Consider the following 144,179-nt stretch of genomic DNA (forward strand, 5'->3'; position numbering starts at 1 on the left):
TGCACCAGGAAGGTGGCAGTCCACAGGGCTGCAGCGGGGGCTGGGTGGTTCCCCTGAATTTTAAAAAATGTGTTCCTCCGGTGAACTGGCAGTCTCCAGGGCTGGAAGAGGGCCAGGACGGCCCTCCCATATTTGTTGACAGTTTGTGCCCTGGGGAGGTGGTGGTCCCCAGGGCTGCATCGGGGGCTGGGCGCCCCCCCCATTTGTTTGAAAATTGTCCACGGGGCTGTGGCATTTAAAAAACATTAGCCCTAGGGCTGTGGGAGGGCCAGAGGGCCCCCGCATACAAATTTTTAATGTCCCTGGGACCTGGGACATTGGACACCACTTCAAAGTATGCCACATCACTGTATACATTGTACCCATTCCAGTTTACGCCACTCCAGTCTACACCACTTCATTGTATGCCACTGCACTATACGCTACTCAACTGTACGCTATTCCAGTTGATGACACTCTACTGTACACCACTCCACTCTACACTATTCCATTGTATGCCATTCCACTATATGCTACGCCGCTTCAGTGTAAACTATTCTACTGTACATCACTCCATTCTATGCTAGTCCATTGGATGCTACACCATGCCACTCCTCTATATCCTATTTTACTCTACTGCACTCCACTGCACACTGCTCCACTCTACACCATTCTGCTGAACGCCTCTCCACTCTATTGTATTCTACTCTATGCTATTCCACTCTACACTATTGTATTCTACACCACCCCACTGTACTCCACTGTACACATTTCCACTGTACGCCACTCCATTCTATTGTATTCCATTCTATGGTATTTCACTGTATCCCACTTCACTATACGCCACTCCACTGAATGCTTTTACACTCTGTCCTGCCCCACAATGCACCACTCCAGTCTAAACCTCTTCACTGTACACCACTCCACTGTATGCTACTACACTATACACTGTTACACTTTACACCATTCCGCCGTACACTAGACTATATGCTATTACACTCTATGACACTCCACTGTACACCGCTCCAGTCTACGCCCCACCACTCTATGCTATTCCACTTTATGCCACTCCACTGTAGCTACTCTACCATTCACCACTCCAGTATACTCTTCTGCACTCTACAAAACTCTATTACTCTACATGCCGCTCTACTCTACTAGACTCTACTTCACTCTATCCCTGTATACTCCACTGTCCACATTTGAACTCCATGCCCATACACTCTATTGTACAACAACCTACTCTACTGTACGACAATTTCCAACACTGTACAACACAGCACTCTACTGTATGAAATGCCACTCTGATTTATAACAGTTTCCTCGACTGTATGCTACACCACTTCAATGTATGCCACCGCCACCTACACTAATCCACTGTACCCTATTCCACTCTATGCCATTCCACTGTACACCACTCCACTCTACGCTGTTCCACTCTCTGCCACTCCACTGTTCTACACTCCACTATAGAGCACTCCATTGTATGCTATTCCACTGGATGTTACTCCACTTTACGGTAATCCACTCTATGCCACTACTGTGTATGCCACTTCCATCTACGCTGCTCGATTTTATGACACTCTGCTCTGCTCTATGTAACTCCACTCTATGAAAGGCTCCCACACTTCACGGCGCTCAACGACATTCTACTCCACTTTATCCCTGTACACTCCACTGTCCAACTCTATGCCGTACACTCCAATGTACAACACTCTATACCACAATATGACACTTTTCTATACAAAACAGCACTCCACTCTACTGTACGAGACCCCACTCCAGTTTGTAACAGTTTACTACCGACGCTATGCAAGTGCGCTCCACACCATGCCTCTCCACTCTACAACATGCGAATACACTCCATTATACTTTACTGTACACTATGTTACACCTCTCCACTCGACTCTACTCCATTGTACGAGATTTTACATCACTCTATGCTACTATACAACAATTCACTCTATGCAGCTCCACTGTTTCATACACTACTGTACTCTATGTGACTCCACTCTCCAATACTCTACTACACTGCATGCCACTCTTGGACACTTTACTCTTGCCTATACCCCTTCACTCCACTCTACAACACTGTAGTATACTGTATGCCACTGTAACACTGTACTCCAATCTACTCTAAGATACTGTAGTCGACTATGTGACACTGTATGCAACTATTTGTATGCCACTGCACCCCACTTTACTCCACTGTTCTCTGACATAGTACTCTACTCTATTCTACTACTCATCTATACACCACTCCATTCTACGTCACCCAGTGCCATTGTACTCTATAACATTGTATACCAATGCATGTACCACACTCTACAACTCTGTACCGTACTGTACATCACTCCATTCTACAAAAATCAAATAAACTGTATGCCACTCTACTCTACTGTAGTGTACACCACTATCTAGTACTGTGTGACACCCCATTACACTCTACTGTAAAACATGGTACTCCAATTTATGACACTTTACTCAACTGCACGCCATGACACTCAACTCCACTCCACTCTCCTGCACTCAATGCTACTATAGTGTACAGCACACCACTCCACTATATGACACTTTACTCCACTCTGCACTACACCAGTCCAATGTACTCCACTCCACTATACTAAACTCTACTACACTTTATCCCTTTCTATGCCACTGTACTATACTCTGCTGTATGCAGCTCCACTCTACAACACTGATCTACACTCTATGTCACTCTACTTCACTCAATGGCATATACTCTACACCACTGTATAATACCGTATGACTCTTAATGATATGCCACTCAACTTCTCTCTACGATACACCACTCCCCCATATGACATGGTACTCCACCCTACAACACCCACCTCCACTGTACTATATGGCACTCCGCTTTATGATACTCCACGCTATGACACTCTACTCCACCCTACTTGACTCTAAAGCACTCCACTCCACTCTACTGTCCTGTTCGACATGCCATTCCACTGTACTACTCACTGCTCCAGTCTACAATAATTGACTCCACTCTAAGAGACACTATGCCACTACACTATATCACTCTTTACTACACTGTATGATATGCTACTACTATTTACTCTACTCCACTTGATTCCAATTCAACAATACTCCAGTATATGACAATAGAATTCACAACACTCTCCTCCACTGTACTGTACGACACTCCACATAACAACTATCCACTTGTGACACTGGGTTGTACAATTTGAAACACATTTTTATTTTATTTTTTTTAAAAACATTGAAATTCGATGAAAAATTCAAAAGTTAGAGCTTAGTTATAGTTAGAAAAACCTATTTTTCCTATACAAATAAAGTTTAAACTACACAAACTTTAAAAAGTCTAAAGTTATAGTTGTAACTTTTATTTACAATTTACCCATCACCTTCAAATCAGCATTTCATTAGGAAAATGTACTTCTAAGCAATCTGGGGTCTAATTTAATAAAAATAATAAAACTAAACCTTTAAAATCCTACAGTCAGGACTCAGAAGGAGAGGGTCTGGTTACTCCATATTGCATAGATTTTGTAAGTAACACAGGGTGGGCCTGGTTCAAAAAGGTAAAGATACACTTTTGGCGTTAGCTTACTGTCCCATCTGTAACTTTATGAGTAGTAAGTTTGCAAGTAGTAAGTAATCACGATCACTTTAAAAAGAGTTACTACTACTAGTTAGTTACTACTTATAAGGTTACTACCCGTAAAGTTCTGGTAGTTCAGTTAAACTGCAAGAGTGAACTTACACCAAAAATGAAACTTTACCTTTGTGAATCAGGCTAGATGGTGCAAACTATTATTAACTATTGTGGAACAGACATTGCTCTGACTCTGCACTATGGTGATGTTATCCCTTTCATGCCTGGGTCGGTAAGTGGGTCTGGCATGGTCTATTGTCAAGGTAAGAAGGTTCCTCAGTGAGTTGGTGGCGCTTTTCACCACACCTGCCCCGTCAAATGTATGATCAACTTATGGTGTAAGTTCGTAAGTCACACCATAGTATATCATACAACCTGGCGGAAGAGGGTTAGCAGTTTGATGAATGAATGGGAACAGGGAGTTTGGGAAAGGTGTGTCAAAGACAAACACTGCAACAATATTCATCAGGTTGGTGAGCAGTACATCATCATCATCATGTTGTGGGAGGAACTGAATGAATGACACAGTTCAGTTAATAAATGGGTTGTAAACAGTCTTTCAGCCCCGGAGACCCACGGTATTATCTAATTATTCTGTTACCTAAGTTTGAAAAAGACAGACTAGGGAGTGGACCCACACAGTTCTAAAAATTATGATTGTTAGGAAAAGAAAAATGATACTGTATATAAATGTAAAATTTGACAGGGCATCTGCATTGTTCTTCTCAGAGTATCAATCTTGGGTGCATGGCTGAACCGGCCCGGTAAGGTAAGCAGAAGTGGTATGGAGCTTTCAGGCAGAAGAAGAAAAGGCCTGTGGATTGCAAAACAGTAAATGTCAAGGCGAAGGTAAGCTTCATGAGGACCAAGAGGCAGAACAAGAGCATAAGCTGCTGGAATCATGATGCATCTGCCATTAACTGAGATTTAAGAACTATATTACAATCAATCCCAGAGGAGTAGCTACATGTACATGGCTGAACAATCTCAGAATTGCCATAACATTTAGCTGAGTGCATCCATTCTGTGGCATATATCCAGTTACAGTCCCCTCAACTACAACCACTTAACTAGAGGAGTTTAATATTTGAGCCAGCACACTCCTCAACATTTCCCAAATAAATGGACCCCTCTCTAGTCCACAGGGCTGAGTAGGCCTCTTTGAGTCATGTTGGTTTCCCTTTGAAGTAGATAGTCATTCTTCATAACTTCTTTCTTCTAGCTGTTGAGGTAATCCCACCCTGACTCCGAGTCTCAACTCGGTCCCGACCCAAATGAGATTGAGAGAGATACACCTGTAGAATACTGCTGTTGATGAAGAAGAAGAGCAAAAGAATTTGAGGAATTTGTGTAGATTTGATAACCAAACTAACTGGTCTGGGCTCTGAAGAACCCACAAAATGTACAGTAAGGAGTGGACCATGTAAGTAAATCTAGCTAAGAGTGACAGGGACAACCACATCATCAGGCAAATTAGTTGAACAACAGCCTCACTGTCTGCCACCACATGAATTATCATCATTCACACTCAATATAAAACCTGTTACAGTCATGATGGTACACATTTGTCTATTGCATTACCTCTTTTCCCATGGAAGCAACAAACAAGGGCAGCCTTCTAAATTAATGATCTTTACTGGGGCAGCCCAACTTGGGAATGGAAAAAGAAGGATAGGGACGGGAGGCATTGTCTTCATGTCCTTTAAGTAAATGGGGAGGCTTCTTATGTGCACACTGGTCCAACTCCAATCCAGTCCATACATGTGAATAAATTGTGGGGCTGTATGAGTCAGACACCAAATTTCTAAATGTTCCTCTAGTTATATTCATATTTACTTGTTTTCTGATAATGATAATATGAAAGTTCTATTGAGGCATACTCAGTTGGGGAAGCAAAGTTCATCCTCAGACTCAGGGGGTTCATCCAGATGTTTGTCAGCTAACACACTTGAGTCTGACTAATTGCCCTCATCCTCCTCCTGTGCTGTTTCAGGAACAGTGTAATCTTTTGGTATGAAGTGTTGGTTCATTTTAATCATGGTCAATCTTCCCATATTGTCAGGCAAGGGACTGGTCTTTCTGACTGTGACAAAGGTGCCAGCTGCACTGAACACACACTTAACAAACACCCTGGCTACCAGACAAGCAAGATACTTTATTGGAGCCTGCTGAGCTCTGGCCATTGGCCCATCTTCCCATAGCAGTAGACAATGGCCCTCATTATGTACATGGAGGTTCAGACCGCCATGCCAGCGATGGCGGAAAAGACCGCCACCGGCATGGCGGTCTGAACCACCATATAAAAAACACAGAGAGGGACGCCTCTGGCAGCCCTCCGCCACCGCTAGGCTACCGCCGACAGGCAGCCTGACGATGGCGGATAACATTATCTGAAATGGCAGCGCTGCAAGCAGCGCTGCCCTCCGGATAATGTACACTGATTGCCCCAGCCTTTCCCTGGCGGGTTTCCCCGGCTGGGAAAGGCTGGTGGAAGGGGTGCTCAGGGGCCCCCGTACAGTGCCCCGTCGCGAAGGTCACTGCCCGAATTCTGGGCAGTGACCTGCGCGACGGGTGCTGCTGCACCGGCCGCACAGCGGCATTGACGGCGGCTCCATGTGTAGCCACCGGCAATGTACCGGCAATGCATTCTGTTTCCGCCCGCCGGCTCAGCAGAATGTTCATTATGCGGCCAGCGGGGACCCAGGGGGGCTGGCGGTCAGTGAAATGACCGCCAGCATGAACACGTGGTAAACACCGCCGTGTTCATAATGACCCCCAATGTGGTTTGATTGAGATAGACCTCTTTTGAGTCGTCTAGATAGTTTGAACCATCTTCTGAATGGTCATTGGTGCTGCCACATGCTCAACCTCTGTTGCCTTCGCCTCTGCACTTGACTTAGGCCCTGCTACTTAAAACCAAGCCATTGCAGAGGCTGGGTCCAATTCTTCTGTTGCTGGTGCTGTTGCTTGTATTGGCTGCTGTGAGACAACAGCACCGCCCTTGCTGGAGGTTGAAGGCTACAAACCAGAACGTGTGCCCGGGACTCAAACTTCCAGCCACTCTTCTTTCCGGTCTCTCATTTGCTCAAAAATCAAAGGGAAATGTAAATGTAAAGGGAATTAAAGTTGCCAGTACTTTTTTGTACCCTGGATCAAGTATTGTGACACAGATGTACTCTATGGAGGACACAGTGTATCTTTCCAGTCTTGTAATAACAGGAAAGTGAAGGATTAAGCTCTCAACCTATTCATACGCTTCTTTGCTCACAACTGCAAACCTTTGCAACACTTTTTTTAACTGATCGTGCAGCTGATGCAACAATGGGATTGCTTGGCTCATCGTACTATGCTCCTAGCTGATTTCCCATGTGAAAGCCTCAAAAGGCATTTGACTAGCCCCCGCTCGTCCATCTCCATGGTCATGATTTTCCCAGTTGCATCCCCTCCGCTTTGAAGGATATAGTCTGTGATTGGTCTGTATTGCTCAAAGAGACCTACAACATGTAGTAAGTTGAGTTCCAACATGATGGCACCTCCTGTATGAGGGCTCTAACTGGTACACTATAAGCACCCTGAAAGATCTCAACTGCTTCCTTGCTTTCTGCAGGTGGCCAGCATGTTGCTGACTATGTCTTTTTTCTGAGAAAGTCCTGCACAATCAGATTGATGTAATGAGCCAAATAAAGGACCCTGAAATATACACCATCTGCCATGGTATTGACTATATTACTTCCATTGTCCATAGCAACAAATCCAATTTTGAGACCTTTGGGTGACAGCCATTCAAAAACCTTGCTGTTAAAGTCTTCCAGGATGTGTGCAGCTATATGAGATTTCTCCTTTGCAAACATCACTACAGTTGCATGCTGCTGAACACCCTTAACACTTTCTTCAGTACCGAGACCTGCAGATAGATGTTGCCTAAAACCCCAACAAAAGAGATCCACTGTGTAGTGATACATATGTAATTACTTGCTTGACAACTAGTCTCAATGTCTGTCATCAGGTTGATAGTGTGAGCAGCACTCTGCTGCAAAACTTGCCTAACCAATTGCAGCACATCATGACAGAGTGCTGGAACAGCAACTCTGGCAAATAGGTCTAGATAGGAATCTTCCATTTTCTGCAGATGGCTGCTACAAGTTCTAAAAATCCCATTCCTTCCACAAAAGAAAAAGGGAAGAGGTCCAACGTTGACATTTTAGCCTGCTTCCCGCTGTACAAACTTGCCATTGGGTTGTTGCATTCGTAGGACCCATCATGTCTAAACATGCCCATAATAGTAGCTTGATTTTTTTTAAATCCTTTTTTCCCCTATCTCCTCACCACCACCATCAACAACTACCCTTTTAAGGTGCTCCTCTCACTGGATTGCGTGATTTTTTTGAGGGGGATTTTTGACCTCCAGTACCATACTATGAACCAGGCTTACCTCAACGAACACTTGTGTGTGAAATGCAGCATATTACAAAGTTATTCTTCTGCTTACTAATCGTAAAGAAGTCCCAAACTGGGGAGGAGAACTTTTTTAGCGTGTCACTGCCAACTGGAGGTAGGTAGGTGTGTTGTTTGCCTCTCTGCAGTGAGTTCTTTGACTGAGGTAGGTCTCAGTGGGGGGCCTTACAAATATGGGCGCTTGTGGTGGTTGTGGTGTAATCAGTGCACATCCATCTGAGCAGGTTGGTAGGAGGGGTAATCTTGGTGTCCTCTGAGCTGCCTTTCATAAATGGCTTGTCCCCATCACTATCACTTTTCATAATTCTAAGACTTTCAGGAACTTTCTTTTTCCCTTGTCTCTTGTGGTAGGTCTCTGACTCGCCCGGTGCCCAATCCATGTCCAGATCATCAGACGAGGGGCTTGGAGAAGATGGTGGAGTATCCTTTCTTTTACTCGCTGGAGATTGGGAAGCCAATGGTTCAAGAGCTACATCTTGCTCAGCAGGAAGCTCAACCTCCTGTTCTCCTACTGCAGGGAGAACTGTTGCTGGCTGTGGCACCTGTTGTCCTCTTTGATCTGTTTCCTGCAACTATTAGGCACTTTGCGGCTGAGACAAATCCAATTCAGACTCACTGCTTGTCACCATGACTGCAGTGGCTGCCTCACTGAAAGACATGGGTTTTTGCTTAGGTTGGGGTGTTGCTGTTGATGCAGGAGTGCTGCCCCCAGCTTGCTGCAGAGAGCACAGTGTGGCAGGCAACCATGGGGCATATTTAAGATCCCCTAGCGCCACCGAAGCGTCACTTTTAGTGTCCCTTCCTGCACATAAACAATCATTTCAAAATGATGCTTTGGCACTTCTGGAAAATGGAATAATACTTAAAAAATAATGCTGGTGTGCACTTCTGGAAAATGGAATAATCCTTTAAAAATAATGCTGGTGTGCACCTGTGGCAGACAGAGGGTGCAAGGGAAAATGCATGGGTAAATGGAATAATGCTTAAACAATGAATTCTGGTGTGTGCCTCTAGCAGGTGAGGGGTGAAGGGAAAAATTACATAATCCTTAAAAATTAAGGCTGGTGTGCACCTTTGGCCTAAGAGACCTGTGGCAGGCGAGGGTGGAGCAGGGAGAAATGGAATGATTCCTAACAAAATTTATGCTGTTTAGTGCCTACGGCAGTCAGGGTGTGTAGGGGAAAATGACACAATCCTTAAAAATTAATGCTGGTGTGCATCTATGGCCTATGAGAACTATGTCAGGCAGTGGGTGCAGGCACAAATTGAATAATTCTGAAAAGAAAAGTGAATGCTGGTGTGCACTAAGGGTCTAGGAGACCTATGGCAGGCAAGGGGTGCAGGGAAAAATCAAATAATGTAAAAAAAAGTAATTGCTGGTGTCTCACTAGGGGCTATGAGAAAAATGCATACAAAATATAAACACTGTCCACATATACTACAGTGATCCTCAAGCACATTAAACAGATATCAGGGAAAAAAGTAAAAAATAAACAAATAACTAAAAGGCATAGCCCTCTTCTTTCAATGTCTCTAGAAAATGACTTTGAAAACTGGAAAAAAAGGATTTAATACACTGACTGGCTACAAAAAATGGCTGCCGGCCACATCTTTCAATAACAGCAAGCAAGAAAGCAAGGACAACAAAGACCTCATGCAGGACTATGGCAAAAGCACACTGGCTGGCTACACAAAATTGCCACTGGTCACATATTCAAACAACAACGAGCAAAATGCATTGACAACAAAGAACACATGCAGGCCTATGGCAAAAGCACACAGACTATAACCCTAAATTGCCACCTGCCACGTGGTCAAATAACAACAAGCAAGGAAAGATGGACAACAAAGAACACATGCAGGCCTGTGGCAAAAGCACACTGACTACAACCCAACATGCCTGCTGGCCACAAGTTCAAACAACAACAAGGAAAAAGGCATGGACATCAAAGAACACATGCAGGCCTATGGACACTACCCACACAAAATACCCACCGGCCACATGTACAGAGAACAAAGACAAAACCGTGGCCTAGGGCTAACACACATGCATCCACCCACACATACTCACATACACACTGGCTAGACAAAGGAAGCATGGTAAACAAGGAACAAAAACACTACCATTAATTCAGCAATGCCAAAAGTAAAAATTAAGTCAGCTGTAAAATATTTCCAACAAAACAAATCCTCCCAAGGCATCAAAATATTATTACCCTCACCAAACAAAATACACTTTTGACAAAAAACAACGTGAAATACAAAAAAAAATATTTTGTGTTTAATCCAATGCCATGCCTGGCCTAAATCATGGATGTTTTAAAACAACGTATACCACAGAAATAATTGTTTAATGTTCCCAATGCCTAGTACTGACAGGATGGCCTGTGACTAGACTATGCCAATTGGTAAAATACATGAATAGTGCAAATTTCACAAACATGGAGAAAACATATTTAACTGTGCAACCTTTTTTCCTCATAAAAGCTATAAAACTGAATGCAAAAATAGGCCCCACTGCAACTCCAGGCCATACACCACATTCAAATATAAACATTGAATAAGAGGTACAAGTATATACTGGTACATGCCCTCTATCAAACAACACCTGTATCCAAAAGTTATTTCACTTACTTGTTGTGATGTCCTAAAATGCAGCGGCAGCAGGTTTTGCAGACAAAAGTACCCAGGAGATGGACAAAGCACTGAGAGCAGTCTTCGGAACAGGAGGAGGAAATTGGAGTCTCTGTGGCATTCCCTTGTTGTAGAATAAAAAGCAAAATAAAGACAATGTTTTCCACACTGAACAACTATCTGAGCCATCCGTTTGAGTAGAATAGTCACTCAAAAATACATTTTCTAGTTGATTTAGCTGCTTCTTGAATAGAAAATCTACTCGAGAAGCTGCTATGACAGCTCGTGACCGCCGGCATAAGAAGGCTCTATGGTGAGCGGAAATTGTGCCAGAGGCTGGCCAATTTCACTCACAAATGCGCCTTTTCGAGCCTTGCATTGTTCCGGTGAACACTGCGAGGCTCGAACAACAGAATAATTTCAGTTCCCAAATTTTATCAATTCCGTGAGCGGAATTATAATTCTGCCCGGGCCTACAATGAACATTATACAATAATTTGTAAAAAAGAAAGACACCTTGAAGAAGAAAAAGAAAGATTTGAGCAGCAAAATTATGATGTAAGTAAGGTGGACGAAAGATGACAGAGAAGTGAGGAAAGAAGAAATCATGAAGAAGATAGAGAAAACAAAAAACATTTAAAAATACACAGTAGAAGTCAAATACTTGAAGACTGTAAGGCATACCTAAATAGAGGGATGTAGTGTTATGTCCAAACAGTTGGGTGTGGCTTCACTCCATGTGTACCAGTTCTGCATGTAGGAAACCTAGTTGTGGAGATAAAAATGGGACCCTCTGACCCATTGTTCGGGTTAATTTATAGACCTGCTGAAGGACTCTCAGGGGACTGCTTGCTGCTTTGGCCTGCTGTGTACATCATAAGGCTGCTTTGCTGCTTTGCTGCTTAAGACTGCTCTGAGGACTGCTTCGCTGTACCTGGAAGGACTGCTGGCCTACCTGAACTTGAATCCATAGAGGCCTGCTCTGCTGTTCCACTGATGAACCCAGGACTACCAAAGTGACTCCAATGGCTAGTTGTCTAGCCTCTTGATCAGAGGTCCAGGTACAGAAAAGGCTCCAACCACCCTGAACCCACACCTGGACCCAGCCTGAGTCAGTTCTAACCCCCAAGTGATGCACCTCCAGTCCTTGGTCGTGACGCTAAAGTTGCTCAGGTAGCCAAAAACCAAAGCGTGGGGCTTAAAAATGTTTTGGCTAAACCCTGCTCTGAGAACCAAGAGCAAACTAGGACCAACTTGCTATTCTATCCACTCAATGTGCATCGCCGGCCGGCCTGAATTTGCAGCAGTTCTTCTCCACAGCAGCAAATCCTGTTCAGAGGTCCTTCACCAAAGTGGTATCCGGCCTTGTGGAACTCTCGTTGGCTACAGACTCCAGCCTCATCCCGCTGGAGATTGTCGACTTCCAAAAGAGTGACTAAGAAAATCTTCACTGCAGGTTCGTCCTGCAGCTCCTTGATGGTGCTCCCTCCTCGGACACCGCCTGCAGCCTTGCCCCACTGAACTTTACCTTCTCGGAACATGTTCTTCAAAGTTTCTTCAAAATAACTTTTTGTATCGACCTGCACTCCATTGCGGTCAGACATATTTTTGGACTTTGACCCAGTCTCACGAGACTAGATGGCCACGGCTGGCGGTTTGATCTTTAAATTGCTAGTTTTTACTTTAAACTTTAAAAATTCAAACTAATGGGATTTTTGTTGTTTTGGTGTCAAACAATTTATTAAAATGTAGTCTACGTTTCTAACTTGGTGTAGGATTTTTCTTGTGCTGTGTTTTCACTATATTACTATTCGTGTTTCGCATAATTGCTTTACACATTGACTCTAAGTTAAGCCTAAACTCTTTTGTGCCAAGTTACCAGAGAGCTAAACACAGGTTAATTTAGTGATTTTTGTGATTCACCCTGACAGGGAGGGTTAACAACCTACTCTATCAACAAAACCAATTTCTCACATCATCCCTTTACTCTTAACCTTTAACTTGTACCCTAACGCCATACCGTTAACCCTGCACCCTTAACAAAATCTACCCTTTAACAGCAATCCATTCATCTTGTACTCCAAATACCTAACACTGCACCAAGCCCATATATGTTAAACTCCTAAACCCTGTTCTCTCAAACCCTCCTCAAACAGAGCACATGGTTGCTCAAGAATCTAACTATATATATATATATATATATATATATATATATATATATATATTTTTTTTTTTTTTTCCATGCAATATAACGCAATATAACCCTTAACCCTCAACTTGAAATCCTTAAACCTATACCATTAGTCCTGTACACGAAACCCTAACCAATACCATTAACCCCATACCCTTAACCCTATAAACGTAAACCTGAACGTATAACAGTTAGAGATATACTGTTAAAGAAGTGCATAGGTGAGGGATTGGATGTTATGGCCTATCTCCTTAGCCCATTAATCCTGTGCACGGTGTCCAGTGAAGAGGTGTTTAAAAACTCTCTTCGGAGTTCATACATTTTTGCAGCAGATACTTTGGGAGTGTTCAGCCTTTCGAAATATTTATTTTTAGAGCTAATAACTGAGAAGCATATTCCGCGTTTTGATGCAATACTCTTTCCAGAAAATAGAAATATGTAATAGAAACATACACAAGTGCATCCATTTAAGAGGGCTTTTAGAATAGGAGGGTGTGCACATTGATATTTACTCTGAAACCTTCAATGTAGCCCAATTAGTCCGTCTGTGGAATTTCCCAAAAATATGACAGGGCGAAAGAGAGTGGAACCCCCGGCGACTTCTGCAAACGCTGCACAGTAAATAGAGCAATAAAACGAACTCGTACATTCTCTTCCTGTCAGAGACAACCAGTCCTTTGATACCTTCAGGGAGCGAAACCAGGCCATCCACAATCCACTCACATCAGAGCAGCAGTAAATGGGAACAACTAACTTCTGCAATGGAAACATGTTCTTCAGTCACCTCCTTTCTGGAGGGGGTTCTCTCTACTCACCCTCTCTGGGGAGAACTGCATCACCAGGGCCTAAAATAAAAAAAAGGATTTTGTTTCAGAAGTGAAGCAGTTTCTTCAGTCTTTAAGCTCTTTGGGGCACTGCATTGGTACTAACAAGTACTAACTGGTAAAGCATCTAAGAGTTTGGGGAACATTGCCATGAAATCCCATAGTGAAGGGTAACTTTTTTCAGCTGTTCATAATCTGATGGGTAAAGTGTGCTCCCACATACAGATATTATTGGACTGTTTTGCCCTCTCAAGTTCCCCTCTGTATTGAATGGGCAACCAATGGAAGGCTTAAGTGCTTTTGTACGTGTAAGATGAACATTGATGCACGATCTGAATGGTATGAAGGCTCAAACGTGAATTGCATGGTAGATCCACACAAGGGGTGTTCATAAAGCTGTCTTTGGGGTTGAAAAACTCTCTAGCTGTCAGTGAGGCAGAAATTACCTGACATTACCTGGCAGACATCAGCTTCAGGTTCGCTCCAGGACACCTCCCCGGAAGTAGCGGTGCAATGCACAAAAAGTGCAATTTGATTGATTTACTTAGTTATTAGCATCCTCGCATTACCTAATAGTACATACTGGATCAGATGCTTCTGGCTATATTGTAAAATGCCAGCGTAACAGCTCGGCAATTCCTAGGAGACAGAAAAACATGCATCTGACATCATTATACAATGCATCTTGAAATATGTTGCACTGTAACTCCCACACGCCTGTTAAAATAAGTTAGGGAAGGGAAGGGCCGAAACATATTGGTAGAGGCAGAGCAGGACATTAATATCATGATAGCTGCCCACAGTATATTGCGTTTTTAACCCTGTCGGGAACCTCATAATAAAGATTAGAGTGGATACCCACTGAGACAGTTTTAAAATTCTAACTGCTGTAGCAGATCCCTGAACAAAAATGTTGCTTTTCCAAAACTCACCCTTTCTTCTGACTACATCCATGTCTTGGAAAGTTTTTCATTACAATGTAAGACAGGTAAAATAACAAGAAATAAATCTGATTGAGTTTCAGAATTCACCGTCAAATGGAAATCTATGAGCTGTTCCTAGACCTAGATTAAAAAACTTGCCAACCAGGGTGCATATTCAGCTTCCTGAAACATGAAGCACGAAACACGAAAATATTCTAACTCAGTGTGGGATGTTTTGTGTACGAAAATACTCAGAACTTAATTTGCTGGAGTACTTTGGAAGACATTCACACTGTAAGGGTTAATAAAATATGCAGTCTCTTACAATAGCTTATAGACAGGTTAATAGTGGTTTCTGGTTTATGCAAAGCTAAACAACCGTGAATCAAATATTTAACGATTTCTTGTTTAGATCTTGATTTAGGCAGCTCTAGCTGTCTCTCTAGCAGATCTACTGACTATTGTTATAAATAATTAATAGTTACCTAGAGAGGTCTTGGGTCTGCCCCTTGCTCACAATTTGATAGCTTTCTTGTCTGTTTGAGCTCCGATTTCCTGATTGGAAGGTTTTCCTTCCAGTTCTTCCATCCTCAGTGTTTTGCTCTCAAAAAGTTTTTATTGATTAAGTTGTATCCTTTCAATGCTGATGTTAGGGAACTTTTCTTCCTTTTTCACATAACTTGCACCACTCAGCATTCATGGCTTGTTGGAGTGGAAGGCCAATGTGCTGTGTGAATGATTCAGAATTATTGGGAAACACGCCTTTTTGATGTAACTGGTGTTTCTTTTGGGTGTTGCTGTTTTTAATTCGTGCCTTATGTATGCAGTTGTTGTTTCACTGGGTATTACAACAGTGTACAGAAACTGGAAAATGCAGAATGGAAAGTATTGGCAAATAGCATTCACCTGACCACAGTCAGACACGCCTGACTCTCCTTAACACTTCAATCAAATACATTCAGCTCACAATCATTGTTCTGCATGCTTTGCCTCGGACTATGTGACCATGTGGACACCACGACTTATACACAGCCTTCAGGAGACATAGCATCACACTGAAAAGTAATAGGAATTTCACTGAGGAGGCAACATCTCTTGTAGCTACTTTTGTTATTGATCTTCACATGGAACTACATGGTTTGCCACCAAATGCCCTCTGTTAGAAATGGGGTCTTTGGTTGGCAGTCAGGTTACCCCCTGCCCAAGCAAGGACCCTCACTCTAGTCAGGGTAAGTTACACACAATCCAAATTATCCTGTGTCCACCCTCTGGTAGCTTGGCACTGAGCAGTCAGGCTTAACTTAGGAGGCAATGTGTGAAGTATTTCTGCAATAAATCATGCAAAAACATAGTATAACACCACAAAAATACACAACACAGTGTTTAGAAAAATATAGAATATTTCTCTGGTTAAATGCAGGTCAAAATGATCACGTTGAGATATCACTTTAGAAAATGATAAAAAGAGTCTTTAAGTCTTAAAAAGCAACAAGTGTCTCTTGCAAGCACAAAGTACCTGGTTGTGTCTAAATTATCCGCAAGGGGCTGCAGAGGAGGAGATGCGTGGAAAACAGGGAGGCGTCCGTTCATTTCTCCGGGCGCACCCAGACGATGCATCGATATTTTTCACGCAGTCAGGGCCTTTCGTCGATTTCCGGAGCATTTGCTCATCCTTCTTCTCACTCTCCCTGATTTAATCTTGACCCAATCTCCTGGTTTAATCCTGAAATCCTTATGAACTGTAATATTTTCTCGACCAATGTTGGTTAAGACTCGTCTCTCAATCAAATTACCCATGCACAAAGGTTTAAGTCAACCAACAGGCTTTCTATCCCTCATGAGCACAAACGGTATCATACCTGTATTTAGGTTTTCAGTGGTACAATACGCCCAGACTAGCTCCGAGATTACAACCTCTACATCCAATCTGTTAGCTATTGCTAACTGTAGACCCCCTTTGATCATGCGATTAGCACGTTCCACAATTCCATTGGCACTGGGGTAATTTAGGGCTGTGCGTGAATGCTTTACACCACACAACTCCAAAAAAACTTTAATTTCATTAGAAACCAATTGAGTACCATTGTTAGTGATCAAAACTACAGGATAACCCTCCTCAGTAAAGACTTCTCTCAAAACACTTATGGTTGCAGACGTTGTGACCTTAGTCATGAATTTGACAATCAGCCATTTAGAGTGCACATCCACCATTTCCAGTGCAAAATTTGTTCCCTTACCAATTCCTGGCAAGGGTCCAATAAAATCCAGGAAAACACTATGCCATGGTTTGCCCTGATCAGATATACAGCCACACTTGGTCTGTGTGCCAACTTTCAACTGCTTTTCACTTTGTATGCATTCAGAATACCGCTCAACCCATCTCATCCATGCCAGGCCAACAAAACTCCATTCTTAGTCTGTTTTTAGTAATCGTTTGCCCCAAATGTCCCTCATGGGCAATATAAAAAAAAAAATCCGTACACGTGCAGGTGGAACTATTTTATCACCTCGCAACACCATTGTACCATTTGTCGCTGATAACTCATCCAACACTTTGCTATAGGGCCTTGCTAACACTGGAAGAGTGCTTTCCCTCCTCCTTCCTTTAATACATTGTCGTCCTCCATTGCCAAACACCAATACATTTTATTTACAATGCCTTTACTCCACTGGGTGACTTCAAGCACACATGCAACTGCTCCTTCTTGCTCACACCCTAACACTTTGTCTTGATCCACCAGTTGCCAATCTAGGGCTAAGCGTGACATGCAATCAACTTGTACATTCTTCCAACCAGGAATGTACTCAATGTTGTAATTATATTCCTGCAAAAGAGAAGCTAATCTGGCTAGTCTTGCCGATCCTTTACCAGTTCCTCCAGGTGAAAGAATCGTTAACAAGGGCTTGTGATCAATGCGCAGTGTGATGCTGCTGCACCAAACATAGGTCCGAAAATACTCCACACCCCATGCTGCAGCTAATGTCTCTCGCTTGATAACCACGTAATGTCTTTCAGTAGCTGTTAAAGTCCGGGAAGCAAAGGCAACAGTCTTCTCAGTGGCTCCATGCATCTGAGACATGACTGCACCAATCCCAATCACACTAGTGTCAACAGTTATGATCATTTTCTTCCTGGTGTCAAAGGATACCAGAATGTCCGCATTACACACCTCCTTTTTAATCTGTTGGAAGCACAGTTGCTGAGCCGCACCCCACACAAAATTAGCTCCTTTACGTAACAGTATCTTTAAATTTTCTGTTTTAGTAGCAAAATCCTTCCCAAATTTGGAGTAATATTCGATCAAGCCCAAGAAGGACCTCAGTTGTTCCTTGTCTTGAGGAGCTGGTGCAGACCTAATGGTGTCTAACAAATCTTTCTTTGGTTTGATCCCTTCTTCAGACAATGAATGCCCAAGATATTCCACTTCCTTCACCAGGAACTGAAATTTTTCCTGTCTTAAAGTCAAACCATACTCTGACAACCTTTCCAAGATTATTTTCAGAGTGACATTGTGATTAGCGATAGGGTCTCCAAAGACTAAAATATCATCTTGAAAAAACATTATATTATCCAACCCTTTAAAAATCTCACTCATCATTCTTTAAAAAATGCTGGCAGCAGATTCTAAGACGCAGTGAGATCTTTAGATGCAGGATGCAGTCTTATTTGATGGTACGCATGTTTAAGGTCCAATTTTGAGAAATACTTGGCACCTTCAATTAACAAAACTAACTCATTGATATTTGGCAATGGAAAATTATCAGTGACAATATTTAGGTTCAATCCCCTCAATTCCACACAAAATCTCACCTTTCCATCTTTCTTTTTAGAAATAACGACAGGTGACAACCATTCTGAAGCCTCCACAGGTTCAATAACTCCACTTTCCAACATTTCCTTGAGAAGTTCTTTAACGTCCCCCCCTAACTGATACCGGCACTTTCCTGACCTTATGGTGTACAGGGATAGTCCCCCGTTTCAATTTGATTTCATGGACATAACCTTTCAACTCACCCATTTCTTTTTTAAACACATCCTTTGCCCCACATAAGATATCTGCCAAGGAGATATCATTAACAACAGTAACATGGCTAGGAGCACAAGGATTTAAGACAACGTGGAGATCATATTGATGTTGCCAACCCAGAATGGGAGGACCGGATTCTGCCACATACTTTTCCTGTGACTTTTATTTCCTTGAATGCTTTTTCAGTAAGCATATAACCCACAATATCAATCTGTTCTCCTTGATAGACTCCAGGATTGATATCCTTAGGTAGCAGTCTAGCTGAAGGCCAATTTTGGGAAAACAAACTATTCGGTAAGATGGTGTACAAGGAACCAGAATCAACCATTAACTCCACTGGCACATTCTAAATGATAAAATCTGCCTTTGGCCTTTGCATTGGTTCCATTCCTACCACAGCACTGTAAGTTTCAGACCCATATAAAACTCTCTCAACTTTGTCACACTTAAATGTGTCCCCTGCTTCATCATCTACCATGGCAACTTTTCCCTTATTTAATTATTTCTCTTTGTAAACTCTGTCAAAATGCCCTTTAAGACCACACCTCTGACATTTCTTCCCTACAGCAAAACACCCCTTCGATTCAGAGGTGTGATATTTGCTACCACACTTAATATACATTTTGTTACCAGCTCTGCTATTGCTAGAAAAGGAATTGCTGTACTTGCCCCAGGATGATTTAGTAGCAACAGCTACATCACTCTCAATCGATGCTACTTCTTCAGAACCTTTAATCTCTCTCCTTTCCATTTGCTTCATACAGAATTCAGACTGCTCAATGACTTTTGCAATATCTATGGTATCCTTCAAGTTAGGATCCTTCGCTGCCCACAACCTTTCTTGCATTTTCTTACTCCTGCATTGTACAATGAGCTGATTTCTGATTAGTTCTTCAGTCATCGCCCCAAACCTGCACTTAACATATAGCTCTCTCAAACGAGCAACTAATTCATGAACAGATTCACCGGCTTTCTGAGGCTGCGTATAAAACTTAAACCACTGCATAACAACATTTTCAGTTTTGGCAAATCTCAACTCCAACCTTCACCTCGCCTCCACAGATACATCCTCAATTGGTTGTCCTGTCTGATCTACAGCCTTTGGCAAATATTTTAATACAAGGTGACCCTCTTTGCCTAAAGAACTAAGTAGAATGGCTCTTTTCCTATTAAAAGAAAAACTTAAACCATCTAACGCTTCAAGATAATTATCAAACATATCTATCCACTTCTCCCACTCTATTGGTGGACTCCCCGGTTGCATAAAAAATTGTGGTGGAGAATTAACAGCTGTGGCCACAATATCTATGACTACACTCTTTTTTTTTTTTTGTAAATCCACTCAAATTTTAAATTTAAAACAAATAATACTTTAAGAAGTTTTGCGTCCTCCTTCCTCACTTTCCTAGTCTTTGATCATTCTTCTTTTTTTTTAAGGTGTGCCTATCACCGCAGAAGGCACAAAAAGAAACAAAATAAAGTTTTAACGGTGCTTTGCTTCAATCACAAATGCCACTGTAGAGTACGCCTGACTGCAGTGTGGCCACAGCAGTTATTTCAAACGTGCTTTGCCGTCAACTCAAATGCCGCTGTGTAATGCAGGAGTTTGCCTGAGTCCAAAATGGCCACCAGTGATGTTTAAGAGCATCGTACAACGTTTGTTTCTTTTTGAGATCGAGCTTCTCTCTCCGAAGCACCGATCGTAGATGATAAGCTACGATTATTTCACACTGAACAGACGCTGCTCGTAAACAGGGTTTGCGTTTGAGGCAAAGTTACCGTCTAACAGCGACTGCTTGAATGGTAGGTCACAAGCATCCACGCTGAGTCTCCATCGCACGTCGTCGTTCCTGCCGACATCTTGTCGCCAAAAATGAGGTGATATAAGTAGGACTCCGTTTCAACTACGTTCAGGATGTGTTTATTTAGGAAGAACAAATTCAAGCGTGGTGCTCTCTCTCCCGGTCAGCAGGCAACTTCCGGCAGAGAGAACACTCTGTTAAACATTCTGACGGCCAGTTCTTATCAGGCACAAGGTCGTCGGAACACCACAAAGCAGATTACAACACAGGCGCTGCGTCAACTCTTCTCGCAGGAAGTTGGGCTGCGTTGTTCTGGGTCGGCATTGCATCGATCTAGTGGCCCGTGCGTCGAAGTTCCGGGTGCAACGCTGGTGCTGCATCAGTCTCCACTCGGGGAGCCCGGCTGCATCCTTCCAGTTCAGCGTGCACTGATTTCCTCACTGCGATACAGGGTGTGATTTCTGGCAGGCTGTGCGTCGAATTTTCACAGCACAAGGAGTTCTTTGCAGGTTGAAGTATTTTTGGCCATGAGACTTCAAGGAACAGGAGGCAAGCTCTATCCAAGCCCTTGGAGAGCTCTTCTCAGCAGGACCAGAGGGCAGCCAGGCAGCAGGGCAACAGCAGGGGAGAAGTCCTTTGCAGAAAAGCAGTCAGGTGAGTCCTTTGGGCAGCTAGGCAGTTCCTCTTAGCAGGTTGCAGGTTCTGGTGCAGAGTTTCTTTCCCAGGAAGTGTCTTGTCAAGAAGTGTCTGAGTTGGTAGGGTCAGAGGCCCTGTTTAAATACCCAAATGTGCCTTTGAAGGGGGACACACTTCAAAGAGTGGCTTAGAAGTGCACAAGGTCCCCTTTCAGTCCCATCCTGTCTGCCAAGGTCCCAGTAGGGGGTTTGGCAGTCCATTGTGTGAGGGCAGGCCACTGTTCTTTGACATGTAGGTGTCAGGCCCTCTACCCTCCCAGCCCAGGAAGACCCATTCAGTATGCAGATGTGTTTAGGGTTGTCTGAGTGAAATACACAAGTGAGCTGTCAACGAGCCCAGGCATACATGGAGTGTAAGGCACAGAAAGATTTAAGAAAAAATGCTCACTTTCTAAAAGTGGCATTTCTAAAATAGAAATATTAAATACAACTTCACCAGCCAGCAGGATTTTGTATTACCATTCTGGCCATACTAAATATGACCTTGTTACTCCCTTCAGATCAGAACCTACCACTCAAACAGTATATGAGGGTAGCCCTAATGTTAGCTTATGAAAGGAGCAGGCCTCACAGTAGTGGAAAACGGATTTAGGAGTTTTACACTACCAGGACATATAAACTACACAGGTACATGTCCTGCCTTTTACCTACATATCACCCTGCCCTAGGGGTTACCTAGGGCATACCGTGGGGTGACTTATATGTAGAAAAAGGGGAGTTTAAGGCTTGGCAAGTACTTTTAAATGCCAAGTCGATGTGGCAGTGAAACTGTACACACAGGCCTTGCAATGCAGGCCTGAGGCATGGTGAAGGGGCTACTTATGTGGGTGGCACAATCAGTGCTGCACTCCCACTAGTAGCATTTAATCTACAGGCCCTGGGCACATGTAGTGCACTTTACTGTGGACTTACAAGTAGATTAAAAAAGCCAGTGGGGTATGAACCAATGTCACCACGTTTTAAAGGAGAGCACTGGTCAGCAGTGGTAAAGTGTGCAGAGTCCTAAAATCAGCAAAAACAGTGTCCAAAAAGTGGAGGGAGGCAGGCAAAAAGTTAGGGGTGACCACCCTAAGGTTGTCAGGTCTAACACCCTCAGTAAAGTAGATAAGGTGGCTGCATGGCAGGAGTTGGCAGAATCTGACAACACATTGGAGGTATGTAAAATGGGGACCTCAAGGAAAAGTGGTAGGACTAAAGAAAACAGGCAAAAGAGGACTTCTTCAGGACACACAAACGCACACACAAAATTGGGTTTTAAAAATGACCTATATACAATGACAACATATGACTTTACACAGGAATATAGATGTGCATGCTCCACCCATCAAGCATCATCTTTTGACCACTGATTCATCCAAGCTCCTATTTACCATCATGAATGTATGGGTGCTATTGTTAAAGTAATTCTAATTATGTGGTATGGCAAGATGTAGTTTTGCCATATTGAACAGCCACAGAGGATAATGTTTGAAGATGTAATAACATGTGCATCATCTGCATATTGTTTAACATAGACAACCACTCTTAAATGTGGAATGTGCAATGAACAACCTTGGAAATGTGGAAAACATTCACATATACATGTAGTTGGAACTGTAGAGAATAGGACAAATTTACAAAGATTCACACAAAGAACTCACACAAAGTGGCTCAGCGGTTGCTGTGCAGCATAAGAGGGCAACAGCAGAACAGGGCCATCTCTATTTCTCTCTGCACTGCCTTGTGCCAAAGCACACACCGCTGCACTGTAGTGCAAGGATATGTGTTTGTTATGTCAATTATAGGTTCTGTACTGGAAGGGAACTCTTCCAGTAAAAACACTAAGCTTTGATATAGAATAACACATGCTTTGACTTTGTGTGTGTACTGTACAGTACAGCACACATGTAAAGTTAGAAAGATTTAGAGAAATTAAAACTTTTCTATAATGTTAAGCCTGCCTCGGGGAGATGTACATTTTTGCACATTCCCTTCTACTAATGTTAATATATAAGCCCTCATTTCGACCTCGGCGGTCTTTTTCAAAGACCGCCGAGGTAGCGCCGTGCTGAAGACCGCCAGTGCAGGCGATTTTCCGCGCAGCGTATTATGACTCCTGGCAGCCCTCCATCCTTTTTCGGACGGAGAGCCGCCAGCAGCCATACTGGCGGTCAGCGGGGAAGTGGAGGCTGCTTCACCTCCACCGCCCCGTCATCAGAACACCGCCCACCGAATCACGTTCCATGATTCGGTGTGGCGGTGTTCTGGTGACGGGGAGCTGGCAGCGGAGCAGCCCCCATGGATCCCGTACCCTCCGAGAGGATCAATGGACAAGGTAAGTTAATCGTCTGTTAGGGGAGGGGGTGGGGGATGTTGTGTGTTGTGTGCGTGCATGGGGGGTGTGCGTGTGAGTATGTAGAGGAGGTGTGTGAGTGCGTGTATGCATGGGGGGTGCGTTGTGTGTATGGGAAATGTGGGCGGGTCGGTCTGTGTGCATGTCTGTTTGTATGTGTGCGGGTATGGGTTGTTGTAGTGTATGTGTGCGTGTAGGGGTGTGTGTCTGTGCATGTTAGGGGTAGGGGTGGGGAGTGGGTGTGTGTCTGTGCATGTTGGGGGTCAGGGTGGGGAGGGGTGTCCTGCCGCCTTTGGGGGGTGGCCGGCGGGTGGGGGGTTCGGGGGGAGGACTCGGGGGTGGGGAGGGGGGTGGAAGAGGTGGGGGAGATCCCTATCAGTGCCAGGGAAGGAATTCCCTGGCACTGATAGTGTCTACCGCAATGGATTTCATGGCGGTTCCAAACCACCCGAAATCCATGGCGGTATGCAGGGTCCTGATACCGCCGGCGGTCTGGTGACGGCCGCTGGGCTGGAGACCGAAGTCTCCAGCCCAGCGGTTGTCACCGCCCTGGCAGTCAGAGTGGAGAAGTGGCAGATGACCATGGCAGTAACCGCCATTGTCATAATTCCATTTTTTTGTTCACCGGCCTGTTGGTGATTTTACCGCCACTTCTCCCCCGTCCGCCAGGGTCATAATGAGGACCATAGTGATTTGTGACAAAGCCCATGGATTGTTGCATGGGATGGCCCATGTGTCACCCATGGTACACCACTTGATGCAAGTAGTAGTACTTGGGGCTTTGCATTACTTAGGCTACATTCCAGACTAAAACATGTTTTGCACTGGGAAGTAAATCGCAATATCACCACTTTGTGCTGGTGCAAAGTATTAATAAATTTGGTCAAACATGTTTATGGCAGGACTAGCTCTAACGTCCATATCACTACATGGTATGTGATGACCAGATTAAACCAGATTACAGAAACCTAGGTTCAAAGGAAATTGTGTAAAATATAATTTACAGCTTGAGGTACAGGCAGGGGCGGCTCCTTTGCAATGAAGGAGGGGCATCCCTGGGTAAGCCAGGAGCTGAAAGATAAAACAATATTTCATTATCGTTTTATCTTCCAGCTGCGGGCTCAGCCAGCAGCTTGTGAAGGGAGGGGTAAACTGGGCCATGGGAGGTGGGAGTGAGATGGAGAAGAGAGTGCACCTAAGTGTGCATGTCTGTTTGGCCAACTATCTCAGGCCGGCAAACACACATGCACATTTAGGTTCCTCCAGCCCGGCTGTATTGAACAGCCGGGCTGGGGAAATTGCACAGACCCCAGAGTTGTGTTTGAGAGGCAGTTCAAGACGCTCAGACCAAGCCTGACACTGCTTTCATGCTAGGTTTAGCATGAGAGCAGCACCAGAATTGCTAGGGAGCCTTTGCTGATGTCTCAGTGAATGGTGTGACACCACATCGAGGGAAGAGAAGCAACGCAACAGGAAGCGGTGGTTGCAACGGCAAAAAGTGAGTTTTACAAAAAATGTTTCATTCCCCCAAGCCCTGCCCCAGTCCATGTTGCTCCCCCGCCCGTCCTTCCCCTTTGAGATTTGTGGCGGCGGCAGCTGGGTACAGGCATTATATGATATGCTCAGAAATACAATTTTGCTTTTAAGATCAGGATTAGACACAGGTCATCAAGTTCCAAAACTAGGAGCTTGGGCAGTAAGGAAGGTCTGGCTAGATAAATAACCTAGGTGATGCTAGGTGATGTTAATTAATAACTATTCCTATAATGTCTCTCGTAAAACCCCAGCTGCAGCATTAAAGCCTATCCACTGAGAGGGTCATTTAGAACTGAGCGGAAGTGGTTATTTATGTGGAAATCCGATTTCCACTCATAATCTTTTGAACTCATTTTTTTAAACAGATGTTATTCCTCCTTCATTCCTCGAACGTGACAAAATTACACAAACACAACAAGGTATAATAAAAATACACTTTACATAAAAATAAAACTTCAATTCAATTACCATAATTGAACAAATTATTATTTCACTAGTAAGCCTTTATTATGCGGCAAAGAAAATAAACATTTATTGCATCCAATACAATTCTTTTACAGCACCTAAAAATAAAGATAAAGGCAAGTGGTAAGCGCTCCTGCAAACTGTGCAAAAGTGGATTGTAACAGCTTTAAATTCCACTGCCCTTCATTTTTCATCACATATGGTAAATCAGGGGTAAAGTGTAAAACAGTAAGCAAACATGTAGCACTTGTGTGTGCTGTATTTAAAATATGCTGCACCATGGCGAAGGGTAGGGGGCAATAGCGTCACAGTTCCTGACGCTACTGGTGTACTCTGCAGGGGCCCATTGTATTCCATGGCATGCCCCCCTTTAATGCCTGCTCTGAGCTGAATCACTTAGACTTCCTTGCACCATTTGTTTGGCTCCCCCTAACGGGGGAATGCCCCCTTTGCATACATTAGGCCTGGAGCAGGCATAATGTAGCGCAAAGGGTTGCAAAGTGACACAATGCATGGATTGTGCCACTTTGTAAATATGGTGCAGCATTTTGGGCCACTCAAAGCGATATTAGCATAAAAAAAAGGATGCTAATCTGTTGTTAGGATGGCGATAGGGGCTCTTAAATCAGCCCCTTATTCCCCTAGGGGCATATTTACATGCCCTTAGCTCCACCTTGTGCCTCTCTAGTGTCATTTTTTATTTTTACGTTAAGGCGAACCATATTTACAAAGTGGAGCAATGCTTGCATTGCGCCACTTTGTCAACCATTGCACCACATCATGCCTGCGCCAGGCATATTTTATGCAAGGGGGCATTCCGATGCAGGGAAGCCCGAAAAAATGGCTCAGTGAAATTTACAACATTTCACTGCACAATTTGTTCCACCATTTTTAACGACTGCTCAGGACAGGCTTTAAAATGGTGCACCCGTTTTAATCAATGGGCCTCCCTGTGCTTTGCTGCACTATTGTCAAACTTTTTGACGCTAGTGCAGCAAAGCGCCACAATAGCGTCCAAAATGTTAACGCTATTGTCCTTACGATTGCCATGGTGCACCATATTGTAAATACAATGCAACCATGATGTCATTAGATGGGGCAGGGTTGACGCAAGAAAAGTGGCGCATCGGGACCAATGCACCACTTTCTTGTAAATATGTCACTTAGAGCCAGATGTAGGACGCCGTTTGCATGGTGCAAACTGCGAAAATCGCAGTTTGCGCCATGCAAACAGCCTAACGCGATGCTCATTCACAAAGTGCGAGTCAGTACCGACTCTCAATTTGTGAATGTGACTCACAAATAGGAAGGGGTGTTCCCTTCCTATTTGCGACTCGCATCGCAATTCAGAATTGCTTTGTGACCGCGACTGCGGTCGCAAAGCAACTCGCAGTTACCACCAGTGTCACACTGGTGGTAACTCATTTGCAAAAGGGAAGGGGTCCCCATGGGACCCCTTCCCCTTTGTGAATGTCGACAAAAATATTTTTTCAGAGCAGGCAGTGGTCCTATGGACCACTGCCTACTCTGAAAAAACGAAACCAAATGGTTTCGGAAGTTTTTTCATTTTGCAACTCGTTTTCCTTTAAGGAAAACGGGCTGCAAAATGAAAAAAATAACTGCTTTATTTAAAAAGCAGTCACAGACATGGAGGTCTGCTGACTTCAGCAGGCCACCATCCCTGTGAGTGCAGGGACTCGCTATGGGGTCACAAAATGCAACCCACCTCATTAATATTGATGAGGTGGGTCTTTGCAACCCCATAGCGAGTCGCAGACGGTGTCTGAGACACCGATCTGCATCCGATTTTGCGAATCGGAAAATTGCGAGTCGGACAGACTCGCAATTTCCGATTCGCAAAATCGGTATTTGCTACATCTGGCCCCTAGACCCTTATTAAGAGTGCTGAGGAAACATGAAGGTAACTGAAATGTGGTAACTCAGCACCATCAGGGATCAAGGGCCTGGTTGAGTGTTTTGGTTGACACACTTGTAATAGGACAAATGGTATATCTGCTCACTTAACTCTAAACCTGGCCTGGAGTCTGCGAGAAATACCCGAGACTGAGGCAACACTGATTTCTACAGCAATTCACCATTCCTAAAGGTCTATCACGGAAATCCTGCCGTGTCAGGATTTAGGGGTGTGGAATATCTGCATAGTGAGCCCTACAACACTTGTAATGAGGGCATTAGTTTCATGTGCAAAATGAGGCCCCTTGAATTGGTTAGTTGTGCACCGAGCCAGCCCCGGTCAAAGATTAGATCACCACGTACTGGAAAGAAGCGTTTGGTTAATTCATTTTACTTAGTATTGTACGTCTGTGGGTAAAAATCACTGTTTAAAAAGAAAGTTACCAGCTAGGAGTAGATGGATTAGTGAGATGTGTGTAAACACGACAGCCTAAAGTTAAATGCAGGGCACCATCGAGATGTTTCCAGGTGCAACTTTTGCCAGGAAGAACCTGAGGAAATGTGCACTGTGAAAGCGTCGTATAAAGTGAAAATCTGTGATAAATTGCGTGTGCAAATTCTGTTACCGCAGGAAAACTCCGAACAGAAGGGTAACCCTGCACTGAGGAAACGAGCACAGTGTGGTGTGAAAGTATGCGAGGGCCTTTGAGATTTATTTATTTTATTACTCAATCGTATCAGTTCTATTTGTACCATTGATAGTTCCTGTGAAATGTCCCGGGGCAATTTGATGCGGTGGAGAAAATAGCACATGTACAAGTGCATTGTTTATTCGTTATTGTTTATTGTAGGCCAGGGCTTACAGGAAAGGATGAAAGTTATTGTGCCTTAGTTGTGGTGAATTTCAGTTGGCAATAAGCTCATAGCAAATGTAAAACTAGCTTAGATCTTACTGGAAATCTTCACTCCCAGACACACTTCCTGGAGATCTGTTTACTTTCTTTTCAATAAGCATTCATATGATATCCTCCTGCAATGTGATATTTTTGGTACAGCTTCCTGAAAAGTAATATTGCGGTGATTATATGAAGAAACATTGATTGAACAGGTGATGGAGATGTTATTAGGTTAGCATCTATGTGCTACAAATCACTTTGCAACGATCGATGGCATCAAACTGACTTCATACCTCGACCCAACATCACCTTCTGACTCAACATAAACCCAGAAAGCACACCCAAGCCTCCCACAGTGTTACTGTCAGGGCTTTAATTTCAAACCTTCACCATAGACAACATATACAATTCATCAAAACCCAACAGAGCTACCAATGAAAACAACACCACCCACCACAGCATCTTCAAATCTGTTCCTCAAAAGAAGAAGCTTCTCCAATTTTTAATATAGTAAACTTGTCACTTCCCAGAGGTAAATTTCCCTTCCTCCCTTAAAATTGATCCGATGCCTCCGATCCCAAAAGTAAACTAGATGCAGACGACCTTCCTAATTCACATTCACTTCTCGATGGCAGGTGAAGTTCTCAAAAGGATTGTATCTCTCCAGTGACAAGCCCATTTCACATAGTATCGAGTAGGTTTCCACCCTAGCAACAGCCGTGAAAGAGCAACTGTAATTATTGTCTCTGGTCCCTTGCAATTCCTTGGAAACGCTTTGGCATGGACCACATGGCCCTCAGTGATTTACTTCATTCTTATTAAACAATGATATGATAAAATGGACTTCTCAAGACTGATACTCTTACCAGTGACCTGAGATGCCTCAAAGTGTACTACTAACCCCAACAATGGTTTATGTTTACATGGTACCGCTGAGGATCATTTTTGAGAATAAATCCGCCCCTATGCTGATGATGTAACCATACTTGAAGTAGTAGGCAGTGGAACACATCCTGTGTCTATGATCCTTATTGATTGAGGCACAGATATCTGAGGTACACCTGAGGCTCATCATGATGTGTAATGAAAACGCTTGTCATCAAGTACATTCTTGGCTCACTACCATAGACGTATAAGACTTCTTCTCGTCTTAATGCACCATGTCAACACAACATAAATGTTCAATCAATGTGATCCTCTGCATAAACTCCTGAGTAAAATTAAGTCCTTAATCTTTTCACCCAACTCTCCCACAACTTTTCAAGCATTGGTTCTTCGTCACAGTGAGAATGTAATGTCCCCTTGTCATCATTTCATACTCTAATCCAGACCCTCTGACGGGCGGCTTCCAAGCCACAGCCCAATTTATGAGAGGAACCCAGAGATGTGATTATCAGTTCCTTGCAGTACAACTGTACTGGAGCCTCTACTAAAATGGAAAATCACAAAATGCCTAACAGAGAAAAACAATCTACAGGCAGGCATTGTCCATATGTGTGCTATGGCATTGTTCCTTATCTTCTTCAGTTCAGCAAGGAAGTAGAATTCATTATATTTTGGCACTATCTGCCTCCAAACATACGAGAACCCTGAACTGTTTCCTATAACAGATCACTTATACAACTTGGCGCAAATGACTATTGTGTTCCCCCAAGTGTCTGTTCTGCACTGTAACTATGGCCTTGTATTTTGCTTCTTACTTCTTAGACTCTACTCCTGTAGCCAGGGCCACCCGTCGAAAATCCTCAAAACACAAATAAAAAAAAACATGAAGGATTCAGGCCCATATTTATACTTTTTGACGCAAACCAGTGCCGGCGCTTGTTTGCACCAAAAATGTCGCCACCGGCTAACGCCATTCCTACGCACCATGCGGGCGCATTATTTAATGAATGACGTTAGCCGGCGCTGCAGACTGGTCTGAGTAAAAAAAAATGACTCAAACCAGGCAGCGCGGGTGTAGGGGAAAATGGGGGTTGTTCGTTAAAATGGTGCAAGTCAGGTTTGAGGCAAAAGTCATGCCTCAAACCGGACTTGCACTATTTTTTGACGCACAGCTCCGTTTGAAATGACTCCTGTCTTAGCAAAGACAGGAGTCATGCCCCCTTGCCCAATGGCCATGCCCAGGGGACTTCTGTCCCATGGGCATGGTCATTGGGTGCAGTGGCATGTAGGGGGGCCCAAATTAGGCCCCCCTATGCCACTTTAACAAAATAAAAAATAACACTTCCCTCAACTTACCTGTACTTACCTGGGATGGGTCCCCCATCCATGGGTGTCCTCCAGGGGTGGGCGAGGGTGGCAGGGGGTGTTCCTGGGGGCAGGGAAGGGAACCTCTGGACTCCTTCCATGGTCAGAGACCATGGAAGTGAGCCCATAGGTCCCTTAACGCCTGCCCTGACCCATGCGTTAAAAAATGGCGCACATCAGGCTGTGCGCCGTTTTTTAAGGCCTGCCCCCTGCTTTGCGTCAAAGTGGCGTGGGAGTATAAATAAGGCGCACAGGCCTTAAAGTCATTTTTTGGGCTGGAACGCCTACCTTGCATGTCATTAACGCAAGGCAGTTTCCCGCATCCAAAAAATGACGCACATGGAGGAAATTTGACGTCCGCGGGCATCAAAGTTTAAATATGGTGCACGGTTTGCGCTGAATGTGCGGCAACATTTTTGACGCACATTTAGCGCAAACAGTGTATAAAAATGCCCCTCAGTGTGTTCAGTCTCCTGTGCTCTGCCTGCCATGCTATTGACTGTGATTGGAGAGCTAATAAAAACGTAGAAGAGCAACTACTTACATGATTGCACCACTTTGTAAATATGGTTGTGAGTTTCAGCATCATTTGCAATACCAGAATGATGGTCAAATAAATTCCTCAATCGATTAAGGAAATCAGCAGGAGACTCACAGTTATTTTGTTTACAATTGTTAATTTTTGTCCAATCACAATAAACTCTCCTGGACTAGTATTGTGGTTGAAATGTTGTCTGTTATAAAAGTTGTGTCTAAAAAGTAGTTTACAAACATATCACCCATTGAAATGAATCAGAGACAATTTACACTTAATTGGACAATATTTTGTACTCAAAGGATACAGCCACATCGGTTTTTTAGGGGTGAGGAGGCATTCCAGGCTGAGGTGAAGAATAAATAAGATTTGGTGTACAGTAGATAAACAGAAATAAATCCACATAGTACTACCTGTTCTCCACACAGCCCAAGCTATTGAATAAAATACAAAATAAGTAAGTAGTGGCTATAATTACAGGTAATAATAGTCCCAATTTGCACCGTGAAGGCGGGGCAAAAAACCCGCAGTGATTTCACTTGTAGAGATTACTTTCAATCTTTTTATTGAAAAGTTCAATCCTCACTCAGTGCTATTTCAGCTAATAACATCTGTGTTGTATTTTCCGGACTTCATGAACAGTTATGTTATTTCTCATTAGTGAAACAATAATTTAATACAATTTCCATTTTAGTGATTCCCAATGCATTTCAGACTCACCGGCCTTCAACAGGTGAAAATTGTTAATTGATGCTGGAAAATGAAACAGAAACTGCCTTAGATGGAGAGGGTCAGAAAATGTAATAAAGAACTATGGATTTATGTTCTAATTGCAAGTCAAAATATGTTTAGCTGTGCCCCTATTTATACTAAATATGTCCCAATATCAGCTGTGATATAATGCAGTGTATACATGCCATATCTGTGACTCTACTTACTGATACTACCAGTAAAAAAACAAGTCAAGCGATAATGTAGTCCAGTAGAATGATCCTTGGATGAGAGTCGATGTGAATAGTTCACCAATGAAGTGACCAACAACTTTGTGAGGTCAGCGCACAAACTTTATTAAATCGGTAAAACTCAGTGAACTATACAGTTGGCTTGAACACCAAGCTTACCTGATGTGTGTGAGGGTATATAGATATATCTATAGATATATCTATATATGTATATCTATATACATATATATAGATATACATATATATAGATATATCTATATACCCTCACACACATCAGGTAAATTTGGTGTTCAAGCCAGCTGTATAGTTCACTGAGTTTGATATATATATATATATATATATATATATATATATATATATATATATATATATATATATATATATATATATATATGGAATAATGGAAATTCTTGTGGCAATGCAGTGTCTCTGCTTTGTGCAAGACGTTCGGGGGAAACCATTCTCACTATGTGAAATGCTCATGTAAATGTGAGCTGTCAAATACAACCTGAAAATGCTTGGACCATATATGTGAGGCTATATTTACATTTAAATTTTGAAATGTTGGGGGCCGTTGTGGCGATTATCTGGGATTATCCGCAAAAAGCCAAAATGTGCCAGTTTCCTTTTTGCTACAAAGTTCTTTTCCCTCATGCAGAAGATCGTTTTGTGCTCCTTGCACACTTTTTATAGAGACTATGCTTCTTTTGCAATTTCCAAACAGATGCAATTTTCAAACCTTAATCATTTGCGTAGGCCTTCCTTCACTTCTACACATATTTTATTAAACCAAGGGGCAGATTTACACTTCATTTGTGCCGAATTTGCATCATTTTTTGATGCAAAGTTGGCACAAAACGAACTCCATATTTATATTTTCATGTTAGACACGTCTAACGTCAAAATACTGGAGTTTGCACCATTTTTTAGATGCGTGAACCTACGTTGTGTCAATGAGCTGCAAGGTAGGCATTCCCATCTAAAAAATGGATGCTAACCTCATAGCCCCGTATTTATCCCCTGCGTGCTAAAATGAGGCACGGTGGGATGAGGGACTAAATAATGGTGAAAAGCCACCCCAGGTAAGTAGTGTAAGTATTGGTCAGTGTTTATTTTTTAAATTAAAGTGCCATCGGGGCCCAACTTGGGGCCCCCTCCATGGCATAGGGTGCAGTGTGGCCATGCCCAGGAGACACTGGTCCCATGTGCTGGCCATTGGGGTGGTGGGTATGACTCCTGTCTTTCCTAAGACAGGAGTCATATGGTGTGGATGGTTTTGCATCAGAAAATGACACTAGGCTGGTTAGAGGCCTTTCTTTTTTGCCTCTAACCAGCCTAATGTAATTTTTTGGTGCAAAACCCAATTCTACCATACCGCCATCCCCACCCTGCTAACGTAATTTTTTTTTTACGCTAGCCCACCCTTTGCACGGGCTTGCACCATTCCATAAATATGGCACCCAGCTGGCGCTTAGGAATGGCGCCAGCTGGTGCTAAACGTTTTGATGCAAAACTGCGTTAGTGCAGTTTTGCATCAAAAAGTATAAATATACCCCCAAGTACTGTTTTAAGATCATGTACTAGGTGCTGGACTCAAAATACTAGTTGAAATTTGCGACCACCATTTTAGCAACCAGTGTGGTATTTTGCGGACCAAATAATGTACTAATAGTTGGTTTTTCACTATACCGAATCATAGTAGGTCGCAATTTGACCTACCTCATCCATATAAATGAGGAGGGTCACAAACCATGACCTTCTACGATTCCTACTCATTACATGGATGGTTACTAGACAGTATTCACAGACCACCGTGTCTGTGATTGCTTTTAAATAAGCAGTGATTTTTTTCCCTTGAAGGAAAACAGGATACTTAAAAAAAATACTTTGAGTTGGCATTGATCCATGAGACCACTGCCTACTCTTCAAATAATTTTTTGTCAACATTCAGGTAGGTGAGAGACCTACAGTATAGTGTATGCTCACACTCTTGTGACTTCAAGTTACAAAGGATGTCCATTTTCTTCTGCCACCTCATTCAGGAACATCAGTCAGTTGAGAAAACTCCTGAGCGGTGGACTGCTGAAAATGTATAGAGTGTCAATAGTGTATAAACCTGAGGCAAGTGAATTTAATAAAAAAGTTGTGCTGAACAATCACTTTGTAGCTGGTCATATTTGCTCACAAATATAAGATAGGGCCGTAATGCAACTCATCCTTGAGTGACACAAATCATGTTTGTGTGCCGCAAGGCAGAGTTGCATCAAACAAAAGGTTTTTCCTACAAAATGTGACCTAAGTCACACACAGCATTTCTGCGCTTTCAACAAGACAGGAAGATGGCCAGCCATCAGGGCCGGGTTTAGGATGGTGCGACCTGTGCCACCGCACCAGGTGCTGACTTCTCGTAGGGGAGCCGTTTTTGCAAGTGTAATGTGATTTTAAAAGCACCTGCAGCCAGCGGTCCTTGCCTCCAGATATTTTCAGGCAACAATACAAATGTCAAAATAGCTCTGTGATTAATGTTCTTTCTGGAGACAGATCGGAGTTGTGTCTAGTGGAAGTTTTGACTCATCATAAGGTAGCTCAGAAGGTCTATATGCCTGCTGCAAAGCACAAGTACCATGCAGAACACAGAAGTGTATATAATGTAACTGCTTTTGACACAGAGATCCTTTTGCTCCTTGCAATTTATAAGTTAAAATCCTAGATTGTGCTTCACCAGAACAAGCACTCTTAACCTACACTGTCTACCAGTACAGATGATGTGACTCTACCAGTATAGATGATGTGACTCCTAGACCTTGTTGTCTTCTGTCTTACATACACTGATTTACACATGTAGGATTGATTGTCTCTGTGCACCTACACCCTACCCTACACTGGTATGAGTGATGCGTTAAAACTAATTCAATGCACCTGAAAGAGACTGGTTAGGGATACTTGAGGGGCTCTGTTAAAGGGTGGTAATGCGGGAATCCATGTGGAGGTGGTTATTGGGGGGTGCCTACAATTATAGTTGCACTGGGCACCACCAGCACTAAAGCCAACCCTGCCATGAGGCTCTTTTCACTGAATGAGGCACTGTACTGGAGGCTACCTGGAAGCAAACACTTGGGCCCATGTTTATGGGAAAATGACAGAGCATGACGCTGCGCCAAAATTGGCAGAGCCGCGATCCGTCATTTTCACAACACAGAAAAGAGCCGTATTTAATTGAATATGGCACACCCCTGTGTTGTCCCCTGCGCTGGGGCTATATTTAGCTTCCAGTGCCAACGCAGGCATCCTTTCACCATTGTGCAAGGATGTCTGCATTGAGAGGTGTGATTGTTTATGTGCAAGAAGGTGTCCCTCCCTGCACATAAACAATCACTAAAGACCCTTTGGCACTTCTGTGTGTGCTGAATGCAGCACACACAGAAGTGCCAAACCTTCATTTTCAAATGATTGTTGATGTGCAGGAAGGGACACCTTCTCACACATAAACAATAATTTGGGGCATTTTGCTCTTTCTATGCGTGCCGCAGAATGCAGCATGCATTGAAAAAGCAAAAAATGAGGAGGAATAAAAGTATTTCTTTTTGTTGTGCCTTGCTAACGCCATCCCTGGGGTGGCATTAGATTTTGGTGCTGCCTCAGGTTTACAAAATCTCGTAATTCTGAGGCAGTGTCAAAATGCAATGGGTGGTTGATGTGGCACGCCCACAACAACACCCATTGCAAGCTCCTCTGACTTAGATAATTTAAATCAATCAATCAGATAATTTATAAAGCGCACTATGTACCCGTCAGGGTTTCGAGGTGCTGGGTGGGGGTGGGGGTGCTGCTAGCGTTCAAAGAGCCAAGTCTTGAGGAGTCTCCTGAAGGTGAGGAGGTCCTGGGTCTGGCGAAGAGAGGTGGGGAGAGAGTTCCAGGTCTTGGCGGCGAGGAAGGAGAAGGATATGCCGCTGGAGGTCTTGCGCTGGATTCGGGGGACGATGGCGAGGGCGAGGTTGGCAGAGCGGAGTTGACGTGTGGGGATGTAAAAGTTGAGTCTGGTGTTGAGGTAGGTGGGTTCGGTGTTGTGTAGAGCCTTGTGGGCGTGGATGAGGAGTTTGAAGGTGATCCTTTTTTCCACGGGGAGCCAGTGGAGGTCCTTCAGGTGGGGGAGATGTGACATCGGCGGGGCATGTCGAGGATCAGGCGGGCGGATGCATTCTGGATGCGCTGGAGTCGTTTGATGTCTTTCGTTGGGATGCCTGTGTAGAGTGCGTTGCCGTAGTCAAGTCTGCTACTGACGAGGGCTTGAGTCACCGTCTTTCTGGTTCCTGTTGGAATCCACTTAAAGATTCTGCGGAGCATGCGGAGGGTGTTGAAACAAGAAGAGGAGACGGCGTTGACTTGTTTGGACATGGTGAGATCGGAGTCGAGGATGAAGCCGAGATTTCTTGCGTGGTTGGCTGGGGTGGGTGGGGGTCCGAGGGCAGTGGGCCACCAGGAGTCGTTCCAGGCTGAGGGGGTGCGTCCGAGGATGAGGACTTCCGTCTTGTCGGAGTTGAGCTTCAGGCGGCTATTGTTCATCCACTCGGCGATGGATTTCAGTCCCTTGTGGAGGTTGGTTTTGGCGGTGAGCGGATCTTTGGTCAGGGAGAGGATGAGCTGGGTGTCGTCGGCGTAGGAGATGATGCTGAGGTTGTGTTGACGGGCCAGTTGTGCGAGGGGGGCAATGTAGACGTTGAACAACGTTGGGCTAAGAGAGGAGCCTTGGGGGACGCCGCAGATGAGGTTGGTGGCTTTGGAGCGGAAGGGGGAGAGTCGGACTCCCTGGGTTCTGTCGGAGAGGAAGGATGAGATCCAGTTGAGGGCTTTGTCTTGGATGCCGGCTTCGTGGAGACGGGCCAGTAGGGTGCGGTGGCAGACTGTGTCGAAAGCGGCTGATAGGTCGAGGAGGATGAGGGCTGAGGTTTCGCCATTGTCCATTTGTTGTCTGATGTCATCTGTGGCGGCGAGGAGTGCGGTCTCAGTGCTGTGGTTTCGTCTGAATCCAGATTGAGAGGGGTCTAGGATGGAGTTGTCTTCTAGGAAGTGGGCGAGCTGTGTGTTGACGATCTTCTCGATGACTTTCGCTGGAAAAGGGAGGAGAGAGATCGGACAGAAGTTTTTGAGATCGTTGGGGTCAGCCTTGGGTTTCTTGAGGAGGGGTTGGATTTCTGCGTGCTTCCAGCTGTCCGGGAAGGTGGCGGTGTTGAAGGAGAGGTTGATGATCTTGCGGAGTTTGGGGGCGATGGTGGCGTCAGCTTTGTTGAATTAGAAGACTGCGCCGGAGGAGCCCATATTTACAAGCAGGCGTAACGCCACAAAAAGTAGCGTTACACCTCTTTGTAAATATGGAGCAGAGGTTAGCGCTACTGGAGCATCATGTAAAGTGAAACTCCAGTGGCGCTAGATGCTCTTAAATATGCCCCTTAATTTTACAGAGCAAGAAAACAAAATGTTGACCTTGGGACAGGCTGTCAAATATGCTCATTCTTGGGTTCTGTGAACTGATGTTTTCCTAAATGAGTTTGATGAATTTATCAAGAAGAGCATACACCAGCAGCCTTCTCATTCTTATAGTGGGGACAGACCCAGGCAGATAGAGATGGCCTTGTTTCTAACAGAAACATGGCTGGATGAAAGCTCTGCACCAGATGTCGTTATGGCCCTTCCCACAGGCTAAAAGATCAGCAGAGTGGACAGACCTAGCAGAGGGGGAGGCATTGCAGTCATTCTTAGAGACACGTGTAAGATCAATTCCGCCTCCACCCTAATCAAAGGTTGCGAGAGCATGTCGTTCGCCATCAATGTAAACCCTCATTACACACTTTCGGGTGTTTTGATTTACCGTCCACCTGGTCCCATGGGAGATTTTATAATGTCACTAGCAGAACACAACTCACAATTAATACACACTAAACCCAACTTTTTAGTGCTGGGTGACTTTAACCTTCATGCGGAGAACACAGATAATGCGTCCTCTAAGATGCTGATAGCAGACATGACTGCATGTGATTTAAGACAACTTATTCAAGGCCCCACCCATGTTAAGGGTCATACACTTGATCTGTTTTTTTCTAATAACCCAAATATAAAATTTCTATCATCCTGCCCGCTAGCATGGTCGGATCATTTCCTCCTAGAAATGGAATTACATCTCACGCACTACAAGATCCCTTATATGGGGGCACTCCCCCGCAGAAGGAAATGGCACAGACTAAAATCCTCAGATTTTGTCTCCGCTTTGGAGAAAAATAGACCAGGAAGTATAAATACAAATAACATAGCAGACTTTTCGCATTCTGTTAATAAATGGATAGAGAACAGCCTAGAGGAGACTATACCCCTCTCCGCGTCAAAAAGCACAGGGCGTAAGAAGTCGGCTCCATGGTACAATGCATGCCTATTAGAGAAGAAAAGAGAGTGCAGGAAACAAGAGAGGAGATGGCGCTGCACCCAAGATGAATCCATGAAAAGGGATTATAAAAATCTGATCCGAGATTATCATTTGGAAATTTAAAAAACTCAGGCGACCTATTACTCAGGAAAAATTGAAGCAGCTGCCAACTCTCCCAAGGAGATCTTTAATGCCCTAAAAGATCTTATCTATCCAAGAGAGGAGGCAGAAATTAGGGACTCCCCCCAACAACATGTAGAAGATTTGGCTAGTTTTTTCCTGGATAAAATCCAGAATATCTATCTAGCCTTTCCCAAGTCCACTAATAACAAGCAGAAAAGAATAAGCCAAGAGATCGGGGAGTTAACCCTTTTCACAAACTTTACTCCTATCAGTTTGGACAGAGTTACCAATCTATTGAGCTCAACAAAATCGGGCTCCCCACTAGATCCTCCCCCCCCCCCAGATTCTATCCTTGGGAATTTCAGCATTAGGGCCGATAATAAAGAATCTTATTAACACCTCACTGAGTGACGTCACCGTACATGACCATTGGAAACAAGCTATTGTCAAGCCACTTTTGAAGAAAACCAGCCTAGATCCTAAGATCCTGAGCAACTATACAAGTAGACCTATCTCATTACTGCCCCTAATTGCCAAGCTGGCGGAGAAACATGTACACTCTCAGTTATCCACATTCCTGGAAGAAAAGAATCTTATACATCCCACCCAGATGGGTTTTAGACCTAAACATGGTACAGAAACCGCACTGATTGCCATTACAGAAGAGGCAAGGAAGAGGATGAATATAGGCATGGAAACCGCGATTATCCTCCTCGACCTAAATGCGGCCTTTGATACAGTTGACTTAAAAATCCTCATAGAAAGGGTACGAGGATGTGGAATTGCCGGTACCGCGTTAGACTGGATTTGCTCCTTCTTATATGGGAGGTCTTTTCAGGTACTCGATAGAGAGTATATCTCTAGGAGCACCTTCAGTAGCTGTGGTGTTCCTCAGGGCTCGGCCTTAAGTCCATTACTTTTTAACATCTATATGAGGCCATTAGCAGGCATAGTTGAGCCGTTCGGACTGAACCTAGTATCATATGCAGATGATACGCAGCTGATAGTCTCCTTTTCTAATTCCCACCCAGATATGGGCTCAGCTCTAAGTCCGTGTATGAAAGCAGTTGCAACCTGGATGGCTGATAGTAAATTAAAGCTCAACGATGACAAAACGGAGGTTCTGTTTTTTGGAAATAAAATTCCCCTTTTTAACTCCTACTGAGAGGAGTATCGACCCTCCCCTCCCCTAAAGGTCTCAATAAAGGTTTACGGGTATGGCTGGACCCTCTTCGCTCAATGGCCCAACATGCGAATAGAATAGCAGGAATTGCTTTTGCCCTGCTAAGGACCCTGAGGAAGGTTTTAACTATTTTACCTTTCCCAGCAAGAAGATTGGTTGTCCAGGCACCTATTGGTGCTAGGATTGACTATGGTAATGCTTTGTTTATTGGCTCCCCGAAATATGTAATTCAGAGATTACAAAGGGTACAAAATGCAGCGGCTCGTCTGCTACTAAACATTCCTAAACAACATTCAATACGGCCAGGAATTGTCTCCCTACACTGGCTCCTGGTAGCGGAAAGGATTCAGTTCAAGACCCTGTGCCACTTTCATAGATCCATATTTGATAAGGGACCTGAAATGCTGAAAACACTGGCACAGGTTTACATTCCAGCTAGGCCACTTAGATCCTCCTCAGCTAATCTGGCCATAATTCCAACAACGAGGAAAGCCAGATGGGGAGGAAGATCGGTAGCATATCAAGGCGCTCTGCTCTGGAATAATCTCCCTCTCAAGATGAGAGTAAACCCTCAAGAGATGTCGTTCAGAAAGGAACTGAAGACTTGGCTATTTAAAACTTAAAACCCTTGTATACATTTAAACAGTATGTCACCGTTATGACAGTATAAGCGCTACGAGGCCTTTGGGCAGTTAGGCGCTATATAAACCTTTATAACATAACATAACATAACATAACATAACATAACATAACATAACATTATCAATTTCTCCATTCAACTATTCTGTCATGGACTGGAGCACAAGATAGCACCTTCATCTCTTTGATGAGCGTCCTCATCAGTAACGTTGTAGTTGTTTTATCATCACAGCAGACCCTTGCCATGGATCTCAGTGTAGCCTTCATGGCCCCCAATGATGTTTTAGCTACCACGCAGCCTTCACCTTCTTCCTCTGGTGCTTCATAAGTATCAGTAATGTGCACAGCACGATACCTGTGTTAACATAAGTGAGGTGTTCTTGATCAGTTGTTTTTTCTAGTCCTGCTCTTTTCATCGTGCCATCGTTTCACATTCCGTCTGCAGTCCTATTTTGGGGTTATTGTGTATATTTTGTCAATGTATTGCTTACATAAAGCTTCTGTCTTGGATATGGTAATTTGAAACCTTATGCTCAAACACTTTTTGAGCACTTGTTATTTTGTACCGCTTTCATTTATCATTATTAAGATTTCCTTTTCTGAAATTATTATTTCCTTTTATGTTTTTTCAGTAACACAGCATAAATGTGTTAAAATTAATGTATTTTATAATTTCACACATTTCGTTCTTGTGGCTTCATTTAGTCTCTGTGGGAAATTTGGTTGTTGGTTAATAATGTCTGAGCCCTTGTCAACCATCAGCCACAGTCCCTGGCAAGTCACTGAATTAAACTCTGCTTAACCCTAGGTAGCTTGGAACAAAAAAGCAGTCAGATTTAACTTAGAGGCAACGTGTAATGTATTTATGCAGCCCACATGCAGTAATATAGTGAAAATAAAACACAAGAAAAATCGCACACCAATTTAGAAACATAGAGTAGATTTTAATAAACTATTTGTCACCAAACTGACAAAAATCCAATCAGTAGAACCTGAGTTATGAATTTTTAAAGTTTTAAGTGGAATCTTGTGCTTAAAAGATCATAGCATCAACCACAGATATTTGGTTGCTCAAGACCTGGCCAAAGTCGAAAAAAATGGTTGACTGTGATGGAGCTCGGGTAGGATACAAGAAGTGGATTGGGCCTGATTAGTGTTCACCTTCAGACTTGAAGAAACTCTGTGTAAAAAACACTGAGAAGGAAATATTTTAGCAGGGCAAGGCTGCAGACCATGTCCGAGGAAGAACTTTCATCATCGGGAAGCTGCTGAACAAGGTCACGGTGAAGATTTCTACACATGTATTCACCATTGTTGCCTTGTGTATTCTATATTTAAATATATCACAAATAGGAACCACACAAATACTAGTGGGCATGCAGCACTTATTGCATCACCCCATGTATTCAGTCCCCTTTTTGGAACTTGAAATATTGCATCAGGATGAGGCAAGAGGGTGTAGCTGATGAGAGTTCCATGAGGCTGGATACCCCTGCTGAACAGGAGTTGCTGCTGCAAAGAAGAACAGAGTGGAAGCAGCTGTGAAGTCAGACTGACTTTCGATACACCATGGGTGGGTCGACAAGCAGGCTGGTTTCAGTCTTCCCTGGGTTCCTGAATAATTTTTTAGCCAAAAATACTTGGTTTTAGGCTATCTGGGCACTTTTAGCACCAACACAGAGGGTCCAGGACTGGAGGAGCACCACTTGGTGGGTTAGGATTCCCTTAGGTTGGATCCAAGTGCGGGTTCAAGATAGTGGGAGCCTGTTATATCCCTGTGGCTCTGAACAGGAGGCAAGCAAACTAGTCCTTGGAGTCACTCTGGTAGTCTTGGTCTAAGGTGAAAAAGCAGGGCTCAAGCAACAGGGCAGGCCTCTAAGGGTTCAAGGCAGGCTCCAGGCAGCAAAACAGTTCTTCCAGGTGCAGCAAAGCAGTTTTGTAGAGTACACAGCATCAGGCAGTCCTCTGAGAGTCCTTCCGCAGGTCTAGAAAGTGAACTGAAGAGTGCGTCTAAGGACCCTATTTTTATTCCTGGTGCCTTATTTGAAATTCGGATACATTTTTAGAGGATTTGTTTTTACGTGCTTGGAAGTTCCTACCTCCCATGCCCTGGCTCCAAGCTAGCTGCAGGAACAATGCAGTGGTTGCAAGCCCTTTGTGTGAAGGCAGAGCACAGGCTATTCATTTGCAATTGGGGCTGTGTCCACAGCAGCTGACATCCTGCTAGCAGATGACTCATTCAGGCATACCTAATCTCTCTATTATGCGACTGTCTGGGGGAAATTCACAAGGTCTAACGGCGAACCAAACCCAACCAAGTGACCTATAACAGGTTACAGACATCAAATGGCTAAGGGCAGTAAAATGCCAACTTTCTAAAAGTGGCATTTACAAAACTGTAATTTAAAATCTGATTTTACCGCTGAAGAGGACTTTTAGTTGCAATTTCATAGCTACCAAACATGAAATGCTTATCTGTCCCTAATTAAAAGTTAGCATTTATTAAATGTATTCAGACAAACCAATGTTATCCTACAGGACAGGTAGGCCTCACAGCAGTGAAAAATGAATTTAGGGTTTTTTCACTAACAAGACATGTAAAACTTAAAAGTACTTGTCCAACCTTTTAATTACAATGCACCCTGCCCTAAGGTCTTTCTAGGGCCTATGTTAAGGGTGAATTATATGCAATAAAAGGGGAGCTTAAGGCTAGGCAAAGAGGTTATATTACTAAGTCAAAATGGCAGTTTCCATTTAGTCTGCAATGGCAAGCCTGCAACATGTTTAAGGTCCTATTTAAGGGGTGATGCAATAAGTGCTGCATGCCCACTAGTATTTGTGTGGTTCCTATTTGTGATATATTTAAATATAGAATACACAAGGCAACAATGGTGAATGCATTCACACTGTTTAAAGGATATCATAGGATAAAGTAAGAGTAGTCAAAGCAATTAATGCAAAACATTCTTATATTTTTCCATAGAAACAAACATCTGCACAGTGTCCCACTTGAAGAAAAGGAACCAAAAAGATCAATAACATAAATTACATACAAATAAGGGTCAAGTTGCAATTTCATAGCTACCAAACATGAAATGCTTATCTGTCCCTAATTAAAAGTTAGCATTTATTAAATGTATTCAGACAAACCAATGTTATCCTACAGGACAGGTAGGCCTCACAGCAGTGAAAAATGAATTTAGGGTTTTTTCACTAACAAGACATGTAAAACTTAAAAGTACTTGTCCAACCTTTTAATTACAATGCACCCTGCCCTAAGGTCTTTCTAGGGCCTATGTTAAGGGTGAATTACATGCAATAAAAGGGGAGCTTAAGGCTAGGCAAAGAGGTTATATTACTAAGTCAAAATGGCAGTTTCCATTTAGTCTGCAATGGCAAGCCTGCAATATGTTTAAGGTCCTATTTAAGGGGTGATGCAATAAGTGCTGCATGCCCACTAGTATTTGTGTGGTTCCTATTTGTGATATATTTAAATATAGAATACACAAGGCAACAATGGTGAATGCATTCACACTGTTTAAAGGATATCATAGGATAAAGTAAGAGTAGTCAAAGCAATTAATGCAAAACGTTCTTATATTTTTCCATAGAAACAAACATCTGTACAGTGTCCCACTTGAAGAAAAGGAACCAAAAAGATCAATAACATAAATTACATACAAATAAGGGTCAAGTTGGTTTGCATGTGTTACATGAGTGTCTCCCAAGTAAGTAGTTTACAAAGCACTTTCGGTGTTGATAGTTCCACATCCATTTTTTAATCCTGAAGGGCTTAGTATCAGAAGGCAGTTGTAGCAAGGAAAAAGATGATTAGGGAAGATGCTTGGGAGAAGTGATGGAGTGCAGTTATGGAAGGTTGGTAATACCCCTTATTTCACCTCTAACCCGCACAAGGGTGTCAAGGTTTATATCCCAGAGCATAGTTGTATCACACATTTTAAAAAGATGTACGAATGTCACCCTGGGGAGAGTGACAGTACCACTATTATAGATTTACTAATCTTGGGTACAAGGGGATGGATATACATCCGGACGAGGTGGCGGTGGCAACTAATGATTCACTACCTAACAAAGCCCTGTGCCTGATGGGGTACCAGCTGACCATTTTAAGCATAATGTTGATCTGTGGGCACCAATTTTGGCTAACATGTTCAGGGCTGCATCAACTTCGGTCCCTCCCCCAGCTTGGTCTAGTGCTCTTATTGTTCCAGTCTTCTAAAAGGGAAATTGGAACGATCCGGCCTGCTATTGCTCAATCTGCCTAATTGATGCCATGGCAAAAATCTTTGGGAAAGTTTTGCTGGCCCACCTGGAAAGCTTGGCTACTGATAACAACATTTTAGTAGACTCACAGTATGGTTTTAGGTAGGTGGTAGGGACAGTTGACCAGTGTTTAAATATTCACCTGATCAGAGAAATGTATGTGGGGGCGAAGCAAGGGTGTCTCTATCTGGCATTTATGGATTTGTCGGCAGGCGCTTGACAATGTGGTCAGAAATAAACTGTGGGGAATGCTGATTAGTAAAGGAGCAGACTCTAAGCTAGTGTCCCTGCTGGCCGAACTCCATAATAACTTGGTAGCTATGTTCAGATTTGGTCATGAGGGAGCAATGCACAAGCCACTTTAAGATAGGGAAAGGGGTGAGACAAGGATGTGTTTTAGCACCTTTTTTGTTTACATTTTATATAAACGGCCTAGAGGAGGCTCTGATTAACGAAAAGGCGGATCCCCCTAAAATTGCTGACAGACCCCACCCAGGCCTAATGCATGCCGACGACTGTCTGCTGATGGCCAGGACAGGGAGGGTAAAAGTATGGTGACAGCTTACCTTCATCTATGTACTACATCTAAAATTCAGCTTTATCTCCTAACAATCCCATGGCATTTCCATTACTATCTGATAAGATTCCGTTTAGGGCTGGCCCATTATTTGGTAGCTTTTCCCCTCAAGGTATACTACCGTAGGGACCAAAACCATGTTTGTGTGATAAGCACTCAAGGCAATCCCAAATGCACATGTTTTATTTTCTTTACGCTTTACAACAAACAGAAAAAAGCCTTGTTACTTCCAATTCTTAGATCACTGAATATTAGGCTGTGTAGGAAAGCTATGCCATATTTGCAATTATTATAGTCTGATCTAGTTTGTCTGGCTATTTTCTGGTTTATCACTGCAGTGGTTAAAGAGAGGAAAAGATATGGATTTGATTGTTAAATTCATGGCATCTGGGACACCAATACGTTTAATGTATCAAGATGAACCATTGATCGATCTAAACAAGGGATTGCGTTTCGCTTCCAAAGCTCCCCTTTTTCCTTTTCCTTTTAATGTTTTTAAACATATGAAACTTGAATGTGTTTATTGAGTTTTTAGTATTTATTGTATAACTGTATTGTGGTAATTATGATATTTGTTCTTTTATGGATATCTATATAAGATCCGAATAAAGATTTTTTTGACTGACTGAATCCTGAAGGAGACCACTCAGGTATAGTGTCAATTATTAATTGGTTTGAGACACTACACTTGGTTTTTACAGAGTAGTCACACTACTTTGACTATAACTCATCCCATCTCCATGCACTCCCTAAACCTTGCATATTACAGAAGTTAGAGCATGTGAAATCATTGTATTAATAACAACACTTATGACGTATGAAATTTATAATATCATTTATATATTTAGAATAATATTATAATAATAATAATACATAAATAATAATAAAAATGAGAAAATAATAATGCTAAAAACAAAAAAATAATCTTATATAATTTGGCAGAACATAGTGCATGGTACAGAGATGAGTTATAGTAAAGGTAGTGTGGAGAGTGAGGTGAGAAGACAGTGTAGAGAGATGCATGAGTTATATGAGTTTTAAGGTGGTGTATAAATATAAATGTAAGTTACAAGTATGACATATTAATTTGAAAGAGGTGTATAAATGATACATTTAAAAAAGAACTATAACTTTAAAATTTCTAATATTTGAGTAGTTTAATTTGGGTTTGTATAGCAAACTTAACTAAAGTGTTCCTAACTATAACTTATCCTAAATCTTTGTATTTGTGTGAATTTCAATGGTTTTTATAATGTTAGTTAAAAATGTTGAAAATTCATCCAGTTTAGTTTTGTGGAGTGTTATTAAGTGGTACAGTATACTAGAGGATATTGTTGTAAAGTCTACTATGGTAGAGTACATAATGGTATAGTGGAGTGGAGTAAAGTAGACTCGGGTATACTAGAGTGGCATACACTGGATGGCATACAGTGGAGTGGCTTAAATTAGGACATACTAAATTGGTGTATATTGCAGTGGTATAGAGTGTAGTGGAATACACTGCAGTGTTATACAGTGGGATAACATAATTTGGAGTGTGATGAAGTGTAGATGCTTTCTGTAAATATTGCAGAGTGCATTCACAGCAACTGTGGTGGTGTACATTGGAGTACTATAGACTGGAGTGTTGTACAGTGTAGGAGCATATATTGAAATAGTGTATAGTCCACTGGCATGCAGTGGTGTCTGGTATAGTGGAGGGGCTTAAAGTGGAATAGCGCACACTGGAGTGGAGTACAGTGGAGTGCCATACAGTGGAGTGGCGTACAGTTTAGTGGTGTACAGCGGGCTGACATAAAACTGAGTGTGGTACAGTGTAGTGTTGTAAACTAAAATTCCGCAAAGTGGAGTGGCACATATTGGAGTGCCGTATAATGCAGTGGTGCAGAGCAGAATAGCATACACTACAGCTTGGTACAGTGCAATAGGATACAGTTCAATTGAGTATATTGGAGCAGCAGTGCCACACAGTGGAATAGCATAGAATTCAGTAGTCAAGAGTGTAATAACATTCAGTTTAGTAGTGTTAAATCTTCAAATGTACATTGGAGTGGCATATACAGAGTACCGTACAGTAGACTGTTGTAAAATTGAATAGGGTTAAGTATAGAAGCATACAGCACTAGTAATATAGTGAAGTGTTGTTTAGTGGAGTGGCACAGAATGTAGTCTTGTAAAGTGTAATAGCATACAGTGGATTGTAGTTCAGTACAGTGGCATAGACTACATTTAAGTACAATGGAGAGCAGCAGAGAGGACTAGCGTTCACTCAAATAGCGTACACTCCGGTAGAGTTCTATAAAGTATGGCATAGTGGAATAGCATATATTGGAATAACGTAAACTGAAGTTGCGTATGAATAACGTGCAGTTTCAAGAAGTACAGTTTTGGGGTGTCCAGAAACTGTCCTACACAAAAGCATAATAGAACACAGTGGGAAACCGTACATTAGTCTACAGTATAGTGGTGTAGACTGGGGTGCCGTGCAGTGGAGTTCGGTGGAGTACAGTGGACTAAAACACAGTAGATTAATGTACAATATAGAGGCATATACTGGAGTGTTGTAGAGTGGAGTAGCATAGTTTAAACAGCATAGAGTGGGGTTCCATAACTGAACTGATGTACAGTAGAGTAGCATAAAGTAAAATGTGTAAATTAAAGGTAACCTACCATTAAAGTGTGTGAACTTATGTCAATTTCATATCTGCAAAATATGTATATAGCATATTATGTAACCATAAATGTTCTCAGTGTTTATGTAAATAGTTTAAGTAATGTTAACCTTGTAAGGTATATAAAACATAGGTAGATAATATTAAACTTATAAGTTATATAAAACATACTTATATTTTGTGCTATGGTATACTGTGCTATGTTTAGGGTATACCACAGTACATGGGGCTCACAACTGGATATGTAATTAGTTCATGGATGTGTTTATGAAAAGTAAAAGTCAGCTATGTCGTTTTTATAACAAATTTCCATTACTGTGTGGTAACCATTTGCTGACTTTTGACTTAGGGTCTTAAGTATAACTATACTTTAATATACTGGTACTAAGTTAACGTTCTTGTATATAAATGTGTATGTTTTATTGACCTATGGAGTTTTTTACATTTTCTCCCTTAAATGTCTTTGAACCTGTTTGCTGAATGTCTGCAAACTTGAGCAGGGTTGCTCCACCGGTTTTATTGTGGAAGGAATAAAAGTATTGCAGGCTTTAGTCAAGGGGGTCCAAGGAAAAAAAGAGGGTCCCAAAAAAGATTTGGTGTACAGTAGATAAACAGAAATAAATCCACATAGCACTACCCAGTCTCACCACAGCCCAAGCTATTGAATAAAATACAAAATAAGTAAGTATTGGCTATAATTACATGTAATAATAGTCCCAATTTGCACTGTGGAGGCGGGGCAAAAAACCCGTAGTGATTTCACTTGTAGAGATTACGTTCAATCTTTTTATTGAAAAGTTCAATCCTCACTCAGTGCTATTTCAGCTAATAACATGCGTGTTGTATTTTCCGGACTTCATGAACAGATATGTTATTTCTCATTAGTGAAACAATCATTTAATACAATTTCCATTTCAGTGATTTCCAATGCATTTCAGACTCACCGTCCTTCAAAAGGTGAAAATAATTAATGCTGGAAAATGAAACAGAACTTGCCTTAGATGGAGAGGGTCAGAAAATGTAATAAAGAACTACGGATTTATGTTCTAATTGCTAGTCAAAATATGTTTAGCTGTGTCCCTTATTATACCAAATACGTCCCAATATCAGGTGGGATATAAGGCAGTGTATACATGCCATATCTGTGACTCTACTTACTGAGAATACCAGTGAAAAAACATGTCAAGCGATAAGGTAGTCCAGTAGAATGACCCTTGGATGAGAGTCGATGTGAATAGTTCGCCAATGAAGTGACCAACAACTTTGTGAGGTCAGCGCACAAACTTTATTAAATCGGTAAAACTCAGTGAGCTATACAGTTGGCTTGAACACCAAGCTTACCTGATGTGTGTGAGGGTATATATATATATATATATATATATATATATATATATATATATATATATATATATATGTAAAAATATGTATATGGAATAATGGAAATTCCTGTGGCAATGCAATGTCTCTGCTTTGTGCAAGAAGTTCAGGGAAAGTATTTTCACTATGTGAAATGCTCATGTAAATGTGAGCTGTCAAATACAACCTGAAAATGCTTGGACTATATATGTGAGGATATATTTACATTTAAAGTTTGAAATGTTGGGGGTCATTTTGGGGATTATCTGGGATTTCTGCAAAAATCCAAACTGTGCCAGTTTCCTTTTTGCTACAAGGTTCTTTTCCCTCATGCAGAAGATCGTTTTGTGCTCCTTGCACACCTTTTATAGAGACTGTGCTTCTTTTGCAGTTTCCAAACAGATGCAATTTTCAAACCTTAATCATTTGCGTAGGCCTTCCTTCACTTCTACACATATTTTATTAAACCAAGGGGCAGATTTATACTACATTTGTGCCGAATTTGCATAATTTCTTTATGCAAATTTGGCACAAAACGAATTCCATATTTATATTTTCATGTTAGACACGTCTAATGTCAAAATACTGGAGTTTGCATCATTTTTTAGATGCATGAACCTACCTTGTGTCAATGAGATGCAAGGTAGGCACTCCCATCTAAAAAATGGATGCTAACCTCATTGCCCCGTATTTATCCCCGCGTTCTAAAATGATGCACGGGTGGGATGAGGGACTAAATAATGGTGCAAAGCTTACTTTGCACCATTATTCAATGCCTGGGTCAGACCAGGCGTTAGGGGACCTGTGGACCCAAATCCATGGTTAAGCACCATGGAATGGGTCCACAGGAGCCCTTCTCAAGCCCCAGAAACACCCCCATTTGCCCCAGAGGGACACTGGAGGATGGCGTACCCCATCCCAGGTAAGTAGGGTAAGTATTGGTCAGTATTTATTTTTTAAATTAAAGTGCCATCGGGGGACCAACTTGGGTCCCCCTCCATGGCATAGGGGGCAGTGGCCATGCCCAGGAGACACTGGTCCCCTGTGCTGGCCATTGGGGTGGTGGGCATGACTCCTGTCTTTCCTAAGACAGGAGTCATGTGGTATGGATGGTTTTGCATCAGAAAATGACGCTAGGCTGGTTAGAGGCCTTTCTTTTTTGCCTCTAACCAGCCTAACGTAATTTTTTGTTGCAAAACCCCCTTCTCCCATCCCGCCATCCCCACCCTGCTAACGTCATTTTTTTTTACGCAAGCCCACCCTTTGCACGGGCTTGCACCATTCCATAAATATGGCACCCAGCTGGCACTTAGGAATGGCGCTAGCTGGTGCTAAACGTTTTGATGCAAAACTGCGTTAGTGCAGTTTTGCATCAAAAAGTATGAATATACCCCCAAGTACTGTTTTAGGATCATGTACTAGGTGCTGGACTCAAAATACTAGTTGAAATTTGCGACCACCATTTTAGCAACCAGTGTGGTATTTTGCGGACTATATTATGTACTAACAGTTGGTTTTTCAACATACCGAATCATAGTAAGTCGCAATTTGACCTACCTCATCCATATAAATGAGGTGGGTCACAAACCATGACCTTCTACGATTCCTACCCATCACATGGATGGTTACTAGAAAGTATTCAAAGACCACCGTGTCTGTGATTGCTTTTAAATAAGCAGTGATTTTTTCCCTTGAAGGAAAACAGGATACTTTAAAAAAATTCTTTGAGTTGGCATTGATCCATGAGACCACTGCCTACTCTTCAAATATTTTTTGTCAACATTCAGGTAGGTGAGAGACCTACAGTATAGTGTATGCTCACACTCTTGTGACTTCAAGTTCCAAAGGATGTCCATTTTCTTCTGCCACCTCATTCAGGAACATTAGTCAGTTGAGAAAACTCCTGAGCAGTGGACTACTGAAAATGTATAGAGTGTCAATAGTGTATAAACCTGAGGCAAGTGAATTTAGTAAAAAAGTTGTGCTGAACAATCACTTTCTAGCAGGTCATATTTGCTCACAAATATAAGATAGGGCCGGAACGCAACTCATGCTTGAGTGACACAAATCATGTTTGTGTGCCGCAAGGCAGAGTTGCATCAAACAAAAGGTATGTGCATTGGTTTTTCCTACAAAATGTGACATAAGTCAGACACAGCATTTCTGCACTTTCAACACTGCGAGACAGGAAGATGGTGCCAGCCATCAGGGCCAGGTTTAGGACGGTGCGACCTGTGCCACCGCACCGGGTGCTGACTTTGGGTAGGGGAGCCGTGTTTGCAAGTGTAATATGATTTTAAAAGTACCTGCAGCCAGCGTTCCTTTCCTCCAGCTCTTTTCAGGCAACAATAAAAATGTCAAAATAACTCTGTGATTAATGTTCTTTCTGGAGACAGATCGGAGTTGTGTCTAGTGGAAGTTTTGACTCATCTTACGGTAGCTCAGAATGTTAATATGCCTGCTGCAAAGCACATGTACCATGCAGATCACAGAAGTGTATATAATGTAACTAGGTCAGTGAGTCACTGCTTTTGTCACAGAGATGCTTTTGCTACTTGCAGTTTATAAGTTAACATCCTAGATTGTGCTTCTCCAGAACAAGCAATCTTAACCTACACTGTCTACCAGTACAGATGATGTGACTCCTAGACCTTGTTGTCTTCTGTCTTACATACACTGATTTACACATGTAGGATTGATTGTCTCTGTGCACCTACACCCTACCCTACACTGGTATGAGTGATGCTTTAAAACTAATTAAATGCACCTGAAAGAAAGTGGTTCTGGATACTTGAGGGGCAAAGTTAAAGGGTGGTAATGCGGGAATCCATGTGGAGGTGGTCACTGGGGGGCGCCTGCAATTATAGTTGCACTGGGCGTGACCAGCACTAAAGCCAACCCTGCCAGCCATGAGGCTCTTTTCACTGAATGAGGCACTGTACTGGAGGCTACCTGGAAGCAAACACTTAGGCCCATGTGTATGGGAAAATGACAGAGCATGACGCTGCGGCAAAATTGGCAGTGCCACGATCCGTCATTTTCATAACGCAGAAAAGAGCTGTATTTAATTGAATATGGCGCACCCCTGTGTTGTCCCCTGCGCTGGGGCTAAATTTAGCTGCCAGTGCCAACGCAGGCAACCTTGCACCATTGTGCAAGAATGTCTGCGTTGAGAGGTGTGATTGTTTATGTGCGAGAAGGTGTCCCTCCCTGCACATAAACAATCACTAATGACCCTTTGGCACTTCTGTGTGTGCTGCCTGCAGCACACACAGAAGTGCCAAACCTTCATTTTCAAATGATTGTTGATGTGCAGGAAGGGACACCTTCTCGCACATAAACAATAATTTTGGGCATTTTGCTCTTTCTATGCGTGCCGCAGAATGCATCACGCACAGAAAAAGCAAAAAATGAGGAGGAATAAAAGTATTCCTTCTTCTTGTGCCTTGCTAACGCCACCCCTGGGGTGGCATTAGATTTTGGCGCTGCCTCAGGTTTACAAAATTTTGTAATTCTGAGGCAGTGTCAAAATGCAATGGGTGTTGCTGTGGCACGCCCACAACAACACCCATTGCATGCCCCTCTGACTTAGAAGACTGCGCCAGAGGGCCTCATATTTACAAGCAGGCGTAACACCACAAAAAGTGGCATTACACGTCTTTGTAAGTATGGAGCAGAGGTTAGCGCCACTAGAGCATAACATAAAGTGAAGCTCCAGTGGCGCTAGGGGCTCTTAAACATGCCCCTTAATTTTGCAGAGCAAGAAAACAAAATGTTGACCTTGGGACAGGCTGTCAAAGATGCTCATTTTTGGCTCCAGTGAACTGATGTTTTCCTAAATGAGTTTGATGAAGTTATCAAGAAGAGCATACACCAGCAGCCTTCTTATTCTTATAGTGGGGATAGAGCAAGGCAGATAGAGTTATCAATTCATCCATTCAACTATTCTGTCATGGACTGCAGCACAAGATAGCACCTTCATCTCTTTGATGTGCGTCCTCATCAGTAACGTTGTAGTTGTTTTATAATCACAGCAGACCCTTGCCATGGATCTCAGCGTAGCCTTCATGGCACCCAATGATGTTTTAGCTACCACGCAGCCTTCACCTTCTTCCTCTGGTGCTTCATAAATATCAGTCATGTGCACAGCACGATACCTGTGTTAATATAAGTGAGATGTTCTTGACCAGTTGTTTTTTCTAGTCCTGCTCTTTTCATCGTGCCATCGTTTCACATTCCGTCTGCAGTCCTATTTTGGTGCAATTGTGTATATTTTGTCAATGTATTGCTTACATAAAGCTTCTGTCTTGGATATGGTAATTTGAAACCTTGTGCTCAAACACTTTTTGAGCACTTGTTATTTTGTACAGCTTTCATTTATCATTATTAAGATTTTCTTTTCTGAAAATATTATTTTCTTTTATGTTTTTTCAGTGACACAGAAGAAATGTGTTAAAATTAATGTATTTTATAATTTCACACATTTCGTTCTTGTGGCTTCGTTTAGTCTCTGTGGGAAATTTGGTTGTTGGTTAATAGTGTCTGAGCCCTTGTCAAGCATCAGCCACAGTCCCTGGCAAGTCACTGAATTAAGCTCTGCTTAACCCTAGGTAACTTGGAACAAAAAAGCAGTCAGATTTAACTTAGAGGCAACGTGTAATGTATTTATGCAGCCCACATGCAATAATATAGTGAAAATAAAACACAAGAAAAATCGCACACCAATTTAGAAACATAGAGTACATTTTAATAAACTATTTGTCACCACACTGACAAAAAGCCAATCAGTATAACCTGAGTTATGAATTTTTAAAGTTTTAGTGAAAGCTTGTGCTTTAAAGAACATAGCATCAACCACAGATATATGGTTGCTCAAGACATGGCCAAAATCAAAAAATATGGTTGACTGTGATGGAGCTCGGGTAGGATACAAGAAGTGGATTGGGCCTAATCAGTGTTCACCTTCAGACTTGAAGAAACTCTGTGTAAAAAACACGGAGAAGGAAAAATTTTAGCAGGGCAAGGCTGCAGACCGTGTCCGAGGAAGAAGCGTCATCATCTGGAAGCTGCTGGACAAGGTCACGGTGAAGATTTCTACACATGTATTCAGTCACCTTTTTGGAACTTGAAATATTGCATCAGGATGAGGCAAGAGGGTGTAGCTGATGAGAGTTTCATGAGGCCGGATACCCCTGCTGAACAGGATTTGCTGCTGCAAAGAAGAACAGAGTGGGAGCAGCGGTGAAGTCAGAATGACTTTCGATACACCATGGGTGGGTCGACAAGCAGGCTGTTTTCAGTCTTCCCTGGGTTCCTGAATCATTTTTTAGCCAAAAATACTTGGATTTAGGCTATATGGGCACTTTTAGAACCAACACAGAGGGTCCAGGACTGGTGGAGCACCGTTGGTGGGTTAGGACTCACTTAGGTTGGATCCAAGTGCGGGTTCAAGATAGTGGGAGCCTATTATATCCCTGTGGCAGTGAACAGGAGGCAAGCAAACTAGTCCTTGGAGTCACTCTGGTAGTCTTGGGCTAAGGTGAAAAAGCAGGGCTCAAGCAACAGGGCAGGCCTCTAAGGGTTCAAGGCAGGCTCCAGGCAGCAAAACAGTTCTTCCAGGTGCAGCAAAGCACTTTTGTAGAGTACACAGCACCAGGCAGTCCTCTGAGAGTTCTTCCGCAGGTCTAGAAAGTGAACTGAAGAGTGCGTCTAAGGACCATATTTTTATTCCTTGTGCCTTATTTGAAGTTCGGATACATTTTTAGAGGATTGTTTTTTTATGTGCTTGGAAGTTCCTACCTCCCGTGCGCTGTCTCCAAACTAGCTGCAGGAACAATGCAGTGGTTGCAAGCCCTTTGTGTGAAGGCAGAGCACAGGCTATTCATTTGCAATTGGGGCTGTGTCCACCGCCGCTGACATCCTGCTAGCAGATGACTCATTCAAGCATACCTAATCTCTCTATTATGCGACTGCCTGGGGGAAATTCACAAGGTCTAACTGCGAACTAAACCCAACCAAGTGACCTATAACAGGTTACAGACAGCAAATGGGTAAGGGCAGTAAAATGGCAACTTTCTAAAAGTGGCATTTGCAAAACTGTAATTTAAAATCTGATTTTACCGTTGAAGAGGACTTTTAGTTGCAATTTCATAGCTACCAAACATGAAATGCTTATCTGTCCCTAATTAAAAGTTAGCATTTATTAAATGTATTCAGACAAACCAATGTTATCCTACAGGACAGGTAGGACTCACAGCAGTGAAAAATGAATTTAGGGTTTTTTCACTACCAAGACATGTAAAACTTAAAAGTACATGTCCAACCTTTCTAGGGCCTATGTTAAGGGTGAATAACATGCAATAAAAGGGGAGTTTAAGGCTAGGCAAATAGGCTATATTACCAAGTCAAAATGGCAGTTTTAAATTCCATTTAGTCTGCAATGGCAAGCCTGCAACATGTTTAAGGTCCTATTTAAGGGGTGATGCAATAAGTGCTGCATGCCCACTAGTATTTTTGTGGTTCCTATTTGTGATATATTTGAATATAGAATACACAAGGCAACAATGGCTGCATGCATTCACACTGTTTAAAGGATATCATAGGATAAAGAAAGAGTAGTCAAAGCAATTAAAGCAAAACTTTCTTATATTTTTCCATATAAACAAACATCTGCACAGTGTCCCACTTAAAGAAAAGGAACCACAAAGAACAATAACATAACTTACATACAAATAAGGGTCAAGTTGGTTTGCATGTCTTACATGAGTGTCCCCCAAGTAAGTAGTTTACAAAGCACTTTCGGTGTTGATAGTTCCACATCCATTTTTGAATCCTGAAGGGCTCAGTATAAGAAGGCAGTTGTAGCAAGGAAAAAGATGATTAGGGAAGATGCTTGGGAGAAGTGATGGAGCGCAGTTCTGGAAGGATGGTAATACCCCTTATTTCACCTCTAACCCGCATAAGGGTGTCAAGGTTTATATCCCAGAGCATAGTTGTATCACACATTTTAGAAAGATGTACGAATGTCACCCTGGGGAGAGTGACAGTACCACTATTATAAATTTTACTAATCTTGGGTCCAAGGGGATGGATATACATCCGGACGAGGTGGCGGTGGCAATTAATGATTCACTACCCAACAAAGCCCCGGGCCTGATGGTGAACCAGCTGACCATTTTAAGCATAATGTTGATCTGTGGGCGCCAATTTTGGCTAACATGTTAAGGGCTGCATCAACTTCGGTCCCTCCCCCAGCTTGGTCTAGTGCTCTTATTGTTCCAATCTTCAAAAAGGGAGATCGGAACGATCTGGCCTGCTATTGCCCAATCTCCCTAATTGATGCCATGGCAAAAATCTTTGGGAGAATTTTGCTGGCCCACCTGGAAAGCTGGGCAACTGATAACAACATTTTAGTAGACTCACAGTATGGTTTTAGGAAGGCGGTAGGAACAGTTGACCAGTGTTTAAATCCTCACCTGTTCAGAGAAAAGTATGTGGGGGCAAAGCAAGGGTATCTCTATCTGGCATTTATGGATTTGTCGGCAGGCATCTGATAATGTGGTAAGAAATAAAATGTGGGGAATGCTGATTAGTAAAGGAGCAGACTCTAAGCTAGTGTCCCTTCTGGCCGAACTCTGTAATAACGTGGTAGCTAAGTTCAGATTTGGGCATGGAGGCAATGCACAAGCCACTTTAAGGTAGGGAAAGGGGTGAGACAAGGATGTGTTTTAGCACCTTTTTTGTTTACATTTTATATAAATGGCCTAGAGGAGGCTCTGATTCACAAAATGGCGGATCCACCTAAAATCGCTGACAGACCCTACCCAGTCTTAATGTATGACGACGACTGTATGCTGATGGCCAGGACAGGGAGGGTAAAAGTATGGTGACAGCTTACCTTCATCTATGTACTACATCTAAAATTCAGCTTTATCTCCTAACAATCCCACGGCATTTCTGTTACTATCTGATAAGATTCCGTTTGGGGCTGGCCCATTATTTGGTAGCTTTTCCCCTCAAGGTATACTGCAGTAGGGACCTAATACCATGTTTGTGTGATAAGCACTCAAGGCAATCCCAAATGCACATGTTTGTTTTTTCTGTAAGCTTTACAACAAACAGAAAAAAGCCTTGTCACTTCCAATTCTTAGATCACTGAATATTAGGCTGTGTTTACGGAAGCTATGCCATATTTGCAATTATTATAGTCTGATCTAGCTTGTCTGGCTATTTTCCATTTTATCACTGCAGTGGTTAAAGAGAGGAAAATCTATGGATATGATTGTTAAATTCATGGCATCTGGGACACCAACACGTTTAACGTATCAAGATGAACCATTGATTGATCTAAACAAGGGATTTGTTTTAGCTTCCAAAGCTCCTCTTTTTCCTTTTCCTTTTAATGTTTTTAACCATATGAAACATGAATGTGTTTATTGAACTTTTAGTATTTATTGTATAACTGTATTGTGGCAATTATGATATTTGTTCTTTTATGGATATGTATATAAGATATGAATAAAGATTTTTTTGACTGATTGAATCCTGAAGGAGACCACTCAGGTATAGTGTCAATTATTAATTGGTTTGAGACACTACACTTGGTTTTTAAGGAGTAGTCACACTACTTTGACTACAACTCCTCCCATCTCCATGCATTACCTATTCCTTGCATATTACAGAAGTTAGAGCATGTGAAATCATTGTATTAATAACAACACTTATGACGTATGAAATTATATAATATCATATATATAGTTAAAAAAATATTATAACATTATAATAGATAAATAATAATAAAAATGAGAAAATAATAATAGCTCAAAACAAAAAAAGAATCTTATATAATTTGGCAGAACATAGTGCATGGTACAGAGATGAGTTATAGTTAATGTAGTGTGGCGAGTGAGGTGAGAAGACAGTGTAGAGAGGTGCAGAAGTTATATGAGTTTTAAGGTGGTGCTTAAATATAAATGGAAGTGATAAGTATGACATATTAATTTGAAAGTGGTGTATAAATGATACATTTAAAATAGAACTATAACTTTAAAATTTCTAATGTTTGAGTAGTTTAATTTGGGTTTGTATAGCAAACTTAACTAAAGTATTCCTAACTATAACTTATCCTAAATCTTTGTATTTGTGTGAATTTCAATGGCTTTTATAATGTTAGTTACAAATTTGGAAAATTAATCCAGTTTAGTTTTGTGGAGTGGAGTGTTATTAAGTGGTACAATATACTAGAGGATATTGTTGTAAAGTCTACTATGGTAGAGTACATTATGGTATAGTGGAGTGGACTAAAGTAGACTTGAGTATACTAGAGTAGCATACACTGGATGGCGTACAGTAGAGTGGCGTAAATTAGGACATAGTAAATTGATGTATATTGCAGTGGTATAGAGTATAGTACCATACACTGCAGTGTTATACAGTGGGATAACATACATTGGAGGGTGATGAAGTGGAGATGCATTCTGTAAATATTGTAGAGTGAAATTCACGGAAACTGTGGTGGTGTACATTGGAGTACTATAGACTGGAGTGTTGTACAGTGTAAGAGCATATATTGAAATAGAGTATAGTCCACTGGCATGCAGTGGTGTCTGGTATAGTGGAGGGGCTTAAAGTGGAATAGCGCACACTTGAGTGGAGTACAGTGGAGTGCCATACAGTGGAGTGGCATACAGTTTAGTGGTGTACAGCGGGCTGACATAAAACTGAGTGTGGTACAGTGTAGTGTTGTAAACTAAAATTCTGCAAAGTGGAGTGGCATATATTGGAGTGCCGTATAATGCAGTGGTATAGAGAGGAATAGCATATACTACAGCTTGGTACAGTGCAATAGGATACAGTTCAATTGAGTATACTGGAGCAGCATAAAGTGTAGTGCCACACAGTGGAATAGCATAGAATTCAGTAGTCAAGAGTGTAATAACATTCAGTTTAGTAGTGTTAAATCTTCAAATGTACATTGTAGTGGCATATACAGAGTACCATGCAGTAGACTATTGTAGAATTGAATAGGGTTAAGTATAGAAGAGTACAGAACTAGTGATATAGTGAAGTGTTGTTTGGTGAAGTGGCACTGAATGTAGTCTTGTAAAGTGTAATAGCATACAGTGGATTGTAGTTCAGTACAGTGGCATAGATTACATTTCAGTACAATGGAGAGCAGCAGAGTGGACTAGCGCACACTCAAATAGCGTACAGTCCGGTAGAGTTCTATAAAGTATGGCATAGTCGAATAGCATATATTGGAATAACGTAAACTGAAGTTGCATACAGTGAATAACGTACAGTTTTAAGAAGTACAGTGTTGGGGTGTCTAGAAACTGTCCTACACAAAAGCATAATAGAATACAGTGGGAATCAGTACATTAGTCTACAGCATAGTGGTGTAGACTGGAGTGCCGTACAGTGGAGTTCGGTGGAGTACAGTGGACTAATGCACAGTAGATTAGTGTGCAATATAGAGGCATATACTGGAGTGTTGTAGAGTGGAGTAGCATAGTTTAAACAGCATAGAGTGGGGTGCCATAAAGTGAACTGATGTACAGTAGAGTAGCATAAATTAAAATGCGTAAATGAAAGGTAACCTACCATTAAAGTGTGTGAAATTACGTCAATTTTATATCTGCAAAATATATATATAGCATAATATGTAACCATAAATGTTCTCAGTGTTTATGTAAACAGTTTAAGTAATGTTAACCTTGTAAGTTATATAAAACATAGGTAGATAATATTAAACTTATAAGTTATATAAAACATACTTATATTTGTGTTATGGTATACTGTGCTAGGTTTATGGTATACCACGGTACATGGTGCTCACAACTGGGTATGTAATTAGTTCATGGCTGTATTTATGAAAAGTAAAAGCCAGCTATGTTGTTTTTATAACAAATTTCCATTACTGTGTGGTAAGCATTTGCTGACTTTTGACTTAGCTTCTTAAGTATAACTATACTTTAATATATTGGTACTAGGTTAACATTCTTCTATATAAATGTGTATGTTTTATTGACCTATGGAGTTTTTTTAATTTTCTCCCTTAAATATCTTTGAACCTGTTTGCTGAACGTCTGCAAAATTGAGCAGGGTTGTTCAACTGGTTTTATTGTAGAAGGAATAAAAGTATTGCAGGCTTTAGTCACGGGGGTCCAAGGAAAAAAGAGGGTCCCAAAACATACTTAAATGCAAAGTATTTCACATACACTTTTGCATTTTCCATTGCGCATAAACCGTCAGTCTGGTCTTGTTATAATGTGGCAGGATTACATGATATAGTTCCCAGATGATTATTTTATATAGATTAGGTAAGTAGTGTAACACATTTATAACTTTTAAGGTATTTAAACTTTGTTATATTTGTAGTTGTGTTATTTTAGCGAAATATGCGAGTATTTGAAATAGTACCACAGTACGTAGCGGTTACAAGTCATTAGCTGATTGGCTAATCATTCGCTTAAGAAAGTTAAAGGCAGCTATGTTTCTTTTAGGTACACTTTAGCCATGTTCTATGTTATGCATCATTTGAAAGTTGCTAAATATATATTTTTTTAAATATGGGGAATGCAATAGTACCCCAAAAACATTTTGTAAGGGAAACATTTTTCAGCAGTGACTTTAAACTGCATTTTTTAAAGTAGCATGGTAATTTTTACTAATTAGCTCGATGCTGCGTACACTTTTTAAAAATATGTAAATAATTGAAAATACACTTTAGCATGCTATATTAATAAACAATAATGTCTTATAGTGTATTTGCAATTGTAACACAGTAATACAGTGGTACTCCACATTTAAAAAACAATATATAAGCTTATAAAAATTATGTCTCTACCTATTACCACTTTAGTAAAGTGGTAATAGTTACGGGAAAAATACAAACCTAATACCAACATCGAGAGGCATTACACAGACTACAGGGCAAATCGAGCTGAAAACAACATGCCTGCCTTTAACTGTTGTTTAACATACAAAAAGGAATAAACACATGATCCCCCTTGTAAACATAAAAGAAGGGAAATACATACTACTTTAAGCGTTTTTCAAAGTTACACAAATCCTCTTTGTCTAGGCAAAAATCTTCAAAATACATTTCCTTAGTATCTGTAATCAAATAGTGGTTACAATGTCATACGTATTCAAAATGGCGAAATACAGAAAAAATGAAGAATGGGCAGATCCCTGAAATGTCACGGGTGTCAAGAGGTTCTCATCATAAAGCCCAAGTGGGCTACCACAGCTGTGCTTCAATCAAGAGCATCTAGAGTCTCATGGTGGCCTCATCCTCCCCAAATACAAACTCACAATACTAAGGGTCAAACAATATTCAAAATTAGAAGAGGGACATTCCTTATCTGACTCGCTGGTTCCCGGTCAGAAATCCTAGTGCGAAGAGGAAAAGGGTAGGTAGGGGCTCCAGCCCAAAGGGGGACATCCTTCGAAACCAAATATCTAGTTTTTAAAAATTTGCAAGTTTACAAGTGTGCTAGGTTTTCCTAGGTGCCGGCTGAGTTAGGGCTGAAAATCCGCAGCTACCCACCTTGAAAAAAGGGCCAGTTTTCTGTGGATAAATGCGATGTGTTCATGTTGCGTTTTGAGCCCTTTCTTCCCGCAGGCACTAGGCCCGCCCACAGAAATGAGGTACTGTTTTTATTGGGAAATTTGCGGGAATGCTGGGTGGACGGAGGTTTGTAGCTCCTCACAGATTCCAGCATTTCAAAGTTTGAGGTTTGCAAGGGTTTGAAACAAACCTGGTGAGAGCCATGCCCTGCATTTCCCCAGATGTCCACTTTTCAAAAATGTGCAAATTTGCTAAATTTTCATAGGTGGTGGCTGAGCGAGGGCACAAAGAACGCTTTGTACCCACTTTGCAAAAAAGGATCAGTCTTGAGTGTAAAAATGTGATGTATCCATGTTGCGTTTTAGCCTGTTTCCTGTTGAGGGCACTAAGTGTACCCACATAAGTGAGGTACCGTTTTTATCAGAAAATAAAGAACTGTAGGAGCATAAAAAAGTAGAACATTTGTTATTTACAATTGGATTTAGTGCATTGTGCCTCCCTAAACGCAAACTATCCCAAATTGCTAAAGAGGGCTCAGCACTGGAGGGGGGAGTGGAAGTGGGAAGGCCCACCAGCTAAAAGGGTTAAAGCCAGTATGCATTTTTAGGATTAAATGAAAAGCCTGTGGCACCACACTTTAGACGTGGCTTAAAAATATTTGTTTTGGGTTTGCATTAATTGATTAAGGCAAACCCAACATAAAATCCAGGTTGGTATTTCAAACCATACGAATGTCACTTTGAGTTGGTTTGAGTTGGTTTGTAAAAAAACAAAAAACAAAAGTAAGGCCAATATAATCCCTTATCATACTGTGCATCAAGGGGGCATCCCATGGGTGGTGCATGGGTGTTCACGTACATCCCCCAATGGTTTTTGATGAAAACCTTTATCTACAAAGACTTATAGACATGGCTTTGCAGCAAAATCCTGTACCTCCATGAGGCTGGTGTAACCAGTACAAAGTATTACAATTTAAATATTCAATCAATATTATAATTCTAACTTTTCAGTCCTGTTTGCATTTGTGCTGCATTTTACGCAAAGAGGAAATTGCCATGAAGCTGAGTATTTGTCCAGTAAGCAAAGCTTTCCAGCACAAAAACTATGCAGACCACAACAGAGACATCCATGCATTATGATACAAGGGTGACTGCTTTGGCACATGGCTCCATAAAATGAGCCAATACACTGAGATATCAGAACCGCACCTCTTCTTTGTAGATGTGGCACATTTCTGTTTTCTTCAGTTGATGCCGCACATCACACCCATTTTGATAGCTGACTTTCGTTATGCTTACCATGTGCTTGCCATTTGCCATGGTCCCATCAATAGAGGACTGGAACACTTGGGGTTCAGTCTTTGCCGCAATCTACACTACCACACATGGTACCCGGACACTTGCCAATTGACCAGAAGTGTTAAAACAGATTCAAAATGGACACAGGCCGCCCCCGGCCCTGGACTTGAGGATGAAACTGATGAAAAACCTTTGACATAGTCTCCTAAATCATTTTAAGTAACATTAAAGGAGAAGCAGCAGCATTGCCAATTCACCAATGGCTGCAAGAGATTTCTCAAGAGGAACAGCAGCGCGAGCTGCCAAAGATTATTTCCGATACCTATACTAGTATAGGACAGGATAATCTGGGGGCCAGACCAAACAAACCACAACTGCAAAGTACCTGAGGAGCGTACTAAACAAGCACAAGAAGGTTCTGAAAAATGCTGGTATAAGCAAAAACAAAACAAAGACAGAATGGCGGTTCCACGGCCATGCAAAGGCTGGTGGAGACGGGATGCCGGGGGGCCCATCGAGGCCCTTGCACCTCCTAAATTACAGGCAGTGAAAAGCGCGACAGGTGCTGCGCACCTGATGCACCGCAACATTGTTGCTGGGTCGATTAGGAGCCGGCGTCAATGTTGTGGGTAGTTTCCCACTGAAACTCATAATAAGGCCAGCTGGCGGAAAAAGGAACGGGCGGTCTTCCAACCCAAACTCATAATAAGGCCCCAAATGCACTATTGTTTCAAAAACATGTGGCCCTGACATCATCCAAAGAGATGTACGATCTCCAGATAGCAAGATCATCAGCTGAGATACAATTCCTATCACATATCAACTTCCCAAAGCATTTGGGAGAGTTGGTGAGCAGATTTTCAATGCATCGAATACTGTGGGGGTTGTGCACTTTTTTAAGGCTGTCGGTTCTGGATTTGTCAGAACCTTCTGGACCGTGTTTGGTGTAATACCTGCAGCCATGCACTCCACTCACTCTTTTCAAGTGCCTTTGGTGGATTTCCTCTAACTTGGGCATTAATTGGCAGAAATCTGTTGCTGCTCTTTTTGATACGTAATGGCTGTTCTCTCTCAACAAAACAGAATGATGGAGCAACCACGAGCCCAGCGGTGTCGTGAACGCATGATGCAGTATTTCAGAGCTTTCTTTCTTGGGGAGCTGGAGCAAGACTGGTCTTTGACATTCAGATCAGTCTTGACGTGTGTCCAGCCAATCTTCCATTGCATCTGGTGCCTCTTCGAATGTGCACCTATAGTGTGTCTTGTGGTGCAGCCAGCACCTCTTGTGGACAAGGATCTGTTAATGCTCTCAATGAGGGTTCATTCACTGACATGTCCCTTGAGACTGCGGTTGATTCGCAAGACCTCCTATGAGCCACCTCTTGTGGATTTGCTGGCTCCAACGACATTTGGCACAAGTTCATTCTGCGCCGGTGGCTTCTGCACACTTCTGCTTCGTGGATGCTTCTGCTAATACCTTGATCAACTTGCCACCTGCTGAAGTGGAATCCTTCCTGGTTTCAGTCTCCTTTGATGATATCGGAGATTCCTTGCAAGAATATGATCATTGTTGAAATTCAACTAATGTTTTTGTTTTCAGAGAGTAAAATATGACACCAAATTGCTTTTTAATTCGGCCTGTCCGATGGCCTGCTTGGCTTGTCGATTTAGACATTTGCCTCTTATGTATGATCTCAGTTATGCTTTAATATTTTCAGTCTTTTAATTAGAGAAGTTTAATATTAGGGCTTGGACTTCTCACCCTTCTTCCGGCAATAGGGGAGGGTGTCTTGGGTCCATTTTTGGTTAGCTGCTTGGGCACAGTGATGGCTTAGCTTAGGCTTGCGGTCTGTGCCATTTTATTCAGTTAACATGCTCTGTCATTTTATTCATTTTATTTTCACTGCCTTTAGTGACAATGTTTTTAATTTCGTTATCAGCCACTATTTTGTGAGAGCCTCATTATCAGTTCTATGAATGACATACTTTGCATCATGTTCTTTCCTCGACATCACAAGAATGGAACACGAGGCACACAGAATAATACTTTGTATTTCCAGCCCAAAGACTGTGTAAACAGTCCAGCACTTAGGTACATATCCACGTCAGGCTGCGGTACATGACATAAACATGTCCCCTATAAAAATATCTTGCAGGACAAAAGGCATCAGAGCGGGTTCCTGCCATGATTTTCCATCCATACTTCACACCGGATTGGGGACAACCTCAGCTTTTGTGGTTCTATGGAGCCTGATTTGGAAACTGACGTCCTGACCTTGTGCCAACGTGACGGAGGTGGAGTGTGCTTCTCATGGACACCGTACAAACAGATTTGAGTTATATTGCCATGCTCTCGCTCAGTGGCTCGAGATTCTGCTTGTTGGTAGGAATTTTGTATTCATGTCATGACAATATGTGGGGGTTGTTCCTATTTACATCTCTAATTTTCACAATCCTGATTTGTTTTATTCCTCATTATCCTAGTCATTGCAGCTCATGCATTTTATCATAGATTGCAGTCTTTTCAATAAATGTATTGAGGACTATGCTGCATCTCTGCATCTGCATGTGTAAGAGACTTGTATGTGGGGAGAAAAGGGCAAGACGTGTTTCACCACGATCTTCCCTGAGGGGTTTTCAGAGTTCCATGCAAGGCTGCCACAAATCACCTTTACCAGTTGGGTTTTGGTGAGGTGCTTCTAGTGACCCTGATGGGTTGGGCAGACATATGTCAACTGGTGTGGAAGTGACCCAGTCACCTACAACACAGAGGTGTTGCCATCCTAAAACCAGCAGTCGCATTACAATGCGAGAGTCCTTCTGACATCATCACGGCACACTGCGTTAGATCATGCCCATGGCAGGGACCGGCTGAGAGCCCGTACACCATGCTTGGAGGAAAAGAGACAGAACCCAGCAATTGCGGCACATTTGTTTATTCCCAGGGACCAACAGCGTTCGAGCTTGTGTCCTGAGTGGCAAGGGGGGTCAAAATCACGGAGCTCCTTCTTGTTTTCAATGATGACCTGGCTTTGGCAGTCCAACATAGGTGAGTGTTGCTGGCCACAAGGAGTGAGGGCGGGCTAGCATGTACTGCAGCTGCATTTAGGCCATCTGGCAAGTGGCAGCTGATGCAAGATTAGACCATATTGCAGGTTGTTGGAAGCTTACTGAGGAATGTTACTGCTGAGACCTGGTAAGGAAGATAAGCAGGCTTCTGTTTGGTCAACCCCCATTTCCCAGCAGCTCAGCACATACTTTATTTCAACCAGGGAATTTGTTTGATGAGTGTGTCTCTACCAAATCCTACTCTCCAAGTTAGAATGTTCAATAAGCTGTAAATCGTAGGGAATCGGTGGGGTGGGCTACCTGTGGAGCTGGGGACATGGCGGGCCAACGAACGACGAGGGACAATAAATGTTCAAAGTAAACTAGGAGCAAGCAGCACTTTGAGACAAACAATGCTGGTGGTACTTTGAATCCCTCCCCCACCTGGGCTCAGAGAGCAGAAAGACACGCTATGCAAGCTAAGTCAGCTGCTGCTTGGGCCAATCGTAGTCTTCAGTCAAGATCTGACTCTACGATGGCAGTGACTGCAGGGGTCAGTTCACTCAGCAGCGAGAGGGAGGCTGAGAATGGCGATCTGCGTAGGGCATCAGATGGCGTTATAGACTCCCCCATAAGTATTGATTCTAACGTTTTGAATAATGAGGCACAAATGTAGGCTATGGTGGAGACTGATCTGAATGAGGGCAAAACAAAGACTATCCCGTGTTTACGAAGGGGAGATCAACGTCATCTGTATTCACAGCCATATCATAATAAGCAGGAGTAGGAGCCTTATTAGAGGGGCAGGTGCCCTTGTTAGCAAATTCCGTACCCGCCATTGGCGAGCTTTCTCCCCAGCATTTCTTGCTGGCTTTGGGTGTAGAGACTAGTGGAACTCAAGATCAGTTGTTATTCAAGGTACCTGTAGGTCGTAGACCCTGGAGCAGATGAATCAGTATCACGATCAACAGAATAAGCAGGTGGGTTACGGAGGCAGCGAGGATCATCACATTAGAATCATTCTAAATTTGATTTTGTCTGAGAAAAGGGACTTTAAGGTCTTGCAGGTGCTTGAAATTGCTGTGTTGCATGAGAGGCTGCCCTAGATTGACGAAAGCATGGTACAGCTTCCAGGAAGACTCAAGGAGGCAGAGATTAGAATATCTGAACTCTAAGATAAGATTGTTGCCTAAGACTGAGGAGCTTGACAATCACTCACAGAGCTCTAATCTGTGCATTATAGGTGTACCAGAAGGGAGCTAGGATCAGCAGGTACCCCAATGGGTGAACTCTCTTAACTAAGGCCAATGTATTGCCCAACCTTTCAGAGGATTTAACCATAACAAGGGCCCACCGAGTTTTTGCTAAATGTTTTTATAGCTTGAAATTCCCTCTTATAATTTGGTTAATTTCTCTGATTATCAAATAAAGGAATGTATTTTGACCAAAGCAATTGAAAAGAAACATTTTTCAACTCTAGAGATACCCCACTGTTGTATTTTCCAAGGCATGTCCAGCTTGTCATCAAAGGGACTTTGGCAAGATGTTGGTTAGAGCTCCGTGTGCTCAGGCATCCATAGTACAACAGTCCAAATTGAAGGTGTTGGTGAATGGGCAATTTTGTGTGTTTACCGAGCTCGGAGAGGCTCAGGAATTCCTTCAGAGAATTTCAAATAAACTGTGGAATCATCCTTTGAATTGAATTGAATTGAACTGAATTACTTTGATGAAGAGCAATGATTGTCAATGCTGATAACTTTTGAGGGGTGGGTGTGGGTTTTTTGTAGACACGTGTGCAGTTGGGTGCAATACCATGGCATCCTTGTTAGGTGAGCAAGGGTAGGGGTAATGTGGGCAATTCAGCAGGACAAAGAGTGGACTCGTCAGATAGCAGATTTGCAGTCTGCTGTTGAACTTGCCCTGGAGGCCTAGAGCAGGTTTTCAGATATAAGATCTCTGTCCGTAAAGGCCAAGCAGAATTTGAGGGCTTTTTCTATATTAGAGAAAAGAACCAGCTCTAAAGCATATCAGCAACATGTCTATGAAGACAGCCAGCAGATTGGCAAGTTTTTGGCCTGGTCGACACAGATTGGGCAAGGTGCTTCGACAGTCAGCCAGGTAGAGAACCCAGCTACCCAAAGAATAGTTACGGAATAGGAAGAGGTATCTCAAGTGTTTACAACATTATAGAACCTTACATGAAACAATGTATATATATATATATATATATATATATATATATATATATATACATATATGTGTCTATAATGTTGCCTCAACTCTCATATGCTCTGGTCGTGAAAATTACAGCTAGCATTACATTGGTAGAGTTTCAGGAAGTTCTTCAAAAAATGCCAAATGGAATGCTGTGAGGAAATGATGGGTTTCAGACAGTTTTATAAAGTATTTGCAGTAGAACTAGCACCCTTTCTTAACTGATGTATTTAATTTCATTAATGGGGGGTGGTGAAGTATTTATTTTATTTAGAGAGTTTTCTATAGCGCTGGCAAGACCAGAGGGTATTAGAGCGCTTTACAACAGTACAAGTAATCAAAACATATTCATTTTATACAGGCATGGTTTTCACATAGGGATGTAAGATGGAGTGAGGCCAGTGGTGGGGGGATGGGAATTAGATTGAGCAGTGGCTCTTTGCTGAGATGTTGGTTGGTTGAGGAGGAATTCCCTTAGTTGCTTCTTGAAGATCTGGAGAGAGGGGTTTCATCTTATGTGAACTGGGATTGAGTTCCAGATTTTGGGGGCATTGCTTGTAAAGGAGCATGGGTTTTCTTTTTTTCTTTATGATTCTTGGGCGGGATGAGGAGAAAGGTGTTTGAGCTTCTTAGTGTTCTAGTCTGTCCTGCTTTAATGAGTTTAGTGGCGAGGTATTCTGGTTTCCCAGTGTGGAGGGCTTTGTGCGTTAGACAAGCAGTTCTGAAGTTGCAGCGGGCTTCGACTGAGAGCCATTTTAGTCTTTTCAGGGCAGGGGAGATGTGGTCATATTTTTTTATTCCTGTCACCATTCTGGCTGCTGTATGGAGAGTGGATCTCATGGGAGAAAGCTGGGTTTTAGCCGTGCTGGTGAGGATGGAGATCCCGTAATCTAGTCTGGAAAGCACCAGTGCTTGTGTGCATTTTTTAGGTCATCTGGTGGTATGAACTGTTTGATTTTGTTCAGTAGTTTCAGGCTGTGCAAAGCATTTTTCACGTTATTCTTTATGTGGTCCTGCATAGTCAAGTTGGTGTCCAGAGTGATTCCTAGCGACTTGACAGAGCTTGTTGGGGTAAGATTGCATTTGAGAGTGTCTATGGATTTTAGCCATTCTTGCATCTGGGGGAGCTGATTCGTTTTTGATATGAGAAGTATTTCAGTTTTATCTTGGTTGAGTTTCAGGTGGTTGTAGGATAGCCAAAGTTGTACTTCTTTAAGGGTGGCATTTAGTCGGTGTACGTCCTCTATTGAGGATGTAGTGTAGCCATTTTTAATGTAGCTTTATGCGCGTTAGCTTAACGTATTAGGCCTCTGTGCACTTTGCCCTAGATGCATTTTATTCAACCTTGCACTGTTATTTTACAATAACCAGTTTCACTGTCTTGTTTTTATTTCATTCTATCACACAGTTTAGCTTACTTCAGCACTGTGTTCTCAAACAATACATTCTTGCTCGCTCTGTGCTTCAGTCAAGGCTACAGTCTGATACATTGCCGGTAAACGTGGTAGAAGTTTAGTCTCTAGTGTTCATAGAAAGTACACATCCTTACGTAGGCACATTTCTTAGAACATCTGCGTGTTAGTTATAAAAACTATTTCTAGTCCTAGTACACATTAGAGGGAGATTCCGACCAGGAACCCACAACTAGATGCTGACTGCCCCGTTGCAGATGCTGATGCAGATTACAGGCCTTTGCTCAGGTATGAGGGCTGATGTCCTCCCGGGGAAACCTGAAAGGCAGGCTTAGAGCTTCACATGCTGTGCTCAGAATATAACTTAGAGAGAATGTAATCTAGTTGCACTATGATAGCCTTATTCTTGTGATTCACTCTCATCGTTACTATTTTAATCCTACTGTGTTGTGTAGTTCTGGTTATTGCAGCTCACGCTTTGTTATATAAAATGCAGTAGTTTCATTAAACCAATCTTTAAAACTTAAACTGCCTTTATCATTTCTATATGAGACCGTACTGTGTATGAGAGAACCGGTTGTGACCTGAGTGACCACGACTTCCCTGGGAAGTACTAAGATGTCATGCACTCGGCTGCCCAATTGTCTCTTCCTTTCGGGAGAGATGAGGCACTGCTAGTTAGCCGGAGCAAAAACCGGATTTGGGGTGACAAGGGTCCTTCACCGTGGGTCAGACTTAGTCCCCCACACTGCGAACGAACTTGCCGCCCAAAAATCCAGTAGTCTCATTAGGATAATGAGAGCCTACATGACAAGGATATTTCCATGTAAATTTGGGTGTCGTCAGCGTATAGGTGGAAGGGGATGTTAACTTGGTTGAGAATGGCGGTAAGGGCATCCATGTAGATGTTGAAGAGTGTGGGTGAGAGGAAAGATCCTTGGGGAACCCCTCTGGTGATTGCAGTTGTGGCAGAGGTCCTGTTATTTATTTTTACTTGTTGAGAGTGGTTCCGTAGAAAGGATGAGAACCAGAGTAGGACCGCTCCTTCCACGCCAATTCTTTTTTGGAGGGAGTCCAATAGCAGCTTGTGGTCAACCGTGTCAAAGGCCGCCGATAGGTCTAGGAGAATCAGTAGGCAGCATCGGTCTGAGTCAAGGGAATTGTGAAGGTCATCTACTATGTATGGAATAGCTGTTTCTGTGCTGCATACTTTTCTAAATCCATATTGGAGAGTGTTAAGAAGATTGTAGTTGTCCATGTATTGGAGTAACTGAGAGAGAACGCATCTCTCTAGAGCTTTGGCAAGGAAGGGTAGATTGGATACTGGTCTGAAGTTGTTGAAGTTGTTTGGGTCCGCTCCCGGTTTCTTTAGCATTGGCGTGACTTGACCCAGCTTGAGGCAGTCTGGTATCATGCCGGTTTGCAGGGAGCTGTTGATGATCTTGGTCCAGATGGGGGTAAGAGTTTGGTTGAGGTTTTTTTTTCAGGGAGGCTGGGAGTGGGTCTGCCAGGTGAGAGGAAGGTTTGGATGTGGCCAGTAGTTTGGAGATATCTGCCTCCATGTGTGGGTTGAAGGTCTTCCAGCTTTGGAGAGTTGTCTTATGTTTTTGGGTAGGGTGATAACCATCATTAATTTTTTGAGGGATAGTAGCTGGGGAATTTGTGGAGAGTGAGCTGTGTTTATTGTTGTCTTCACTGGGAGATATAATCTCCGTAGCTGGCCCCAACATTCAAGAAGTCTCCAACTCACATCGACCAATTAGCCTCTTGAATGTTGACTATAAGCTGTTGTTTCGGGGTGGGCGATGAGCTCCGCTTCACTGGCAAAGTTCACAGAGTTTTGTCACTCACCCACCCTTAGGGCCACACATTTTACATTTGCTTAAAGTTTCGGTCTTTCAACAGACCAGCAAAAGGAACAATCCACAGTCTTGAATTCTGATTGGATTGCACGTCTGTCACTCATCCAATTGACTTCTACTAGACGTAAACACCCACTGTCAATCTTCCAATGCATCCAGGATGAAACAAAAACTCTTGCATTTATTGGTTCACTGAATTATGCCTGCACCCGTAATAGGGTGGTGGGAGCTGGGGACGGACAGACTGAACTGTCAGTTTGTCAGGGCACTGGTGCGGTCAGTCATCTAATGGGCAGTAGTGGGAAAGACCTCTCTCATTACAAATGGATTGACAAGACTGTAATCCACATGATGTGACCAATCTGTTAGGGTAACGTTCTTCAGCACTGCCTGTGATAGTTTGACCATAATGGTATCAAATCTGGACCTCGGATCAGTCACAGAGTCTCTCTTTAGTACCACCCCCTTCAGCTAATGGGGTTCCTACGTTCCTGGCCATGGCACAGGGTGGAAACTGAGACTTTGGCATTTATTCAATCAGTGTCATTGTTTGTGTGCTGCTTCTGCTGGTGCTCCAGGTTGCTGGCTGCTGTCTTTACTGCAGTGTCTAAGACCGGCTTCCTCACGCTGCCCTTCAACATCTCTGCATTCGCGTTAGGTAGACTGCCGATGCCGTAGAAGGAGATGGAAACATGAGGTGGCAGTTAGCTCGCTGACCGTCGGTGGTGCTCATCCATAGCTCAGTTACACAGCTTCCTCAGTAATTTAACTTTTCAATTTTTTATTTTTCCAATCTTTTTTCCTTTCTGATACAATACATTAAAAGCAGCAATAACATCAAAATACCTGTGACCCATAACGTTTTAAAGGAAAACTGAAAACTGGGCTGCACTTTACACTCAGCTCAAAAGAAGACACCATTTGCCCTACAACAGGAAAGGGAAGTCCTACCTAAGGCTTTGCTTTCTGCCAGTCGGCATTGAGCTGCTGCTACTGCTGAGTGTCTGCACTGGTGTCAGCTCCGATGCCAGGCTCTTTTCACTGTCCACAGCAGCCCGGGAGCAGGGGGCAGAGGGAGGTAGAGAGCCATGCTCCTGGCAACAGGGACCCTGGACCGAGACAACACTCAGACTCTCATCTCGGTTTCTCTTCTATGGGCACAGGGGATGGGGCACAAGGCCTGGACATTATTTGTATATGGGGGGGTCTGTGTTTGGGATGACCTGAAGACGAAGACTGACTTGTTGCTGATCCATCTTGGATAGGTAGCTAAGAAAATGTGAATGATGAATTTGTCCCTTTTCTTCTAGGTACCAACTGCACTGATTATATAATTCTCTTTAGGTAGATTTTTTCCAAATTAATGTTTTCTCTAAATTGTTTTCGCATGAAGTCCCCCATGCTGATGCTAATCTTGGTTAGGTAGTTTGTTAAGGGAGACGTTGACAGTGAGACTGGACTGACAAACTATTTGCTGCACTTTGCTATTAATGATGGTATTATTGGCTCATGAGATTGCATTTATGCATATGACTTAGTTCAAGTTGTGATGTATTTTCATTAATGAATTAATAATTAAGAGGATTGAATAAAGATTTAACTAACAAATGATTTAGAATTGTAATCAATAGGGAAATAAAAATTGTTTAGCTCTTTACCGTGTTGTGGTTATTATGATTAATGGGTATTGAGCTGTTTATCATAGAATGTTTCTTGATTATTGATATTAGTTATTATTTTTTTTAGTCACTACATGACTAGGATACTCCATGCGATTCAAAAGGTTCATCGGCCTATACGTGTCCCCTTGTAAGTTTACTTGCTAAGGACCAGGTGCGCTAGCACAAGTTTGTGAAGGAGGGCAGTTGTTGAAGGAGTAGAATCAGGCGCATTCCGCCGCACGCTGAACTCCGTGGCATTTCACAGAGTTTTTAGAATACTCCGTGAGCTCCGCCCACCACTACTGTTGATGAAAATCTGGCCTACCAGGATTACTCCTGCTGGTCAAGCTTTAATTCATATATACCAGAGCGGCTTTGCCCCTGACCATCTGATGGCAGCCAACACTATTTTTTTAATCCAGGCATTGGACTATTTCTCATGTAACCAGACTAGTGCAGCAATAATAATGATCAATGCGGAGAAGGCAGTTGATCTGGTCAATTGTGAGGTGTTGTTTTACAGCTTAAGGAGTTTGGTTCTCTAGACAATTTCTTTCAATGGTAGAGAACTTTTACCAAGGTGCATTGGTGAAGATATATGTGAACTCCGGCTTGGTCGGATTAATAGAGGTACTTGTCAGGGGTGCCCTCTATCCCCAATTTTGTATGAGTTTTTTATAGAGCCCCAGTCTGTCAGGATTCGCAGCAATAAGGGGTTTTGTGCACCTCCTGTGGTTTGAATGTCCAACCCGAAGTTATTCGCAGATGACAATATTTTATATTTGAAACCAGAAAACTTGAATGTGCAGAGTGCTTTGGATGGGTTCGATGAATTTACCAGGATAGACCGATACATAATTAATCAAGATAAAACAGAGCTGATTCTTTTCCATGCAGAAGTAGGCGACCTGCCTGTTTCCTAGCAGCATGCTAGCTTTCAGAAACCTATATGTTATCTAGGAATATTAGTTAAGAATAATTATTTAATTTTTTTTCAATTAAATTACATGGCAAAGAGATCAACTACCCCCACCATGATTCACTTTTCAGAAAGTTTATTTGGAACAGGAAAGCCCCTAGGGTCAAACATTCTGTCCTGCAATTACACATTGCGCGGGTAGATTTGGCGCTCCCTCTTGCAGACATACTATGAGGCTTCACTTTTTGACTTCTTGGCAAGACCGGTGGAAGGAAGTGGGGGTAGTAGATCTCTTCTTTTGGAAAAAATGGTCCAGGAACCCGAAATCAGTTTACCAGCATTTATTAAGATAGCAAAACTACCAAAGATAACTAGGTGTAAGGTGCTTCAGGAGATGGCTAGCCGGCTGAGAGCTCTCTTGGCATTGAGTCATGACCCAGAAGGCCATATTTATCTTAAACTGCAGGTGTGCCGCTATTTTGGGCTGAATATCTCCAGAGCCGAGGTCAGGTATTGGAACTCACGCAGCTTTACGGAGCTTGGTCCTTTTATTCCGAGGGACAAACATATTACCTGGCAGGAACTTCTTGTGCGGTGTTGAAACAATTGCTTATTTCTTAGTTCTCAGCAGCTTGTTTTTTTCTAATCAATAATTGTCAGGAAGGAAGTCAAGCCGGCCATCCAGCTATGTGTACGCTGGTGATATCTAGGCTCCAGGGAGTTCGGAAATAGTATAGCTTGCTACTAGTCATGTGGCTCAGGAACTAGTGACTAGTTTTCTTGAAAATATTTGGTTGAAAACCCAGTGTTGTGTTTCTGAAAGTGATTGGCAGATTATCTCGGAGGTCGGCCATTAGTCTTTAACTCCTTTGCTGCTTATCCTCACCCCAGATCCCTCCGAGCCCGTGCTATGCCTTTTTTTGGCTATTTGGTGTAGTTTGCGCTTAGGCCCACATAACGTTTTGGCCACATAATCTGTCCATGCCAAATTTGTGTCCTTTCTTTTTCCAAAATCCTGGAATTCTAAAGGTACCCAGAGTTTTGTGAATTTCCCTGGAAGGGAATGGGATATTAGCTAAAATATAACAATTTTTTTTAGGGGGGGGGGGGTAAATGGGAAAAAATGCAGAAGAAAGTATCAAGTTTTTACTCTGCAAATGGAATTAAACGAAGGGTTTGTTTTGCTAAAATCACAACCTTCTCATCTTCAGGAACAGGCAGACTAGAATCAGAAAACCAAAATTTTCAACACAGTTTTGGCATTTTAGAGGGACATACCCCATTTTTCCTATTTTGTATGCTTTCAACCTCCTTCTAGTTAGTGACGTAAATGGCTGTGAAGCCAAAGGTGGATCCCGGAAAGCTTTTCATTTCTGAAAAGTAGACAAAATTATGAATTTAGCCAGGGGCCATTTGAGTAGATCATTCAAGCTTTTCCTATAGAAAGTAACACGTGAAATAAAAAAAAATGTGGAATAGAGTTGAAAAAAAAGCCATTTGTGTCTTAGGTTTTCATCTGTAACTTTTTCTCAGTATGTCAGTTTCAGTTTTTTTAGAGTAATATACCATTACATCTGTTGGACCTTTCTGATTGCAGGGATATATAGGGCTTGTAGGTTCTCCAAGAACCCAAGTTACCCAGCGTCAATAAGTGAGCTGCACCTTCCAATGGTTTTTCATTGGGAACGGTGATACAGCAATTCATTTGATAACATTTCATGACTGCAAAATAGGTATCAAGGAAGCCTATTTATTCCTGAAATGGGCACAAGATATGGAGCTAAGAAGCAGTGGTCATACTCACATCTTCAGATCTGGAGTTACCCATACTAGTATGTGAATTAGAGGGCATTTCTCAAAATGACTTCTTTCTTACACACTGTATTACATTTGGAAGGCACAAATGCAGAGAAAGACAGAGAAAAACAATTGTCAATAACACTTGTTCCGCCATTCCGTATTTCCCCAAGTCTCCTGATGAAAATGGTACCTCACTTGTTTTTTCCAATGTGCCTAGCTGGGGATTTTGGGCTCTAGCTCAGTTGGCACCTAAGGAAACCTAGCAAACATGTACATTTTTTAAACCTAGACACCTAGGGAATCCAGGATGAGGTGGCTTGTGTGGCTCTCACCAGCTTCTGTTACCCAGAGTCCCTTGCAAACCCCAACATTTGTCTAAAAACACATTTTTCTCACAATTCTGTGATGCAAAGTTCTGGAATCTGAGAGCACCCACCAACTTCCTTACATTCAGCATTCCCCCAAGTTTCCTGATATAAATGGTACCTCACTTGTGTGGATGACCTAATGCCCGCAACAGGAAATGCCCCAAAATGCAACATAGACATATCACATTTTTGCACTGAAAACTGACTTGCTTTTTGCAGTGTGCCTAGCTGTGAATTTTGTGCTCTAACTCAGCTGACACCTAGGGAAACCTAGCAAACCTGTACCTTTTTAAAAACTAGACACCTAAGGGAATCCAGGATGGGGTGACATGTGTCTGGCTCTCATCAGCTTCTGTTACGCAGAATCCCTTGCAAACCTCAGAATTTGCCAAAGAATACATTTTCCTCACATTTCTCTGATGCAAAGTTCTGAAATCTTAGGGGAGCCACAAACTTCCTTCCACCCAGCATTCCTCCAAGTCTTCCAATAAAAATGGTACCTCACTGTGTGCGTAATCCTATTGCCCGCAACAGGAAATGCCCCAAAACGCTACATGGACACATCGCCTTTTACCACTGACAACTGAATTTTTTTCGCAATGTGCCTTGTTGTGGATTTTGGGCTCTAGCTCTGCTCGGGCCTAGGGAAACCTAGCAAACATGTACGTTTTTGAAAACTAGACACCAAGGGGAATCCACGATGGGGTGACTTGTGTGGCTGTCACCAACTTCTGTTATCCAGAATCCCTTACACACCTCACAATGTGTCTAAAAAAATAAAATTTTCCTCACATTTCTGTGATGCAAAGTTCTGGAATCTGAGGGAAGCCACAAACTTCCTTCCACCCAGCATTCCCCCAAGTCTCCTGATAAAAATGGTGACTCACTTGTGTGAGTAGGCCTAATACCCACAACAGGAAATGCCCCAAAACGCGACATGGACACATCACATGTTTTCACTGAGCATGGATTTGTTTTTCGCAATGTGCCTAGCTGTGGATTTTGTGCTCTCATTCACACAGCACCTAGGAGGGAAACCTAACAAACCTGTACATTTTTTAAAACGAAACACCTAGAAGAATCCAGGATGGGGTGACCTGTGTGGCTCTCACCAACTTCTGTTACCCAAAATCCCTTGCAAGCCTCACAATTTGTCTAAAAAAACAAATTTTCCTCACATTTCTGTGATGCAAAGTTCTGGGCTCTGAAAGGAGCCACAAACTTCCTTCCACCGAGCATTTCCCCAGATTTTCCGATAGAAAGGGTACCTCACTTGTGTGAGTAGGCATAATGCCCATGACAGGAAACGCCCCAAAATGCAACATGGACACATCACATTTTTCCACTGAAAACGGACTAGTTTTTTGCAATGTGCCTTGCTGTGGTTTTTTAACTCTAGCTCAGCCGGCACCTAGGGAAACTTGGCAAACCTGTACATTTTCTAAAACTAGACATCTAGAACAATCCAGATGGGGTGATTTGTGTGGCTCTCACTAGCTTCTGTTACCCAGAGTCCCTTGCAAACCTCAAAATTTGTCCAAAATACATTTTCCTCACATTTCTATGATGCATATCTCTGAAATCTGAGAGGAGCTGTTAGAAATGGGATCTTTGGTTGGCAGTCAGGTTACCCCCTGTCCAAGCAAGGACCCTCACTCTAGTAAGGGTAAAAGAGAATCACCCTCAGCTAACCCCTGCTTACCCCCTTGGTAGCTTGGCAGAGCAGTAGGCTTAACTCCAGAGTGCTAGGTGTAAAGTATTTGTACCAACACACATAGTAACTTAATGAAAACACTACAAAATGACACAACACAGGTTTAGAAAAATAGAAATTATTCATCTAAACAAAACAAGACCAAAATGACAAAAATCCAAAATACACTAGTCCAGTTGTTAATTAAAAAGCAAAAAGAGTCCTCATGTTCTTTTAAACACAACGCTAATGCTGTTAGCGTGAAAATGTACCTGGGTTGCGTCAAAAATAAAACCGCACGGGTGAGTGTGAGTCGAAAGAAGCCTGCGATGCGTCTATATCACTCACAAGCGAGACCGTGCGTCGTTTCTCCTTCGGACGGGTCGGCATGCGTCGTGTCTTCTCTCCGCAGGAGAGTGATGCGTCGATCTGGACAAGCACTCTCAGGTCCGGGCAGGCTTTGCGTAGTTTTTACATGCCCAGCGATGTTTGCGTCGGAAATCCTGCCGCAAGGTGATCCAAAAACCACGCAGTGTGGGTTGCGATTTCATCAGCCTCCGTCAGCGATGCGGCACGTCGTTTCACCAGCCGCGTGCGTTGATCTCCCAGCCGCGCTGCAGGCGAAGCATCGATTTCAGCCACGAAGCCAGCGGCGCGTTGTTTTATCAGGAGGTTGGGTAGAAATTTTCCCTGCACTGCGGTCTGTGCGTGGATTTCTCAAACTTGGCTTGCTAGCTTCTCCTTTCATTCAAGGCCCCAGGAACTGGATAGGGCACCACTTGGCAGGGCAGGAGTCTCAGCAGAGGCTCCAGGTGCTTGCAGAGAGAAGTCTTTGCTGTCCCTGAGACTTCTACAACTGGAGGCAAGCTCAATTTCAAGCCCTTGGAGAGTTCTTCACAAGCAGGAAGGCACACAAAGTCCATTCTTTGTCCTCTTGCACAGGCAAAAGCAGCAACTGCAGGATATCTCCACAAAGCACAGTCACAGCAAGGGCAGCTCTTCTTCCTCAGCTCTTCAGCTCTTCTCCAGGCAGAGGTTCCTCTTGGCTTCCATAAGTGATCTAAAGTCTGTGGTTTTGGGTGCTCTTCTTATACCCATTTTGGCCTTTGAAGTAGGCTTACTCCAAAGGAAAGTCTCTCTTGTTTGTGAAATCCTGCCATGCCCAGGCCAGGCCCCAGACACCCACCAGGGGTTGGAGACTGCATTGTGTGAGGGCAAGTACAGCCCTTTCAGGTGTGAGTGACCACTCCTCCCTTCCCTCCTAGCACAGATGGTTCATCAGGATATGCAGGCTACATCCCAGATCCCTTTGTGTCACTATCTAGAGAGAGGTGCAAACAGCCCAACTGTCAAACTGACCCAGATAGGGAATCCACAACCAGGCAAAGTCACATAGTTTAAGGAAGGAAATGCTCACTTTCTAAAAGTGGCATTTTCAAACACACAATCTTAAAATCAACTTTACTAAAAGATGTATTTTTAAATTGTGAGCTCAGAGACCCTAAACTCTGCATGTCTATCGGCTCCTAAAGGGAATCTACAGTTTAATCATATTTAAAGGTAGCCCCCATGTTAACCTATGAGAGGGATAGGCCTTGCAACAGTAAAAACCGAATTTAGCAGTATTTCACTGTTAGGACATATAAAATACATTAGTATATGTCCTACCTTAAACATACACTGCACCCTGCCCCTGGGGCTACCGAGGGCCTATTGTAGGGGTGTCTTACATGTAAGAAAAGGGAAGGTTTAGACCTGGCAAGTGGGTACACTTGCCAAGTCGAATTGGCAGGTTAAAACTGCACACACAGACCCTGCAGTGGCAGGTCTGAGACATGATTACAAGGCTAATAAGGTGGGTGGCACAACCAGTGCTGCAGGCCCACTAGTAGCATTTGATTTACAGGCCCTGGGCACCTCTAGTGCACTGTACTAGGGACTTACCAGTAAATCAAATATGCCAATCATGGATGAACCAATTACATACACATTTTGTATAGGAGCACTTGCACTTTAGCACTGGATAGCAGTGGTAATGTGCCCAGGGTAACAAAAACAGCAAAAACAGAGTCCAGCACACATCAACAACCTGGGAAACAGAGGCAAAAAGTTAGGGGAGACCACGCCAAGGATGCCAAGTCTAGCAGGAGCCACATAATTCCTTCCACCCAGCATTTACCCAAGTCTCCTGATAAAACAATGATACCTCACTTGTATAGCTACACAAGTGAGGTACCATTTTTACCTACTGCTCGCAACAGGAAATGCCCCACAACGCAATGTGGACGCATCACATTTTACCACTGAAAACTGACTCGTTTTTTGCAATATACCTAGCTGTGGATTTTGGTGCTCAGCTTGCACCTAGGAAAACCTAGCAAACCTGTACGTTTTTTAAAACTAGACACCTAGGGAAAACCAGGATGGGGTGACTTGTGTGTCTCTCACTGCCTATCTTTACCTAGATTCCCTTGCAAACCTCAAAGTTTGTCTAAAAAAACACATTTTCCCCACATTTCTGTGATGGAAAGTTATGGAATCTGATGGGAGCCACACATTTCCTATCACTCAGCCTTCCTCTTGGTCTCTCAATAAAAATGATACCTCACTTGTGTTGGTTGGCCAAGTGCCTGCAACAGGGAAGGGCCAAAGACGTGTAGCGATTGAGGGGGCACTAAAGCGTGTCCATAATTGCTGTTTTTTTAAATATGTTTTTAGGCTGAGTCTGCTTTGAGCACCCACACAAGTGAGGTATCATTTTCTACGGGAGGGCAAGAGGTATGCTGGGTGGTAGGAAATTTGTGGTCATTTTTTGTTTCTGGGAGAATATGGCATAGGAATGCAAGGAGAATGTGTGATTTTAGTCACATTTTGAGATTTGCAGGGCATTGTGAGTAAGAAAACCTGTTCGGATCCACAAGGGGCACACCATCCTGTACTTCCCTTGGTGCCTAGTTTTTGAACATATATAAAGTTGGTAGATTTTGCCTAGACAAGAAGCGAGCATTCTACCAAGTCTCTTTCTTCTGTGAGGTCCCAAACACTCAAACTGGTTTTGTTAAAAAGACCCCTCACCCACCTACCTAGTTGGTGGCATGATTCATAATTGGGGGTCCCACCCGTGACACATAGTGCATCTGGGGTGTGTTTCGAAGCCTGATTACAGCAGAGTGGGTTTTTTCGTGAGTTGAATTCCCAACGGAGAGGAGAAGAGTAATAAATAACGTCTTGTGGCTAACTACCATTATTTTTAAACATACATACTGGTTGGATTTGGCACAAGGGTGAGTGATGGTTCAAGATATACAACTTTTCTAACAAGAGATTTTACAAAAAAGAAATGCCCTGTTAATATTTGAAAGGTCAAAAAACTGAACCAATGACTCACAGCTTGTGAGCTGTAAAACCGCGTCAAGGCACCAACCGCTTTGCAGTCCATTCACACACCTTTCATACGTGACACACACAAGACCATTCACACTGCTAGCCGCAGGCTCAGCACGTTACAACACTCACATTAACAGACAATGCCATTCAAGGACCTGTCAATTTCATATGTGCACATGCCTAACACAGCAATCACACCGGCTGATGTAGTGTGTGGACTGGCGTTTCACTAGCAGTGTGTGTAGTTACCAGCAGCAAGTCCTACTCATACACTGCCAGCCAAGCGCCAGCTCACACACACTGCGAGCCAAGTGCCAGTCCACACACACTGTCATCACATTTTTTTTTAACAAAATAGAAAGTACAAAGTCATTTTAAATAGATGCAAAACTACAAACACAACAGCTCTTACTAAATATATCACACCAACCGTGAAACTGAACAAAAAATAGAAAATGATGCAGACCACGCAGTTTACTTTTATGGTCATGGTTGCGCCCAAAAACTCTTTTCCGTTTGGCACTGTTTAAAACATGTGGGTACACACAGCCAAGATTTAGAAGGACAGTCAGAACAGTACATACAAGTCTCCTTCTGCATACCTCTTCGCATACACACTCTACATCTCATACCGGGAAAGTCTTGTTTGGGCGTGGGAGGAATGTGAGCAGCAAAGTAGTGGATCTTTCAATCCAGCCACATCCTCCACCACTCCAACTATAGGAGGTCTTGCCTGCTCCACTATAACAAGGCTCCCTATCACAAACTGCTGAAACTGAACAAATGTCATCTTTGGCTCAGGAGAGCAATCCTTAAATAATACAAAAGGATTGAAGGTTGCTAATTGGAAAAGGTGGGTAGTCAACTTCTTATACCAAATGTAATCTTTACAAACAGCAAGGTTCCAACCTCTGATCTACTCTATCAGGACCAACCATGTGCCTATTACAGTCTAAAATGCACACAGGTCTGTGCACTTCAGCAACCTGACCCCAAACAGTCATAGGTGAAGTACTTTCATCATGGATGGTAGTCAGCATGTGGACACCTCTCCTGTCTGCAAACTTCACAGTTAGAAGCTCATCACTACGCAAAGCACTGCACTGTCCCCTCTTAAGTTTCTCACAAACAAGCTCTTTTAGGTAACTTTTACAGTTACAACGGATTGTACCACAAACAACACTGTCCACTTTGGCCAATTCCCCGAACAATGGAATCCCTACCAGTATACACCCTGAAATTATAGACATATCCAATCCTACACTCAGAAAGCATATACATCTTAATTCCATGACATGCCCTCTTGCAAGGAATGTGCTGCCTAAAAATCAAATGGCCCATGAACAGGACCAAAGAATTGTCAACAGCTATTTCTTTCCCTGAAACATAGATCTCTGAAAACCGATCTACAAAGTATCAAAGACAGGCTGAATCTTAAAAAGATAGTCATGATCTTGCGGCAATGCTAAAGCATTATCAACAAAATGCAGCATCTGAAGCAGAAGCAAATAATGATCACTACTCATGGTTGCAGGAAATATTACTGTTGTCATCAAGGGACTAGTTCAACAATACAAAGAGAGTGACGGCTTCCTTATCAAGCCCATCAAAAAAGTTAAACCCAAGAACTTCAACTCATCTAAATTTGTGGGAGTCCACTGGGTAGCTCTAGAGTAGGCCTTAAGTCTGCCACTGTTGCCCCTCAAACACTGTTCAGCATACAAATTAGTCTGCTCAACAATCTCATCCAAAAATACATCGTCCATAAAGAACTGAAAGAAATGTATAGGCAAAAAGTTTTCAGTATTCACTCAACACCCTATGACACCAGTAAAGGCAGGCAACGCCAGCTCCAGCATGTTTGGGGCAACCAAGAGTTCAACTCTTCCAATGGGAAGCCTTGCAGCCCTAGGCTGAAATTCAGATGCCTCTGCAGATCTGTGTCCTCCTCTAAAAGAGGCACTACTTCCTCAATGAGAGTGGCTTTATCATCAGATGATTCCCCTCGGACAGACAATTCACTGCCAAATACCGTTGGGCCGGCCAAACAGACATGCTCACTTAGCATTTCTCCATCCGGCTGTATTGCACAGCCGCGAGGTGAAAGTGCACAGGATCCCACTCCCTGTTTGAGTGCCGAAGCAGGCCGCTCACACCAGTCACAACACTGTTGTCATGCTGGTGGCAACAGCATTGTGATTGGCTGAGGGGAGTGAGGGAAGAGGACGAGGCTGCTCAGGACGAGGATGAAGATGAAGCCATCTCCTGGTGAACCAGGTAAGTGTTTTTTAATTAAAAAAAAATGTTTATCCTCCCCATCCCCGCCACCCCGTTCAGTGGAAGCCGCTAAAGCCAGAATCTTGCACTTCGTCCTCTCCCTCAGTTGCAGGGTCAGTCTCATAATCATGGTCAGAGGAAGATTCAAAAAGCATACCAACAACATGCTGAGTGGTCATCTTGTGGATAGTTATAATCCTTATTAATAAAGGTAACTTGATAAATAAGTCAACAATAACCAAAACAATATAGAATAAGTAATAAACAACGTGTGGCTTTATCAAAAAGACATAATTACTCAAAAACAATGCCACTCACTTGCCAGAGACAGCTAGACTCACCAGCACCTATTCTGCACAGACACAGCAAGCAGCAACGATTTCCCCATAAGAAAGGAAAAACTAAATAAATTGCTCACTAGACAACACAATACACATCATGCATAAATGCAAGGAGAATTTCACACACAATTAAACAGAAGCTTCTGTTATTACATTGTTTACACAATTTAGAGTAAACAGTACAAAAACATACCAAAAACATGCAACTACACAAACTACAATCATATGCAGGAGTTACAGCAAAGGAAATCAAAAGCTTTGCACTAGAATAAAAAGGAGAAATAAAACATTATAATCATAAATGCAAACAAGGGCAAAAACAAAATAGTTAACAATATAAAACACACAGAAACCTTCCCTGGTGTCTATTGGCTTTCTGTCCCCAATGGGGGCAGATTGGCCCCACAATATGGCCAATCTGCCTGCAGTGGGGCAGAAATCAGCCAAAAGCCTACCAACTCCCTGCTAAAGGAGCCCATGGAGCCACCGACATATCAAAAAGAAAATCCCTGGTGTCTAGTGGGCTAGCCCAAGTGATAGCGCTGCACAAATTTATCAAATAAAATCCCTGGCATCTAATGGGTTTTGACACCCCCCCACTCCCGGGGGCCCAAAACATGGATCAATTATTGCCCCCAAGGGAGTGACCCTTGCCTAAGAGCTCGCTCCCGTAAAAGAATAATGCACCAAAAAATCCCTGGTGGTTTAGTGGGTTTGGGCCAAGAAAAATGGCTGATCTGCTCCCCAGGAGGTTCCAAAACATGGATATAATTATTGCCCCCTAGAGGAGCGACCCTTGTTGAAAGTGTCACTCCCCCACAAAAAAAATCAATTGGGGGATTCCTACTCCACCATCACGTCCCTCACTGCGATCATGGTCACAGGAATCCACTCCAAACAGGCACGGGGGAAAGGAAACCGCCTTTCCCTTCACCCTGTGTCTGTTTCCCATCCCCACCATACCCCTCTGGTTAAGGGCTCACCTGGGATGCATCCTCTCCCAAAGACACGCTGGAAGCAAATGGCTTCCAACGAGTCCCTGGCTGCATGCAATGACATCGGCGCACCAGGAGCCCGCTGACATCATCAGATCGTCATCGGACAAGTTTGGGGGTGTCAGCGGAAGCACCTCCACTGCCATCCCCTGTGGGGAAGAGAAAATGGACTGCCCACGAGGTGAGATCTGTGCTTCCCCCGTGGGCGGGTGCGAAGAAGGAATGGTTCCGTCCTCAGCACACTCCCACCGGTGCTCATGACAGAACCGTTCCATCATGAGCACCGAACAGGTTAAGAGTGGCAAATTTTAAGAGAATGTCCTTTCTGTCATGAAGGATGGTGTATCAAACCCCTGCAGCTCTCCACAGGATGTATTCATCACTTTCGGATCATTGTTTACTTTGCCATCAGGCAAATGCTGGGGATTAGCTTTATATTTCTTGTACTTGACATAAATTGGGGCAGTTTTGTGAAGAGTTATTTGCTTCAGGCCACAGTAGCTTGTAAAGCAGGGTTAGGACTTTTTGGGGTCTCCAAGCAGACCCCGAGCGCCAGCATCAGTAAACGGGGTCAGGCGCTTGTATCTATTGCACTCTCGATTGCTCGCACTTTGCTTCTTCAAAACTGGGGAAAATGATTAGTCCCAAATTTGCAGTCTTGGTTGGAAAAGATGCTTACAACAAAGTAGTTTGAAGAAGCATATGTACAAAGGGTAGGGGGTACAAAATGGTCTATGGCTATCTGGCAGTATATAGAGTTTATTAAATCGGTGATTCCTGCTGACTCCAAATATAAACTGCCATACCTGTAAGGTTGTTCATGCTCTGCTATTTTAGGCAGGGAAGGTATTGACCTGTCTTCATGGTAGCCAAACTGGGTGCTAGGATTATAATCTCTCAATTTTTAGAAGATGTCTACTTTTTGACTTCTACGCTTGCACCATGGTCATTAGGTATGTTGTCAATTTGCTTTAGCTCTAGGAATTCAATATGTTATTTTATGAATTCTACTTTTGCACTGTACTTGCTTAAGCATGATTGCACTTTAATACACTAGCCTCATGGCGTAGTGAACGCTTCAATGAAATATCCAGCAAATGGCAAAATAGTTGCTTACCTGTTGTAATGTTTATTTTAAAGAATTCAATAGGTTATTTCATGATTTCTGGATGGCTTGCACTTTATCTGGTTAAGCATGATTGCACTTTAATATATCTGCCTCATGGGATTCTGACAGGTCTACTGAAAGAAGTAGTAAATGGTAACATGGCTGTTCTGTTCTAATTTGAATGAGGCTATATGCAACTTTGCGAGTTTTTGTGTAGTGGCACTTTAAGTGTCTTAGCACTGCAGCACCTTTAAGCATTCAGCTGGCTATTATGTGTTCTAATCTGCTACAGAGAGGGTTTAAAGCTATTGCCCTTGTTGCTTAACAGGTTTTGGTATTTTGCACTTTGTCACTTTACTTATTTCACCTGTACTGTATATTGTGTTTAATGGTATGTTATCTGGCTCTTTAAGGATACATTTCTGTACCTTGTATACCTTGAATAGTTATGCTTTAACACTGACTATTTTTATTCTTCTCAATAAAAAAGTATGGGATAAGCATGACAAATTATATAACTACATTACAGCCTTATGCTTCTGGTATCAAGCAGAAAGCCATTTGCAACTTATTCTGGCCAGGTGCTTCCCTGATTCTACAATTATATCCACTCACAAAAGGAGTTAACCTCCTCTTTATGAACTTGTTAATTGCCCCTTTTCAGCAACAGAGTCAGTGAAGGCCACCAGAGTTACAAAAAGCTCCTCATTCATCGTTCTGGAAGCTGTCTTGTGATAACTGTCCTCACTACACCGGTTCCCTCATTCTTGCTATTAAGGAATTCATGGTATAAGACATTATTATTCCACACTCTGGCCCTCGTTACAACCGGTGAAGATTGCCATATCATGAGCATGACCGTGTGGTCGATGTGAAACAGCCACACTGCCACCAGTCCCGCCGTGGCCGGCGGTGTGAGGCATGCTGCCGCCCTGCAGAATGTCACCGCTGGCCGTGGCATTCCGCCTGCAGTGGAGGCACTGGCGACGGTGTGGCCATATTTCAAGGGTGTAAACCGCCAGGGTTTTCGCGGCAGTTGCCCCACCACAAAAACCCTGGTGGCAAGAAAACTCATTCCTATCGCACCCACACACACCCATATAGACACATGCCGCACACATACAAGCAGACACCACACACATGCACGTTTGGCAAACATCCACCCCCCCCCCTTATGGTTGTCCCACATACTTGTCTGGGCCACACAGCAGCCCACTTTGAGAAGGTTGTCTGGGAGGAGGCAGATGTCTGCTGTGACGGCCGCAGCGTACCTCACCATCACCACTGGAAAATTACCCCATGGGTCCCAGTCCGCTATTGGCAGTAATGTTTCTCATTGGATGGTGCACGGCAGTGCAGGGACCACCATGCACAAAAGTGGCTGTTAATATGGCAGGGAGAGTCCTGGTGGTGCTGGTGGTGGGACCGCCTCTCTCCTGCCCTTGGTCGGTCTGGTGGTGTTGAATTTCAGGCTGCAATACTGCGGTTTCCACTTAGTGACTCACAATACGGCAGCCACTGTACCTCCACCACTGGTGGTCTGGTGGCGGGTTCCTGCAAGGCGGTCTTGGCCAAAAAATGCCAAACTCGTAACAAGGGCCTCTGTATCTTTGTGCAGTAGTCTTGCACTTTAGAATCCAATGTTTTAATTTGGCTTTCTGCTTTAGCCTCTCTCCAGAAGGACAAGACCTACAATTTAGGTAGGTCAGATTTGTACTTTTTCTGATGCAGATAGAGGATTAATGGGCATTGGACACTAATTTAGTTTGTGCATGCAGTTTTCTTTCCTGATACAATGGAATGCTCTTATCCATACTCTTTTTTTAGTACCACTAAGCAATACTTGGTATCCCTACTTTTTAAACATCTAGGGCCATATTTATACTCCGTTTGCGCCGAAATTGCGTCGTTTTTTTTGACGCAATTTCGACGCAAAACTAACGCCAACTAACGCCATATTTATACTATGGCGTTAGAGGCGAATAGCGCCAAAGTTCCCGGAATGTGCGTCATTTTTTAGCGTGAACCCCTTCCTTGCGTTAATGATATGCAAGGGAGGCGTTCCCGTCTAAAAAATGACTCCCAGGCCTTTACGTGGTATTTATACTCCCGGGCAAAAGAGACGCCCGGGAGTTGGCGTGGCTAAAAACGGCGCATTTGCGCCACTTTTTAACGCCTGCTCAGGGCAGGCGTTAAGGGGCCTGTGGGCTCAAAATGAGCCCACAGGTGCCCTCCCATGCCCCCAGGGACCCCCCCTGCCACCCTTGCCCACCCCAGGAGGACCCCCAAGGATGGAGGGACCCACCCCAGGGACATTCAGGTAAGTTCAGGTAAGTATAATTTTTTATTTTTTATATTTTTTTTTGGTGGCATAGGGGGGCCTTATTTGTGCCCCCCTACATGCCACTATGCCCAATGACCATGCCCAGGGGACAGAAGTCCCCTGGGCATGGCCATTGGGCAAGGGGGCATGACTCCTATCTTTACAATGATAGGAGTCATGTTGATGGGGGATGGGCGTCGTTAAAAAATGGCGCAAGTCGGGTTAAGACGATTTTTTCGACGTAACCTGACTTGCCCCATTTTAAGACGCCCATGCGCCATTTTCCCCCTACGCCGGCGCTGTCTGGTCTACGTGGTTTTTTCCCACGCAAACCAGGCAGCGCCGGTCTGATTGCGCCGTCTAACGCCATTCCATAAATACGGCGCCCGCTTGGCGCTTCAGAATGGCGTTAGACGGCGCAAAACTTTTTGACGCTAAACTGCGTTAGCGCAGTTTAGCGTCAAAAAGTATAAATATGGGCCCTAATGAGTGGGAATGTAATGTTACCCATACTTAAGCTGTACCACCTTACAATATTATGTTATGTTATGTGTATTTGTAAAGCTCACTATCAGCGGTGAAAGTATCCTGGTGCTGAGCTAAGCATGCATGAGCACTACAGTGACAACTCTTCTAACTTATTGTTATTGTTTGCTTGTGCTTTTTCTTACACACTGCTTGACACAGACTATTGCACTGGTATTTCTCTGACTCCTGAAATTGTAGCATTGACGATATAGCAAGAGAAGCACACTCAGAGAGATAAACACGTTGGTTGTACTTCAGTGTAGCTGTTTTAAAACAAAGTCTAGAAAATGAGGCACTGTTAGCATGGGGGGTCCAGGAGCGAAGAACAGCCCTGGAAAATGTGCTGACCAGCTGCTTAATACACAAACTAAGTGTAGCAAATGAGCACAACCTACCCCAGCAGGATTTGGTGGAGAAGGCAAATTGTGCATGTTCCCTTCAAGCTGCTTGCCCGCAGGAGAACTCTCTGTCCATCCTTCCTCACAAGCAGCCCCTTGATCTTCAGCTTGCTAGGTGTTTCCTACCTCTGTATCAGTAAGCCCAGCCTTGTCAAATGGTATAGCATGAGTGGAACACTGAGGGCCTCATTATGAATTTGTCAGGCTGACCGTTGGCCCACCAGACTTGTGGGGAGGAGACCACTACGGAGCTGGAGGTCTCCCCCCTGCCCAATTACATTGTTTCCACTGGGCTGACCAACTGCAGCAGACAGTGCGCATATCAAGGGTGCTGGGCACGGGTCCCCAGCACCAACTTTTCACCAGTCTTTTCATGGCGGGGACACCGCCATGAAATGTCTGGAGGAAAGGGAAGTCGTGATCAGCATGGAGGTACTGAACTCAGCGCCACTGTGACTGACCACAACTTCGACCGCCACCAACCCCTCGGGATTCATGATCCTGGTGGTGGTGGCAGTCCGCCAGGACTGCGGCGGTCGGACCACCACCGTGAATTTGATGGTCGCATGACTCCCAAACTCATAATGAGGTAACCCCCAGATTGGTTACTTTTTAAATAACTATGTCTATATTATTCCACATCGGTAGGAAACTATTCCTGCACAGAATGGCTGTGTGTGAAATCAACAGCAATATTCGTGTTCTGGTGACATATACAAAGAAAAATTATTCTCCTGCTCTCTTTTCCTTGATTCTGTAATGGAGTATCCAAAGCTGAAAAAGGCGTGGGATTATTTCGTGCCGTTCTGAACACCAATCATGTTGACTTCTTAAGCAGTTGAACCACATGGCTCTTTTATTTTCATTGTGCACTGGGTGAAAATATAGTGTAATATAATACAAGAGATTGTGTAATCTTCGTATATATAAAGGGCAGTCTCTAATTTCCTTATAATATGCAAATTTGTGATGCACCCAGTCGCTGATTATAATAAAAAGACGCAGAACTTGACTATTGTAAGTTATTATAGTATAATTCTGACCTCACAATGCCTGCTGCCAGAGCCAGCAGCAAAGGTAAAAGGCAGGGCAGGTCAGGTCACACAGGATAATTGAAGCAGCTGTTTATAGCAACGAAAAAACAGAACATTGTTTTTCTTTCTTCTGCTCTGTTTTATTAGCTTGCAATGATAAGCAGATAATATGTGTTTACTTTTTGCACTCCTTTGATAGAGAAAAGCTAGAGCTATTGCAGCTGTTTTTTTTCCTAAAAAAACTGCTTCGTACTGAACCGTTTCTAATGTATCTGCAACAAATATCTAACAGATTTTTGAACAGGCGCTGCCCGTCTTTTAGGGTGGAGGGGCCATGCCCCACCCACCTTTTGCCCCTCATGAAGAGTGTCTGTCAGGCTGAGCAAAGGTCAGCCTGACAGACACTTTTCATGCTCAGGTCAGGCAGCCAGGAGCAGACTTGCGATTTGCGCAGGCTCCTGGCTGCCTGAGCTGAACTTTGCTGGGCTGAAGAAAAGAGGTCACAGCTCCTATGGGCGTGACGTCCTCAGCTCAGCAAAGGTGCCTCGAGGCCCTCCCCCGGATGACGAGGAAAGCGTCACCAATTGACTTCGACCTGGGCGCTTCAGGTTTAAGCCCTGATGCGCCCAGGGCAAGTGTCAATTAGTGACACCTCGTCACAGAGTGGGGTGGGGTCAGCAGTCTCACTGACCCCATCCCACTATGTGACGAGGCTGGGACTGCTGCCTTCCCTCACTGGCTGACCTGAGGTCAGCCAGTGAGGGAAGGCAGCAGTCCCAACTCTCTTGGGACCTCCGAGGCTGAAGGTAAGTGTGTGTGTGCGATCTTTTTAAATGAATGTTTGGTCCATGCGTGTATGTTTGAATGTTGATGAGTGTTGTTAATGGATGTGCATGCATGCATGTGTGTGTGTGAAAGTGTGCTTCCCGCCCGCCCCCCTCCCTCCTAAAACTGCCGGCCGCCACTGTTTTTGAAGTGCATAATCTTGCACTATATGTTTTACATTCATTCTTCATGTTTGCCAACATGCTCGCTCTTTGATATGAAAGAGCTACACAGCAAGGTTTTAAGTCGTTTGTGGGAAAGGTGATGGTGTGATCCTGTATTATACATAAAAAGCAGTGGTTCCCAACCTGTGGTCCGGGGACCCCCAGGGGTCCGAGACACATTCCCAGGGGGTCCGCAGGCCTGAGCTGGGAGGAAGGCACTTCATCAGCAGGGGACTCTGAGAGTGTGTGTATTTTCATATTTATTACTTCCTTTGTTGAGCAGTTTTAAACACACTGCAAAGGTCCTTGCACTGCAAAAATGAAAGCGTCAAGCTAACTAAAGTGATTAATGTATCTGCTGGAGAGAGATGGGAGTTTTGTCTAGTGGCAATTTTGACTCAAAGGTAGCGCAGATGGTTAATATGCCTGCTGCAAAGAACGTGTATCATGCAAAGAACAGTATTTTATGTGCATGGCACAGTGGGTTACTGCTTTTGTCCCAGAGATTCTTTTGTTACGGTGCAGTTCATAATCGTCATCTAGCACATTGAGCTGTGAACTGCCATTAAAGAGCTGCATGCAAACCGCATGGCACAAATTAGAACGTTGATTTTTTTCCTAGACTTTTGTTTTCCTAATGCTGCAAAAAAAGGTTTGCTTGTGTAGAAATACATTCTTATTGCTAATGTCATCGCTAATCATTGGGCTGGGTTTTGAATCCTAAATTTGTGCTTCTCCAGACGAAGATGCCTACCAGTGTGGTAGAAAATGCCTACCAGTGTGTATGACATGTGAACCCTAAACCTTGTAGTCCCCTGTAAAGTGCCCTGACACCCTACAGTGGTATGAGAGGTGCTATAAAACAAATGAAATACATGTGACAGAAAGGCTAGGGAGAGTTGAGAGGCCCTTCTGGTTTACTTCCTTTCCCATTCAGTTATGTGAAAAAAGCTTTCTCAGATCCTACATACGTAAAAAATAAAAACAGAAATCACTCCGTAAATGTAGAATCTGACCTGAGGATTCACTTTTTTCACAAACATTGAAAAGGTAGTCGCGGAAGTGCAGCGCCAACCTTCCCAATAAAATGTTTAGATTTTTGCATATTTTTTTAATATAAAATAATTTTATCTTTAGTAATTTGAGTATTTGTTTGGGGTGTACTTGTTATATTTTTTGCAAATTACTGTTTTAATGTTTGAAATTTAAATCGAACAAATTGCTGGGGGTCCCCGGCTTCCAGTTATGATCTATTGGGGGTCCTCAGGAGTCAAAAGGTTGGGAACCACTGATATAAAGTACTCCCTGGCGTATGTAATAAGGATATTGAAAGTCACCTCGGAGTTCCATAACATAATGGAACTCGACTTTAGACCTCATCCCTCTATCTGTAACTTCTCAGTGACATACAATATCCTTTTAATGTACGGCAGGGGATACTGTATGGCTGATATAATATAACATAACATGACAAAACATATTATAATATAATATAATATACTCAGAGGAGCGAAAAGGCTGCAAGGGCAAGGTGTAACCTAGTCTAAATTGTCAAGATTTGACAGCTCACACTCTACTAGTGGTCCTTACTTGTGCAAACTTGTGATGTCTGGAGAAGCAGACAACAGCCCCCAGACTGTTGCACAGGTGCTCTTGCAGCACATTCACAATGTGCCCCTTAAGAGGCAGGAATCATAATGCAGCCGCTTTGCAAATTTGAATGTTGAAATGGTAATCTGCTGTACTATATAGGCCTCTCTCCTGTTCCTGCCTCATGAATGGTCTCTGACCATGGAAAAAGACCTACAGGTCCCCTAACGCCTGACAATACCCAGGCGTTAAATAATGGCGCTAAGAAAGCTTAGCGCCATTATTTAAGGCCCCCACCCCACCCTGTGCCGGATTTTAGTACGGAGGATAAATATGGCTCAAGGGCCATATCGTCATTTTCTGCACTGGAACTCCTACCTTGCATGTCATTGACGCAAGGTAGGTTTCCACGTCCAGAAAATGACGTTAATTCCATAGGTTTGGAGCTATAGAGTTAGGTTAGCGATGAATTAGCATCATAAAAATTATTCTAATTCAGAGCAAACCAAGTATAAATATGCCCCTTAGTGCACCCACTTGACCTATACTGAAATCATTCTTCTGACACTTCACTATGTCAGAGGGCCTGAGACATCATTACAGTAATCGTGCACTCAGGGTGTAATTATTAGAAATAAAATGCTTTCAATGGGTGTAAACGATCTTTTATTCATTCATTATTCATTCATTTGGCAACTGAAACACGCATGTCGAACACTCTGCTTGAACTATCGTTATATACTTTTCTCCTTTGAACATTACATATAGGGGCATATTTATACTCTGTTTGCACCGAATTAGTGTCATTTTTTTTAACTCTAATTCGGTGCAAAACTAACTCCATATTTATACTTTGGTGCTAGACCCCTCTAGCACCAAATTTATGGAGTTAAAGTCATTTTTTGAAAGTGGAGACCTACTTTGCCTTAATGAAATGCAAGGTAGGCGTTCCCGTGCAAAAAATGACTCTATGGCCTTAACGCCATATTTAGGGGCATATTTATACTCTGCAACATATTTATACTCTGTTTGCACCGAATTAGTGTAATTTTTTTTTTACTGTAATTCGGTGCAAAACTAACTCCATATTTATACTTTGGTGCTAGACCCATCTAGCACCATGGCCCTGATTTAAACTTTTTTTGCACCGCATTAACGTCATTTTATGACGCAAAAGTGGCGCAAACTTACAAAATATTGGCCCTTATTTATACTTTTTGCTGCAAAACTGCACTAACTCAGTTTTGCACCAAAAAGTTTAGCACCGGCTTGCACCATTTCTGTGCACCAGCCGGGCACCATATTTATGGAATGGTGCAAGTCGGTGCACAGGGTAGGCTAGAGTTTAAAAAAATGACTTTAGTCGGGTGGGGCTGGCAGTATAGAAGAAGAGGGTTTAGCACCAAAAAATGGCTTTAGGCAGGTTAGAGTAAAAAAAAATGACTCTAACCAGATTAGCGTCATTTTATGGTGCTAAACCTACCATGCCACATGACTCTTGCCTTAGAAAAGGCAGGAGTCATGCCTACTACCCCAGTGGCCAGCACAGAGGACAGGGGTCCCCTGGGCATGGCCATTGCACCCTGTGCCATGTATGGGGGCCCATTTCAGGGCCCCCTATGGCACTTTAAAAAATAAAGGGCCATATTTATACTCCGTTTGCGCCGAAATTGCGTCGTTTTTTTTTACGCAATTTCGACGCAAAACTAACGCCAACTAACGCCATATTTATACTATGGCGTTAGAGGCGAATAGCGCCAAAGTTCCCGGAATGTGCGTCATTTTTTAGCGTGAACCCCTTCCTTGCGTTAATGATATGCAAGGGAGGCGTTCCCGTCTAAAAAATGACTCCCAGGACTTTACGTGGTATTTATACTCCCGGGCAAAAGAGACGCCCGGGAGTTGGCGTGGCTAAAAACGGCGCATTTGCGCCACTTTTTAACGCCTGCTCAGGGCAGGCGTTAAGGGGCCTGTGGGCTCAAAATGAGCCCACAGGTGCCCTCCCATGCCCCCAGGGACCCCCCCTGCCACCCTTGCCCACCCCAGGAGGACCCCCAAGGATGGAGGGACCCACCCCAGGGACATTCAGGTAAGTTCAGGTAAGTATAATTTTTTTTTTTTTTATATTTTGTTTTGGTGGCATAGGGGAGGCTTATTTGTGCCCCCCTACATGCCACTATGCCCAATGACCATGCCCAGGGGACACAAGTCCCCTGGGCATGGCCATTGGGCAAGGGGGCATGACTCCTATCTTTACAATGATAGGAGTCATGTTGATGGGGGATGGGCGTCGTTAAAAAATGGCGCAAGTCGGGTTAAGACGATTTTTTCGACGTAACCTGACTTGCCCCATTTTAAGACGCCCATGCGCCATTTTCCCCCTACGCCGGCGCTGTCTGGTCTACGTGGTTTTTTCCCACGCAAACCAGGCAGCGCCGGTCTGATTGCGCCGTCTAACGCCATTCCATAAATACGGCGCCCGCATGGCGCTTCAGAATGGCGTTAGACGGCGCAAAACTTTTTGACGCTAAACTGCGTTAGCGCAGTTTAGCGTCAAAAAGTATAAATATGGCCCAAAATGCACTTACCTGTACTTACCTGGGATGGGGTCCCCCATCCTCGCAGTCCCTCTAGTGTGGGTGGGGGTGCCCCTAGGGCCTAGGGAGGGCACCTCTGGGCTTATTCTATGGTGTTCCACCATGGAAATAGGGCCACAGGTCCCCTAACGCCTGCCCTGACCCTGGTCTTAAAAAATGGGGCAAAGCAAGCTTTGCACCATTTTTTGACCCCTCCTCCCTCCCTTGCACCATTTTTACATGGGAGTATAAATATGGTGTTAAGGCCATAGAGTCATTTTTTTGCACGGGAACGCCTACCTTGCATCTCATTAAGGCAAGGTAGGTTTCCACTTCCAAAAAATGACTTTAACTCCATAAATTTGGTGCTAGACGGGTCTAGCACCAAAGTATAAATATGGAGTTAGTTTTGCACTGAATTAGAGTAAAAACAAAATTACGCTAATTCAGTGTAAACAGAGTATAAATATGTCCCTTAGCGTCAAAAAATGATGCTAATCTGGTCATAATCATTTATTTTGACTCAAAACTGCCTAACGTCATTTTTTTTTAAGCTAGCCTACCCTTTGCACCGGCTTGCACCATTCCATAAATATGGTGCCCAGCTGGTGCTAAAAAATGGTGCAAGCCGGTGCAAAACTTTTTGGGGTAAAACTGCCTTAGTGCAGTTTTGCACCAAAAAGTATAAATAAGGCCCATAATCTATTGCCATAATCAGTCTTAATATTCCTTGTGTAGAAATACTACTGGCATGTACTGTAATTAACTTGATTAGAGTTAATAAAGCTTATATATTTCACCATAAAATATATCTTACAAACATATGGTGAACACAGCTTACTCTGGGTTGATTCATCGGATTCCCCAGGGGACGTAAGTGAATTTCATTTTTTGATATGCACTATAAGTACATCAGCGAACATATCACTCCGAACAGTGCCTTCGTTTGGTGTGCTGCCAACACCTTTCTCTTGCTTTTGTGTAACTGTATTGTTCGTTTTCAAAGCAAGGAGAGTTTCTCTTCACTTTGTCACACCACCTCTCTACACCTTTAGTATTTTAGGATTTCACCTTTCGTTGGGTAGTCTGCACACATCCGCCATGACACATCACCCTTCACTCTCTCTCACAGTCCCACCATATAGTCCTCAAAACAGTCAGGAAAACAGGGAAACCTCTATTAGCTCAATGATGCTAATCACCCATTGACTTCTGCAAGTTCAGTTGTACTATTTTCCATGTGGTACACCTGTAGTTCAGCAGTGTTCTGAGTCAGGAAGCTAAGGTCACTGAGACACATGTTGTGGTCTTTAGGACCTCGGTAAATCTTCAGGAGTAGCTCTGTGAGCTACTCAGGAGCTACCCGTACAAAGGCTACCTGAGGATTAGAACCATAATCTCTGCACCTCCTGGGCCCTACCTTTCTGTTCTGCTACTAGCTCCTAAGTTTGTCTTCCTGCATCTCCTAACTAACACACATTTTCTCCACCTCTCTACCAGTTCCAATATTTCAAGAATGAAACTTCAGGAGTCTTCATCTCTGGAATCCCTGGAGCATTCAGCCAGCAACACACAAAGACTGATCATATAGGTAAACACAACAGAAAGCCAGAGGAAATGCAACTGACATTCATTAAGCAAATAATTGTCTCTGTATCCTATTTAATTTAAGTGACATTGGCACACTGTGAGTCATTCCAGCACCACTCCAGCGAAACAGACACAGCCAATTATCTGAAATGCTGTCCACATAGGTTTTACATATTCTCCAGTGCTCATATAGAAATTATGGATGATACATACATAAAGACATTTGTTCATACCAACGTTCATTCATGTAAGACCGGCATGGCAATATAAATAAATACACTGCTTTCTGCCCAAGTACTTACAGATCTATGCATCTTTAATAAGGTCTGGAAATACACATTTCTTATATTTTATTTTAATTCTCATCATACCAATACTTCTCAATTGAACACCCACATTGGTACTGATGAAATCTTCTACACCATTCTATTATATCTGAAGCGTAGGCTAGAACCTGATGAACATCTGCCTGTCAAATTGCATTGCTTTTATTTCCTTCTTCTATTACATATACACTCACAAAGTAGAAGGGACTTAAAACTGATCAATGTATTCCAGTCTGATTGTATGATGGGTATTGATTTACCACTGGGGAAAAATAACTCAGCCCTATTGAGTACTCTCCATCACACAAATAATTAAATGATTGTGTACCCACTGTAGTATGTATATATTCACCCCAATTGACACTAAATTGCTGCCAAACTCTTCTTGGAACGGGCGCCTCCGTCGGGTAAGTGGCCACATGCATTAAATTTTAAAACAAATGTCACAAGGACAGGAGCACTCAGCAGGTTTGAAATAGCCAATTTATTGAAGACCAACAGACGCGTTTTGGCAGAAGTGCCTTTTTCAATGTCGGTTACACAAACGATATCCATTGACAAGTCTTAAGTAAGACTCTAAACCCTCTGATTGGATGATGGATCCTGGAAAACAAAAGAGGACTGTATGAATTGGTTCCTCTCCATGTCGCCATCATAGTACCTATTTTTCAAACATTGGTTGATCCCAATTTTCAAGCTTGTGGGTTCTATTTCCAAGATCCACCACCTCACTGGGGCAAATGCTAGTAAATCTATACGGGGGAGCCGGAGCTCCAACGACCGTTATCTCCCTGGGGCAATCAACTATTATGTATGCTGGCAGGCTGCGCACCCCAGCAGCCCCAGGCACTACCACCTCCCTGAGGCAAAAAACATAATCTATAGGGGGGGCGTGTGGCCCCCACAACCATGGGGACTGCCACCTCCCCGGGCCATAAACATAAAATATGGGGGCTCATAGCCTCCCCCCGGCACCCCAGCGACCACCACCTCCCCAGGGCTAAATGCAAACGATGGAGGGAGGCCGGGCGGCCCCCCCATCTTGGAGCCATGGATGGCTCTGGGAACCGCTTCCCCCCTCAGGGCTGGCTACTGCTACCTCCTGGGGTGCCCGCCCTCAGGAGGTAGCTGTCTGGATTCACGTATAGTAATTTTAATTACTTTCCGGTAAAAAAACATAGAAATTCACTGAAAAAAACAAAGTTTACAGGGACATTATAGTTAGGAAATAGAATTAAAAATACCATAGAAATTAAATAAAAAAACAAAGTCTACAGGGATGTTATAGTTAGGCTCACATTTCAAATGTACCAAACCATAGAAATTCACCTATTATAGTTAGAGTTATTCCATGTAACTATAACTCATGCCCTCGCCATGCACTGCTAACTACCCCAGATATTACAGCACTCATGAAATCTTTTATAACATAATTGATAATATCACTGGAACATTTGTTGGGAAAATATTCATTAAAAAACTGTGCATGGCGGGGCACGAGTTATAGTTACCTTAGGGCACATGTTATAGTTACTTAAAATAACTCTAACCCCATGGCCAGGACTCCCATGTGGGCAGTTAACAGAAATGTAAGTCCCTGTTTGCACTTTCCAGGGCAGGGGACATAGAATTGCACCTTTCTGGCTGGAGCAGAGGCAAAAGCAGCTCCTGAAGGCCAAAAGCAGATCAATGAAGTCAGCCGGGCTGTGGGGCACATGGGCCTTCCCTCACAGTCCACAATGGCTCACAGTGGTGTGGGTGCCCTGGGTGGGTCTGGGGAAACAAAAAAAACAAAAAAAAGCAGTGCTGGCTCCCTTTGACACTCACGATTGGTACCAGCTGCGGATTTGGTGCTTCCACCAATGACTCAAAAGGTTGCGTGTGCCTTGGATGGGACCGGGCAATTCACTCCAAAAAATATATAAAAAACTAAAAGTGTGACTGACTCCGCACGGCCCAATACTTTAGGGGCGGCGTGCAGGGGGCCAGTGGGACAAAAACAAGCTATGGGGGTTCTAGGTGGGACCAAGACCTCCACAAAAATAATAACTACAAAAAAACTAGAAAGAATAATAAGACCAAGATGAAGAGAAGGCAATCGAGGACGAGGACAAGGTGGCAGGAGGAGGATGTCCCCACCTGAAAAAACATTACACTTGAAAAAATGATGGCGTTGTGAAAGGACTTGAAATGATTGAGCTCTCCTTCATCCAGTGAAACACATGGTCTATACAAAGGATGATGTTGGCTCGGCTCCCTTGTCTTTTCCAACTGAATGTGGGTTGGGTTGGCACCCACATATATATTAAAGTTCACAAAGGGCAGCTCAATATAAGGGAACATAAGAAAATTAGACAAGAGAAGGTATTTTCTTGGGGGTAAACCACATAGGGACTGTACACAATAGCCTGCTTTTTTACCACTATATGTGGATAATGATTTTCTTCTCCTTGTCCATGGAGAGGAAGAGCTCTTATCTAATAGTGACTATGGTCAATTTGGTGCCTCTTCCTAGTCTGGATCCTTACTGAAAATCTTCAGAAGATACTCTTGAAGTTTTCTTGAAACCTAACCACCCCTGATTTTTGCTACAGTATGAGTGATAGTTTGCAAATAACTTTATGTCTGCAGATATTCTTTCAAGAGAGGGTGCAATGATATATTAAAAAAATTCCTGGGGACACCCCAGGAAGACAATAATCATGTTTATAATGTGGGTAGCAAGAGAGGATATGAATTTGTTAAAAAATGCAGTTGAGCAGAGATTTATATAGTGGTAGCATTAGAAGCTTTGTCCAGAGGGCTAAGGTAAACACCTCATCAGTCTCAAGTGGAGTTGAAGATGCTGGGAATGAACTTCCTGCTTTGTTGCCCAAGAAAAAGGGTGACTCCACATAGCCATGGTGCCACCCTGCACTTACAAGTATGTGTAAAAGGTGTAGAGTATCCAAATAAGAGAGCTCCAATTAGGAGAAAAATCGACAAATAGTAAAAAAAAAACTCTTTGGCAATCAAGCAGCTCTTTATTGAAATGAATATCAAAACAGATGGTAATAGCAAGGCACCAAACTTCCACTGATTTCAGAGAAGAGGAAAGAGCCAACCAAGAACTTCGAGAAGTTGATCCAGTAGAAGTTCCAACTGCAAGAGGCAAAAACAGGAAGAGAAATAGTGACACAGAAGTCAAACAAGCAACTAAAATAGAGGAAGGCATTATAATGTATCGATAACTTGTAAACAAACTTCAGATAGAATTTGCTAGAAAGATCAACATCTTGAGGTACCTTATACAGCTTATCGACTGATCTTTCCTGAAACACACGGTGGTACATGTGTTGAAGTCTGCGTTTACATTCTTTGCTCAGCCCTGAATTCTGAATTTCCTGTGCTACCATTCTCATCCAGTGCTCTGTAGGGCTCGCAGACCACACCTTCAGGTGACTGCATGCACAGAAACACCTTTGTGGTCTAGTTGTTGAGTACACTTACACAAACATCAAGTGATATATTGCCTGATGTTTCAATGTGGTAGAAGAACATTGTTATCAGGGCCAGACTGGGAACCCAAAGCAGCCTTTGCAATTTTCTCAGACCAGCCCCCGGGTCAGGGTGGGGTTTGGGGCAGGGGAGAATGAACCACTGCTGCTTTTGTTCTTTTGTTACTGGGTGCCAATATTGCAGCACTGCTGCAAAACTGGGCCCCAGTAACAAAACTGACCCCCGCTGCTGAAAAACCGGCCCCTCACCCTTCCAGCCCCCGGGACATCGCTGATGCCCTCTACAGTCAGGCTGGCCCTGATTGTTATGGAAGTAGTCCAGTGAGTGAATAGTGGGGTTATTCCAATTAGATTGAGGATCATGAATTTGGTTCCATTGGACTTAAAAACTATAATAATGTTTCCACAGCACTCTAATGATATACATGGGTTACTTTTTATGGCATCAGTATTAGATACATTAAACAGTTCTTGGTGTATTGACAATCTCCTTGATTTGACTGGAAGACTAATTAATACCTTTAGAGAAGTAAGCCATTCTGTTTCAATTGAAGACATTGTGATCACCTCTCCTGTATTTCCTGCAGCAGTACATGCCCTCTTCATTGAGGGCATTCTACAGTCCCATAACCATTATGGGCCATTCAGATTGTGCCAATCCACTGCCACATGCTTAAATGCCAACATTTCTGAAAATGCTTTGTGGAGTAGGGTGTTCTGGTTCTTATAAAATAGGTTTTTATTCTTATACTCACTGCTGAATATGTACCCCTAGGTTTAAGACTCCAAATGCCTACTATTCAATAAAAAGCACATACTGGGGTACTCTTTCTTAGATTCAAACCCAAGCACCAAATGTTTTTCTTCTAGCCTATCTAGCTCCATCCCTGGACTGAATAAACTACTTTTCAGATCTGTTCGAGCTTGTGCTCCCTGTGGGACACCATTACATTCCCAGATAAAATTTCATCATGGGAGAGGCTAAGCTTTTACATAAGTACAATATGAATTTGTTACTGAATAAGATAAATCAACTGCTCTCGTGCATTGACTCATTATATGTGAGCATAACCACATAGTTAACTTTGAAGACGCCCCCTCCTCAACTTTTGTCCATTTAGACACCATCTCCCCTTAAGAGAATTGTTCCACATTTCATAACCTCTGTCTTTTTTGGGTGAATGTTAAGTCCATTGACTGAGAGAAAGTGTCTGTGTCACCAACATGTTTTTGAAACCCTTTAAGTGCACGAGGAAAGACAGCAAGTTCACCTGTACACAGAGAAAGTGGCTGTGGGACATCCAGAATTTTGGTGGCCAACGTTTTGATTGATCTGAGGTAGTCTGCATGGTCTGATAAAACATTAAATACGATATAAGCCGGTGATCAACCTGTCCCAGGCCATGTACAAATGGGATCCTAATCGAATTCCCCTCTGCCTCGAAGTGGGATGCATTCCATGTGTCGGGACAGATCTTGGTCTAGTTTTAGAAAATAAATATCAATTTATTCTTTGCTTTTTTTATTTTCTGTGAAAGATGTCAAAAACTGTGTCTTCAGAATCTAGCACCAAATATCTGGATTCTACCTTTCTTGGTATTACCACCACTGCTACTACTACTGCCTCTGTGCCAATGTACCACAGCACATTTCTGTAGTACAGCATGCTTCTGGGTATCTCGAGGTGCTGAACCATATCAAAATGGTGTCCAAATGATCAACTACACTCCGAGAACTTTGCAATCTGAAAACACCAAAAACATCGTAATGCACCAATATGTGAAAGAGAGATCCACAGGGAGGCAAGTAAACCACTTGATGACTTTCCCACACAAAATGGAGAGACTTCCCTTTTGTGGGATGAATAGGAATGGTGAACTGAGCATCGTGCAAGCTAGAGCGACTGATGTTAATGGACACAAGGAGTGTTGCCCTGCCACCCTCGGGACAAAGGCAGGAACAGGGAAAAAACACAGAGCACCTGAAAAGAAATTACTGCTCCGTGTGCTGAATCTCTGGGGTGAACTCTAGTGATGTCTTACTGCACAGGTGCCAGGATGAGTGAAAAGCAACGTAGATAGATGTCTGGGTGAAAGGATGAATGGATGAGTGACAGGGTAAATTGATGGATGGATGAACAGGTGAATGGATGAGTAAGTGAAAGCATGGATGGATCAGTGAAAGGGTAAATGGAGGGATAGATGAGTGGATGGATGTATGGAACAAAGTCGGGATGGATTGGTTTAAAGATGGATGGCTGAGTGAAAGGGTAGATAGATGGATGAGCCAAAGGAAGGACGATGGATGGATAGAGTCAAAGGATGGATAGATGGAGCCAAAGGGTGGATGGATGAGTGTAAAGATAGATGAATGATTGAAAGGCTGGATTAATGGATGGATGAAAGGGGGGATGGACAAGTGACAGGATGGATGATTGAGTGGATGGATAGGTTTGATGGACAGGTTTGAAGATGGATGGATAGGTTTGGATACTGATGGACGGCAGATGGAATGGTGACAGAATAAATGATGGATGAAAGATTGAATGGATGAATGTAAAGGTCGATGGTGGATAGAATATCAGCAGGTGGATGGATGGATGGAAGGATGAATGGACAGACACTTGGACAAGCAAGCTCTTCTCGGGAGGGTCGCAATGACTTGCTTTGTTTGCTTGGTGCCACAAGAGCTTTGGTTCGAAGCGGCGTTATTGTAATTTTCTGGCTACTCACTTGTTCTGCATTTTGCTAATAAAAGAGCAAATCTTGGTGGTGAAGAAAGATGGTGAGGCATTTAATGCCTATGCTAAAGTTGTTATAAGGCCTGACCTTTGCATGATGGGGGATCCACGTAGCAGGAAGATTTAGAAGCCCTGTCTTCACAAGCATTTCAATTCCTCTCCCTGCAGGGCAAGAGAGGCATGGAAAATATTTAGGAAGTGTCTTCACGCTTGTGCTATATTGCCTATGCTAATGCTCTTTCCTCTTTCTTAAACTCCAAGCACCCCTGCAGGCTACTTTTCATTATTAATTAGTCTTTTTCCTAATAAGTGCTCCCATTTCTCCATTCTTCTCTGTGCCTTCTTCCAGCATGCTGGGGCATAGCTTCCATTGGTGCATCAGGTGCAGCTACACCAGGGCCCCTGGGGCTTTATTGGACCCTAATAATTGCTGTATTTTACTACCGCAACAGCAGTCAAAAGAGCCATTATTTGCTTGCACCAGGGCACACGGCATTGTTGCTACACTACTCCCAACAGGCACCTCCTCGCTTCAGATTCACATTCTTTTTTTTAAGGTAAATCAGCTTTATTAAAATCAAAATACATATGGGTCATATAATAACAATACAAGATATCTGTCACAATGATAATGATGTAATTTGGAAAGGAATTGTAAAAGCTGTTTAACATTTTAAAGTATAAAATGGGGGAAAAAACAATGAAAACGGAACAAGACCAGTTAAAATAAGAAAGATACATTGGGTCTTAAAAGGCTCAAAAAAATAAAAAAGTTATATTCAATAAAGCATAAAGTTAAGCTAAATTTAGATTCACTCAAGAACAGAAAAGAATAAAGAATTCATGGTGGCTTAAAATTCTCAGATAATGTACAATTAGTAGAATTACAAGCAACAGCATTAAGATAATCAGTCAAAGGTAACCAGTACAAATCTCTATTTATGGAGGGGCAGCATAAAGAGGTAAAAGCAATATCTAGTCTATGGTAGTGGCAAAACATTATACCACCAAGCCTTATAGGAAATGTTGGATGAATTTTTCCAATTAAGAGTAATTTGCTGAAAGGCTAAAGCTAACATGAGATCCAACAGCTTTAAATTATCAGCATTTGAAACAATTTTAGCAGCGCAGCTACCTAAAAAAAGCACTGAGGGAGATAATTGGGATCGCAAATGAAAAATGGAGGTAAGCTGACACCAAACTTTTCTCCAAAAAGAGGAAGTGGGGGACATTCCAAAAGGATATGCAGAAGATCTCCCTTTGGGCTATCGCAGGACCAGCAGTTTGAAGTGGAGGATACAGAACATTTTGCTGTAGTAGAAGGGGTAATATAATGTCTGTGGTAAAGAAAGAAAAGTGACTGTGTGGTAGAAGCAGATCTAAATATTTTATAGGATCGATGCCACACCTTATTCCAGAAGGAAACAGTCCAGGTACATCCCAAATCCAATTCCCATTGAGACTCAATTTTAAATTTAGGACGTGTCAAAACAGGAGAATGAAAAAGTTTATAAATATTTGATGCCTTAGGATATGGGGTAAGAAAGGAGGACAAAGAAAAGGGTAATTCTGAAGAGGAAGGAAGGGAAGGCAAGGGAAAAAAGTACATCAAGAATAACATTAATAAGAAGAAGATATTTAGGCATAAATGAATTGGGACAATGAAATAGAAGTTTGAATTGTGAAAAAGAAAGTGGAGTATCATTGGAGAATAAATCCTTGACCCACGCTATATTTCTTTGTCTCCAGGATTTCCAAAATAAAGGTTTTTTATTAATAGCGATGAGACGAATATGCCAAATAGGGGAATTCATAAAAGAGGAATAAGTGACGGCTGGAGGTAAATAGTGAGAGCACAGAGCCTGATGGGGAGATTCATCTAGAAGCTTGACGCAAACAAAAGGATTTGTAATATAGTCTGAAATCAGGAAAATTGGCTTCTCCCTCCTGTTTAGAATGATGAAGATGAATAAGGGAAATTCTAGATTTCTTATTGTTTCAGAGGAATTTAGACAATCTGGAGACCAATTGTTTAAAAAAAGTAACAGGTAGAGGAAGCGGAAGCGGAATCATGGATAGAATATATAACATGTTAGGAGAAATCATCATTTTGATAGAGTCAAGACGACCCCACCAAGATAAAAATAAGGTATTCCATGACAAAATAGATCTATCAACCTTCTCTAAAGCATCTGAGACATTTACTTCAATGGACTTTTTAATGGATGAGGTGAACCAAATACCTAAATATTTAATCTTGGAAGAGTTCCAGTGAAAGCCAGTAATATCAAACGATGATCTAAAACAAAATGTTTGTTAGAGGAAGGATTTCAGTTTTATCTGAATTTATCTTAAAACCGGAAATCAAAGAAAAGTCTTTAATCTCCCGAAGTAGAAACGGAATCGAGAGTTCAGGATTTGAGATATATAAAAGTATATCATCTGCCTATGCCGTTAATTTTAAGTGTTTCTCGCCATAATGGAAACCCTCAATTTTAATGTTATTTCTAATACAGGATAGAAAGGGCTCTAGAGCTAGAATAAATAGTAGTGGAGAGAGCGGACACACTTGACGTACACCTCGACGTAATACAAAGCATCTGGACAATTTCCCATTTACCAATATCAATGCCATTGGGGATTGATAAAGCAAAGAGATAAATGAAATGAAATGAGGCCCTAAACCATGCCAGGCTAAAGCTTTTAATAGAAAAGACCAGTCTAACTGATCAAACGCTTTATCAGCATCTATGGAAATTGCTGCTAAAGAGTATGAAAGAGCGGGAGCTTTGCTGAGTACATTGAAGAATGTTCTAGAGTTGTCAAAAGCAAGTCTACCTTTGACATGACCCATTTGCTCCTTACATATCAGCGCAGGTAAAAGGGTATCAAGACGTAAGGCTAATAATTTAGCAAAGATCTTATAATCTGTATTGAGAAGAGAGATTGGTCTATAATTTTTACAGAAAGTATGATCCTTACCTTCCTTTGGAATTAAGCAAATCGAAGCTTCTTGAAATGTTCCCCCTGTACAACCAGAATCCATGAAGAATTGAAAAAGCGGAAAAAGTTTGGGAAGTAATATGTCAGAAAAATGTAGAAAAAATTCCACTGTAAATCCATCCGGACCAGGAGTTTTACCTTTTTTTAGAGATTGAAGGGCTTTAAAAATTTCTAACGAATAAATATCTACTTCAAGTGAAGTAGCATCAACAAGTGTCTTATTAGGGTTTGGAATGTTCTTTAAATAATCATCAATCTGTAAGGAGGTCGGGACTGACTCAGGAGCATAAAGTGTCTGGTAATAATTCACAAATTCAGCTAAGATATCTTCATCCTTAAAAAGGGACTCACTAGTATCTGTAAATAAAGACTTCACAGTATGGCGTTGCTTTTGTACTTTTAAATAATTAGCCAGAAGTTTCCCCAATCTATTTTGACCTCCATAATAACGGGCACTACTACGTAGAAGAAAAGAGGAGACATTATCCATTGAGATTTTGTTATATTGCAAATTTGCTTGAATAAATTCTTGTAGATTAAAATTAGAGGAGGAAGAATAATATTGATGTTCTAACCGTTTAATTTTGAGAAGCAGAGATTGATGCTGTGCATTAAAAGTGTTCTTTTTATTAGAGACAACATTTATTATATGACCACGAGCCATAGCCTTAAATGAGTCCCATAACAATTGTGGAGAAACACGAGAATCCTCATTAAATCGGAAACATTCCTCCGCAAAAGCAACAATGGAAGTGGAAAATTTAGACTCAAGTCACAAAGAATTATTAAATCCCCACCTATTGGATTTGGGATGTAGCGGGAGCAAATCAAAATCTGTGATGACTGGAACATGATCAGATATTACCACCGGTTCAGGAGGAATTAATAAGATTTTCGGATAGTGATTTAGAAACAAAAATATGATCAAGTCTAGATAAGGAGCCATGTGGTGGAGAATAAAACGAAAAATTCCTACTATCAGGATTACAGGTTCTCCATGAATCAATTAAATTACATTGTGAGAAAAATGCCTTAAATTGTTTATGCATTTTATGGGGAGAAAATTTAATGACAGATTGCCTATCTATAAAAGGATCAATAATTTGATTGCAATCCCCTCCAAGAAGAAAAAATTCATCATTATAATGCAAACATTGTTTAGTAATATTAGACCAGAAAAGATAATCTGAGTTATTAGGACCATAAATATTACCAATAGTCATTATAATCCCATTAATACTTAGCCTCACAAAGAGCCATCTACCATCGGAATCCGAGTCTTGCGAAATAACCTTAACTGATATTTTTTTATGGCAGAGCACAATTACACCATTTTTCTTTGTAGATGAAGGAGAAGTAAAAGCATTGCCCACCCAACCTCTTTTAAGTTTCAGAGCTTCAGAATCCATCAAATGGGTGGAGAAGTGAGGCACAATGGTTAGAGTGGCAGACCCTGATGCAGAGATCTGGCCCAGGCCCAGGGTTAAATTCCTGCCTCTGTGGGGCTTGGGCTCAATTCCCTTGGACCTGATAATTCTCACCTCAGTGCCTAATCTAATGAATGGGTCCCACTCTGGGCAATAGCTTGCTTGATCTCCACAATGACCCTGACAGTTCTTAGATGCCTGGCTTCACCCTGGGGGTTTCCCAGGAGTGGGTGCCTCACAGGGAAAAGCCAGGAGGGGTTCCACAGCAGTATGCGTACAGCACCTTGAGAACCTACCGGGTGAGTAGTGCGTTATACAAGTGCGAAGTTTTTTTGTAAAAGAACCAAGTCTGGATTATATTTAGCTAAATGGGATAAAATTCTCTGCCTTTTAATTGGGTTAATAAATCCTTTGAGATTCCAAGAAATAACTCTGAATTGTTACGTCACATAACCATATATATACACGAAAGGTCTTGTACCATAAATAACTGAAAGTACATATAGGGAAAGGAAAACAAGAAAAACAGAGAGAATAGTAAAGGGAAAACAGCAAGAAAAAAGATAGAAAATATTTTTTTTTAAAAGAAGAGAAAGTACATGCCAAATAAAGACGACTGCAAAAACATACCTGAGGTGAATGAACAATAGGGGAGAGGTGATGACAGCACAGACCGAAGACGGCACAGCAAGGGAACGGAACGCATCAACGGACAAAAGTTACGAGCAAAAATAATGATTATAGAACACCAGGAACCTGTGAAAAGAAAACAATACATTAACAAAGAGGGCCTGTAGTCACATCAGTATAGTATAATGTATAAACTGCATAGAAAGGACCATCAACTATATCGTAATAGTAATGAACAAGGGCATAATAGATTAAGAAACGTATATAGTCAACATGTAGAAGGACCAGCTGTTTCCTTAGGGTTTGTAGAGTGTAGTCTTAGAAAATCACGAAGAGCTGCAGGGGAGGTATATGAAGTGGTCTTATTTTGATATGTCACTTTGAACCAACACGGATGTAATAATCCAAAACAAACCCCCAAGTCACGAAGCTGTGGACGAAGATCCAAAAATTCTTTCCTCCTGTTTGCTGTAGCTTTGGACACATCCTGTGAGATGAAGATTTTACTTCCCTGCCAAGAGATTTGTTTTTTGGCTTTCGCAGCATTAAGAATTCTCAATAGATCAGTAAATTCAAGAAAGGAAATAATCACGCCTCTTGGTTTAGATGTGGAGGAATGCGGAGGACGGTGGCCAATGCAGTGCGCCCTTTGGATGTTCAATACTGTAGAAGATGGTAGGCCCACCAACTGTGGAAAGAATGAAGCAAAAAATGAAATTGGGTCACTCCCTTCAAGACCCTCTGGTAATCCATAAAGGTGAAGATTATTGCGTCTCTTTCTGTTTTCCAAATCCTCCACAAGTGTCTTCAAAGCTGCCACTTCCTTCTCCAAACTAGTACTTTTATGTGTTTCATCCTGCACGTCACTGACTCTTTGCTCCAAAGCAGACTCTCACTTCCATTTGAGACCACTTAGTATCAAGATTTTGTATCCGAGAATTAGTTTCTTCGATAAAAGGACGCAATGCGTGTATTTCGTCAAGCACAAGTTCAAGAGAGATCGGTGAGGGAGATTTTATTGGTGAAGGTGGGTCCTGTTTAACCCTCTTATGAGTAGTTGTAGAAATATTCTGAGAAACTTTAGGCGAAGAAGAGGATGAGGAAGACATCTTTGATATGGAAGAAGAAGAAGCTGTATCAGAAGTGTCCAATTGTAAAAACTGCAAAAGTTTGTCAGTTGAGGAGAACTGATGCAACAGAGATTTTATTTTCTTTAGTTTGCCCATATAAAAATAAAAGCCTTCAATAAGGAAACGAGTGACACAGGAACTCCAAATATATGTTGATGAGACAGCAAAAATAAATTACATGGCTTGCGCGAAAAACTGCAAGGAGAGCCAACAAATATTCAAAGAAAAAACAGATAAGTACATTGTAAAGATGAGCAAAAAAATTTCAAAATGGCCGCTCTCATGAGAAAAAATCTAAACGCGGAATTAAAGAGTCAGAAAATAAGCTAGGCGACCATAAAACATTGAAAATGCTCACCAAAACATCCCACAGCTATTATGAACAATGCGCCATCAAAAAAAAGGAAAAAAATGGCTCCGGCAGTAAAAAAGTGTCCGACAATGCACGGAGCGCCGAGGTCAGGTGGTCATCTTGGTTGGCGGCTCGCGCGCGCCATCCAGATTCACATTCTTAATAATCCTGATGCAGTTTACTTTTGCCTCGTTGTTTTCATCATATTGCACACAGTTCAGTGCTTTCACACCAGCACTGACAAGTTGATAAAGTGAAACACAATTTTATGTTGCACTGCTTTTTATCGATGTTCTACTGTTCTGCATAAATCACTCAAGAATGTAATTTGTACAACGGTCGAAAAGGAAGCAAACCAATCCTTGGTCTCGTTCACCAGACAAAAAAAGAATGAGGATGTTGGTAATACAATCAGTATTGGCATCCATGATATAAAACAATAACAATAGCAAGAAATACTATGCAAGAAACATGCAAAAGAATGAAGGTGAGTTAGGTGTGGTAAAAAGCCTTCACATGTGTTAATCACAAATGTGACTTATAGCCTTTTCTATAATTAAAAACTGCACCATCCTTCATTCACTGCAACTCCTCAGGCTCAATGACTTGCAGTCAAAACTCAGCCAGTGCTCAATTTGTGCAGGTGGTTTGCGGTGTGGGGCACCGCCACTTATTTTTGAGGGCCAGCACTTATTCTTCTGCCTCAAGTGCGAGCAAAATACACATATGGGAAGGACGCAGGAAGAGAAAAACAAAAAAGCATCTCAAATGGAGAAAGCAGAAAGCTGCAAGAGTGAGCTGAAGGGGCAGGGAGTGGCTGTAAATGGATTAAAGAGGCCCAAGATGGCTTCAGGATTATGCTGCCTCAGTATTAGGTGCTCGCAGATTTAAGTGCAGCAGCTGCGTGTTTCAGAGGAGAGCTTTCGGCACCAGCACGTTTTTAATTTACAAATTAAGCACTGAGCTCAGCAGGTGATGGTAGGTACAGGAAGGCTCTGTCAATCCCTGAAAATGGGTCAGTGGTATTATATTGTGGTATGTCTTGAAACTTGGGGACCCTTGCTGCTCATTTAAAGGTCATTTGTTGTTGCCCAGTGGACTAGAGTGATGCAGCAGATGCACTCTCTCTCCTGTCCCGGACTCTTTACTGGGGACAGTCTATTGATAATCAGGCATCCCCTATTATTCCTATAGAGCAGTTGGATTTCTTCAGTACCTGTGGGGTGTAGACAAAGACAGTTCTGTGCTGTCTGATCTCCTTGCTCTAACCTCCTATACAGCCACTTCTTGCTTGCAGGGTGTCATTTTGGTAGATTGTCTCTGATGGACAGTTGTGGGTGGCAGTGCTTCAGTGCCAATCCCTTCTCTATTTGTTACTAGAGAACAAGCTGTACCACTCACAGCAGAGCATCCTAGAGCTGACCCTTTAGGCTGCACATGCCTCAGGCTAATGAAAAGCTCCGGGAAACCCCTTCATCATCAGCTTATGCCCTATCAGCCAGTATTATCCTGTGCAATTAGACGTCTGTCCGACAACCTCAGTACAGTTGGTGGTAAGTAATATTTAAATAAAAATAATGATGAATGACTTGCGAAAATATATTTATCAAGATGTTAGATTTTTGTTTCTGAGGTTTGAGGACAACACAGTGTAGATTCTGTTCCCAGGCAGTTCATGCTGTGTAAGTAAGGACTATTTCATCATACCCTGTAGAGGTGGGCAGGGAGTGTAAATACACTGACTCACTCAGATAAGATCCTTTCATTGATTGTTAAATGAAACATCCCTCACCTTGCTGCAGGATGGACCTGCACACAAACACGCACTTCCCACACACTCTCTCTTCCAGTGTTAGTGAAGTTAGTAAAGGTCATCACCTGATTGTCCTGGCTTAGTTCTAAAGTACCAAAATCTGCACGTTTTACCCAATTTTTGATGGGATAGCTCACAGTAGGCAATAATTGCCAATCACAGAACACTTGGGTCTCTCATTTTATCAGATGTGATATTTATTGCATCAGGTGCTGGGCTCTCGAAGCTGATGCATAGATTTCCCTGAATCACTGGTGGCTCTCTTTCATAAACTCCACAGCTACACTACACTTTCATTGTTTTCTGGTCCATTTTTATTATATCGAGTAAATAATTATTCATTTTTGGTATAATAAAAATAAAATACAGACCTGCTTCGTGTCCAGGAACTTCCTGCAGCAGCCAGCGACATTGTTTGATTGCTGACACAGGTGCCTGCCTGTGCAAGACATCAGAGATATTGTTCAGAGATGGTGGAATTCCAGCAGCGTGAGCACGTCTGTGTGACTGTGTGCGCGTTAAAGTGAGAGAGAGTCAGTGAAAGAGTGAGTCAAGGTGAGAGTTAGTGACAGTAGGGATAAGCATGTGTGAGAATGAATGCGAGTGAGGGAGAATGACAGTGAGTGTAACTGAGTGTTAGTGTGTGTGAAACACAGTAAGACTGAGTAATTCAGAATGAGTGAAAATGAGTGGGAATGAGTGAGACAATGGGGCAGATTAGAATGAGCGAGGCTGCTTGAATTTGTGAGACTGAGTGAGTCAGATTGAGACAGTAAACTTATTGCAAGAAAGTGTGATAGAACCCTTCTAAAAAGCTCATTGAAATTCGAGCCAAGGATTGCGCCCCACCACTTTCAAAGGTTACTAGCCACCACTGCCTGCAAGTACAACTGAACCACCCAAACCCAGATTCTAGAATATTTTTGGGCAAGTGAATTTACCTGATATTGAAATGGTGATAAACAAGCCACTTCTTCAGATCCCTTACAATTATCACCAGGCACAATCCCCTCTTCTTTTATTTACATAAAACAAAGTTCTTAGAAAAACAGCAAACTCTTCAATGATACTCAAACTATGACTCAGGCCGCTTGTGGTCCTACAGGCCTTCACATGTGGCCCCCCTGGTGAACAGCACCAAAGGGCTGCTGTTTACTTGCGAGAGCACTAACATTCAGAAATTAGCAAACTAAACCATCAAGCATTTGTTTACACGCAGCTGAAGCAAAAGAAGCAAATAAGGTGTCCTGCACCACTTAACTTTTGGAACACTTTCATTTTTAAAGACATCTTGCATCATGTACAAATATCATAGAGTCTCCAAAGAGTGCATTTAATGAAAATACAGAAGTGTTTCATCTTACAACAACAGATTATATTAGTGCATAAAGCAGTGTTTTTTTAAAGTGATAGTTTAAAAAAATTACCGTAGAAATGTTCGTGCCTCCCCAACCCTAACAATCATGCTCATAGTGAACTAAAAGGCAAGACAGGTGTCATGTGAGCCCATCTGGGTTGCCTGGGTTCTAATTACTCAAATCTACTAAATCAGACAGAAGAGAAGGCTTTGTACAGCACACATCCTGAACTTATATATTTTATGGTGTTTTTATATGTGATACTGAAGAAGGTGAGGGGAAAGTGAAATAAAACAATTCCCTAGGATCACACAAATTGGTCAAGTGGGGAAGACAGGATTGACCCCTAGTATTTTGGCTTCAAATTGTGCACTTCTGTTTCATTCCAACTCAAAACTTAAGTTACTTCCTTTTTATACTTGCCTTCCATAACCGTCTACCATCTCAAAAGCCCCACTCCCACCCTGCAGGCATCAATGCCACCCTCAGGTACACCACAAACCAAACATTTTGGCCCAGGTTCTACATCCTGCAAGTCTTCTGCTACCTACTGAAACACAACTTGAATTTCTTCACTTGCCACCTCCCTCTGATAAAGTTAAATATAGTAAGGAGAGCAGCAGCCTTTCCTGGGCGTTCAAGGAATGAGGCCCAGAGAGATAAATTGCTAGTGGCTGGTACCGTTGCTATTGCAGTCAGGATCTTGTACGCTTATCTTTCATAGAAGAGGTAATAGTTGCTGTTCTCCTGGTATTGATGAATTTCTAGAAGAATTTGCAGGGCACCAAGAGTCTCAGTGGGTTGAAATATTTTTGCATGGGAGCCACCATGCACCTCCCAAAGTGGGTTGGTTTTGAATTGAGGACCATGGTGGTCCACAGATGCTCCAATTGGACTGAATTGCTCTGGTGAATATTGGTGGCTTGAGTCATAATGCCTTGAGTAGCTTAGGGTGGAGCGGGGGTGCATTAACTGATAGGGATTTTACTATGGCTTTAGGACCAGAAGACTCTTTAAGGGGGGCTTATGAACCAGAGGATAAACTACCATAGGGAATAAAGTCATTTCTGCTTAAAACATGTGAACTCTAACCAACTGCTATTCAACTAGGTTCTCTACCCACATGGCCGAGAAATCTTCCTCTTGGTTATTCAGCATTCCAAATGCACTTCGACCAAAGACTCCTTTTGGGGACTGCATGCTGTCTAGTTCTTTGTTTGCTTGGTTCCATGTTAAGGAAGCTCTCTTAAAAGAGAACATTTTGCCTTCACACTTGCTTCAATTACTTTACAATCTCCTCAGAATGAACTTGCAAATTGTGGATGGATTTCCACAGACTACAAACCTAAAGACCTGGGTCTCCAGTGACCAGAGAAAAGCAGTGGAGTAACAGTTGGCAGTCTCACCTACCGTCTTCTCCTGAGTAGCCACAGATGTGATGGAGGTGGGAGAATGTGGTTGGCTCTGTGCATGAGCCAACCACTTTCTTCCCTGTTAGCACAGGTCTCTGCAGACCGGTGCAGAGAGGAGAAATAAGGGCTCTCTCACAAGCAGTTTTCACCTAACCACTGTCAGCACACTGTCGGCTCTCTGCTCTGAATGCGAGGGGGGGCATTGGCTTTGACCTAAGGGGGTGGGATGGTGAAAAGGGAGGTGAGAGTGGGTGGCAAAAGGCGGGCCAGGTATTCTTTCCCTGCTTGGGTGGGAGTGATGGTGAGGGGGTGCATGAGGATGGTGTTGTGAGTAGATAGCAGGAGGCCAGGTATCTTTTTCTCGAAAGGGAAGTGTTTATTCTGAGTTTAGTGGGGTTGGGTGGCAGGAGGAAGGACGTTTATTTTTTAATTCGGGGGAAGGGCTAGGGTATATGGCTGGGCCACAGGAGGCTAATTGTTTACATGTGGCATATGGCTTTCCCACTAATGTGTTGGAAGCAGGGGCAGATTATTTTGTGCAACAACTTACAATTTAAGATTATAGATGGGTAACACCTCTGGGTTGTGAGTGTCATCATAGACAACTTGAGTTTCGATTTATGTCACTTAGAACCCCTTGGTGAAAAACATCTCTGTTAATCACAATTACCCATTTATAAGTATTAGATATTACCTTGAATGCAACCAATTACAGATCATTGGTGCAACTACTACTCCTCACAAATTTCTATAAAGATAAATAGTTTACAAATTATAGTATTAAAGGTAATTATGGTATGTGAATGATAATGGAAACAAAATAAGGAATTAAGGGCTACATGTACGAAAGAAATGATTTCAGACTCGCAAATAGCGAGTCAGAGCGACTCGCAATTTGCGAGTCACAAATCCGTATGCTGAACAGTATCAATGATACTGTTTGCGATTCGCAAGGGGGTCGCAAATGCCCTACCTCTGAATATTCATGAGATAGGTCACAATTTGCGACCCCCTTGGGAATGGCCGCCCTCACAGGGATGGTGGCCTGCTGGAGACAGCAGACCACCATGTCTGTGACTGCTTTTAAATAAAGCAGTTTTTTAAATGCAGCCCGTTTTCCTTAATGGAAAACGAGATGCATTTCAAAAACAAAAAATGAAACGTTTTAGTTTCATTTTTTCAGAGCAGGCAGTGGGACCACTACCTACTCTGACCACTACCTGCTCTGAAAAAAAATGTTTTTACTGCCATTCACAAAGGGGACCCATGGGGACCCCTTCCCTTTTGTGAATGGGTTAGCACCAGTGTGACACTGGTGCTAACTGCGATTGATTTGTGACCGCATTCGCGGTCACAAAACAATCATACATGGGACTGCGACTCACAATTAGGAAGGGAACACCCCTTCCTAATTGTGACTCGCAAACCCTTTCGCAAAAATGGGTCTGAACATCCCAAAGTGTATTTTGCACGTCGAAAACGGCCTGATTCGCTGTTTGCGACGTGCAAAATGCTACGTACATATAGCCCTTAATGTTGTTTCTTTAGTGGATCTCTTGTGCTGATTCACCCACAGTTCTGATGCAGCCTTCAAAAGTTTTCTTTTCTTATAACTTACTCCATTGTTCATGGTGTTTTGACCTGTAGGCTGTTTACTTCATTTGCACTTTTTTTTTTCTTAGAACTCTCCTTTGCCCTTGAGCAGAAGCCTGTCTCACATGAAACTGGTATTTTCAGGTACTGTCTCTTTTCATTCAGGAGCCTCTGCGCCTTGGCTGCTCTCTATGGTTTTAGTCAAGGTGTGTGGTATGAGGGGAAGCCTGGTCATTCTGCATTGCCTCTGTGTACATCTTTCATAGTCGGTCTTTTATGTCATGACATTAATGGCACAATATTCCTGGATGATATATCCTTCCCACTCTTTGTTGTTTTATTTTCTCCTTTGCTCCTTTCAGGCTTTCAGGTGCCTTCCTCCTAAAAGAGGGCGATTCTGAAAGCAATTCTTGTGACTGTCGTAAATACTCTATCCATTTCTGGACGCAATATTTAAATGACTCATGTGAGTACTGACCATCATATACTTGCTTTCACTTCTCGAGTGGTCTTCTTTGGATATTCCAGTCTTCCCTTGGCCTTAACTTACATGCCAACAGACTTGATTCAGGTGGGAGACTCCTGCTTCTTGCTAAGCACAAAATGGCTTTTTTAGGTGACTCCCACCTAAAATCCACCCCTCTTCAATGGAAATAAATGGGGTAAAATCAGGTCTTCCGATTTGTTCTCAAATCTCTCTCTTACTAAGTTCGAAATGCTAGCATGCATGCCTTACCCTGACATCAGTGGTCCCAGACAGCTCTTTCTCCAGCTGGCATCAACAGCAGATGTGAACTCCACTGTAGTTGTGGTTTCACAGACTCTGTTGTGGGTAGGCACGTTTTGTAGTTCCATGTTCCACAAAGCTGAAAAGAAGAAAAGCGCAGTTCTGATTTTAAAAACACTGACACAAACTTTATGATAGAGTCTTATTTTAATTGCTTTTGTCTCATGTAATTGGTTTGCTTCTGTTAGTGCTTTTTCAGCACCAAATTAAAATCGCTTCTGCTGGACCGGGAGCGGTGTTAGTCCCATAAGGATTTTGTTGCTGGTCAACTGGACCAGTCCAACCAATTATAATGCATTATACAATGTAAATAGTAAAGCACATTAGGCTTTAAAATGAAAACTTGACAAACAGTATATTGAAACCATGAAGGTAGAGAAAATGGTTTAAGTCATTTCAGAAATGGTTGGAAGTCAGTCAATTAGGGGCATATTTATACTCTGTTTGCGCCGGAATTGCGTCGTTTTTTTTGACGCAATTCCGACGCAAAACTAACTCCATATTTATACTTTGGAGTTAGACGCGTCTAGCGCCAAAGTCCATGGAGTTTGCGTCATTTTTTAGCGTGGACACCTACTTTGCGTTAATGATATGCAAGGTAGGCGTTCCCGTCTAAAAAAGTGACTCCGAGGCATGTGCGCCGTATTTACACTCCCGGGCAAAAATGTCGCCCGGGAGTGGGCGGGTCAAAAAAAATGACGTCCAGCCGCTTTTGCGTCGTTTTTTAGCGCCTGGTCAGGGCAGGCGTTAAGGGACCTGTGGGCTCGGAAGGAGCCCACAGGTGCCCTCCGATGCCCCCAGGGACCCCCCCTGTCACCCTTGCCCACCCCAGGAGGACGCCTAAGGATGGAGGGACCCATCCCAGGGACAGGGAACATAAGGTAAGTTCAGGTAAGTATTATTATTTTTTTTTTTGTGGCATAGGGGGGCCTGATTTGTGCCCCCCTACATGCCACTATGCCCAATGACCATGCCCAGGGGACAGAAGTCCCCTGGGCATGGCCATTGGGCAAGGGGGCATGACTCCTGTCTTTGCTAAGACAGGAGTCATTTCAATGGGGGTTGGGAGTAGAAAAAAATGGCGCATTTCGGGTTGAGGCGATAATTTTGCCTCAGCCTGACTTGCCCCATTTTTTGGCGCCCAAGCTCCATATTCCCCTACGCCGGCGCTGCCTGGTGTACGTCATTTTTTTTGACGCACACCAGGCAGCGCCGCCGGCTAACGCCGGCTAACGTCATTGAATAAATACGGCGCCCGCATGGCGCTTCAGAATGGTGTTAGATTTTTTGACGCACAACTGCGTTGGCGCAGTTGTGCATCGTAAAGTATAAATATGGCCCTTAGTCTTTTAAATCAAATAATAGCTTCACGCTCAGAACAAAATGTCAAAACTGAAATAGCAGAACAAAATATAGTTCAGCTCAATTGCAATAAATGATATATCAGGGTCCTGACCGACATAGTGTTGCCACATATTGTTGCCTCATAAAGATCAGGGGAGAGTGAGCCTCCTCATCCTCAGGGAAGGGATCTTTTGAGAATGCAAAATACAATTAGAATGAAATATTCAATGCATTTGTTTAAGCGTCCCACAGTTTGTACGTGAAAAGGGAAAACTATACTGTTTCTGAAATTATGTCATCCTGGAAATGACGCAAGGCTGGTGAGCGTCATTTTTTTTGCAGCTAACCAGCCTAACGTCATTTTTTGATGCACAACCTCCTAATCCCATACCGCCACCCCCACCCGGCTAGCGCCATTTTTGTTGTCACTAGCCCAAACTTAGCTCCAGCTTGCGCCTTTCCATAAATATGGCACCCGGCTGGTGCTCAGGAATGGCGCAAGCCGGCACTAAACTTTTGGTGCAAAACTGCGTTAGTGCAGTTTTTCACCAAAAAGTTGAAATATGCCCCAATGAGTTTAGATATGTGGTCTTCCCTTGTTTCAAGACTGACCTCTCCACATTCTGTAAAGCAACATTTTATCAATCAGTGGTTCTGAGTTTTGAAGAGAAGCGTTTGGGTACAACTATGGTAGTGCAATCTAAATATCTTCCATCAGGGGTGCAGCTATCATCACTGCAACAGCCGCACCAGCACTGGGGCCCATTTCAGCCCAATTAGTGACTGTTTTTTACTACAATGTCAGGGGGTGTGGGCTAATTTCCTTGCTTGCATTAGGGCTAAAGGTGACCTTGTATGCCACTACTCGCCATATGACTATTGCGTACAAGGCACATTGTCCTGCCCTCTTTGTTTCCAGTAACACAGACTCCTCTGCTACTTAGTTGTTGACCCTGAGTCCAGGCTGGTTAGAGTATGAGAAGGAGATTGCAGAGACTTTCGATCATGCAAATAAAGCATGAGGAAGTGATAAAAATAAATGAAGGACGCCTTCCGATAAATGTCATTGAAGTTTCGTTTTTACTGAAAAGCACAGAACAATGAGTCCTTGGGCTTCCGTGATACAACTAACTTTAGACCAGGAGATCAGAATACCTGCTGCAAAGGGATAAGGTTGGAATCATTTTCTCTGGAGACCTCATGTATCAAGCCAATGCCCGAGAAAAACAATGGCTTGAAAGGCGCTTACGTTGCACTGAAATAAAAAAGGAGTAAATTCACACACTTTGCGCACCATATGCACGTACCCCAAAGTCAGAAAAAAATATTTACTGCAGCAAACTGGGGTTGCAAACATCACATTGTAAAATAGTTCTATATAATAACATGTTTTCAGTTCTTTTCTAAAGAATGGGTGATTTTGGTTGTCGAAATTGTAAAATGCATGATGAGTCTATGTAATTCAAGCAGTCCGACCAATTTCATCAAATGCAAATAAAATAAAGGGAATTTTGAATTCTGATGGATTAAATTTTCTGCATCTCTGTGCTTTTGTTGCAAATGTCAGTGGGCCAACCAGACCTAATACTCCAATTGGGCTTTAAACTCATACCTATATGGGTGAGGAATACACACATCATATATGTGACACGTGACACCTGGTTCAGGGGGTGCTTGAGCGGCAATAAGCACTGATCCATGACAGCTAATGGTGAGTGGACGCCGATCCAAGCATCTCTCCTTGCAACCCACACTCCTCCAGATTCACAGCATTGTACTTTTTGACTGTGACTTTAGAAGAGGAAATGGAACCTGCTCTATCAACAGAAAACTGCTCAGAGGAGTTGGCCTTCCATTAGTCCAGTATTTATCCCCCTGATCTTTACAATAGTCTTCTTTTCTTTACCGCCAACTAATTTGGATTTGTAATCAATTCTCCGGGTGCTAATGGTTTTGAGTGTGCCGGTTGGTTACTCTTGGCAAGAATCCGTGTTGTCAAGAAGTCGCCGGCATGTCACAAAGCTATTCTTTCAGAGTTCGAAGTCCTCCTTAGACAGCGGACTCCTTTCTGTGGGTCTGTTCAGCAGTAACCTGTAAAGGGGCAGGATCAGGTCCCTCCATCCTGCTAGGTGGCTCCACAAAACCCTCAGTGGCAGCCTCAGTCTGGTGAAAGCATTACACAGACATAGCTGGATGTGTGCCATACTCTGTGAAACAATCAAGAGTGTTCCTTTACAGCCAGATAAAACATAACCCTTTGGAGGCCTGACTACAGTTGGACTTGCTTGGAGAAAACAAACACAATCATGTTGCATCTCACACACCTAATCTCTTGTTGCTAACGGAGATATAAGATGTATCATTCCTTTTCTCCTCCACCATGGCCAGTGGTACACAAAGAACCCTGTAGAGGTTTTGGCCTTCTTGGGCCTCTTCAATGAGGGGCAGTTTAAATCCTATGCTTGATTCAAGCCTTTCACTCATCACTATTTGTGCTACCCAAGTTACTCTCCCGAGGTAGAAGTGGTCACAACAAGCTTGTTGTGTAGCGGGACTCTAGCTGCACCGCACTAAGGTCGAACGCATTGAAGTAGGTATGAGGTGGCTTCTGTTTCCCTTCCGAGAATGTATGGTTAAGTAGTTCAGGGATAAGACTCATTTGCATGTGACTGGTCCCTGTCTGTAGTGGCACAGTCATGTTAGAAAACGAAGAGCTGAAATGCTGTGAGAGTGGTTGTCAGAGGCTGAGATTAATTCCACCATTCAACCCATCAGTGTTTGTGCTGAGTCTCCAGTAGGAAGGGTATTCCCAGGTCAGGTCGGACTGACCTATAGGGCAATCAGGTAGTGCTCAACGGGCTGGTCTGATAGGTCAGTGCGAAAGCCGTTTTTTGCTTTTTATGAGAGTCAGCAGTGTCTGTTTTTGTCTTTGTCTGTTTATGTCTGATTTTGCTGTTAATTTCCCTGATATTAAAAAAGCACTGCTTGCAGCATGTTCAAACCGATTCAGTCTTCAATACTTTGCAAAGCACTTACACAGTGTGCCCTAATTTAGGAACATTGAACATTTTTTTAGTAATCCAATTCACTAAAGGGGCCACATTTATTTTTGTGCCTAGGTCCTACCTTCTGCCCCAGCCCGAGCGTGTGCCCAGGCGTGCGTCCCATGGTTTCTGCACCAAAGAACACAAGCTGCTCCTGACTAACGCAGTCACTATGCCAAAACCTGTCTAGGTTTGCCTATGTTCCTATTCGAAAAGGAGGCAGCCTAGAAGTTTGAACTGAACTGTCTCTTTGGGATTGGTTATGAATACTGATTTGTATGTGATTGGCAGTGCTTAGGGGCATATTTATACTCAGTTTGCACCAAATTAGTGTCATTTTTTTTTACTCTAATTCGGTGCAAAACTAACTCCATATTTATACTTTGGTGCTAGACCCATCTAGCACCAAGGCCCTGATTTAAACTTTTTTTGCACCGCATTAACGTCATTTTATGACACAAAAGTGGCGCAAACTTACAAAATATTGGCCCTTATTTATACTTTTTGCTGCAAAACTGCGCTAACTCAGTTTTGCACCAAAAAGTTGAGCACCGGCTTGCACCATTTCTGTGCACCAGCCGGGCACCATATTTATGGAATGGTGCAAGCCGGTTCAAAGGGTAGGCTAGAGTTTAAAAAATGACTTTAGTCGGTGGGGCTGGCAGTATAGAAGAAGAGGGTTTAGCACCAAAAAATGGCTTTAGGCAGGTTAGAGTAAAAAGAAATGACTCTAACCAGATTAGCGTCATTTTATGGTGCTAAACCTACCATGCCACATGACTCCTGCCTTAGGAAAGGCAGGAGTCATGCCCACCACCCCAGTGGCCAGCACAGAGGACAGGGGTCCCCTGGGCATGGCCATTGCACCCGGTGCCATATATGGGGGCCCATTTCAGGGCCCCCTATGGCACTTTCAAAAATAAAATGCACTTACCTGTACTTACCTGGGATGGGGTCCCCCATCCTCGCAGTCCCTCTAGTGTGGGTGGGGGTGCCCCTAGGGCCTAGGGAGGGCACCTCTGGGCTTATTCCATGGTGTTCCACCATGGAAATAGGGCCACAGGTCCCCTAAGACCTGCCCTGACCCAGGTCTTAAAAAATGGGGCAAAGCAAGCTTTGCCCCATTTTTTGACCCTTCCTCCCTCCCTTGCACCATTTTTACATGGGAGTATAAATATGGTGTTAAGGCCATAGAGTCATTTTTTTGCACGGGAACGCCTACCTTGCATCTCATTAAGGCAAGGTAGGATTCCACTTCCAAAAAATGACTTTAACTCCATAAATTTGGTGCTAGACGGGTCTAGCACCAAAGTATAAATATGGAGTTAGTTTTGCACTGAATTAGAGTACAAAAAAAATGACGCTAATTCATTGCAAAAAGAGTATAAATAGGCCCCTTAGCGTCAAAAAATGATGCTAATCTGGTCAGAATCATTTATTTTGACTCAAAACTGCCTAACGTAATTTTTTTTTTAAGCTAGCCTACCCTTTGCACCGGCTTGCACCATTCCATAAATATGGTGCCCAGCTGGTGCTAAAAAATGGTGCAAGCCGGTGCAAAACTTTTTGGGGCAAAACTGCCTTAGTGCAGTTTTGCACCAAAAAGTATAAATAAGGCCCTTAATTTGCAAACTAATGAGTGCTGGTGCCAAAAGCCCTGCTCAGAAGCCCGGGGAAGGTGCAATTAAATGTCAGCATGCCAAATACCAAAGCTGTGTAGTCTTCACTTCACCTCTGATACCTCTTTTATCCACTACCATACTCTCCCCCCTTTATCTCATCTTGGAGATTCCTGCTTTCTCCCTTTGTGTTGGTTTTTCAATCTTTCTCTTCCTCCGTCTTTCCACTTTGTCTGTTTTTCCCTCTCTAGCTATTGGTAAATTTCGGATGTGGAAAAATTAGTACCAGTCCCCCAAATTAAGTGCTGGTGTCTCCAACCACAACAACTGGCTCAAATTAAGTACTGGTTGGTCCACATCAATAACAGCACAGGCGAGCTGAAAACAATGGACTGGAATGTTGCCCAGAGTGCTTTTATTTGAGTGGAATAAGCTTTCTAAATCAACAAGTGATGAACGGAATGCTGAACATTGTCAAACACTGACCCCCAGTCATAGATCTGGGTTTAATCCATCGTTCTTTTGCTCACCATGCCACCCCAGTTTGGACCAAGCCATATGCAAATCAGTCTTGACCCTGTTCCTCATGGGAACAGTCCAGACCGAACTGCCAAGCCAGGTCCTCACTGGACGGGAAACAAGCATCCTGGGACCGGTTTTGGGGTTTCACCCCTCATCAGCCAGGCTAGCTTGAATCCAGTGGCATGGGAAGCACGGGACCCACGTCTGGGCATACCCTTCCCACTTAGGGCAACAAAGCAAAAACAACAAGTGATGGACGGAATGCTGAACATTGTCAAACACTCACCCCCAGTCATAGATCTGGGTTTAATCCATTGTTCTTTTGCTCACCATGCCACCCCAGTTTAGACCCAGCCATATGCAAATCAGTCTTGACCCTGTTCCTCATGGTAACAGTCCAGACCAAACTGCCAAGCCAGGTCCTCACTGGGCTGGAAACAAGCATCCTGGGACCGGTTTCGGGGTTGCACCCCTCATCAGCCAGGCTAGCTTGAATCCAGTGGCATGGGAAGCACGGGACCCACGTCTGGGCATACCCTTCCCACTTAGGGCAACAAAGCAAAAACAACAAGTGATGGACGGAATGCTGAACATTGTCAAACACTCACCCCCAGTCATAGATCTGGGTTTAATCCATCACTCTTTTGCTCACCATGCCACCCCAGTTTGGACCCAGCCATATGCAAATCAGTCTTGACCCTGTTCCTCATGGGAACAGTCCAGACCGAACTGCAAAGCCAGGTCCTCACTGGACCGGAAACAAGCATCCTGGGACCGGTTTCGGGGTTGCACCCCTCATCAGCCAGGCTAGCTTGAATCCAGTGGCATGGGAAGCACGGGACCCACGTCTGGGCATACCCTTCCCACTTAGGGTGACAAAGCAAAAAACAACAAGTGATGGACAGAATGCTGAACATTGTCAAACACTCACCCCCAGTCATAGATCTGGGTTTAATCCATCGTTCTTTTGCTCACCATGCCACCCCAGTTTGGACCCAGCCATATGCAAATCAGTCTTGACCCTGTTCCTCATGGGAACAGTCCAGACCGAACTGCCAAGCCAGATCCTCACTGGACCGGAAACAAGCATCCTGGGACCGGTTTCGGGGTTTCACCCCTCATCAGCCAGGCCAGCTTGAATCCAGTGGCATGGGAAGCACGGGACCCACGTCTGGGCATACCCTTCCCACTGAGGGCAACAAAGCAAAAACAACAAGTGATGGGCGGAATGCTGAACATTGTCAAACACGCACCCCCAGTCATAGATCTGGGTTTAATCCATCATTCTTTTGCTCACCATGCCACCCCAGTTTGGACCCAGCCATGTGCAAATCAGTCTTGACCCTGTTCCTCATGGGAACAGTCCAGACCGAACTGCCAAGCCAGGTCCTCACTGGACCGGAAACAAGCATCCTGGGACCGGTTTCGGGGTTTCACCCCTCATCAGCCAGGCTAGCTTGAATCCAGTGGCATGGGAAGCAAGGGACCCACGTCTGGGCATACCCTTCCCACTTAGGGCAACAAAGCAAAAACAACAAGTGATGGACGGAATGCTGAACATTAACAAACACTCACCCCCAGTCATAGATCTGGGGTTAATCCATCGTTCTTTTGCTCACCATGCCACCCCAGTTTGGACCCAGCCATATGCAAATCAGTCTTGACCCTGTTCCTCATGGGAACAGTCCAGACTGAACTGCCAAGCCAGGTCCTCACTGGACTGGAAACAAGCATCCTGGGACCGGTTTCGGGGTTTCACCCCTCATCAGCCAGGCTAGCTTGAATCCAGTGGCATGGGAAGCACGGGACCCACGTCTGGGCATACCCTTCCCACTTAGGGCGACAAAGCAAAAACAACAAGTGATGGACGGAACGCTGAACATTGTAAAACACTCACCCTCAGTCATAGAATGGGGTGAATGTTTGACAATGTTCAGCATTCCGTCCATCACTTGTTGTTTTTCCCATAGGGAACAGGGTCAAGACTGATTTGCATATGGCTGGGTCCAAACTGGAATGGCATGGGCAGCAAAAAAATGATGGATTTAGGCCCAGATCACTGTACTGGGGGTGAATGTTTGACAATGTTCAGCATTCCGTCCATCACTTGTTGTTTAAGCTTTCTAAATGCCAGGCAGTGTGTTTAACTTTGTTGTATAGCTACTGGTGTCTCATTCAGGTTTGTGATGATGTGAATTGCATTTTAAATTGTCTGATTGCTGCTGTTGTGAAGGGTTGTTAATAGGGTCAGTTGGTGGGGTGTTTACATAACAATTTTTATAATATATTGTTAGACCTGGCATCCTTGGCGTGGTCTCCCATGTCTTTTTGCCCCGGATTTCTATGTTGTGACTGTATGCTGGACTTTGTTTTTGCTGGTTTTGCTACTCTAGGCACTTCACCACTGCTGACCAGTGCTAAAGTGCAAGTGCCCTCTGAGTAAATTGTATGTGCAATTGGCTTTTCCATGATTGGCATATTTGATTCACTACTCGTCCCTAGTAAAGTGCGCTAGAGGTGCCCAGTGCCTGTAAATCAAATTCTACTAGTGGGCCTGCAGCACTGGTTTTTCTACCCTCATAAGTAAGCCTGTACACATGGCTCAGACCTGCCACTGCAGTGTCTGTGTGTGCAGTTTACCCACCTGCCAGGCCCAAATCTTTCCTTTTTATACCTGTAAGGCACCCACAAGGTAGGCCCTATGTAGCCCCGTGGGCAGGGTGCAGTGTATATTAAAGGTAGGACATACACTGATGTGTTTTACATGTCCTGACAGTGAAATACTGCCAAATTCGGATTTCACTGTTGTAATGCCTATCTCTCTTATAGGTTAACATGGGGGCTGCCTTTAAATAACTATTAAGTGCAGTTCCCTTTGAAAGCGGATAGAGATCTGGAGTTTGGTGTCTATGAGCTCATAATTAAAAAATACATCTTTTGGTAAAGTTGGTTTGTAAATTGTCAGTTTGAAAATGTCACTTTTAGAAAGTGGCCATTTTCTTGCTTTAACCATTCTGTGACAGCCTGCTTGTGTATTCCCTGTCTGGGTCAGACTGACAGTTTGGCTGTTGTGAATTTCTTCCAGACAGTGACACAAAGAGAACTGGAATGCAGCCTGCATATCCTGATGGGTCATCTGGGCTAGAGTGGAAGGAGGAGCTGACACCTGCAGCTGAAAGGGCTGTGCCTACCCTCACACAATGCAGTCTCTAACCCCCTCTTGTGTGTGTGTAAGGCCAGGCCTGGGCAAGGCAGGATCTTGTGAACAACATAGACTTTCCTTTGAAGTTTGCCTACTTAAAAGGCAGAAAGGGGTATAAGTAGTGGACCCAAACCCCAGGTTTTTACATTACTTCTAGAATCAAGAGGAGCATCTGCCGAGGAGAACAGCTGAAGAGCTGGAGGAAGAGTACTACCCCTTTGACTGTGTTTTGCTGGGTTGGCCTGCAGATGCTGCTTCTGCCTGAAAGAGGACAAAGACTGGATTTTGTGGTATATTCTTGCTTGTGAAGTGTCTCCAAGAGCTTGGACTAAGCTTGCCTCCTGTTTTCAAGTCTCAGGGAGATCTAAGACTTCCTCTGCCAGCACCTGGATTCTCTGCTGAGACTCCTACCCTGCCAAGTGGTGCCCACTCCAGTCCCTGGGTCCTTGAAAGGTGAAGCTGGAGGAACAAAGACTGAAATCCACGCACAGGAGCCGTGCACGGCACATTTCGATGCACCACCTGCAACGCGGCTGTAAAAACGGCACACAACCTGCATCGTGGCTGAAAAATTGGGGCAACACCTGCATTACGGCTGGGAAATCGATACATCACCTGCATTGCAGCTGGAGAAATGACGCAACACCCGCTTATGGCTGCTGAAAACGATGCAAACCACACGCAGCACAGATTCCTGTCAATATGATGCTGGATTTCGCATGCAACATCACTGGGCATCAAAATCGATGTGAACATACCCAGACCCGAGGTGCCTCTCCGAAAATCAACGCAGCGATGTCTTGCGGGTGAGAAAAACAACGCCTCGCCCTCACTTGCGAGTAAGGAATCTCCGTAGCGCAGACTTTTCTGACGCACACTCACCCGTTCGGCTTTTATTTTGACACAAACTAGGTACTTTATGTAACAACAATGCAGCCATTGCTTTCTATGGAGTAAGACTCTTTTTAATTTAAAAATTCATATGTTTACTTGTATATGTTGGATTTTTGTTGTCTTGGTCCTGTTAGATTTAGATAAATATTGGGTATTTTTCTAAACTGGTGTGGTGTCTATTGTGTAGTATTTTCACTTTATTACTGTGTGTTGTGGTACAAATACTTTACACATTGCCTTTGACATAAGCCTGGCTGCTTGTGCCAAGCTACCAAGGGGGTGAGCAGGGGTTATCTTAAATGTGTATCTCCATTGCCCTGACTTTAGAGAGGATCCCTGCATGGACAGAGTGCAAACCAACTGCCAACCAGAGACCCCATTTCTAACATAAATATTGTTTATGGTGCATATAATTTGCATAAACTCTAAAAATACTTTGTAGTATAGTATTAAATATGGTGTAGTGGGTATGTAAAAAAGGTTCTCATTTGTCACACCGTGTTTCCTTTTTTACTATGAGAAGTATCTGTGAAACTGTTTCTTTCAACAGGTTTACATCCACAATTTGCATGCAGAAATTCTCGACCATTTATAACCCATAAAATCCTCATTGAAAAATTGGCCTTCCATCACTCATGTTTTTTAAAATCGCACTCTGCTTCTTTCTACCTTCTGTCTCCCTCTTCTGTGTACAAGTTACTCTAAAAATCTCATGCCTAACTACGTTAAAGCTCTTTGGAAACAATAACAATATCTATTAATTCCAGCTAGGAATTGTGTCTCACCTAGCCCCCCTCTAATGATCAAATCTATGTCGACAAATACCACAAAGAAACTGGTGTGAATGCATGGAATGAGCGTGCAATCCTATCCCCAATAACCAGTTGATTGACTTCACTAATTTGGCTCCTGGGTAGCGTGCTATTCACCGCAGCGCGCTTGACGCCTCATCAGGGGTATTAAGCGCTATATAAATGCAGTTTATTATTATTATCATATCAAACTTTGTGGTCAAACCTTTGGGCTACTAAAGGTCTTTTATTGAACAAATGCCAATGCAGGCTGTGCGTTTTTCAGTCCCAGGAAATGAAATAAAACATGTAGAGCCATAGTAGAGAAAGACAGAATAGGTGCGCCAAAGCATTCCTGTGATTTCCAAGAAGTAAAGACCCTTCTGTGCCAGGCAACAATATTCAATAGTACGATTTCTGGACACAATGTGGCTTGTGAACTGGTAATTGTAAAGTCAGGCTAGCCAAGTCCTCCACCAGGTATTGAACGATGGAACCAGGCCGTCTTGTATCCAGAGGCGGAACTATCTGAAGCAATGCTGACAGTCAGGAGGCAAACCTTATGGCAGATTACTTTAAAAGCCTGGAAAACAGGGAACCTTTCTACCCAAACAACAGGACTTACGTGGTGATATGTAATGAGCTTGCTTTGAAAGGACTTCCTACTTGATTAATGCCTCCTATTACAGCCCTGAGGTCACCGCCATAACAAAGTGCCCCCCACCACCAGTGACATCAATACCAGCAGCAGCATTGCAAACTGCATCCATCTATTGTTAGGAAGGAGAGTTGCATGGGTTTGGAGCAGCGTCATTTGGGCTCCACCCTATATACATCACAATTATGCATTTATATATTTGTATATAACATGCATATTCATGGTGTGACTTGATTTCCTTAACGTGGGTGATGCATTTAGATCTATTATTGGAATGTAATCATGATAGAGACAATGGATTTACACATATGTGTATAAATGTTCTATTGAACAATAGTAATCATGTTTTCTTTTATTAGTGTGTCGCATTCATTCTTAAAGAATTTACATGTGTATATAATCATGTATAAACATCATGTTCACTGTTGAGTTAACTTAGCCTAACTATAGGCCTCAACTAAAATGTGTTTAGCCTTTTTCAGGTGTATTATCATGCTTCTCGTTAGTTACAAAATGCTTATTGTTTGTATTAGACTGTCGCTAGTGAGGCCTGCAGGGAGGAGCCTGGAAAAGATCTTTTAATAATGGTCAACAGAGGCCTTCTGTTGATCATGTACCAGGATCATGGGACACTCAAGGTTGCGGTCTGCATGTCTCAGTTTCGATGCGATGGGAAATTTCAGGGAGAGTGTGGATGTGCCTCTCAGTTAACAATATGGGTGCTGGTGGTGTAAGAGGAAATAAGGATGTTTTTGAAGTTCCTGTTGTTTCAATTGGTGTTTCCATAGTTAGCTAAGCAGATTCCTTCTAGACTATGGGAGGGACCGGTCCTCTCTGCTGAGCTCTCCTGAGAGTGTGAAGCCTTATGCTTAAACACTTATTTTCCCCTTTTCTAAGACTCCTACAGAAGTCTATGCTATGCTTACACCTTCTATGCCATCTAAATAGAAATCCTGGTTAGCTGATCTTGTACACAATCTAAGTTTAGAAGAGAGAAGGGAAGTTTCTTTATGGAAAACCTATTTAAGACAATTTGTTTTATCATTGTTGTGGCTGTTACTGTTCTGTATCTCATATTATTATGGCTGAACGTCTTGAGACATTTCAGCCTACAAAATCTACTTCTGTATCTAATTACTCTTATTCTGGTATATAATGGATTGATTAATTTCTTAAAACTCACTTAACCCTATTCAGTGATTCCTAGCCTTTATTGTGGAGTCACAGTAGCTTCAAAACTTGGAAATGCATTGCTGATGTCTTCTCTCTTACAGCGCTTTAAGTAAACCAGCAAAGTTTCAATGGGAAAAATGTTTGATGATTTTACTAAAAGATTAAGGTGTAAGCACCAATGTGCCTTCAGGGTTTTCTTATTAGTATTTATAGCTCGGTCTCCTGAAAACAATAGAAGCTACTGCTTGAGAGATATTCCTTCTTTCTGGTGTTTTCCATCCTATTTATTTTACATGGATGATTGATATTTTGGACATCTGACTAACTGCAAACTACTCTTGAAGTCAACTCACATGTGCACTGATAAAAACGCTGCACCTGTTTTAAAACTAATAACTGCCCAGTGGCGGCCGGCAGCTTTAGGAGGGGGTGGGCGGGGCACACACAGACACACACACACACACTCACACACACACACTCATTCTTTCACACACAGACACGCACGAACGCACGCACGCACGCACATCCATTAACAACACTCATACCATTCAAACTTGCCCGCACGCAACAAACATTCATTTTAAAACATCACACACACTCATTCTTTCACACACGCACGTACGCACATCCATCAACAACATTCATACCATTCAAACATGCACGCATGCACCAAACATTCATTTTAAAAGATCACACACACTCATTCTTTCACACACACACGCACGCCTGCACATCCATTAACAACACTCATTACACTCAAACATGCACGCACGCACCAAACATTCAATTTAAAACATCACACATATATACACACACACACACTTACCTTCAGCCTCCAGTTCCCAGGAGGGTTGGGACTGCTGGCTTCCCTCATTCTCAGGTCAGCCAATGAGGAAAGGCAGCAGTCCCAGCCTCGTCACAGAGTGGGATGGGGTCAGTGAGACAACTGACCCCACCCCACTATGTGACGAAGTGCCACTGATTGACACTCGCCCTGGGCGCTTCAGGGCTTAAACCTGAAGCGCCCAGGGCGAGTGTCAATGGGTGACGCTTTCCTCGTCACCCAGGGGAGGGCCTCGAGGCACCTTTGCTGAGCCGAGGAGGTCACGCCCATAGGAGCTGTGACCTCCTCAGCCCAGCAAAGTTCAGCTCAGGCAGCCAGGAGTCTGCACAAATCGCGCATGTCTTTCCTGGCTGTCTGAGCTGAACATGAAGAGTGTCAGTCAGGCTGACCTTTGTTCAGCCTGACAGACACTCTTCATGAGGGGCATCGCCCCGCACCTCCAGGCCGTCATCAACTCCTCTTTTTCTTCTGCTACCTTCCCCGAATGCTGGAAACACGCCGAAGTCAACGCACTACTAAAGAAACCTACGCCTGACCCGAGCGACCTGAAAAACTTCCGCCCCATCTCGCTCCTCCCCTTCCCCGCCAAGGTAATAGAGAAGGCCATCAACAAACAGCTGACCACCTTCCTGGAAGACAACAACCTGCTCGACCCTTCACAAACCGGATTCCGAACCAACCACAGCACTGAAACCGCCCTCATCTCAGTCACAGACCACATCAGAACCCTGATGGACAACAGTGAAACAGTCGCCCTCATCCTCCTCGACCTCTCGGCTGCCTTCGACACCGTCTGTCACCGCACCCTAATCACCTGCCTCCGCTCTACCGGGATCCAAGGCCAGGCCCTGGACTGGATCGCCTCCTTCCTCTCAAACCGATCCCAAAGAGTCTACCTCCCTCCGTTTCGCTCAGACCCCACCGAGATCATCTGCGGCGTACCTCAAGGCTCATCACTCAGCCCGACACTCTTCAATGTCTACATGAGCCCCCTCGCCGACATCGTACGCAAGCACGACATCATCATCACCTCCTACGCCGACGACACCCAACTTATACTCTCCCTCACCAAGGACCCCGCCAGCGCCAAGACCAACCTACAAAAGGGCATAAAGGACGTCGCAGATTGGATGAGGCTCAGCCGCCTAAAGCTGAACTCTGACAAAACGGAAGTCCTCATCCTTGGCAACACCCCGTCCGCTTGGGACGACTCCTGGTGGCCCACGGCCCTCGGCACCGCACCGACTCCCGCAAACCACGCCCGCAACCTCGGCTTCATCTTGGACCCTCTTCTCACCATGACCAAGCAAGTCAACGCCGTGTCCTCCGCCTGCTTCCTCACCCTCCGCATGCTCCGCAAGATCTTCCGCTGGATCCCCGCCGACACTAGAAAAACCGTGACCCACGCCCTCGTCACGAGCCGCCTGGACTACGGCAACACCCTCTATGCTGGGACCACCGCCAAGCTCCAAAAACGCCTGCAACGTATTCAAAACGCCTCGGCCCGCCTCATCCTCGACGTACCCCGCAACAGCCACATCTCCGCACACCTGAGACACCTGCATTGGCTCCCAGTCAGCAAAAGGATCACCTTCCGACTTCTCACCCACGCACACAAAGCCCTCCACAACAAGGGACCGGATTACCTCAACCGTCGCCTCAGCTTCTACGCCCCCACCCGTCTCCTCCGTTCCTCGGGCCTCGCGCTCGCTGCCGTCCCTCGCATCCGCCGCTCCACGGCGGGTGGGAGGTCCTTCTCCTTCCTGGCAGCCAAGACCTGGAACTCCCTCCCCACCAGCCTCAGGACCACCCAGGACCACTCCGCACTCCGGAGACTCCTAAAAACCTGGCTTTTCGAGCAGCAGTAACCCCCCCCCTTTTCCCCTAGCGCCTTGAGACCCGCACGGGTGAGTAGCGCGCTTTATAAACATTAATGATTTGATTCGATTTGAAAGGTGGGGGGGCATGGCCCCTCTGCCCTAAAGGACGGGCCGCCACTGTAACTGTCCCTCTTGTTAGAAACTGTTGGTGTGCAGGGAACACATCTCAAGAATGCAGATACGAGAAATGGTAGCATAGGAGAAAGTATCCTATTTTAATGTATGTGTGGCTTGGAGCTGTAATCTTTCTGACAGTTAAGCTGAAGAAAAGATCTTCTGCTAAAGTAAATGTAACTTGACCTTTCATTTGTAACTCTTAATTGGCAAGCAACACCATTTACAGTGTACCAGTAACTTTAGGACCTGATTTAGACTTTGATATTGGCATTATCCCTGACGCCCTGATGGACTACTGTCTGCCAAATTTAGAGATAAACAAGGACCCTGAGGTCATGTCTGTACCTCTGAAGGAACCGTCATCACTACAGTTCACTTCAAGCTACAAAAAGTCTGGTAGACGGCGTCATCTGCCATTCACTACATATTTATGTTTTTTTGTTACTCAGAAACAAACTCTCAAAGAAGATGTTTGTTTCTGAAACATAAAGAACCTAGTGACACCCCCCAGACACACACATTCCCTGAGAAGATTCTCCAATGGCGTAGGGGCCATTATTTGTGTTTTTTGTTTGTTTTTATGTCTGTGGTGGTAATAGACAGAAAAAAAGACATATCACCTTCAACCCTAAATAGAGTAGGTGGTGTAATGCCCTTCCTCCAACGGCCCCTACTCTGCGTTGCAAAAGAGTACCCTGTCCACCATAGTCTAAATCAGTCTGAAAGGTTCCCGGATGGAAGAATATTTCAGATATCATGCACACCAAGCAGTCTTGGGATATGAATGTGATTTGCTTGAACCAGTGCTTTTTAGAGGTTGCAAATTGCTGGCTGGGAAGAACCAATACTTCACACTTTTTAACCCCTCTCCTTTACAGCTCAGATTTACAGAGGACCCACATCAATGCAAAGAGGGAAGGAATGGGTTGTTCTGCTTAGCCATTTGATACTTTTGTTTTATGAGAAGCAGCAACTCCACCCTCAATTCCGAGAAAAAGACAGATCAGGTCAGATGGCTTTTGTATGTTTTCCTAGCCGGAGGCCAGGACATATACTAGTGAGTGGGCAATTGTTTACCTTAATATTACAAGGGCTAAACTGGTGAAGGTTAGAGGCCTTTTGAGAGATCCTTGGGAAGTACTCTGGGCCACAAAGCACGGATTAGTGATGATTCTCTTTCTGATCCTGAAGCTGCTCTTAACAGATTAGATCTGTAGTTTGCCAAAATGCACTAGGAAAACTCTGAAGATTCAATGGACTGTAGAGTTACCAAAATAGCGACAGCTTACCTTTTGAATCAGTAGAGTTGGCAGTTTGCAAGTAAGAAGAGAGTGACCTGAATGAGACAATTAGAGTACCGTTGTGTTGATAATGCAGGTGGAATCTCATGCGGACTTGCTGTGGAGGTGGGCTATGAAATGATGTGTTTAGATCGGGACACATATTTTTTCTGGGTGTCAGACCTGTGGTTTACCTCAAAGGGCAGTATTATGGATTGTGCCCATGGCACAACACCCCTGTCTTTTTAAAGCATAACACTATCTATTAAAAAATTTAGACAGGGTTTTGCATCAAAAAATAAAGTTGTGTTGACATTGGCTTTTTTTCGAGAAAAAAGCTTTTATTTCTCCAATTTTTCTGGCTTTACATACAAAATACCAAATGTTTAAAGGTTAGTACTGGACAGGTACCTATCAAGTATAAAATTATGCTACCTAGACATCACGCACGTACCCTTTTTTTTAATTGTATACTTTATTGCCAACACAGGGACATACTTGTTCATGTAAAAAGAGGACCACAGCCCCACCAAGCTGGCCACATAGCAGCACAGCACAATAGGTGACAGTCAAGGATTCAGAAAGAGAATGACAGAGGGCCAAAGCAATAAAAAGGTGAACATCATCTGTACAATAATCGATAGGTCAGGGCAGTGGCAAAGATGGGGCTGTAGGTGGACTGAGCACGTCCCATTTCCAGCAGAAACACAATGAAGCGCAGGTATCGGTTAGAGTGCACCTCTGTCAGGGCCCCTGGAAGTATGTGGCAGGAGAATGCCAAATTATGTGGGAGGGTTGACTAAATTATGCTGCAAGAACAGCCAAATTATTTGATGTAATCAGGCACATTTGCTAATCGTATTACTTCAATAGTTTAAATTTTTACACTTCTGGGCAGAGGTCGCACCTCGTTAGTACCAGGTATAACCCAAACATAGCAATAAAAAACCAGAAAGGTGACCAGTCAACCATTACAAAGGGCCTTTCACTGCGCTGCTACACGTGTTGCTGCATCTTTAGTAACGTTTGAACCGATTGAGCTAGAAACAAAAATGCTTTTGTTTAAATCTGCAGATTATGTGGCAAAGGCAGTGTGTCATTTGGAGTAAACGGAGCGCGGTTTGGTGACGCTGCAACGTCAGACCAGAGGAGTGGAGGAGTGAAGAGCGGAGGAGCGGGCAGTCATGCAGGTAGCCGGCCTTCTGGACTAGGGGTAAGAGGGAGAGGCATCACGCCGCCTCATTTCTACCTCTCTCCCCTCTGCCTCCCCGGTTCGGCTCCCGTTCTATCCCGTTCTGTCAGAAGGCAAGGAGATGCAGCTGCCGCAGGTTCCGTGGGTCAGGAGGCCCACGCGGCGGCGATGCCAGACGCAAGCTGCTGAGGCCCTTCATCACCCCTCGCTCATGCGCTAGGAGGGAAAGATCGTTGCGAGCCAAGAGGGAGGTTTTGGGAGCATGGAAGGTGGTGCAAGTTCCTCGTTCCTGACCGATGATGGCACTACCATTAGGGAGGGATCTGCTGTTTCTACCACCGCCCCCCTCTCAGGGGGGTTCAATCAGGTCAACCAGGCCGAAGTCATAGAATACACCCTTCCTGATATTGATCCGGATGAGGTGCTCGGGCCGCAGAATTGTCCCTTCTTCTATACAAACAACGCCCGTAGTAGCACAAACTAATATCGATTCCCCCATGTTAAACTTATTTAGTAGTACTCCTTCGATCACTTTCTTTCAGATATAAGTCCTGCAGAATCTCCGGACCTAGTGTGCGCACCAGGACAACATATAGCTGTTTCTGAATCTTTTAAGTGTCTCGAAAGAATTTTATTGTCCATTTTGGAATTTCTCGTAAAATCTTTAAAAAAATCTGATCACACTCAAGATATTCTCATTTACTTTCTAAAAGTCTTACTAGCAAATCAAAACATGAGCCCCTCTTCTGACGAGTTGACCAAAACAATCAAAAAGGAGGCATGAAAAAGTTTGGGTCTAAATACAAATGGTACTACTTTGTGGTTACCAATTGCTGAAGAATTTACAATCTCAGGTGATAAGTTTTCTCATTCCAATAAAGGAACCCAAGCTGGAAAATCACATTTCGAAGAACTAGTCACTACACCAGTGATCCTGGCCTCCGAAGAGAACAAAAAATATTCCCTGGACAACCACTTTTCTAGCACAAATTCACTGCACAATATTACTCCATTGGCCCATGATGTCCAGAAAATGGAGCACGCTTTAAATCCCAGAGCGGTTCCATTCCCTATCTTCCTCCTCAAAGATCAGTCATCCATAAAGCCGATGGAACAAAAGGAAATCGACATGGGACAGGCTAGTAAAACATTTAAAACAAGAGGGAAAAAGACCGGGAAAAAAAGGAACTGGCGAATATAAAAAAAAAAAAAAGAAAGGAAAGTCAAGTTTGAGGAAAGAGAGCAGGTGCAATCTACGGTCATCTAGGAACTGGTCCCCCCACTCAAGAATTCTCAGAGTCGGACTGAGGGGGCGTCTTTCGCTGTACTGCTGCAAGATCATGGACAGACGGATTCACCGGTGATTCAGTGTGCCAGATCAGAATCCATCAATGTAATCCCGCCTGATCCTGTCCCTTTTAGAGCTATGGCGATTTGTCCCAGATTAAGTACTCAGAAAGTGGAAGAAAAATTCAGTAGGGATATTGCCCTGACTGGGCATATGGAGTTACCGGACTGCTTGGAGCTCTTGACTATATTTGACTCAAATATATGCTTAAATTGTTCCTTCCTTCTGTCATGTTTTTTGGAAATAGAAGAACTCAATTTAATTGAGAGTACTGATATTGTGAGGGTCTTTCTTGACCACAGTATAGGTGGGTGCAAAGGTTTGTTTTTCTTCTAAAACTATTGTGAAATTAATTCTGGTTAACTGTGCCCAACTCCAACGCAGGGGTATAGATGTTATCCCAGTCCGAGAGAAGTCAATGTACTCTGGCAGGAGGCTTACTTCTCATGGTTTGGACTCCACAAGCTCTATCGTGAACTGGGGGGGGTGTGGGGGGGGGACATTCTCTTTCCCCAGGCGAAATTGTGCAAGTTTCCCTATTCCAAGGTACAAGGGTAGTGAATGTTTTGGAAGGTCCCAAATATCAGGGCTCCAGTTCCAATCAAGAAAACTGGAATTGGTTAGGAGGGACCCTGAATAGATCTAAGCCAAAGGACAAGCTGAAACAGTCATGTTACTAACACTGACCTCTCTTTGGTCTCTTGGAACGCTGCAGGACTAGGGAAAGATCGAGGTAAATTATATGTATTGTGTTCAATGAAGGTCAATCTGATTTGCATTCAAGAGACCTGGTGTTTAAATGACTTCTCATGCCCTGGTTACACGGTTTTAAGCAAGAAAGCACTCCCCTCAAAAAAAGGGCATGCTAAAGGGGGTATAGCCATGCTTTTAAGTGACAGATATAACTTGCAATTTGATAGCCTCTCCGAAGATACAAACGTTTTCCAAATAGTACTAGTACAAGTTAGGAGGGAGAAGGGTGGAAAACTTCCCATGACTATTGTAAATGCATATATCCCCCCTGAAAAGGAAATTGACAATATTTTACAACAACTGCTTACACAAGTTTGTGCTATAAGAAATTCTGTCAACTTAATTATAATGGGGGACTTAAATTATAAAATTTATAATTCTACGATTCATTGCTTCGGTAATTTAGATAGGGAAAAAGCGTTGAATATTCGTTCCATCTTGTTCCCTCCTAGAATTAGGACAGATAAAAGAGGATTAATTTTTTTGAAAGGTCTAAGGTCCTGCAGAAGTATTATTCTGAATGGGCGCTTCAGTTCAGATTCACCCACTTCCTTCACACATAAATCAGTTAAGAATAACTCCATTATAGATTATACTTCTATTACGTACAACATCGCTCAAAGAGTTGAGGATATGGTAATATTAGACGCCCCATATACTGTAGTGACCACAAGATTCTAAAACGTACTTTAAAATTGCAGCTAGGGGCCACAGATCCATGGTCTACAAAAGGTGCAAACCTTAGAATTATTGGAAAAAATAGGAGAATGTATGGACGACAGCTAAAATAATTTCGATTAAGCCATTGCTGGAAAATATTGTGGGAAATATGGAGGTTTGGGGGAAAGATGTTTTAACAAATTTTTCCAACTTAATAAGTTATATTACTTCGCGTAAGCAGCTTGAGTGGAGTATAACTGGAGTCAAAAAAGCTCAGCTGCCTATCTTGAACCTGAACAGAGAAATAAATAAGTTAGTAAGGCGACAATTGGAGTACAAGACTAAGGAAATGAATAGGAAAATATCAAAACTTAAGAGAAGAAGATTGCGGCTGAAACTGGCGATCCGCAGAAAAGAAGAGGATCACAAGTGGATCCCATTGAGGGAAGCAGCCGCATAAAGAAACCCCAGGAAAATTTGAGCTATCATCTCAGAGGTGTGCAAAACTGTAAAACCTTATTCGCCCCCCCGATAGCAGAGGAAGACTGGAAGTTGTATATCCAAGGCCTTTATGCTGAAAACCAGCGCGCCGACCCTGGGAGAGAGGTGATAGTATTAGGCGGAGGGGGAAAAATAGATAATACGGGTGCTCCTACTGTGGCTGAATTAGAGGGAATTATAATTTCAATGCGCTCTTCAGGTGCTATGGGCCCCGATGATGTTCCGATGACTTTAATTAAAAGGGAGCCTTTGCTTTGGGCAAAACTTCTTCATCCACTATTTGGCACCTGTTATGCCCATGGTAATATACCGGAATCATGGACGGGTAGTATAATACTTCCTCTACATAAAAAGGGAGATAGAACAGTACCGTCAAATTACAGACAAATTGCCTTATTAGATGCAATCGGAAAGATATTTGCGAAAAGTATCTTACTGCATGTAACTGATTGGGTTGAGGAAAATGGTATTCTTCCATTGGAACAGGCAGGCTTCAGAAAGGCCCATAATACTTTAGATAACATCTTTGTAATGCAAACTACAATTGATAAATATGTCCAGACTAGGAGGGGAGTATTGTATGCCGCATTTATCGATTATTCCACAGCATTTGACAGAGTGGATAGGAAAACATTGTGGAAGAAACTTGAAGAATTAGGGATCCCACCATGTTTCCTGTGATTGGTGATTTCCCTGCACTCATCGACCTGGTGTAAAATCCTAATGGGTGGAGAGCAGGGATTGTCTTCAAAATTTTCAATCAAAAATGGCCTGAAACAGGGCTGTTTACTGGCCCCATTGCTTTTCTCCCTCTACATTCACGACCTTCCTAAAAACCTCAGGAGCACTTTTGGCTATGCCCCCGTGGTGGGGGACCAGCCAAGCGTATGCATATGATATGCAGATGACATAGTTGTGTACGATCTTACCCCAAAAGGCCTAAATCAACACCTGGCCGCCCTATACCTTTACTTGGAGAAGCACTACTTAAAAATCAATAGATCTAAGTCTCAGGTGGTATGCTTCTCTGGGAAAAAAATCAGAAGGAAAATCTGTACCCCCTGGGTTCTGGGTCAACAGTAGTTGGAACAGCTTGATTCATACCAGTTTTGGGGTAAGATCTTTTCAACCACAATAAATGAGCAAGAGCATATTTGCAATAATACTAGGCATTTTTACATGCCCAAGGTTTGGCGGCATTCTTTAATGCAAATGGTAAACGTCACTTTTTACACTCATTGTCTGCTTACAAGGTTAAGATTCCACCTACTCTCTTATATGCAATCGAATGTATAGACATAAACAAATGGGATTTTCTTGACATGACAAAAGGCCGTATTCTAAGACGTATGGCCTCCTGTAATTATTCTGCCTCAGGATCAGGGCTACGACTTGAATTAGGCATTAGGAATATTTTTGTGGAAGGCCTTGCGGCTGTGATAAGAAGGGCGCATTGCTTTATTTATAGTGAGGATCTTACGCTGAGAAACCTGTCCTTCAATGAAATCTTTAACAATTTGAGAGATAAATCTGGATTTTTTCAGAAACTACATAAAAGCTATTCCGCTCTTAGAGCTGGACTCGGTCCTCATTCCTTCGATACCCTATGTATTTCTAAAAACAATTCTGAAGGAAGCAACATGGTCCAAAGGTTTTTTTATGGACCTGGATGCATGCTGTCATAGAAGAGGTCTCGAGAAGTTAACCAATTCTGTAACAATGAAAGTGGTGCAACCTTATTTGACCTGGAACTTACCACATGGACTGAGGAGATTTTGTATTTTGATCGGACTTAATAGAATACCATTAAGAGGCCTTATTTCCAAGTGGGATGGCTCCATTAACACGTTTTATTTGTTGGTCCCGCTTTAGCCGCACAAAGGAAAAAATGGTTGAAACTACTCTTTTTGCTGCTAGATATCCAATCTTATAGAGAGGCCTTAGATTTATGTTATACCCCCCTAATGAAAGATTTTGCTATAGGAGTTTTAAAAATTTGCAAACTTTCTTGAGGATATTTTGATTTTTTGTGTACTTTTAAAGGTGTACTATTTTATCATGTATTTATATGGTTCTGTCTTTTCCTTAGAAAAGTGTATCATTTTATTATGAATTTATATGGTGCTGTATCATTACTCGTGGATCTCTTTGGAGTTCCAAATCATGATAATAAAACATTGATTGATTGGCAAAGGCAGCATATTCATAATTATGCGGAAAATGTCTTTTCAGTGTCTAGCTTTGCCACCACATCCTCGGCCTCAGGGTTGATCTGAGTGAGCACCACAAACACCATACGAAGTTTTAACAATGTAGACCTGTGCGATACAAACCCGGGCTGCACAGGAGCAGACGCAATAAAGTAGCAAGGAGAATCTACTTGCCAGTATCGTGGCCAGCATCTTATTACTGTAATTCATTAGGTAAAGAAGTCAGTTTAGGAAGTAGGGAAATGAGAGCCTCATGCATCGAGGAAGGCAATATCCCATCTTGAAGCATCTCTACGTGTACCGCAATGAGATGAGGAGCAAGGATGTCTTTATAGGTCTTGTTGAAATCAGCATTGACTCCATCAGTACCTGAGGTTTTAAATCCGGCTAAGGAATCAACATCAATAATAACCTCTTCAAGACAGATTGGTTGGCCAAGAAACTGGCAGTGACAATCCTCAAGCCACACCAGCGCAGCTATGTCCAGATAAGTAGTAGTGCCTGCCTAGGACCTGCTGCATGCAGAAGGACATAGCCAGAAGTAATAACACACATTCAGAAAGGGTATCTTCAACTGCAGTAAGGGGTGCTCTCCCAACCCTCTGTCAATATAAGATCTAGACCTCTCCCTGCGTTAGGAGCCAAGCCCACATTTTACCTGACTTCTCTCCTTCAGTGTACAGCCTAGACAGGACATATTTCCCAAGATAGTGAACTTTCCTATTGGTTAATATCCCAAAATTGTGTCACCAACTGATTTTCCTACTGCAAAAAAGTCATGTGGGGTGTACTTTCAATCTGGGCTTCCAGAGTCTGCAAAGCCGACTCCAAACAAGTCAGTTGTCCACGAATATCTCTCCAGACCCCAGCATGTTTCGATGTGGCTTGCCCGCATATATAGGTTTGAAAGGCCTTACATAGTGTGGCATTTTTGGGGACTAAACCAATATTGATCTGAAAATATTCTACAATGGCAGCACAAATCTCAGCTTTGAAAACAGTTTTCAAACACCAAGGGGGCGGAAAAGTGAAAGTGTGTACCATGGAATTAGGACCTGTGGAGGGACAAGACAAACAGAACTGATGAGTGGTTTCAGAGTGTCCGCTGCAAGTGAAGTAATCGAAGGCAGAAGAGAAAATTGCAGGAGAAGCTACTCAAGAATCCATCTGAGATACTGAGTTGTGTGGTGCAGAATGAAAAGTGAAGTCCTTCCTAGTGAGATGAGCCTCCTGACACAAATCTGACACCCCAACTAGATCAATATTATCATGCACTGCTCTCAGTGCCTGGATCTATGAGAGCGTTGGGTCTCAGAAAAGTCTGTCTGTGCATCAAGTACTAAGTTCAGGTGCGTCAAGCTAAGGATTGTGCAGTTTAGTTAATATTTCCAGAAAAAGTTAGGGGTCATCAATATTGGGTGCATACGTATTAGCTAGCGCAAGTTTAACATTTTCAAGGGCTCATCCAAGATAAGGTGTCTACCAGCAGAGCACTCAAGGAGCTTGTGCAGTTTAAAAGGCACATGCAAAAGCATCGGTATGAACACTTTCCTACAGTAAGTTCTGTTAGAGGAAAAGTTTTGAGTCAAAGAATCTGGGCGTTTGGGCACCAGGTGCTACTCTTGCAGAAATGCTACAATAATCTCATGGCCATCCATGTATGCCAACACTTTACTTATTTCATGATTATTAAGTCCCCTAACATTCCCGGTGATCCAGGTGAACATGTGCCTATGAGAGGTAATAAGTCAAGAACGAGGGGTAGAACCAACAATTGGAACGGGCAAACACCAGCTATCAAAAGTGCTGTGCAGCAAAAATTATCAAGCATAACCATGTACATATCACACAAAAATATTTGTCAATCCCACCCCCCACCCACAATGAAAACCCCCAACATTCAGTGCAAGACCACCAAAAGAGATAGAAATGCAAACAATGAGTGCTACACACCAGGAACAATGCATCACTCCTAAGCAAGATTGACAGGGGAACGAAGCAACATAATGAAAGAGCTGGCAGAGATGACACATCCCTATACATCATGAAGCAATGAAAAATGAAGACCTAGAGGTATGCTCTAAGCGTAATAATTTACATATTATTGGCACTGCTGAGTTGACTAACACTAGGCATTAGAAATACATGGAACACCACCATGAAGCACTATGTATGTTATGTCATTTTAATTTACGAGTTAAACAGAAAGGTAGTGAGAGATTGCTTGACTTAATCTCAGCCACTGGTAATTACTTTAGGCTGCAATCCAGTCCATTATTTATTTTTCCCACCATACCATCTCAGACATCAACCTGTTATATGCAAATTAGCCTTGGTACTACTACAATAGGAATAGTTTAGTGGCCAGAGATGTTTTAAGGCACAGGCAAAGTGGGCAATTGCCCAGGGACCCCACATTCCAAGGGTTCTCCTGGTAAAATGGTAAAGTCAAGAGTTCTTTCATGTACAGTGAGCTCCAGCATTATGTGTTGCCCTGTGCACTGACATGACCTCAAAAACTTTATTTATTTGTAAATTCATACACAAAAGGCCACCTTTCACAGTCTGGAAAAATCTGAATCTCCTTGACTCCACAAATGTGTGTATTGGATCCTAGTAACTTATTGAGAGAAATTATAAACTCACAGATACCAAGACTAACTAACAGGGCGTATTTAAAGGAATGAATGTCACATACGTTCTTGAAGTCATTAGTAATGCCATAATAATGGCCTGCATGAAACTAGAATCTTTTTTCATTTGACAACTGGACATAGTTAA

This window comes from Pleurodeles waltl, chromosome 3_2 (assembly GCF_031143425.1).
Source record: "Pleurodeles waltl isolate 20211129_DDA chromosome 3_2, aPleWal1.hap1.20221129, whole genome shotgun sequence".
Taxonomy (NCBI): Eukaryota; Metazoa; Chordata; class Amphibia; order Caudata; family Salamandridae; genus Pleurodeles; species Pleurodeles waltl.